Source organism: Chiloscyllium plagiosum, unplaced genomic scaffold, assembly GCF_037043375.1.
Source record: "Chiloscyllium plagiosum isolate Xiang-an unplaced genomic scaffold, Cpla_swu_hap1 HiC_scaffold_49, whole genome shotgun sequence".
In the NCBI taxonomy this organism is placed as follows: Eukaryota; Metazoa; Chordata; class Chondrichthyes; order Orectolobiformes; family Hemiscylliidae; genus Chiloscyllium; species Chiloscyllium plagiosum.
The window spans coordinates 15,343,673-15,487,851 of record NW_028270187.1 but is presented as its reverse complement, the minus strand read 5'-3'; the positions used below and the strand labels follow the sequence as shown (position 1 = coordinate 15,487,851).

Genomic DNA, 144,179 nt, shown 5'->3' with positions numbered 1-144,179 from the left:
TGCTTTTAGAGTCATTACCTATGCCTCTGAATTACATTCTCACTGACATTATTTCTCTGATACAGAGTCCCTGTTGTGAAGTAACTGTAGAGACAAGAAATTGCTTGTGGGCAAAATATTTGAAACTGGAAGATACGTCAGAAGAGAACTGGAGCCGTAAAATCTTTCATTGACAAAGGGGTAGACGATGGCTAATTCAGCACCAGCACGGAGGCAGAGCTGGAGACTGGGAATATTATGGATGTTGGTGTCGGCAAATTTGATGACAGAGAGAATATGGAGACATAAAACAGTTCAGAGCAAAAAGGCCATTCAAAGTTCCGAACGGGCATGTTACTTCTGTTTGTGTGTAAGCAGTTTGGAAATGCATGAAAAGGAAGTGGAGTTTGTGACTGAGAGTTCATATATTTGTAAAATATAATTAATTTGAATAACAATAATCTTCATCATAGGTTAATAAATTGACAGAGATAGGCCTACCAGGAACACCAACAATAGCGTTGATGGGATAGTACACAGCTTGAATAATCATCAGTATGGCTTGTATCCGCAACTCTAACCATGCCCGCTCCCAATAAAGGTAGTAAAGACCCCAGGATAAACTCCTGTCCATTGTTGGAAAATTCCAGTAAAAAAGTTCTCAGATTCTGATCCATTGTTGGAACGTTCCAGTCTAATGTTCTCAGATTCTGATGCATTGTTGGAACATTCTACTCTAATGTTCTCAGATTCAGATCCATTGTTGGAACATTCTAATGCTTTCAGATTCTGATCCAACCCTCGCTCTGTAGCTGCTGATCTCAATCGTGTTGAGGATGACGCTGTCCAGATACATCGCATAACAAGTTGAAAGAATCACCTAATTATGGAAGAGGAAATCCCTCCAGTGATCCAGGAAGACTGATATGAATCACAGTCGCTGAACAAACAGATTCAGTTAACCCCTTTCACGATAACCCTGATATAACGCAATAATACTTGGTGTGGGTGGGATGTTGACATCGCTGACTATTGGGTGAATGGCACATCTCAATTGTGAAGTGAGAGGTGAGGGGCAGAGATGATGCTGTCTCTTCACAAGCTCGATGATCCTACTATGTTTTAGCAGGGCAGGAATTGTTGGAATCACGAGGCCGTCCGTGTCTGATCACCAGGCCTCCACATCCTTTTGTTTTATTTATTTATGCTCAACTTTGACATTTATCTTACCATCATTTAACGGCTTCGGTGGGTTTAGGCATTTTTGACAGGCTCTACGGTGCATTCCGTGGTCCTTGCAGCAGCAGCCTGGTCCTGTGGAGTAATTTCAAACTCTCACATAACCAGAATTCTTAGTTTTACCTTTCGCCAGTTATTGTTGGGGTCTTAGCAGGGTTGGAAGGCAGGAAATCTCTCCCCTATGCTACACTCTCTGTCTGAGATTTCTCTCAGAATTGTCTTTTGATGTTCTTTCCTTCTGGATTGGAGAACGTTATGTTTACTGAATTTGTTTTTTGACACGTCTGTGTTTATTGAATGTTACCATGTTTCAGCAGTTACTGTATCGTAGTTAAATAACCTATTATTCTGTTAAGTTTTCCAACAGAATTAAGTTATTCTAAGTTCCACTTCCTTTTGTTGTATTTTGTCGGCAATGTTTGAATAAACTGTGTTTTGCTTAATGTCGAATATTTTGAAGAAGCGAATTGTATCTAAAACACAACACCTCACATTTACCATTAAGATAAGAAAACTTTCAGCCCGAGGTTAATTTCTCCATGTGTTTGGAGGGGATATGCTCTGGTCCATAACAAACGGACACATATTTTCGTTTTACTTGGGTAATTACTGAATGAGGAGAAAGTGAGGTCTGCAGATGCTGGAGATCAGAGCTGAAAATGTGTTGCTGGAAAAGCGCAGCAGGTCAGGCAGCATCCAGGGAACAGGAGGCAGCATCCAGGGAACAGGAGAATCGACGTTTTGGGCATCAGCCCTTCTTCATTCCTGAAGAAGGGCTTATGCCCGAAACGTCGATTCTCCTGTTCCCTGGATGCTGCCTGACCTGCTGCGCTTTTCCAGCAACACGTTTTCAGCGCTAATTACTGAATGAACAAATATTGTAGAAATATGGGGTTTGGCAGTGGAATGGGCCGAGCAGGAGGAGTGATAGTTATGTCGGATACTCAATCCACCTAACAGATCAAGCCTGGACATGCATAATCTAAGATGAGATATCTGTTCATCAAGAAACATTGCATAGACCAGGCTAGTGCACTGCTCAGCAATCTTTCCAGGATTGAACACTGTTCAGAGCTCACCAGTCCATTTCTTATCCCTCAAACAGTGCAATGATATTTAAACTGGACTAAATAACCTGTTCAGCACAGGATGTTGTGCAGATCACACCAGTTCATTGTTCGATAAACACAGACTGTGTCTGTCCATCATGGGGAGCTGTGCAGTGAAAGTGAATAGAAGTGTCGTTAAGTGTTAATCTGGAGCAGTTACCTTCCCAGCATGTGCAGCTGTCTACACCAACCACTGCATTGCTGAGTAACACTGTGTTAGATCATTGCCCAGTGTGGGGGAGCTTGCAGCCCATGCTGGAAGTGACAGGAAGTACAGCTCCCATCCATGTACAGCTCCATATCTCCATTAGGCCATGTCAATGGGTGCTGTGGGTATGGAACTCTGCCAGAGAGAGACCATGAATCAGTTGAAAGACCACAAAATGGGAGGATCTTGGTTAAAAGAGGAGGGAGATTGAGAAAGAATTTCAGAGAAGGATCTGATGTTAGGTATAAAAACTGTGAAATGAAAACATTTAATAGCATCTTGCAATTTGGGTCACTGTATCCAGGTGAACATGATATTGGTATGTGGTCAGATGATGGAGATTTTTGGATGAGTATTTGGTCTGCAGCTTTGTAACTGGGAGCAGGGTCACCAGAGTCTTCGACTCATTGTGCTAAATCTAATATTAATATGTCTCAGTGCCATTTTCATTGAATGTGACAGAGGGATTGTCTGCACGAGGCCGAGCTATTTTCCTCGTTCTATTTTATCGAACTCACCTCATTAACTACCCGACCCACTTCATTCAATACCATCCCGATTCTCCCACCCATCATAGCTGGAGGTACTCACAATCGCCCCGGATGTCCCTGGATATTCCATGAACCCTGGCAATGCTGCCATCTTTAAAAGGCCAATGGGCACAATGTTGAGCTTTCTAAGTTTGAAGCTGCACGCACATAAGACCACATATCTGAGAGGGGGTTAGTTGCAGACGGGACAGTGACAGGATATATTGAATCTATCTGGAAGGTTTCTCGTGTGATGAAACAAAGGGATCAGTTAAAGTGTGTCAGATTTAATTCAAGGAATGTTCGAAATAAGAGTGACGAACTTAAAGCATGGATCAGTACTTGGGGCTACGATGTCATGGCTATAACGGAGACGTAGGTTTCACAGGGACAGGGATGGTCGCTTGATGTTCCAGGGTTTAGAACTTTTAAAAACGTTTCGGGGCGGCACGTTGGCACAGTGATTAGCACTGCTGCCTCACAGTGCCAGCGATCCGGGTTCAATTCCTATCTCAGGGAACTGTCTGTGTGGAATTTGCAAATTTTCCACGTGGTTTTCCTCCGGGTGCTCTGGTCTCCTCCCATAATCCAAAAATGCGCAGATGAGGTGAATTGACCATGCTAAATTGCCTGTAGTGTTAGATGTAGGGGAATGGTTCTGGGTGGGTTGCTCTATGGAAGGTTGGTGTGAAATATTGGGCCAAAGGGCCTGTTTCCACACTGTAAATAATCTAATTTAATCTAAAAAAGAACAGTGTGGGTGGAAAATGAGGAGGGGTGTAGCATTGCTAATCAGTGAGTTCGTCACAGCTACAGAAATGAAGGTTGTTGAGAAAGGTTTGACTACTGAGTCGGTATGGGTGGAAGGTAGGAACAGCAAGGGAACAGTCACCGCATTTGCGGGTTTCCTGCAGACCACCTAATAACAGGAGAGAGATTGAAGATCTCATAGGCGGGCAGATTCTGGAAAAATGCAAAATTAGCAGGGTTATTATTATGGGTGATTTCAACTTTCCCAATATCGACTGGAACCTCCTAAGTGCAGATGGTGTGGATGAAGCTGGTTTTGTCAGCTGTGTTCAAGAGGGTTTCCTTGCTCAATATGTAGACAGACCGAAGAGGGGAGAGGCCATTTTGGATTTGGTGCTTGGCAACGAGCCAGGACAGGTGTCAGAACTCACGGTGAGAGAGCACTTTGGCGAAAGTAATCACAACTGCCTCACATGTAGCATAGTCTGGGAGAGTGAAAGGAGCAGTTTCCAAGGGAAGATATTTAAATGGAAAAGGAAATTATGATGCTATCAGACAGGAGTTGGGAAGTACAGACTGGGAGCAATTGTTCCACAGAAAGGGCACAGCAGACATGTGGAGACTGTTTAAGGAGCAGTTGTTGCGATTAATACACATATTTGTTCTTCTGAGACAGGTAAGAAGGGCCAAGATTAAGGAACCTCGGATGATGAGCACAGAGGAATGTCTCGTCAAAAGGACGCAGGCAGCATACGTAAGATGGAGGAAGCAAGAATCTAGCACAGCTTTAGAGGATTACAGGGATTGCTAGAAAGGAGCTCAGAAATGGACTGAGGCGAGCCATGATGGGGCACTAAAAAGGCTTGGCAAGAAGGGTTAGAGAGAAACCAAAGGCATTTTTCTCATACGTGAGGAATAAGGGAATAATCAGGGAGAATGTAGGGCCGATCAGGGATAGCGTAGGAACTTATGCGTGGAGTCTGAGCAGATAGGGGAAGCCCTAAATGAGCTTTTTGCTTCGATTTTCACCAAGCAAAGGGAACTTGTTGTAAATGAAACCTTAGAGGAACTGGGCCAGATCACTCTTGACCAGGTCAGGATTGATGAAGTTGATGTGCTAGCAATTTTGGGAAACATTAATATGGATACATCCCCAGGGCCGGACCAGATTTACCCTAGACTGCTCCGGGAATCAAGAAAGGAGGTTGCTAAGCCGCTGGTGAGGATATTTACCTCCTCAATCTCCACAGGAGTCGTGCCGGAGGATTGGAAGGAGGCAAATGTTATTCCTTATTTCAAGAATGGTAATAGGGAAATCTTTGGCAATTAGAGACCAGTCAGTCTTACGTCTGTGGTGAGCAAAGTTTGGAAAAATTTCTGAGGGATAGAATTTATGACTATTTGACAAAACATTGTGTGGTTAAAGGCAGTCAGTATGGCTTTGTGAGAGGCAGGTCATGCCCCACAAATCTTATTGATTTCTTTGAGAAGGTGTCAAGACAGGTTTACGACGATCGAGCAGTGGATGTGGTGCATGTAGACTTTAGCGAGGCATTTGATAGGGTTCCCCATGGAAGGCTCATTCATAAAGTCAGGAATTATGGGATACAGGGAGATTTGGCTCTCTGGATTCAGAATTGACTGGCTGGCAGAAGGCAAACAGTGATTATAGATGGGAAGTATTCTGCTTGGAGGACAGTGTTGAGTGGGATCCCACAGGCCTGTTTTCTTGGGCTTCTGCTCTTTGTAGTTTTTTTTATAAATGACTTGGATGAGGAGGCTGTGGGGTGGATTAGCAAATTTGCTGATGACACAAAGGTTGGACGTGTTGTCGATAGTATAAAGGGCTACTGTAGGCTGCAGTGCGACATAGACAGGATGCACAGCTGGGCTGAGAAATGGCAGATGGAGTTCAACCTGGATAAATGCGAAGTGATGCGTTTTTTAAGGTCAAATCCGAATGCTGAATATAGCATTAAATACAGGATTCGTTGCAGTGTGGAGGAACAGCGGGATCTAGGTGTGCAAGTGCATAGATCCCTCAAAGTTGCCACCCAAGTGGATAGTGTGTCAAGAAAGCATATGGTGTTTTGGCTTTCATAAACAGTGTGATCATGTTTAAGAGCCGCAAAGTTTTGCTGCAGTTCTGCAAGTCCCTGGTGAGACCACACTAGGAATATTGCGTGCAGTTGTGGTCGCCCTACTATAGGAAAGATACAGAGGCTTTGGAGAGGTTGCAAAGAAGTTTTACCAGGATGCTGCCAGGAATGGAGGGCTTGCTTTATGAGGAAAGGTTGAACAAGCTTGGACCTTTCTCTCTGGAGACAAGGAGGAGAGAGGAGACCTGATCGAGGTGTACAAAATAATGAGAGGAATAGATAGAGTCAATACCCAGAGTCTTTTCCCCAGGGCAGGATTGACTAGTAGGAGAAGTCATAGTTTGAAGGTATAGGAGGAAGATATAAGGGAGACGTCATAGGTAGGTTCTTTACGCAGAGAGTTGTGAATGCATGGAATGCGCTGCCAGCTCTGGTGGTGGAAGCAGAGCCATTGGGGACATTTATACGACTGCTGGACATGCACATGGAGAGCGGTGAGTTGAGGGTTGCGTACATTAAGTTATTATATTTTACATTAGGATTAAATCTCGGGACAACATCGTGGGCCAAAGGGCCTGTTCTGTGCTGTACTTTTCTATGTTCAATGTTCTATTTAGTATATTTATAACAGAGGCAAATAAGTTCTTGATTGACAAGGGAATCAAAGGTTACTGAGAGGAAGCAGGGAAATGGGGTTGAAAATCTATCAGTCGTGATCGAATGGTGGAGCAGACTTGATGGTCCGAATGGCTTCATTTCTGCTCGTATATTCGTGTGGTCTGATGATATTTCGGTCCTGGATCGCATGGTGGCTCAATGGTTTGCACTGCTGCCTCACAGCATCAGGGAAAAGGGTTCGATTTCCTCTGGGTGCTCCAGTTTACTGCCACAGTTCAAAATTGTGCAGGTTAGGTGAACTGGCCGTGCTGAATAGCCGATTATGTTCAGGGATGTTGAGGTTAGGCGCTATAGTCAAGGGTTTATGCATAGTATTCGGGTAGAGAATGGGGTTAGTTCACATACTCTTTGGAGGGTCAGTATAGACCTATTGGGCTGAAGGGCCTGTTTTCACACTGTAGGGATTCTAAGAAAATGCAGGCTGCTACAATGTTCCAATGAAGCACAACCCAAGCTCGAGTAACACCTCACTTTACACTTTGGTACGTTACAGTCTGTAGGAGTTAATGTTCAATTCCATAAATTCACAGCCTGACCCCATTATGGCTGTTCTCCATTTTCCATACACGCTCCCTCCTGGGCTCCCTAAGTTCGTGTCTTGTTTATGTTGCATTCAACAGAGAAAATCAATTTCTAATATTTACACATTAATTTACACCCATTATTTATCTGTGTCTCTTGCACCACAATTTAAAGCCCATTTGTCTTTCACACTGGACTTCCAAACACTCTTTCCCACCTCTTCCAAGATACTAAAGCGCTCACTTTCCAATCCTTTACACGTACAAAGAAGATTGAGACTGTACTTGAAGCATTAACAATGTTTCTCTGTCTCTGCAGATGTTGTCAGACCCACTGAGTTCCTTCAAAAATGAAAAGTTACAGAATATACTTTCAATATAGCAAAGATAATTGGATACAGGAAATCTGAAACAAAAACAAAAATTGTTGGACTTACTGGGTGCTTTGAGGAACAGTCACAGAATCCGAAAGATTAACTCTGCTTTCACTGCACAGATGCTGTCAGACCTGTCAGTGTCTTCAGCAATTTCTGTTTTTGAATAAGTTTCAAACATGTGTGTCAAAGCTGCTCACACGCCCTTTCCAACATGGAGCGCCATACACCGGGAAGTGAATGATAATGCAAGGTATACAAATTCATTTGTCCTGAAACTACATAAGGCTGTTATCACCGACACTACAGAGCTCTGAATCATGGTCATGGAGACAAACAGAGGGAAACACATTCGCTTTAAACGGAAGATGGCATTACTGGAGGGGAAAATATTCAGGTGAAAACGTTAAATGCTATTGAGGAATGCGGCAAATTGGAGGCATGGCATCATGAAGATATCCTAACAGGATGAGAATTTTTATAAAAATGGAAGCGTTCCCACATCAGAAAGCGGGATATGGCACTGTGTACAGGGGAGAAGGGTGACCGGGTCCCCATGCGAATTGAGCAGAATTGTATTGCAGATATTGCAGCTCAAACTGGGCATTCATGTGATGCTGCACATCATAGCAGCTGTAGTAGCAGCAGCAACAGTAGAATTATATTCAACCACAATATTATCTCTCAGTCTACCATTACCATGAAGCCGATCTCTGTTTCAGTGATGAGTGTGGGTGAACCTGCCACGGTCAGGACCGTGTGTACCTAAACCTGATGACAACCCATTCAAGCTACCGCACTTACTGCTTACATTAACAAACAGTAGAACTAATAGTTGATACAGAGGGCGTCATGACCCCAAGACTGTGACCATTTCTTTTAAAACCAGCTACGAATTACTGCTGGCCTGTCTACTCTTAGTCTTATCTGATAGAAAAATCCTTGTTCCTTTTGTTAGAGACGGTTCAAGAACTTCCCTCCTCTTACCATTTTGTTAACATCATTGAAATACTTACTGTGCCTTCCCCTGTGATGAAAGATGTAAACTATGGTGTAAATTATCTGTCTGCTCCCTGTAGCCAATTCTTCAGTTACACCCTCCAATTATCCTGACTTAATTTCACCTAAAGTCACACACTCATCTTAAACTTTTTTTATATGCTCGAAAAAGCTTGTGCTGCATGTTTTTTGTATTTCTCGCCAATTTACTACATCATGTCTTTTCTCCCCTTTTCCTCGCTTTCTAGACTCATACAGTCATATACCGCAAAACAGACCCTTTGGTCCATCTTGTCCATGCTGACCAGATTTTCCAAACGAAACTCGTCCCATCTGATTGCATTTTGACCAATTGCCTCTAAACCTTTCCCATTCATATATTTGCCCTAATGAGTTTTAAATGTTGTCGCTGTACTGGCATCTCCCACTCTACCTCTGACAGCTCATTCCATATACACCCATCACCCTCTGTGTGAAAACATTGACCCTTCGTCCATTACAAATCTTTCCTCTTTCACCTTAACCTACGCCTTCTATGGGTGAACTCCCCCATCCCGTGGAAAAGGCCTTGGCTGGTTACTCTATTCATACCTCTCAAGATTTTATAAACTTATACAATATCATCCCACAACCACCGACACGCTATCTGACACTAACTTTACGAACAAGCATTTAAAGATAAGCACTGCAAATTTGAAACAGTATTCAAATGACAGGTAAATAATGCTCAGCCCAAGCTTCGTACTGTGATTTGTTTTTCTCCATGTTACAATAGTAAGGCAGCATGAACTCTTACGAGTACCAATAAGAGGTCAAACACCTGAAAAGCTTTGTCCAAATGGGGTGATGATCTCTACATTAAAAGCGCATCACTGGCCTCAACAATGCAAGAAGAGGAATTCTTGTACCACACGGTCAGCGTGCAGTTGCCTTTAGCAGAGTGAGATGAAGGCTGAGTATACTTTTTTGAAATTTGGATCACATTGTGAATTCAGTGCAAAGGGGGAGAGGTGTTTTCAATAAGGTTTACTCCAAGAAGGAAACTTTCCGGCGTGAGATGTGAATGGGAGGGGTAAAACAGCATGAATGGAGAGGCCGAACCACACTGAGACCAGAGGCAAAGTGGCAGCATAAAACGCAGCTTGATGCTACTGCAGAGCAGGTAGGCTTGATCAAAGAGTTTCAGATGAAGTGGTTAGGGACCATAATGTTAGAGAATGTACTCTATAATTTGAGAGGAAGAACCTGGAATAAGGAAGGGGAGACGAGCAGGGAAGAGGATGGAGCAGCAATGGTAGGGTTTTCTTGGGGGTAAATCAGGAAGCACAGCTGAAATTCAAGCCTCACATCTGCTTATGGTCCCTGAAATAAACATTATAAATCTGGCCCTCCACTATTGCTCATCAATAGTATCCTTGAGGCCTTTTGTCAACCATGGGTGGTTCACCTTCTTATCGAGTTCTTCATCTTGAACAATTACTGAGCGGTTTGGGATATCTTCTTGAATGTCTGCTCACGTATACTCACTGACCTTCCTCTGGGTCTATTTTCACATTCCGCTTCAGACGGGATGTGAGGCAGAAATCCTCAGTTTAGATGCCTGGTTCTTTTCAATCATTCAGGGGAGATTTCTGCATATGGCTGAACACAAGATCAGCGGAGGCTGACTCCATTCTCCCAGTTTCTCCATCTCTGCTATTTTTGTTTGATGATGCCACATTCCTGTAAGCTGCGTCTAATGTGGCCACCTTTTTCTTCAAACCAGAAATCCCCTAACTCTGGTGGACAGGGCCTTCAGCTGTCACTGTTCCACCCCCACGGTGTTGCCCTCAATCCGTCCCCTCCATGCCAGAACAATGATAGATTCCTCCTGTCCACACTCCCTCCTGCACTAGAATCCACATTCACATAATCATCTTACACCATTTCCACCATCTCCAACAGGACAGTACTATCAAACACATCTTCCCCTCCCGCCCACTTTCAGTATTTCACAGGGACCGTTCCCTCTCTGTCCCCTCCATCACCCCGAACACTTCCCCACTTCCCCATGGCACCTTCCCATGCAATTGCAGAAGCTGCAACACTTGCTCATTCACCTCTTCCCTCCTCACTGTCCAAGGAACCAAACATACCTTCCAGGTGAAGCAGCATTTCACTTGTAAACTTTCAATCTGGTCTCCTATCATTGCTGCTCACAATGCAGTCTCTCTATATTGGCGAGACCAAACAGAGATTGCTTTAAGGAACACTCCCACTCTGTCTGTGGGAATAATCTTGACCTTCTCATTGCTTCCCATTTCGATAACCTCCCTTGCTCTCATACTAACATTTCGGCCCTGGGCTGCTGCAATGTTCCAAGGAAGCACAACCCAAGCTCGAGTAACAACTCACTTTACACTTTCGTAGTTACATCCTGTAGGAGTTTATGTACAATTTCACAACTTCACAGACTGACCCCATTATAACTGCTCTCTAGTTTCCGTACATTCTCCCTCCTGTCTCCCTATAAACTTGTGTGGTTGTATCTTCTTTATCTTTCACTCAATAGAGAGAATCCCTTTTCCCCATTCACAACTTAATTTAAAGCTATTTCACATGATCTTCTCGTTCACCACTACTAAAAGCATGTTTATCATTTGCCGCACCCTCTTTTACCCTTCAACCCACTCCCCACGTCTGTCAAGGGATTATAAAGCTCATTTTCCAATCCTTTTCAGTTCTGAAGAAGTGTCATACTGGACTTGAAACGCTAACTCTGTTTCTCTGTCTCTTCAGATGATGCCAGACCTGTTGACTTTCTCTAGAAATGAATAGGCTCAGAACAAGTTATCAATTATACAAATAACTATGGATACTGGAAATGAAAATGCAAAAATTGCTGGAGAAAATGGGAGCTATGTAGAAGGGTAACTGGCCCTGAAAAATTAACTCTGCTTTCACTCCACAAATACTGCCAGAACCGCCGAGTTTCGTCAGTAATTTCTGTTTTTAAACAAGTTCTATAGACGTGTGTTAAAGCTGCTCTAACGCCCTGTCTAACACGGAACGCCGTGCACTGGGAATTGACCGATAATGCAAGGTGCCCAAATTCATTGATCTAAAATTGCATAATGCTGGCATCACTGACACTGCAGGGCTCTTTATTATGGTCAGGGAGAGAAACAGAAGGAAACACATTCACATCAAACACAGAAGATGGCATTGGGGGAATGGAAAAGATTCAGATGCATATGTTCAGGGATTTGAATAAAGTAACAAATTGGACGCGTGACACCAGGGATAGACCCTCAGCACAATGAGAATAGGAAAATTGAAGTGTTACCACATCAGAAACCAGGTTAAGACACTGAGTACAGAGCTGATGGGTGAATGGGTCTTGGTGTGAACTGGGGGACAGTCAGTAGAATTGAATTGAACATATTGGAGCTCAAAGTGGGGATTCATGTGGTGCGGTACAATCACAGCAGCAGCAGAACTGTATTCAATTACACTCTGTAACATTTTCCCCAGGATAATCCCTCAGCCTGCCATTAACAGCAAACCGATTTTTGGTTCAGTGACGAGTATGAGTGAACATAATAGGGTCGGAAACATGTGTAACTAAACCTGATGATAATCTATTAAAGCTACCGTACTTGACTGGTTACATTAGTAACAGCAGAACTAACATCTGATACAGAGGGCGAAATGATCCCAAGACTAACAGATCAGATCGAAGTTCTGCAGTGCTGCCACGTCCAGACATAAATGTCGATGGACTATTAAACAACTCACTGGAGGAGATGACTCCATAAATATCACCATCCTAAATCACGGGACAGCCCTGTACATCAGTGTAAAATACATGGTTGTATTATCTGCACCGTCCTCAGCTCGAAGTGTTGAGTTGATGATCCACCTGACCCTCGCCATGCTGCCCGCAGAATCACAGATGCCAGTCTTTAATCGATCTGATTCACTGCACGTGACATGAAGAAACAGCTGAACACAGTAGATATGAAAAAGGCAATGGGCCCTGACCCCATTCCTGCAATAGGACTGAAGACTTGTGCTGCACAACAAGCCGTGTCCCTGGGGAAGCTGTTTCATTCCAGATCCAACTCTGACATCTCCCTGACAATGTGGAAAATTACTCAGCTATGTCCAGTCCCATAACAAGGGAATAACTACAGTCTGACCATTTACCACGCCCTTTGTTCCATCGCAATAGTCACATTGGTGGGAGTTTTTTTTGACAGATCTGTAAAGTAGCACAGAAATAACCTGCTCAGTGTGGTTTCAGATAGGTCCCCATATGGAGATGGTGCTGTTGTAGAAATATCACTGGATTACTAATCCAGACCAGGCTAATGCTCTGGCAGCCGGTGGAAGTTATAATTAATACAATATCGAGATGTAAAACCTGGAGTCATTAACAGTGATCTTGAAGCCAATGTCGATGTAAATACCAATTTCCTTCCTCAATGTACTTTCAGGAATTGAATCTCGGATGCTTTCCTGGTCTGGCCTAAAAGTGACTCCAGACACACAGATACATGAAAAACTCTTCAATGGTCTCGGAAACAGCCAAGCAAGACATTCTATTGTACCAAACTGCTCCGAGGTCTTAAAGAATAAAACCGCACAGATCACCCAGCACCAGCCTCAGTATTGGAACGGGAAACACTATCCTATTGACCCTGCAGAGACCTCCTTCCTAAAATCTGAGAGCTGGTGGCAACATTTGCAGAGCTTTCCCGCGGACTGCACAGAAACATCGGGAATGGAGTAGGTCATTCAAAACACTGAGCATCCTCCATTCTAGTTCATGGTGAAAATCTCCTCAATTCAGTTTTCCCCACACAGTGTTCATATCCTTTAGTATGTTTAAACATCGGAACACATAAAATAGGAACTACTGTATTCGCTTTGGTCCATCAATTTTGATCCTCCATTTAATTTACAGGCAGTTATCCAATAAGGTGTGTTTATTAAACGCAATTTCGCTGCAACACAATTCGTGAATTGTGCCCCTTTCTTTATAAAGCGAGCTCCCGTTCACTGTTATGGGAGTCCGTCTCTGGCACCAGCTGAACATCAAATCCCAGCCTTAGGATTCCTTTGTTTGCCAAATGCACCCTCAGTGTGTTCAGATAAAGCAGGAATGTAATCTGCTCTGCAAGCCTTGAAACTGTGCCTGAATGTGGGATTTGTGGTCTACATTTAGAAGGAATTTTATTTCAAACCGGGAGGGGAATATCTTGGAGAGAACTGGAATGCTGCATCGGCATCACGTGGTCAGTTAGCTCGCGCGATTTCTGGTGAAAATCTTGGTGAAAGGTACAATGCTGTAGTCAGTGACTGTAGTGTTAAAGTGTGGCATTTATTGCACTAACTCATTGCAATATACAGTTTAAAGATTTATGTAGCCTGTGCTATTGTTTGTGTTAGGCTGACTATTATTTTTGTTTTGATTTTTACTGGTAATTTTGGGGGTTCGCCGCGAAGTCTCTTTTTCCCATTGGCCCCATTATTTATATTGCACCGTTTTCTATATTACGGTGTTCCACAGGAATACCGCTGCCACATTATTGGATAACTCCTTGTAATTATTGCTGATTCTTTACCTCCACAACCAAACTCCTGCACTCTTCCCATCCCTTCTGAAACTTGAAATCCTTATTTATTTTCAGTACCTTAGCTTTCACAGCCTGATCAGGGAAATAATTAGCCAAGTTCACCAGTCTCTGAGTGCAGACATTTAGTCTCATCTCAACGCCCTTTGGCCTGTCTGTCCCAACACTGTGAGCCCGTGTTTTGGACATCCCACCCAGGGGAATTATCATCCCTGCTTCCAATCTGTCTCGCCATGTCAGAGTTGTATATAGTTCACCCATTTTCCTAAACCTCATGGAATACAGGCACAGTCGCCCCAAACTCTGTTCCCACAACAAGCCTGTCATCCCAGAGATCAGTCTGGTCATCCTTCGCTGCTCTCCCTCAATGTCACGTTTGTCCTTTATTAGGAATGGAGACCAAAACTGCACACAATACTGCACAATGTTCAAGATGGGGTCTCACCAAGGGCCTGTACAGCTGCAGTAAGACGCCCTTACTCCTGTACTCAAATCATCCTGAAATGAAGGTCAGCACACCATTCATTTTCAACAAAATTGTGTATTCCCGTGACAGCTGAGCCTGCTCTAACCTGAGTGGGAACCTTACAACAAGCTGGTAAAGTGTGGCTGCTGCTGTACAGGGTCTTAGTGAGATCACGTATGGAGTAATGTGCACAGATTTAACCTCCTCACTAAGAAAGGGTGTTGGTATTAACTCAGATATTATTCCCTCAACTGATTTCTGCAATGAAGGTGTTAATCATAGAATCCCTACAGTGTGGAAGCAGACCATTTGACCCATCGACTCCACGCTAATCCTCCAAAGGCCATCCCATACAAACCCCACTCTCCAACCCCCTTCCCAACCCAATCTCTGCAACCTAGCATTTTCCATGACAAATGCACCTAACTGGCACATCTGGGGACTGTGCGAGGAAACTGCAGTACACGACAGACACCCTTGCATGTAGAGGGAGAATGTGCAAACTCTACACAAACAGTGACGCGAGACTGAAATTGAACCCAGATCTCTGGTGCTGAGAGGCAGCAGTGCTAACCACTGAGCTACCCACTGTGGGCAACGCAACCTGCCTGCACAATTCAACACTCGAAATGTGGCATAAGAGCAGGGATATTCCATTAGTCCCCAAACTAATGAGGACAATGATATCTTGAGCGGCTTGGTCAGGAACAGGCGCAGGACATGCAAGACATCGAAGCTATAGTGTAGGAACACCAGGAGGACATTCAGCCCATCGTGTGTGTAAAACAGGAACAGAATGAGTCCAATCAGCCACCCATGCCCCTCAAACAGCAATTGGAGCAGATCTTTCACAGCCTCGTGCCTATTGCACAGGAATTGAAACGGACTGTCGTGGTTATGGAAAAGGAAGAACTTAGAATAACCAACTTCAATCGGGAATGAAAAGTTATGAGCAAACGATTGAAGATAAATTGTTCGAATCTGTTATTAAGGAATTAACAACATGAGACTTTGAAAGTCAAACCACAACCCATCAAAGTCGACATGATTGTATTAAGGATAAATCATGCTTGAATGATTTTCCTAACTTTTTAAAATTAAAACGTGTGACAAACAAGTTGAATAACGGGGATCTGAAAGATGTATTATATCTGGACTTCAAGAAGTCAATGTTTGTCGAAAGATTTATATGCAAGACAAGAGCACACGGGGTTAGGACAATTTATTTGCTTGGAGAGAAAATTGGCTAACCAATAAAAAACCATGATATGGAGGTGCTAGCTTTGGACTGGGTTGAGTAAGGTCAGTAATCATATGGCACCAGGTTATAGTCTGACGGGTTAATTTGAAAACACAAACTTTCATTGTCCTGCTCCTTCGTCAGGTGTTAGAGAGAAAAGAACTTAGGCACGAAATTTATAAGGAAAAGATGAAAGGCTTGCACAACACATGCACATGAATTGATCACATCTATGATGGCTGCTAAATCTTTAATCGGTTAGAATGGAGATGCAGATTTTGATTGATGAATATGCAAATCCAGAGTTCCTTTCAAGTCCTGCCTGGAGATACCTTCAGGTATTATCGATGTAAAGGAAGTGACCCCTCCAGTCAGACATCGTATTTTAGGCATGCGGTCTTGTTTGGAGTCTGTAAATGTCTTCACCTGGAATCAGACTAGGTTTATTTCCAAAGTAGGAGTTAATAAAATATCGTATTGACTGACTGTCTGCAAATTGTATTTTTTTTTAGAAAATATCTGGAAATACAAACCGGCAAATGAAAATTCATCTTACAGATTAGATGTGTTTGTGTGTGTGTGTTTGCGCACACGTGCATGTGTGTGATTGAAAACAAGGTGGAATGTCTGTGGGAGGGAGAGAGAGTGTGTGTGTTTGTGAGAGAGTGAGGGGGATTATGTGTGTCTTTGGGAGGGAGAAATGGTATGCGTGCGTGTGAGAGAGGGGAGAGTGTGTGTGCATGTGAGAGAGGGGGAATGTGTTTGTGTGCGAGAAGTAGAGGGTGAATTTGCATGGGTGTATTTAAAGGGGAGAGGGAAAGGATGTGTGTCTCCTCGTTAAAACACAGGCAGGTTTGGCAGATCCCTTTCCCCACAAACACTCTGTGTTTTCAGAGCTCCCTCTCTCTGCAGCCTCTGCTCCATTTGTTGTTCACGTTGCGTACCCAGATGCTGTAACTACAGTCCCCATGCTCCATCCAGAGTTGGTTCACTAAATCCTCAGGTCTCCCTAAGGCAGTTCACAGCACAACCTCCAGTAAACTATCTCCATCACCTCCACTAACCTTTCCATGACAGGAGGCAGTCAGACGCCCCTCAGCTCCTGTTCCTTGACAATAATACTCGAGGGGTTTCCTCATGTTATGGTCTACACAATCAACTGAGAGGGACAAACACAGGCCTTCAGAGGTCAGGCACAGACCAAGTTTCAAAGACGTGTCTTAAAGCTGCTGGAACCCCCTTTCCAACTTGGAGCAACAGCCTGCCACATACCATTGCATTGTTTCTGAGCTTCACAATGCCAGCATTCGATACACTCGGGAGTGAAAAAAACAACACCAGGGAAAGGTACAGAAAAACAAACAATTAATTAACTGATAACATGTTGTGAAAATATGGATAAGGAGACGAGGGAGGGGGAGTAACTGGAGAAGTGAGACGATGGTGGGTCCAATCACAAGAATGGGAGCATTCAATAAAATTATTGCCAGATCAGTTGAAATGGTTAGTTACCTCAAATTGTGAATCTGCCTCACAGAACCATCCAAGACACCATTAACTGGGACAAGGGACTAGCCAGAATGGAGAGCTGTGCAGACCATGCTAGTGGATTAATCTATAAACTGGACTACTTGGACATGGGGACCATTGCAAACCTTTGCCAGTATATTGCTACTATACTTGCACTACAGAAATGTCTTGCACGGGAAGATGTGTAACCCATGCTGTAAGTGACAGTAATTAGACTCCCACAAATGTATGGCTCTGCACCTCCATTGCCGAAATATGAGATAAGAGATTGTGTGTGTGTGTGTGTGTGTGTGTGTGTGTGTGTGTCTGTGTGTGTTGGTGGCAGTAGATATGAAAATTATTATTTGAGAGAGAATAGACATAGAGGAAATCAGTTTAAATGTGAACAACTGACAGGGCTTTGTGGCATTAACAGAGGGAGACTGAGGACCGTGTCATAGACAGAGGTGACGATGTGATTGTGAATATTAAAGTAAAGACATTGCCAGACGCAACAACAATATAAAGCAATCCGTACAGGAATGATGGGATTTTGGTTGCATTTATATACAAGCCATGGAATACCGACTCAGATTTGGTTAAGCAGCAGCAGATTATTGGCTTTATTAAGACTGTCTTTCATAGCTGAAGGTTCAAACAGCAGATGGGATGAACCAGTGAAGTATATTCTGCAGTTGTCAATAGTCAAAATTAGGAATGGTCAGGATATGGTGTCAGTAATCAGTTTGTGGCCAAAGGGATCACCGTAGTTGTGACTCGTCTGTTTCAGTCTCAGTTATTGACCAGGGATGAGATGGAGTCGGAGGAAGGAAATGGAGTTTGCATCCAGAACAGAAGACAGTGACCTCCAAGCTTTCAATATTTCAATAGCAAGGGCAGTGATGCAATGCATCCTGGTTCATACCTGAAAGTGAGTAGGTCAACCAAAAAGGCCCAGTGCCAGAACTAAAGAAGACGAGAAAGAATGAACAAGTTCACTGTTGTTTGTTGTGGTTTGGAGCGTGAATACTTACAGAGTAGTGTAAATGAAAAGAACAGTAATCAAGTCGCACATAGTTAATGCAAATAATATATCGACAATGAAACTTACCAGGGACACCAACAATAGCCAGGATAGGATAATAAAAGCATTGAATAATGTAAAGTACATATTTGATCCGTAATGATAACGGCCACCAAGAATATGTAGAAAAAATCCAAACATAATAGGATAAACCCCTGTCCATTGTTGGAAAATTCCAATCTATTGTTCTCAGATTCTGATCCACTGTTGGAACTTTCCAGTCTATTGTTCACAGATTCTGATCCACTGTTGGAACTTTCCAATCTAATATTCTCAGTTTCTGATCTCTCCCTCTCTCTGGAGCAGCCAATCCCTGTTAGTGCTATCGGTGATGCTCCCGCCCATACCATGGGATAACATATTGAATCTATCCCTTTCATCATTAAAAGATGGAAACTCTCCACTGGGATAATTAGAATCCATGGAGACTGACATGAATCACAGTCACCAAACAAACAGGTTCAGTTAACCAGTTCCTTACATCATTTTACATAACACAATAAAAGGGCACATTTACTAGGTTTGGATGGAATGAATGAGAGTTGCTGAGGGATAGATCATAAATCTTTCAATCTTTTTAATCTGTCTTCCCTATATATGGGAGTATTGTCGGAACACTGCACTGTTGTATATGATTCGCCCTGTTTATTAAAGGAGACAGGAATAAAATAACAGACGAGCTGCATAAAATATTTGGTGGAGACGTTTCTAGATACCTTTGTGTAATGCTGCTCCAAATTTGAAATTCCCTGTTATCAAGTCCTTTCTTAACCTTGTGACATCATTCAGAGCATTGAAACTGCTGCTCAGGAACAGGGAGGAATAGGAGGTAGTCACTCAACTGCTCGAGACTGGGACAGAGGAACAGGAGGCAGTCTTTCAACTGTTCGAGACTGGGACACAGGCACAGGAGGAGTCGCTCAACTGCTCGATATTGGGACACAGGAACTGGAGGCAGTAACTGCTCGATACTGGGATACAGGGAACTCTGGAGGCTAGTGAGGCCCATATTTCTGTTCCCCAGGAACAGGAGGAGGTGACTCACTACCCACCACTGTGAGACACTGGGAGAGAAGAGGAATTGGCTTGATACCAACAGAAACATCTGAATAAGTTGCATGATCGAGCCATTCAATCCTGCTCCAACATTCTTCAAAACCATGGCTGATCTGAATGTAATTCCCTCATTCCATTTTGCAGAGATTCCCCTCTCTGCAGCCTCTGCTCCATTTGTTAGTCATGTTGCAGATCCAGATGCTGTAACTACAGTCATCATGTTTCATCCAGAGTTGGATCACCAAAGCCTCCGGTCTTCCTGAATTTCCACAGCAGCTTAAAACACAGCCTCTAGGAAACCATTCCCAGCATTTCCACGAACGTACAAAAACTAGAGTTAAGTCAAATGTCAGTCAAAGGCAAATGAGAAGCCTGGTCTGAATCACTAACAGTTGTGAGGATTCCTCATGGTACTGAGCACATGAGCAGCAGAGAGAGAGATTAACAGAGGCGTTCAATGAATAGGCACAGTGCAAGTTACAAAGGTGTGTATCGAAACTGTTAAAACCCCGTTATCCAACATGGAGCACAGGGCAGGACACTGGGGAGTCAAAGAAAACGCAAGCAATGCTTTTTTGAACACTGTTTCTAAGCTTCTTAGTGTTGGAAGCTGATGCTCTTGAGTGAGCAACATTGAAAGGCAGGAAAAGATATAGGACAGTTCTTCACATTGAAACTGGACAATTAAAACTAGATGGCGGGGAAGCAGTTTAAACATCAACAAATGGGAGGGATTTGGGAAATAGACAGAGGGAGAGAGACTCTGAGTTAGTGTTATGGAAGGATGTGTTTGCAGGTTTCAGAATGCTGAAATGAAGGCATTTCGATCATATCTAGCAACATAGGTTAGTATGTCCGGGAATGATGAATTAATACGATATTGGTGCAAGGTCAGATAGAGTCAGAGTCTCGGAGATGTACAGCATGGAATAAGACGCTTCAGTCTAAGTCGTCCATGCTGATGGGATATCCCAAATTAAACTAGTCACATTTGGCCAATGTCGATGTAAACCCTTCCTCTTCATGTACCCATCCCAATATCATTTAGACGTTATAATTGTAAAAGCCTCCACCACCTCCTCATTCCACACATGCATCACCCTCTGTGGGAAAAAGTTGCTCCTTAGGTCATTTTAAAATCTTTTCCCTCTCATCGGAAATCCATGCCCTCTAGTTTTGGGGAAAAAGACCTTGGCTATGCACACTATATATGCTCCTCACGCTACAGGAATAAAATAACCCAATCATCCAAGTTTGTGAGAACCCAATCTACTCGCACTCTCCCTATAGCTCCAATCCTGGCAACATCCTTGTAAATCTTTACTGACTCCCTTCAAGTTTCACAATATATTTCCAAAAGGAAGGAGACCAGAATTGAATGCAGTACACCAAAAATGGCCAAAGTAATGTGCTGTACAGCAGCAACATAACCACCCAATTCATATAGTTAAAGCACTGGCCAATAAAGGCAAGCATACCAAATGCCTTCTTCACTATCCTACCTAACTGCGATTCTACTTTAAAGAAACTATGAACCTGCATTCCAAGGTCTCTTTGTTCAGCAACACTCCCCAGGACGTTAGCATGAACTGTACATGTCCTGCCCTGATTTACATTTCCAAAATGCAGCACCTCCCATTTATCTCGATTAAAAACCACCTGCCAATTGTCAGCCCATCTGCCCATCTGACCAAGATTCCATTGTACTCTGAGGTAAACCTTCTTTGCTGTCCACTACACCATCATTTTGGGTTTCATCTGCAAACGTAGCAACTATTGCTGCAATGATCACATCCAAATGATTTATGTGAATAGTGAAAAGCAGTGGAGCCAGCACTAATCCTTGTAGCACACCAATGGTAACAACCTTCCTTTTCGAAAAACAATCCTTCACCACCACCTTCTGTCTCCTGACTTCGGGCTAATTCTGTATACATATGGCTAGTTCTCCCTGTATTCCATATGAACTAAACTTGTTAACCAATCTACCATGCAGGAAGTTGGCAAATGCCTTACTGAAGTCCATACCAACAATATACACCTCTGCCGCAATGAATCCTCTTAGTCACTTCTTCAAACATACTCAGTCAATTTAGTGAGACTCAACTTTCCATGCTTCGATCCATGTGGCCTATCACTTATCAGTCCTTGCTTTTCAAAATCCATGCAAACCTTGTGCCTCATAATCCTTATCAACAGCTTGCCCTCCAATGAAGTCTGGCTCACTAGCTTTTCCTGACCATCCTTCTTAAATGTTGTCAATAATCGCACCAAATTCGCAAAGCCTCCTATCTTCCGGTACCTCATCTGTGACAATTGACGATACAAATATCTCAGCAAGGGGCCCATCAATCACTTCACTCGCTTCCACAGAGTTCTCGGGTACATCTGATCAGGTCCTGAAGATTTTCCCACCTTTACGGGTTTACGAACTCCAGCATCTCCTTCTCTGTAATACAGGCACTTTTCAACATGTCACGGTTTATTTCCAAACTTCTTTAGCTTGCATATCCTTCTGCACAGTCAATACTGACGCACGACGCTTGTTTAGTATCGCCTCCATCTCCTGCGGTTTTGCACATCGGCAACCTTGCTGACCTTTAAGTGGCCCAAAACCCTCCTGAGTTATTCTTTTGTCCTTAATGTATGTGTAGAGTCCCTTTGGATTCTCCTTAACCCTATTTGCCAGAACTATCTCATGTCCCCTTTGTGGCCTCTAAATTTCCATCTTATGTATACTCCTACTGGCTTTAGACCCTTCTTGACAGTCACTTTAAATCTGGAAGTAAGAGCCAAATGACGATGATTTTTGGAAAACCCATCAGGTTCGCTTCTGGTCTTGAAGGAAGCAAACTGTCTCCTTACCAGGCCTGGGTTACATGTAACTCCAGACCGACAACCATGTGTGTGACTCGTAACTGGATTAGTGGTGCTGGAAGAGCACAGCAGTTCAGGCAGCATCCGAGGAGCAGCAAAAGCCCTTCATCAGGAATAAAGGCAGAGAGCCTGAAGCGTGGAGAGATAAGCGAGAGGAGAGTGGAGGTGGGGAGAAAGTAGCATAGAGTAGAATAGGTGAGTGGGGGAGGGGATGAAGGTGATAGGTCGGGGGCGGGGGGAGTGTGGAGTGGATAGGTGGAAAAGAAGATAGGCAGGTAGGACAAGTCAGGACAAGTCACGGGGACAGTGCTGAGCTGGAAGTTTGGAACTGGGGTGAGGTGGGGGAATGCGAAATGAGGAAACTGTTGAAGTCCTCAATGATGCCCTGGGGTTGAAGTGTTCCAAGGCGGAAGATGAGGCGTTCTTCCTCCAGGCATCTGGTGGTGAGGGAGCGGCGGTGAAGGAGGCCCAGGACCTCCATGTCCTCGGCAGAGTGGGAGGGAGAGTTTAAATGTGACTCGTAACTGCCCTCTGGGCAATTAGTGTTGGGTAATGAATGCAGGCACAACCAGTGATACCCTCAACCCGTGAATGAGTACTGAAGAAATCCTTGACTCCTGCTCTCTCTACCTGACATATGCTTCCCTCTTATCCGTGACCAGACACTCAATTTCTCCCGTCCTCCAGCATTCCTTACACCTATCAGCCTTACCCTTCACCCTAACAGGGACAGACTGTCTCTGTGATTTTGACATTTCCTTTTTGAAGGCTTCCCTCTTCTCAGCTGGCCCCATAACTGCGAATATCTGTTCCAATCCAGTTTGGAAGTTCTTGCTAATATCATCAAAATTGGCCTTCCTCCGATTTAGAGCGTTACCTTTTAGACCCAGTTCATCCTTTTCCATCTCTATTTTAAAACTAATAGAATTATGATTATCTGTCTCAAAGTGCTTCCCCACTGATAGCTCAGTCTCCTGCCCTGCCATATTACCCAAGGGGAAGGTGACGGTGAGCTCCTTCTCTGTGATGGAGAGCATTGGTCAAGCAGATGCAGCGTTATAACTGGGATTGGGCCCAACGGTGTCTTTGTCTCATTGGGCTGGATCGAACCATAATTTATCTCAGTGCCATTTTCAGTGAGTGTGACAGAGGGATTATCTGCACAAGGTCGTGCTACTTTCCTAGTGCTACCTTATCGAACTCACCTCATTAACTACCTACCCCACCCCATGGTGTCCCTCTCATTCAATGCCAGCCCTATTCCCCCACCAATCACGGCTGAAGGTACTCACCATCGCACTGATGCCTCTGGGTATTCCGTGATCCCTGGCACTGGGGCCATCTTTAAAAGGTCGGTGGGCGCACAGTTGAGTTTTTCTGATGTCGGAGCTGGTTTGTGTAGTTTATCCCGAGCATGGCAGATAAGGGGCAATTACACCACAGTCTGTCGACAGGGGCACGGAGGTCCTGGTGAATGGGGTAGCACAGAGGGAGACCATTCTCTTCCCAGTAAGGGTCACACTATCCGACTCACCGAGCATTGTCTGAGGTTCCCACCCAGCTCAGTGTAGTATCTGCGATCTGAAGAAATGTCTAGCAATACAGGAGAAGCATCAATAACCTTCCCGGCTCTGTCAGGATAAGGGTCACCGTATTCTCTTTGCTCCCTCACAATCACTGTATATCTGTTGCAGCAGCGACCCAGAACAACGTTCATGCTCCACCACTCTCACTGCTGCTTGCAGCACCTTCCCTCTCTCTCTCTTCCCATTATCACCCCCCCCCCCCCCAACACACACACACATACACACATACTAATAACATTGCATGGATACGACACTGTGGACTGACTCCCTCCAGACACCTCACCATATCTCCCCCCATCTACACCAGCACTAACAGCAGAGGTACCCACTCTCACCCTCCCTCCCTCCGTCCCTCCCTTTCTCCCATTCCAGGAGATAAAGCTTGTAATAGGACAGTAAGGGTCAAGCCGAGTGATGGAGTGCCAGATATCCCTTCCCTCACATCCCCCCTCCCCCTGCCATGTTGGGAAGAGACTGGTACGAGCCGGAGAGGACTGGGATGCCTCGTGTGGAGATTCTGAAACATCCACGTCCTAAAAACCGTGTAAGGAGCAATGTTCAGTGAAGGGCAATTCTCACTTTAAACCTAATGGCACCTCCGTTTCCCCCCGGCACAATTGAGAAGTCGTGACCCTGATGCCATCTCCCTTTTGTGTTGAGCTGGTACAAATGGAATCCTCAAGGTCTCGGTGGGCCGGAGGGTGGACTCACATCACATCGTCTCCATCACATCCCAGGAAGGGAGCACGGAGACTCCCTGCTATACCTCCCCTGTAAACAGCTGAGATACTGAAACTAATCTGTGAGATTTCCTGCTTTCCCCACTTGTCCTGACATCTTCAATAACCTGTTCTCATATACACCCTGGACCTTTGTTCCTGCACCTCCTTTATAACGGTACAAACTGTTTTATATTGTCTTTCAATGTCCTTCCTACTCAAGAGCATCACCTCACACTGCGCTGCATTGATCCTCATCTGCCATACACCTGAACACTGCACCAACATATAACTTTCCTGTTGGAATTCCACACCGTCCTCAAAAATGTTACAATTCTTTCAGGTTTGGTATCTGCAAATATTGAAATTGTCCTACAGTCACACTCCACTCAAAAATACTGACACACACCAAACAGAGCGAGTGAAATATTGACACACTCTCCAGGTCTGTATTACTGTCAATGTATAGTGAGTGCTCCTATGTGTCTGTATTCGTGTGTGTATCTGTGTGGGGCGGGTCTGGCAGTCTCTGTGATGTTTAAAGTGATTTAATATCCCCCGATATGAGTTCTGAGTAAGGATCACTCAATCCAAAACGTCAACTTTTATTTTTGTCCAAAGATGCTTCCAGAGCTGCTGAGATTTCTCTTGTTTCAATCTCTGTTGACCCCGACCCAGATCCTCCACCCCCACGCCACTGTAATCGTGGTGCTGAAGTGTGTAAACGATCAGGGATTCAGTCTGGGAGGGAGAGAGGGAGGGCAGCAGCTCGCAGCACAATACAACCTGAATTTTGATTGCACCAAACACACACACACACACACACACACACACACACACACACACACACACACACACACACACACACACACACACACACACACACACACACACACACACACACACACACACACACACACACACACACACACACACACACACACTTGGTTTGGAGAGGATTGTCATTGTACTGAGGCCCTCAAAATGGAACATGTTCATGTGGAGAAATGTCTGTGCTCCGTCTGCAATGTGGAAATGGTTTGTCACTGGGTAGTATTTCCAATACACAGTGTACACGTTAAAGCATATTTCGATTGCAATTATATACAAGCAATTCCGAGTGAGCCACTTTCCATGGCGATGAGATTAATTTTAATGCACTTCCTGTAATTTGGCATTTTTAATGTTTTACTCTTACAAGTAACCTTATATGTGAGAATGGATTGAAAAGACCTAAACCAGACCAGTGTGGGCTTGTATCACTTTAAAGAAAAGAGGGAAAGGGAGAGGAAGGGAAAATGGTTTTGACCCCGTTTCAGTGATTCACACCAAAAACGCGAAGAGTTCCCATTGCACTGAGATGCAGAGACAGAGATCCACACACTAATGCAGGAACACCTGTAACAAGCACAGAGAGATAGACATGCAAACAGAGGTTAACAGAGACATATATAGACAAATAGGAATAGATAAACACGAACAGAAATATGCAGATACATACTTGGACACACGAACACGCATAGACTCATCGAGTTGTACAGGGTATTTGCAAACAGGCCTATCGGCCAATACAGTCCATGTTGATCATCATCCCAAGCTAAACTAGTCCCACCTGCCTGCGCTTGGCCCAGATTTGTCCAAATGTCCTCTTATTTTTGTACTTAACCGAATGCGTTTTAAATGCTATAACTCTACCCACAATCCATCACTTCCTCAGGAAGTTCACTCCCTACACGAACCACATGCTGTGTAAAAAATGAATCACCTCACAGGTCCTGATCAGGTGGACCCAATAAATTTGTAGGAAGCTAAGGAAGTGATTGCTGGGTCCCTTGCTGAGATGTTGCCAACATCAATAGCCACAGGTGAGATGCTGGAAGTCATGAGATTGTTTAAAGTTTTGCTATTAAACAAAATGGAAAGAAAAAGCCAAGAACTATAGATTGGGGAGCCTGACATAAGTGGTGGGCACGGCGTTGGAGAGAATCATGAGCTACAGGATTTACATGCATTTGGATAGGCAAGGACTGATTAGGGATCGGCAAAAGTGAGGACTGCAGATGCAACAGATCAGAGTCTAGATCAGAGTGGTACTGGAAAAGCACAGCAGGTCAGGCAGCATCTGATGAGCATGAAAATCGACGTTTTGGGCAATAGCCTTTATCTGGATAGTGAAATGGGAACGTCCGTGGATAATAATGTTTCACTAATTTGATTGTTTTTGTTGAGAAGTAACGGAGAGGATTCATGATGGCAGAACGCTGGATGTGATCTATATGGACTTCAGTTAGGCATTCGACACAGTTCCCCATGGAGACTGGTTAGCAAGGTTAGGTCACATGGAATACAGGGAGAATTACCCAGTTGGATAGAGAACTGGCTCAAAGGTAGAGGACAGAGGGTGGTGGTGGAGGGTTGTTTTGCAGACTGGACGCCTGTGACTAGTGGAGTGCTACAAGGATCGGTGCTGGGCCCGCTAATTTTCGTCATTTATATAAATGATTTCGATATGAACATAGGACAGTTAGCACGTTTGCAGATGACACCAAAATTGGAGGTATAGTGGCCAGCAAAGAAGGTTACCTCAGATTACGGCGGGAACTTAATCAGATGGGCCAATGGACCGAGGAGTGGCAGACAGAGTTTAATTTAGATAAATGTGAGATGCTGCATATTGGAAAAGCTTATCAAGGCAGGACTTATACACTTACAGATAAAGTCCTGGGGAGTGTTGCTGAACAAAGTGACCTCAGAGTACAGGTTTATTGTTCTTTGAATGTGGATTTGCAGGTAGATAGGAGAGTGAAGAAAGTATTTGATATGTTATTGGTCAGTGCATTGTGTATATGCGTTAGGAGACATAATTGCGACTGTACAAGTCATTGGTTCGACCACTTTTGGAATATTGTATGCAAATCTGATCTCCCTGCTCTGCAGGAAGGATGTTGTCAAATTTGAAAGGGTTCAAGAAGGGTTTACACTGAAGTTGCCATGGTTGGAGGGTTTGAGGTACAGGGAGAGGCTGAACAGGCTGAGCCTATTTTCCCTGGAGAATCAGAGGATGAGGGTTGACGTTAGAGGTTAGTAAAATCATGGGTGCAACGGATAAAGTGAACAGTCAAGGTCTTTTCCCTAGGGTAGTGCAGTCAAAAACTAGATGGCAAAGGTTTAAGGTTGGATGGAAAAGACAAAAATGAGCTCTCATGGGCAACATCTTCATGTAGAGGATGGTCCGTGTGTAATGCGCTGCCAGAGGAAGGTATTGAGGCTGGCACAATTACAACATTTAACAGGCATCTGGATGGACAGATGAATTGGAAGGGTTTAAATGGAAATTGACCATATGCCAGCAAATAGAAGGAGAATAATTTTGGCTATCTGGCTGGCATGGACACGTTGGACCAATGGGTCTGTTTCTATGCTATGCAGCTCTATGACGCTATTTCTTTTAAGAAACTTCCTCCTCTTATCGTAAAACAATCCCCCAGTCGAGGGAAAAGACACCTACCATTTAACATTATCGAAACCTCTCATGATATTATAAACCTCCACAAGGTTATGTCTCAACCTCTTATGCTACAGTAGGAAATGTTCGAGGCTGTTGAGCCTATCCTTATAATTCAAACACTCCATTCCCAGCAACATCCTGACAAATCTCTTTGAACTCTTTCAAACTTGATAATATTTTCTATATAACAGGGCGACCAGAACGGCACACAGTCCTCCAGGACATGCCTCACGAATGTCCTGTGCAACCTGAACATACCGTTCCAACTCCTGTATTCAAAGGACTGTCAACTGCTATTCGTAATCTATATAAATGATTTGCATGTGAACATAGGAGATATAGCTAGTAGGTTTGCAGATGAGACCAAAATTGGAGTTGTAGTGAACACTTACGAACGTTACCACAGAGTAAAATGGAATCTAGATCAGATGGGCCAATGGAATGAGAAGTGGCAGATAGAGATAAATTTAGATAAATGCGAGGTTCTACATTTAGGAAAAGCAAATCAGAGCAGGACTTATACACTTAATGATAAAATCCTGGAGAGTGTGGCTGAACAAAGAGACCTTGGAATACAGGTTCCTATTTCCTTGAAAATAGAGTTGCAGGTAGATAGGATAGTGAAGTAAGTGTTTAATATGCTTTCCTTTATTGTTCAAACCACTGAATACAAGTGTTGGAAGGTCATGTTGCAGCTGTACAGGACATTGGTTAGGCCACTTTTGGAATATTGTGTACAATTCTGGTCTCATTCCTATCAGAAAGATGTTGCGAAACTTGGAAGGGTTCAGAAAAGATTCACAAGGGTATTGCCAGGGCTGGAGGATTTGAGCTGTAGGGAGAGCCGGAATAGGCTGGGGCTGTTTTCTCTGAATCATAGAGACTGAAAGGTGAATTATAGAGGTTTATAAAATCATGAGAGGCATGCATAGGGTAAATAGACAATGTCTTTTCCCTGGGGTGAGCGAGTCCACAATTAGAGGGCATAGGTTTAGGATGAGAGGGAAAAGATTTAAAAGGGACCTCAGGGGCAATTTTTATGCATAGAGGGTGGTATGTGTATGGAATGAGTTGCCAGAGGCTGGTCAAATTAAAGTATTTAAAAGACATCTGGATGAGTATATAAATAGGAAAGGTTCTGAGGGATATGGGCAAGTGTTGGCAAAATTGACAAGATTAGGTTAGGGTATCTGGTCGACATGGACAATTTGGACCAGAGGGTCTATTTCCCTGCATTACATCTCTATGATTCTATGTCTCTATAATGAAGGTCAGCAAGTGAAACACCTTCATAACCACCCTGTCTACATATGAAGCAAACTTCAACGAATTATGCCTGAAACTCTAGGTTGCTCTGTTCTACAACACTACCAATGGTTCAACATTTAATTGTATATGTGTTTTTTAGTTTGTTTTAGCAAAGTACAATACCTTGCATTTATCAACATTAAACTCCATTCACAATTCTTTAGCCCAGTGAGTGATGACACTGGGGAAGAAAGGCTGGAAAGGAATCAGTTGCCTTGTATCATTTAATGGTTTCAGGAAGAGGGCAGTCACACGTTAGAGATGGGAAACAGTGATCGGTGTTTCAGGCCAGAAAGTCTGCTCTGGCTTTGTCTCTGATATTCAGTATTGATATCTATTCGAGTTACTTCACAGTGCAGAGTGTGTCTGCAGGATTTCATTCCCTTATATTGAGGACTACAGATAATAGCCATTTAAACCGGAAATAATAGCCAAGTGTTTAAAGATGTTCATAGTTTATCTCGAAGGCAGAGCACATAAACTCGACATCCTACAGTTGAGGTAAGTACCTTGCATTTTTTAACAACGTTACTATTTTAAGTGGGTAATTCAGTAAAGTTACCCAGATTTCAATGAATCCACACCGATCTGAAAGCTGGCATTTAAAGTTAACAATTCGGGCATGGTTTAGATCTTGTGTAGTCGGTAGTATCCCTGCCTCTGAGCCAGACCTCTGGATTCTATTCGAATTCCTGAACTTATCTGGTAGTGTCCCTAGCTCGAGACCAGATTGTCTGGATTCAGGTGCAGCATGACAGGAAAGGCTGATGAACAAACACACAGGAGAATAATGTTGCAACTTTTGGGGCGATTGTGGAGTGGTGGTAGTGTCCCTACCTCTGGCCCCAAAGGTTTAGTTTCTAATCCAAGTCGAGGTGTTTTATAACACATCTGAACGCGTTGACTAAAATGATTTTAAAATTGTGGTTTGATCGAGATGGTAGCGGTGTCAGTATTGAATTTCAGAATTTAAGTCCCGGATGACTGAAAGTACAGACCCTGGGTGGGAGACTCATTTTCACCTTCTAGAGGTTTATAAATTCATGAAGTGCATGGATAGGGGGGTGAGTAGTCAAGATCTTTTCCCCATGCTTGGAAGTCCAAAATTAGAAAGCATAGATTTAATGTGAGAGGGGAAAGATTTTAAAGTGACGTCGGGGAAACGTTTTCACTCAGAAAGTGGAGCGTGTACATAATGAACTGCCAGAAGAAGTGGTGGAGGTAGGTATAATTACAACAGTTAAAAGGCACCCAGATGGATATATTGATAGGAAGGATTTAGAATGATATGTTAGAATTGCTGGCAAATAGATTAATTTCCCTACTGTGTAGCACAAGTCCACACCAACTCTCTGAAGAGTTACCCACCCAGAACCATCTTACCAAATTTACCCCGACTAATGCACCTGACATTATGTGCAACTTAACATGGCCAATTCACATAACCTGCACAATTTTGGACTGTGGGAGGAAACCCACGCAGACACAGCGAGAATGTGCAAACTCCACACAGTCAGTCAGCTGTGCCAGCAATCAAACGCAGGTCCCTGGTATGGGAGGCAGTAGTGCTAATCACTGAGCCACTGCACCACCCCAAGTAGGGCACGATTAATTTCAGAAATCAGGTTGGCATGGACGAGTTGGTCAAAAGTGTTTGCTTCGGTGCTGTACAACTCTTTAGATTCATCAAGTAATTTGATCTAGGTCCCTGTGTAATCTTCATTGTCCACTATATAGTCAAACTTGGTTTTATCCACAATCTTTCTAACCACACGTTCTATAATTCTTATCTGAATCATTTGTCTAAATGTCAAAACAAAAATGGATTGAGTAGAAGTCCCTGTGGAACACCACTGTGCACAGTGTCATAAACCTTTTCTCTAAAAGCTTCCTTTTCTCAAAGATACTGTGTCCTTGATTTTTTTTCAGAGGCGTCGTAAATAGTTCCCGGCTCCAAGGTGAATGGTTTGGTACAGAGATTAAACGGTTTTGTGATTAAAGGTATCATGAAAGGGGAGTGGTCAGCTCTCGAGGTGAGCAGTTCAGTCCAGAAACAGTTTGAAGTTTAGTTGTGAGGACAGGCTCTCTCTCTCTCTCTCTCTCTGTCTCTCCTTCTGCCCTTCTAACTTTAACGTGCAATCATTTGTTCCATTTGTACTGTTTTTAAGGGGGGTTTGCTTATTGGGATGATTGTGTACTTCCAGAACAGCTAATTAAGTTTAGTTTGAATAGATTGAGTTCTGTCGGGGTTCTTTATTCTGTTTTTTGTGTTTCATTGTGTAGTTTTGTGAATATATTTTGTCTATTTTAAAACCTGATAATTTTCACTGTGCACTTACTGAAACAAATTACAAAGTTATAGTCTGCACTGCCTGCTCAAGAATATTTTGAGTAGTCCATAACAACAGGCCTCCAGTATGAAAAACAACTGTCCTCGATAATGCTGTCTCATGCTATTAGGTAAACACACACTCATACACAGACACGTACACGACACACACACACATACACACGCACCCAGACACACACAGAGAGACACACACACGCACAGGCGCACATACACAAACACACACACACAAAGACACGCACACAGAGACACACAGACACATGCACACAGACACACACGGACGCACAAAGGGACATACACACACACACACAAACACACACACACAGATAAACACGTGCATGCGCGTGCGCACACACACACATCTTAGTGTCTTTAAGATATAAGTCGATAAGTTATGATTAAAGATGGGCTCAAGGCTTGTGAGAGGATAGTAGAACTGGCTTGAAAAATATGTCAGCCATGATCAATAGTTCAGTAGACTGGATGGGCCAAATGGCCTTTTTACTGCTCTAATTTTGTACGCACTATGGTACGTGCATTCGTCTGTTTTAGTGTGTGTATTTGCAGGTGCATGTGTGTCTGAGTGTCCGCGTTTTTGTGTTTCTGTGTTTTTGTGAGGTTGAGTGTGTCTGCGTGTGCACGTCTGTGTGTGTGTTTGAGTGTGCCTGTGTGTGTATGTGTTTGTGTTTGTCTATGTGTGCCTGTGTATTTATCTGTGTGTGTCTGCATATGTTTGTGTTCCACATTACTTTTAGTAATGGAAATATCAATGTACACTTTTGTAATTTCTACACTGTTTGTCGTTCATCTTTACATCATGAGGAACTTTGTTTTAGTCATGAATTTGTTATTTTAACAGAGAAGGAAATCTATATGACTTCTTCCTAGGACGGCCCTGACCCAATGTGAGACCTATATTATAAGCCATATCGTCAAACTGGTCACACCGATAATTGCTGTGACCAATAGAGGAGTGGCAGTAGAAAAGAAAACAGTTACTCAACAACCCAAGGAAATCTGGACCGGTGAGCCTGACATCAGTGGTGGGTGAGTTGTTGGACGGGTTTCTGAGGGATAGCCAATTGCATGCATGTTCAAAGGCAAGGCTTGATTGTGGATAGTCACCATGGCTTTTTGCATGAGAAATCGTATCACACTAATTTGACTGAGTATGTTAAAGTGGTGACTAAGCAGATTGATGAAGGCAGTGTTGTCGATGCTTTCCATATAGACAGGAGCAAGTTCTTTGACAAGAGTCTGCATATTAGGCAAGTTAGTAAGGTTAGGTCACATGGGAACCAACTCACCCAAGACAATTGAATACAAACTTAGATTGAAGGGGGGCGACAGAGGTTGGTAGAGGATTGATTTTCAGACTGGAGGCATGTGAACAGTCGTGTGCCACAAGGATCAGTGCTGAGCCCACTGCTTTTCGTCATTTATATAAATGATGTGGATGTGACCATAGCTGGTAAGGGTAGCAAGTTTGTAGATTACACCAAAATTGTTGGTGTTGTGGGTAATAAAGAAAACTATCTCAGAGTGCAATGAGATCCCGATCAGATGAGCCAATGGGCTAACGAGTGGAAGATGGCGTTTAATTCAGATAATTGTGAAGTGCTGCATTTTGGGAAGCAAATCGGGGTACTTAATGGAAACTTCTTGCAGGATGTTGCTGAGTAACAAGAGAGAGAGATGTAGGTGCAACGCTCTTTCAAAGTGAATAGGATAGTGAACAAGGTGTTTGGCATGTTTTCCTTCATTGGTCAGAGCATTGAGTTTCGGAGTTGGGATGTCATGTTACAACTGTACAGGATGTTAGTGAGGCCACATTTTGGAATACTGTGTGCAGTTCTGGCACCGTGCTGTACGAAGGTTCCTGTGAAACTTGAAAGGGTTCAGAAAAGATTTATATGGATGTTGACAGGTTTGGAGAGTTTGAGCTATAAGCAGAGGCTGAATAGGCTAAAGCAGTTTTCCCTCTAGAATCACGGGCTTAGGGCTGACCTTATAGAGGTTTATAAAATCATAAGGGGCATGGATGTTTAAATAGACAAGGGCTGTTTCACAGAATAGTGGATTCAAAAATAGAAGGTATAGGTTTAAGGTGCGAGGGGAAATATTTTAGATGGAACTTAGAGGCAATGTTTTCATACAGAGGGAGGTGTGCATATGGGATTATATGCCAGAGGAGTGGTAGAGTCTGGCATCTTCATGGGTGTCTGAATAAGGAGGTTTAGAGGAATATGAGCCAAATGCTGGCAAATCAGACTCGATCAGATTGGGATGTCTGGTCAGCACGTGCAAATCTGCATGCGATATGACTCTATAAAAGGGATGAGGAGACATTCCAAACAGACATTTCAAGTGGGAATTCTCTTCCCCACAAGTTTGAGATGCTTCTTTGTTTACATTGATTCAAAGCTGAGTTAGTTAAATATTTGACAGAGAAGTGAGTCATGGATAATGGGATACAGACAGGAAAGTGGGGCTGTGACCATAACCTGAACAGCCACAATCTTAGTGCCTGGTGGAGAAGGCTCAAAGTGTCTAATGGCCCACTCCTGCTCCTCAGTCCCATGTTTCTATGTTCCATTCAGTCCCTCAAACCTGCTAGATAGGAGCAGTTGGAGGCTACTGCTGTAAACTGGTGCACAGAAATAGAGGAGACCATTCAGCCCCTCAAAACTATCAAACTCAGTTTGGGCTTGTTTGGAAATTGTAATTGGAAAGCCCAGGCTAGGTATGAAAGAGGTCCCTCATCTTTCTTTACAGAGCTTCCCCTGTCTGCAACTTGTGCTTCATTTGTTGGTCATTTTGTAGACCCAAATGCACTGTGAATACAGCCCCTATACCTCAACCAGAGATGTCCAGACAATCTGGCAACATTCAATAACATACCTTCCAGGAAAATAACACCCTCTACTTTCCAATAACAGAATGTGAGGATCCCACAAACAGGGGTATGTCAGTCATCCACATGCTCCGCCCCCGCCCCCGCAAGCATGTCTTCACCCACAACAAGATCATAAGGTCTAATATCCTCTTTCATGTCCAATTCTTCACAGCCTTCAACTCTGACTGGTCAAAAAGCACTCCCTGCCCCCCCCCCCCCCCCCCCACTGTGATTTATTGATATGAGTAAAAGACGTGAATACAAGGGCTCAGGGAAGAGTGACTGGCCCTGACATCAAGGCATATTTTAACTAAGGACGGTCTCAAAGAGCCTGAGCAGGATCGCACTTAATACGAATGAGTTGTAAACTTCCCTGGTTAGAGTGATTGAAAGCATAATGCACAATGACTGTGGTTTGTGTACAAAACTCCATTCAGTCCTGGACATGTCTGCAAAACATCCTCAACGTAGCTTCCTCAGCACAACCATCTTCAGCTGCTTCATAAATGTCTTTCCCACACCATAAGATTAGAAGTGGGGGTATTCACTGAAGATCATACAATATTCAGGAAAAACGTCCCCCTTCAGCTCCTGAACTAGTCTGTGTCCATGTGCATCAAGACCTGGACAACATTCAGGCTTGTGCTGTTGTAAGTATTGGTAACATTCATGTAACAGTGCTGCTGGACACTGCACATTTCCACAGTTAAAAGGAGGAGATTATTCAGCTCCTCGCGGTAGCTTCATAGGAATATGAGGAAGGCATTCAGCTCAATGAAATTATTGGAGAAGTGTAGAGATAGCTCATTTAGTGCCTCCTACCAATTACACAGGAAGAGAAGGAGTCACGTGTTAATATTTGAAGGCGTTGGCCTAGAATCTATTAATAATTACGTGTTCTGATACATGTACTTGGCAAAAAGGAAAGATCAGACACAGATTCTCAGGTACAGTTCTCTAATCTAGGAGGAAAAACAAATCAAGTGAAAACTTAGAGTGAGTTGCAGCCAGGAGACTTCCCTGAAGCTTCCAACTCTGTGGAGACCCCAATAGCTTCTGATGTTATTGAGAAAGCAAAACACTTTCTGTAATGTGTCTGCCAGAACTGCACACAGTATTCTATCTATGGCCTAACCAATGGCATGTTTAACTTATATTATATCGCCTCGATGAATGAACACTATGCCTACAGTCCCGTGTGATTTCTGAACTGGCTATTACACTGTCCAATCACATTCAGGGATGTGTGGAGAAACACCTTCTGACGTCACTAGTGTTCTGCTATTCATTGAATTCTCCCCTGTCTGGCTCCTTCTTCCAAAGTGCATCACCTCATATTTACCAGGGTTCCATTCCATCTGCCAGTGATATGACCATCTGACCATTCCACCTGTATCTTCCTGTAACATAAGGCCTTCCTCCTCACTGCCAACCACCTGGCCAATCTTTGTGTCAAACACAAAATTACTTATTACGCTTAGCCCCCACCCCCCACCACCCCCTCCACATTCATATTTACATCATTTATGAATACCACAAATAATACAACTGCACTGCTCGCTGTGGTACACCACCAGACACTGGTCTATCTCTACCACCTTTCCAGTAACTTGGGACCACATAGCGGTTCTCCAGTCCTCTAACACCTCCCTTATGTGGTCAAATTCGACTTAAACATTTAGGACAGGATATTTCCTCTCTTGTCTCCAACAGCATCCTGCGCTACAACTCATCTGGACTTTACATCATCCAAAACCAATAATCCCAACTTGCATCTTATATGAATCTGTTCGAGAGCTTCCCAGTCCATCTTCTTGAATTCTGTACATGCATCTTCCTTCTCCCAACTAAAACAGATGTGAAGCTCTCATGTTACAGTCTATCAATGTTCCCCAGTTTCACATACTGATTACCCCCTTTGTTTCGAAATCGGTCCTAATTTTTATCTGGTTATTTTGTTCAGCTTGATGTTTTTGTAGAAAATCTTGGGTTCCCCCTAACTTTGCCTGCTGCACTTCTCCATGCCCCTGTATTAGTCAGTCTGCTGTGGGTGATTTTTTTTTTAAGTTTCCCTGAGATCACCTCTCATTCTTTGAAACAGTACAAAACACAGGTGTAATCTCATCCACACTGCATACAGTCTGTGCCAACGCTTTTACTTCGATTTTCTAATTTCCCTTAACTGAAGGCCAACTTCACTTTTACCTTTCAATTTCCAAAAGTCCCCCCGAACCATGTTAGTTCAATTTTATTTACTATTCACTTTCTGAACTCTTAAACATCCACCTGAATATCACATCCAATAGTTCTCCATTGTGTCCCCCTACAAGAATCATCTTCAAACCATTTCAAAAAAGTTTGTTAACAGTGATTATACGGGTGAGATCCACGATGGCGGCGATCAAGTTGGTCTGCCGTGCTGAGCTCTGCACTAGTACCCAGACAAAGTGATGTATTCACCCTCTCTTTCTTCCCTCTTGAGGTAAAATCGGTCGTTTTTGATCCCCAGTGTTGCTCTATGCCATCTTAAGTGAGAAAGGAAAATGACTAAGGGAAAAGAACCATGAGGATCACAACCAGCAGGGCACTGCAGCGATGGATACGCCCGCGGCTGTGAAGACGGACTCTGCGAACTCCCCAGTGGACTTATATGTGGAGTAGAGCCTGGTCTCGGAGTTCAGAGCCTGCAAGAGAAGATTGATTCAGCGATGGAGGAGACCCGAACCAGGCTGGAACTGATTTCAACCAAGCTGCAGAAGCAGGAGCAGGAGACCCAGCATCTAGGATCGCGCATCATCGAGGTGGAACAGCGGACCCAGCTTCGGAAACCATGGCAGAATCCTCGGCGGGTCGTGTCCAAGTCCTGGAATGTTAGGTAAGGGCCTTAGTAGAGTAGGTTGACGACCTCAAAAATCGGAGCCATCAGAAGAACATCAGTCTGGTCGGGCTTCCGGAACAGGAAGAAGAAGGCCAGCTCGTCAGCTTCTTGGAGAAATGGTTCATATAATTTTTGAAGCTGGAAGTCAGGGCCGAATGGGTGCGGGTCGAGTGGGCCCATTGGGATCAGAGCAGCGCCACCACTCGGTCCTCGTGCAACTCCAGCACGATAGAGAAAAAAAGTGCTGTAAGCCTCTCGAGCTTCTGGAAAGGATCCGTAGGTTCTGATCTATAAAGGATTAGGAATTATGTTTTTCGAAGATCTTTCTCTGGCTGTGATCCACAAGAGGCATTCCTTTGGTTAAATAAAAAGGAGGCTGAGGGATGTGAATATTCTGGTAAGATATCCGGCAATATTCTGTTTCAGCCATGAAGGGTCTGTGTTTAATTTTTACTCACCAGAAAACTCAAAGGACTTCCTGTATATCTAAAAATAGACTGGCTGGTTGAAATAATATGGACAATTATGTTCTCTGGCGTTTGCCTGGTTTACCACGCTTTTTTTAGTATGTGGAAGTCCTTTTTTTTTCTTTTCTCTTTCTTCTCCTTTCTTCCTAAACTCCCATTATCCTTTGTTTTTCTATCATTTGCTTTTCGTTTCTCTCACTTAGCTCGGAATGCGAAAGGGGGTTTGGGGATGGTGGGGTTGGCTACATTTTGTTTCACAAGGACTGCCTCGGATCAAAGTATGGATGGGACGGATTGAATGCCCACTTTTAATTTTCTTATTGTAAGACGCGTGCAACTTTTTAAAACTTTGTTTTGCCTGGGTTTGGGGATCGCCTTCAGCTAGGAGGAGCCATGGGGGATTAGTGGGTAATATGAACACCCTCTGCAGGAGGGCGGAAAGTCTCCACTTATTTATGTTAGATGTTGGTTCGTTGTAGAAATAGTTGTTAGAAGTTTTGACTTGGTTGTTATTGTAGTTATATGTTCAAGCTTGTATGAACTGTTTACTGCTTTCACTTGACGCACTAAAAGTGGGGTTCTTCTCCCAGTGGGTCATGGGCTGCTTCAGATTGCTATGGCTAACCGCTCGTTTAAATGGTACACGTGGAACGTTAAGGAGAGTCACTCACCAATTAAGAGAAAAAGATACTTTCAAGCCTCAGAAAGGAAGGGGTCGATGTAGCCTTGCTGCAAGAAACACATCTAACTGATAAGGAGCACTTCAAGTTACAGCAGGTAAGATTCGGCCCACTGTTTATTTCATCCTTTATTTGGAAAAGTAGAGAAGTAGCTTCACTCTTTCATACAAACCTTCCACTTCAGTTGTTTGACCAAATTAAGGGCGAATATGAGTGGTTTCAGATCCTTAAGTCGTTAATACATGGAGAGGAATAATGGACCTTGTATAATATTGCCCCCAGCTACACCGCCTCAAATTTCTAATGGATGCGCTCTCCAGGTTCATTACCCTTGGGGAATATCGTACAATTAAAGGGGAGACTGGGGCAGTGGCTAACATAGCTTTCAGGCTGGCAAATGCCTTCTGACATTCTACTGTCCACTAAAATATCTGCACTTCTTCAATTAGTCAGTCAGTGGAGCAACCACACAACGACAATTTGGTACAAACTTTTATTAAACCTGTTCCCTGCCAGGAGTCATAGTCCTGCTGTCTTTATCAAAGTTATGGTCCGGGCCATCTGTTCGATGCCTGACAACTTGGCCGAGGGACATGACTCAAACTTTGGCGAATTCACACTTAGCCAGGTTTCTCACCAGCCTGCCTCCCAAAGTCAATTGAATAGTTTCAACAAATGCTGCAAATGTTCTACCTATGTGTGACTAAAAGCTCACAAGGTTGTTGATGTACACCATGCAATTGGATAACCCAGAAATGACTTTATTGGTTATCCTTTGAAATGTGGCTGGCATATTTTCCATACCAACTGGCATGACTTTAAATTGGTAAAGTCCGTTCAGTGTTACAAAAGCCGAAATAGACTTCACTCCTTCGGATAAAGGAACCTGCCTGTAACCTCTGAGCAAGTCCAAATTACAAATCTAAGTTGCTTGTCCTACCTTTTCAATACAGTCTTCCCAATTTGGACTCGGATATGAATCAGACTCTGCAACCGCATTAACTTTGCAACAGTCTGCACACAACCATGGGTACCATCTGGCTTTGACACCATTACTATGGCTGAACTCCAGTTGCTGCAACTCACTTTGATGCTTTTGTTTTTGGAACATGTGTTCAGTCTGTCTTCGACCATACGTCAACTTTCTTTGGTGTAAGTCTGTAAGAATATTGCTTAATTGGAGTCAACTCCCCTACTCAATTTATCATTCCCTAAAATTTGACACACAGTTTAAGTATGTGGTCGCTGAACTCTGACTCACTAATTGCTCCTTATTTAATTTCAGTGATCCTTTCAGCTCATGCCCCAACACTCATTCAAATGGACTGAATGTGGTAGGTTCATTTGGTGCATCCCGACTAGTAAGATGTACAAATGGAATACCTTTATCCAGTCGTTTGGATTCTCTTGACGATAAGCTCTCAACATGGTCTTCTCTATGCTCACGAATGGTGTTTGAAGTTTGACCCCACCTTTCTTACACTCCCTTGCCATCCTTGTTGTTAAGCAGTGGGCAAGCTACAAATAACTGCCATGCATAAATCTGATGTAAAATTTGACCATTGTATTGTATCTCTGTGCGTGTTCTTTATCGAGTTAAACATTGGTATAATTTTTCCACAAACCTTCTAGCAGTGGTATTGCACACATAGAATGGCTTCTGGATATCGAATGGACTCATCAATTATAGTTAACAAATACTAATTCCCACGTTTTGTTTTTGTAGGGGTCCTACTCAATCAAGTAAGACCCTTGTAGAAGATTCCTCAAATGCAGGGATGGGTTTTAAAGGTGCTGGTTTTATTACTGCCTAAGGTTTTCCAGTTACATGGCAAGTATGACATTTCTGGCAATTTTCAACTCCATCTTTATGCAGCCCAGGCCAGTAAAAATGTTTTTGTATTTTGGTGGGAGTTCTTCTCACTCCCACAATGACCCACAGGTGACTCATGTGCTACCTGCCAAACCTACTTTCTATAAGCCCCCGGTAATGAATTTCTCCCACTTTCCCATCTGCCTGAATGTCTGATCAAGACATCCTTTTCAAGTTAGTAACATTTGGGAATGCACTCAGATGCTTCTTCTGTGTTTGCTCCTAAATGCTATTCCTTCAGTTTTTCATCTTTCTGTTGTAACTGAGTTAATTTCTCTGAACTAAAAATATCCATTAGTTCTCAATCTGTTCTTGTTTTGTCTGAGCCGTTCAATCAAATGTGGTCTCTGATAATTTTGTTTTAATTTGCTTATCTGTCCTCTTTATTTTCTTCGCCTGTGTTAACTGGGGGGGGGGGGGGGGGGCTTTGAGACCCTGTTAATAATCTGTTAATGTTGTCCAATCCCTTCACGATTCATATAACAATGATTATCATTGTATTTATTTCTAACATGAGATAATACATCCACAAGTATGTTGAATTATTGCCCTCTATTAGAATGATGATGAAGTTATTGATTTTCACTGCGCAATTCCACCAGCAGACCTTGTCACAACAATAGTCTTCACTTCTGACCGAGAAGTCGGTGTTTTGGGCAGGAATCTCCATGAAAGCCTTATGCCCTAAACGCTGACTCTTCTCCTTCAGTATGCTGCCTGACCCGCTGTGCTTTTCCAGCACGACACTTTTTGACTCTGATCTGCAGTCCTCTCTTTCTCCTTTTCCCTCGGTGGTCTTGTCTGGAATAATCTGAGAGGTACAGATGCCCTTGCAAGGAGTTTGTGGACCTGAAACATGAAGAATGAGGAGTGAAAAGGCTGTTGTATGGAGACTTGGAGGAGTTGTTGGGTTGATGGAGAGGTGGGCGAGGGTATCCCCTTTGGAACGCTGAGATTTGGAAGTGACATGACAAATTCTTGAATTATGTGTCCTCTCAAATGGAGAGTCCCTAAATCATCTAACAAGTGGGTCTTGGGCATGTCGACAGAATGGAAGCATGTGACGTGTGAATTTACTTCCTGCATGGTGAGATTCCTACAGGCAGGCAGCTAGTGATGGACCAAAGGGTCCGCTTCAGAAATGCTGAAGAATGGTATGACAGCCCTGAACATCGACTAGACATGGAGAGAGTCCCTATTGGCTGAGAGAAATGAATGGGTGATTTCCATTGGTTTGATGTGAGCTGTTAGGGTGACCAGACATCACCTTAGACGCTAAAACTAAAGGCAATAACTCATAATTGCACTCTGTAATTGTTAGTGAGAAATTGGTGGTAAACACTAACTGTTATGAATTAGTCTCTTCGTCAAGCAGGAAAGTTACATTGCATGGAGGCACGCAATCTGAAATACATTAGAGCACCTTCCAACAGCTGGAGCATGCTGGTGGCCTCTGACAAAGAAAGTGGTTTCAACGAAATATGATGTGCTTCAAAATGCCACAGACACAGAAACGGACACCCGCGCGTGCACACACACAGATACAGACGCAGACACAGACACTCACATACACTTACACCTACACAGAGACAGACACATAGCCATGGCTATGCACAGACACAGACATACACACAGATGCAGACACACACACAGACACTCACACACACTTACATCTTCACAGAGACAGACGCATAGCCATGGATATGCACAGACACAGACACACACACAGCCACACACAGACACTGAGACACAGACACGCACACAGAGACACATGCACACACACACAGACACATACACGCATGCACAAATACACATGCGCGCACACACATAGAAATACAGACATATACAGGCAATCATAGAAGAAAATGACATATTGTGTTAAGAATTAACAAAGCTGCACTTCAACCATCACATCTTGACTTTGGGAGGAGCTGTGTCATTGAAATTTGAGAAGTTATGTCTCCACATTATTTTTCGGGTGGGGTGATGAGTGATATTTTGAGGTAAATGGGAAAGCACGAAGAATGTCCATGGTTTTCTCAGGGCAATATCCTCTTAAACATTGAAGGTAGGAACAGGGGGAGGCCATTCCGCCCTTGGAGCCTGCTGTGCCATTCATCATGATCATGGCTCATCATCCAGCTCAATAGCCTCGTCCTGTTTACTCCCAATTACTTTTGCTCCCATTTGCCCTACATGCTACATCTAGCTGCGTCTTCAATACACTCAATGCTTTGGCATCAACTAATTCCTGTGGTAATGAATTCCGCAGGGTCATCACTCTTTGGGTGAAGAAATGTCTCCTCATCTCCATCCTACATGATACACCTCCGCCATCAGGAGCATCCTCCCTGCATCTATCCTGTCTCGTCCTGTTAGAATGAGGTCCCCTCCCATTCGTTTAAACTCCTGCAAAAACAATCCTAACCTAGACAACCTGTCCTCATACGTTACTTCCACTATCCTCGGAATCATTCAGGTAAACCGTCGCTGTATTCCCTCCAGAGCAAAAGCATCCTTCCTCAGAAAAGGAGACCAGAACTGCACACATTGTTTGAGGTGTGGCCTCGCCAAAGCCCTGTATAACTGCAACAACATATCCCTGCTCCTGTACTCGAAACATCTCGCAATGAAGTCCAATATAGCATTTGCCTTCTTTACTGCCTGCTGCACCTGCATGCTTACCTTCAGCGACTGGTGCACAAGGACAAGTAGGCCCTGCAGCACACTCCCCACTCCCAATTTACAGCCAGTCAGGTAGTAATTCACCACCGTGTTTTTGTCTCCAAAGTGAATAATTTGACATTTATCCAAAATAAACTGCATCTGTCATTGATTGGCCCGCTCACCCAATCTGTCCAGATCATGCCATAGGATCTCTACATCCTCGTCACAGTTCACCATCCCACCCAACTTGGTATCATCTGCAAACCTTGAGATATTACATTTTATTCCTTCATCCAAATCATTAATATGTATTGTTAATAGTTCGGGATCCTGTGGCAACCCACTAGTTACTGTCTGCCAATTTGAAACGGACCCCTTAGGACCTACTCTGTTTTATCTCTGCCAATCAGTTTTCTATTTATCTCAGTACACTTACGCCAATCCCATGCACTTTAATCTTGTACAGTGATCTCTTAGATGGGGCATTGTCAAACACTTTCTGCAAGTACAAATATACCATACTTACTAGTTCCGCTTTGTCAACTCTGATAGTTACATTTTCACAGAATTCCAATAGATTTGACAAGCATGATTTCCTCTCCATAAATCCATGCTATCTCTGTTTGATCCTGCCGCGGCTTTCTCAATGCTCTGCCATAAACTACTTGATAAATTGAGAATGTTCCCCACTAACCGATTTGAATCTTACTGGTCTATAATTCCCTGGTTTCTCTGTACCTCTCTTTCTGAATATTGGAGTGGCAGTAGCTGACCTCCAATCTGCAAGGACTGTACCATAATCTAAAGAATCCTGACAACTAAAGCATCCATGATTTCTAGAACCACTTCTTTAAGTACACTGGGATCTAGATTTATCAGGTCCTGAGGATTTATTGGGTTTAATCGCCTCAATTTCCCAGCACCATTTCTCTACTAATATTGACCTCCCTCAGTTCTTCCCTCTCACTAAATTTTGCAAACCCCAGGATTTCTGGTACTTGATTTGTATCTTCGAGTCAGAGAGTCCTACAGCACAGAGACAGGTCGTTTGGACCAAACTGGTCCATACTGACCAAAATGTCCAACCATGCTAACCCCATTTCCCTGCATTTGGTCTACATCCGATCCATGTATTTGTCAAAATGCCTTTAAATGTTGTTAACGTACCCAACTGAACTAATTCCGCTGGCAGCTCGTTCCATATATGTACCAGCCTCTGTGTAAAAAGAAATGCCCCTCAGGTTCCCTTTTATGCTTTTCCCCTCTAACCTTAAACGAATGACATTTATTCCTGGATTCCTTGACCCTGGCCAAACAAAAGGGTGCATGTCTCTCATGATTGCAGGCTTCATGTTCCCTGCAAGCTTACTTCCTTTTGAACTGTATTTTTCCCATCTTAATCAAACCCTTGGTCCTTCTTTGCTGAATCGAAACTGCTCTGAAACATCAGACATATTATTTTCTTGGCCAATCTCTATGATTTTTCCTTCAATTGGATACTATCTAATTTCCTTTATAAGCCATGGATTGGTCCTGTGACCCATTTTGCTTTTGTACCAGACAGGAATAAGTAGTTGTTGCAGTTCCCCCATGATTTCCTTGGGTATTTGCCAATGCCTATGTACTGTCACACCTTTAAGTAACTTTCACTAATCTATCAACGCCAAATCATGCCTTATATATCTTCATAGTTTCTGAATAAAATTCAGCACTCTAGGCTCACTTTCCATCCTGATAAAAAAGTTGTATCATGTCATGGTCACTCATCTCCAAGGAGTCTCATGCAGCTAGATTGGCAATGATTCCCTTCTCATTACTCAGTATCCAGTCTAAGCTCTAGTTGGCTCATCCTCATGTTGGTTAAGAAAACCATCCCATATGTAGGCCAGGAATTCCTCCCCCCCCCCCCCCCCCCCACCCCCGAGACATTGTGGCTAATTTGATTTGTCCAATCTGGATGCAGATTAAAATCACCCATGATCACAGATGTCTCCATATCATTAGCTTGGCTAATTTCCTATTTAATACTATTCCAACATGACCACTACAGTCTGGGGGTCTCTGTATGACACCCACTAGTGTTTTTGCTCTCTTGGTATTTCACAGCTCCACTCACACAGAATCCATATTGTCAAAGCTAATATCCTAAAAAGAGATGAACAAAAATACGTGACCAGGAATTGAGATATTTTTGCTCAAATATTGATCTAAACTTGATGCTAATTAGCCTTGTGAACTTGCTTCGTAAAATCTGGGACCACCAGCAGAAGATGATGAGCGAGAACATTCGTGGAGTTGCTTTCTCAGTAGATGAACATCAGATACATTTTGTTGAGATTTTCACAGTAGATGCAAAGACAGTGCTTCGACAGCAGGTGGAAGTGACGGCTGATAATAGATCCTTCAACCAACACCTTCACTCAAAAAAAGTCAAGGCACAAAAAAGATTGACTGAGGCCATTTAGTTGAACATAATTTATTGAAAAAATGGTGGAGTCTTTAAAAAAGGATGTTACAGCAGAAAACTGAGAATGGCTTTACAAAATGGAAATCTTGCCTGATAAAAGTATCTGAATTCTTTGAGAAAATGGAGGAAACCGTGATTGTAACATATTTTGATTTTCTGGAGATGTTTGATAGCACCCATGCATAAGATTACTGAATAAGAAAGGAGCCTTGGCTTTGGAGGTACTGTATTAAAATGGAGAGAGGATTTTTGAAATCCCAATCAGAAAAGTTTGATTAAGTGTTTTATTTTACAGGATGCAAATCTGTGGAGTACCACATAAATCTATTCTGGGGACAAAAAAAATTACAAAGTATTTTGATGACTGAAGATGAGGAAAGTGAATATACTGTAGGCAAGTTTGCGAATGACTCAAAAATTGGAGCAGAGACAAGTGGTGAGTATGACACAAAAAGAAGTTTGCGGAGGAATACAGATAGGACAAGAGAGTGAACAAGGAGCTTTGCATAATAATTTAATGTGGATTAAATAAATGAAATCAGACAGAAACAGTGAAGTCATGCATTTTAACAGGCAAGATAGAGATTGAATTCAGAAATCTACAGGAGTCCGCATCTCCCAACCACAAAAAGTTAGTTTTTAATTTCAGCTGTCAATAAAGATGGCAAATGTCATGTTGGGGTTTGTTTACAAACTAATGGAATATTGAGATGAGGAACAGTCAGATAGAGCAGCTAATGTGTGGCTGAGGAGCTGCTGCAGGGTTTAGGATTCCCATTTTTCAATCATTGGGATCTCTTCAGGGATAGAAATGACCTGTTTAAGAGGGACCTGAATTGGAAGGGGACCGATATTCTTGTGGGGAAATTTGCTAGCAGTATGCTGAAGGTTTTAAACTAGTAAGGGGGATGGTGGGAACCAACAAGATAGTGAGAAAAGAGAAATGTTTGAGGTGAGATGCGGTGAGCAACTCTAGGGGTCAAGGCAGACAACAGTTTGGCAAGACCGATGTAAGACTGCTAAACTGCATTTTCTTTGATGTAAGAGGCATGACATGTGAGACAGATGAACATGGGGCAGAGATGGGAATGTGTGGCAAGGAAATCATTACCATTACAGTAATGTGGCTCAGGGATGAACAGGACTGGCAGTTTAATGTTCCAGGATATAGATGCTATAGAATGTAAAGACATAGGAGCAAGAGAGGAGATGGAGTGGTGTTTTTGGTTAGAAAGAACATTACAGCTGTATGTAGAGAGGATATTTCTTGGAGACTGCCCAGTCCCAGTGAAGTTATATGGATGAAACTTAAAAATAAGAAAGAGGTGATGACATTGCTGGGATTGTAAAATGGGCCTCCTAATAGTCAGTAGGAAATTTACAAGCGATTATGCTATCTGTAAGAAAACCGGATAATGGTAGCGAATTTTAACTTTCCAAACAGAGTTTGGGGTAGTGTTAAGATCTTGGAATGTGGAGAAATTGGTTAAGTGTGTACAGGAAAACGTTGGTATTCAATATGTGGATGCACCTACTAGACAGTTCGCAATACTTGACCTTCTGTTTGGAACCAAGGCAGGTCAAGTGACTGAGTTGTTCATAGGGGCACGCTTCAGGGAAAGTGATCATAATTCTATTGGTTTAATAATAATGATGAGAAAGGATAGAATTGATTTAAAAATGAAAGTTTCAAATTAGGGTGTGGCCAGTTTCGGTGGTATTAGACCTTGAGAAGTTGGTTGGGGGAGGTTATTCACATGTAAAGGGACGGCTGATAAGTGGGAGGCCTTTAAGAATGAGACAATGAGAGTTCAGTGATGGTATGTTTCTGTTTGTGTGAAGGGGAAGGCATGGGAAAAGCTCAATAATGAGGAAAATTGCAAATCCTGTCCAGAAGAAGAAGGGAGCATTCATCAGATATAGACAGCTGGGATTGAGTGAATCCTGAGAAGGGTATAAGGGCAGTAGGAGTATACTTAAACAGGAAATCATGAGGGGAAAAAAGGGGACATCAAATTGCTTTGGCAAATAGGATTAAAGAGAATCCGAAAAGATTCTAAAATTATTTTAATGTTAAATGAATAACTAAGGAGAGAATACAGCCCTTAAAGTTCAGCATAGCTTTCCATTCATGGAACCACAGGAGATGGCAGAGACACTAAGCAAATACTTTGTATCAATATTTACAGTAGACAGGAGCATGGAAGCTAAGAAACTTGGGAAATAAATAATGTGATCTTAAAATGAGTTCATTTTACAGAAAAGGAGGTGTTGGAGGTCTTAAAGTAGAAAAATGGAAATAAATCCAGGAGACCTGATTAGGTATTTCCCAGAACCTTGTGGGAAGCTAGGGAAGAGATTCCTGGACCCCTTGCTGAGATATTTGTATTGTTGATAATCATAGATGTGATGCCAGTAGCCTGGAGAGTGACTAATGTGGCAGCATTATTGAAGAAAGATGTATGGAAAAGCTAGGGAACCATAAACTGGTGAGCCTTTCACGCCAGAGATGCTGCCAGACCTTCTGAGCATTTCCAGCAGTTTCTGCTTTTGGTTCTGATACACAGCATCCACAGTTCTTTCAGTTTTTATTTAGTAGTTAACGAGCATTACTTTTTGAATTGGAGGCCTATTGGAACATAACAACATCTGAACTTAAGAAATACAATCAGGAGTAGGCCATCTGACTCCATGAGTTAGCTCTGGCTTTCAATAATATCGTGGATCATCTGTCAATGGACTGAGACTCCACTTACCCACCCCTCACTATAACCCTTCATTCCTTTACTGTTCACAAATCTATCTTCACCTTTAAAACATTCAACAGGTTAGACTTAGCTGCTTCACTGGGCAGGGGATTCCACAGATTCACAACCCTTTGGGTGAAGACGTTGGCTTGACCAGCTATCCTTAGTAACTACACACGCAGATGACAAGCAACATGAGTTCGACTGGGACAACACTAGTATAGGACAAGCCAAACAGAGAACAGCCAGGGAATTCCTAGAGGCATGGCACTCATCCACAGATTCAATCAATAAGCACATCGACCTGGACCCGATATACCGGCCACTGCAGCAGACAGCTGGAACTGACAACTGGAAGCGGCAAATACAAATCACTATAAATGCCGGAGGAAACATCACAGAAGCGCTTCACAGGAGGCTCCCAAGCACTTAGGATCTCACCAACACAGGGGACGAAACGTTTGCAACACAAATTCCCAGGTCGGCGAACAGAACCACAACAACGAGCACCCGAGCTATAAATCTTCTCACAAACTTTGAGCCTCCCTGCTTCTGTCTTATCTATCCAATTTATAATTTTACAAATCTCCTCCCCCATTCTTCTGAATTCCAATGAGTATAATCCCAGACTGCTCAATCTCTCCTCATAAACCCACCCCCTCATTTCCAGAATCAACGTAGTCAACCTCCTCAGCAAACCCCACCCCAGTGCCACCTCATGTAAGGCGATGAAAAGTGTACAGAGTACTCCAGGCGTGGCCACACCAGCGCCCCATACAGCTGCAGCAGAAAGTCCTAATTTTAAACTCCACCCACTGGCAATGAAGAACATTATTCCATTTGCCTTCCTAATTAGCTACTGGATTCGCAAACCATACTTTTGTGTTTCATGCACAAGAACACCCAGGTTCCCCTGCACAGCAGCATTCTGTAACTTTTCACCATTTTAATGTAGACGACTTTGTTATTATTCCTACCAAAATGGATGACCTCACGTTTACTAACATTGTACTCCACCTGCCAGAGCCTTGCCTACTCAGCCTGTCTATATCCTTCTGCACACTTTGCTCTATCAATCATTTAAGTGGCTTCTGTGAACTACAACACACTACACTTAGTCTCTAACTCGAAACAATCTGTCTGAATTGTAAACTATTGCAGTCCCAACAATTGTAAATAAATGCTGTCTCAACACTGATCCCTGAGACACATCACTAGCCACTGATTGTCAACCAGAAAAACACCCATTTATCCCCAATTTTTGCATTCTGTTAGTTAACCATTCTTCTGTCCATGCTAATGCATTGCCCGTAACACTGTGCATCTTTATCTTATGTAGCAGTGCAGCACCTTGCTGAATGCCTTTTGGAAATCTAGGTACACCACGTTTACCAGTTCGCCATTGTCTACCACGCTCGTTATAACCTCAAAGAATTCCAATAAATCAGTTAAACATGACCTGCCTATCATGAACCCATGCTTCATTAAATAAATGTAGGTGTTGCATTTTTGTAAGGCAAACCAGGGCAGGACTTATACAATTAATGGCTGGACTTTGGGGAGTGTTGCTGAGCAAAGAAACCAAAGGGTGCAGGTGCATCATTCCTTGAAAGTGGAGTTCCAGGGAGACAGGGTGGGGAAGAAGGTTTTTGGCATGCTTTCCTTCATCGGTCATAACATTAAGTGGAGGAGTCGAGATGTCATGTCTCAGCTGTACAGAACATTTGTGAGGCCACGTTTAGAATTATTATAGACAAATCTGGCTGACCATTTCTATGAGGGATTTTGTGAAACTTGAGACGGTGTAGAAAAGATTTCCAAGAATGATGCTGGACCAGGAGTGTTAAAGGTATAAACTGAGGCTGAATAGGCTGAGGCTTTTCTTTTCCCTGCAGTGAGAGGAAAGGAGGCTGAGGACTTATAAAATCATGTGGGGCATTGATATGGTGAATAGCCAAGGCCTTTTTCCTAAAGTGGGAGAGTCCGAAACCAGAGGACAGCGGATTAAGGTGAGAGGAGAAACGTTTGAAAAGAACCTGAGGGGTAACCTTTTCACGTGTATGTATGGAGAAAGATGCCAGCGGTAGTGGTGGAGGCGGGTTCAATTACTGCGTATAAAAGGCACCTGGATGGGTGTATAAACAGGTAACATTTAGAGGAAGATTGGCCAAATGTTTGGCAAATGGTACTCAGTCAGATTGGGATATTTGGTCAGTGCAGTTGGACCGAAGGGTCTGTTTCTGTGCTGGATATTTGTGTGACTATAATGTTTGTTAACACTGAGAAAAAAACTCTGTTCTTACCACAGCTGGAATATTGTGAATTATTCTTTGGACTCATATCAAAGAAAAGGTACACTGGAATGTGAAACAATCCACATGAGGTTTAATCGACCATTCCTGAGGATGGAGGGACTGTGTTGAAAGTAGAGATTGAGACGTTTGGGCCTATACTCAATGGAACATAGACGATTCAGTGGTGACATTCTGAAACATCAATTATTTTCAGGAAACGTGATGGTGTAAATGCAGAAATGTTGTTTCCCCTTGTGGGAGAGTTTCGGACCAGGGAGTAGAATCTCTGAATTAGAGGTCACAAATTTCAGGCAGAACAGAATTTTGTCTCCAAGAATGTTGTGAACACTGTCGAGGATGGGACATTCAGTACTTTGAGGCTGAAATGGACAGAATTTGATTTGGTAATTGAATCAGTGCTTACAGTTAAAACGCTGGAAAGTGTAGGTGAGGATTATCAGTTCAGCCATGATGTCATTGTTTGGAAGACCAAAACCCATTGGCTGAACAGGCTGCTTCTGGTTCCCTATCATTGACCTTTGCACTAAGTTAGTCTTTTCAGAATTATATAGGCCTCATTTAAATTAACCTCCACTTCATGTTTGAAGCCCAGCTGCTTCAATCCCTCCTCATCATGAAAAAAGACAGGGATCGCCTTTCTCCCTGTTTGATGGCATTGCATTCTGCCTCTAATGCAGTGACTGCATTTATAGTCCTCCAGTTCTGTTGAATATTTGTCAAACACAACGACGGCTGTCACAGAAAAGATTAAAGACAGATCAAAACTACATTTCAACTACCATATCAAACACATTGTCGGTATGCATTGCATGGAATACACACATTGCATATTAAAGCTCTCTCAGCACTCATCCATTAAACACTGCAAGGGTTGTACATAAATGATTTCCTTATGTGTGTATGTATGTCTGTGCCTGTAGATGATAATCGACTTGTATAACAAACTTTCGATGCATAGTGTTGTTCACTTTCTATTCTGGTATCAAGCATTTCAAAATCAGAATGACAGTGGGTAGGAGTTCAAGCCCCTTTACACGGCTACATCAAATGTTTTCTGTGATTGTACAGCTCATGTAATGTGCTGGGTAAATATCCCTCTATATTGTGCTGTCCAATGCAAACATGTCAAATACATTTTGGTTTAGACACAGTGTAGAGCTGCATCCAGGGTTCCCTAAAAAAACCCTCCCAGAGCAGGTACAACACAGAGTCGACACGGAATAAATCACCCTCTACAATATTAAGAATTCCATGAGATGTGCAGTAAAAGTTAATTATAGACTAAATGTGCATTGCACTGAACCATTAAACATTCCTCAGCCAAGAATAATACTGCTGAGTTACAATGAAAACACTATCACAGTAAAGTCTTTCCGATCAAGCATTTCCAGATCACTCAATACTCAGACAGATTTTTGAGAAAATCTGGTTGTACTGACTCAAATCTCTCGAAAGAAATGGATGAATTTGGCTGAGAGCACATGTTGGTGAGGTGTTGGCTTCATGTTATTAAGGAAAACGTTGTCCGATTGTGGAGAGGCAAAACAAGGCATCAGATATAAAGGAAAATGGGGGGAGGCAGGAGGGGAAGAGAGAAAAAGAGAGACAGAAATATTAGCTGTGCCAATGTATCACTTAATTATAGTTTTTTTTTGACTAAACATGACAATTGATACCTCTGTCATTCAACAATTATACAAATTATGTATTAAAACGTCCTAACATCAATTAGTATTGGAATCCATTGAGTTATTTGCATTTTTTCCACAATTCGTGTGCTGTGCTTGTGGGGAAATATAAATTGCGGTTTTGTTGTTCTGTACTTTATTCTGAGAATTCTATTTCTGTGTTTATTTACATAACTGCTTAATTGGTTTCAATGAAGTGATGGGGACAGCAAAGCCAGATGAAAGAAGTGATTTGTTGGTAAGATTCAAATCGAAACAAGTTTCTTTTAAGAATAGTGACCATTTTCAGAAGTGAATACCAATTTATGAAGACGAATTGCAACAGATTTTATTTATTTCTGAATGATAAACACAATTTAAAACTTTTATTTAGGTTAAATATTCAGTGCTGAAAATTCTGCAATTAAACTTCAATGTTGAACTGGATCTACTCTGAATGTCGCTGCTAAAAATGTGTTGCTTATGCCTGAAATGTCGATTCTCCTGCTCCTTGGATGCTGCCTGACCTGCTGCACTTTTCCAGCAACACATTTTCAGCTCTGATCTCCAGCATCTGCAGTCCTCACTTTCTCCTACTCTGAATGTCCCACTAATTTATATTGTAGTCCGTTTAGACGGTGCGACATCACTCAAAGTGCATTTTAGAATATTCACATGAAATACTTGAAATGACATCAGGAACTGCGTAACAATTACATTTAATTGATATAGTTGTTGTGAGGTTTTGTTACACGTATTACTTTCTGGTAAGGGTCAGCAATGAGTCCCTGTCCCCAACTGCCCATTCAATAGCTTGCTAAAGCCACTTCAGAGCACAGTGGGTCTGGAATCTCATGTTGGCCAGACCATGGAAAGGTGACAGATGCCTTGTCATTCGTGAACCAGCTGTTTTTGTATTTTCCCATTGAGTCGGGTGACATGGTCACCATTTGGCTTTCTTTCCAATTCCAGGCTTTCTTAGAATTCAAATTTCACTCTGGGCAAACAATGGTATTCCAAACCCCGTCCATTCAGCATCAAACTGGGGTTTGGGAATACTGGTGTCATGGTGTCACCGCTGTGATCCTAATATTGGGAATGCACAGAAAGCGGTCACAAACAGAAATGTAATCAATCTGACACTTTACCTCATGAACAAATATTGGAGTGCAATACTGGCAAGAACTCTCCTGCTGTTCACAGCAACATCACAGGAGACTTTGCATCCAATCATCAATCTAAACTGTGTACCGGACTCAGTCTGAAGAGCCTGACTCACCATAATTTGTATTTTTTGAATTCTTCACTGACTTATGAAAAAGTTAGTCACATATCCCAAGAAGGTGGTCATCAGCTACCTTTTTGAAGGCCTGCCATCTTACTCGGCTAATTATGGTTGATCTTTCTTAAGAAGCTTTATTACAGCCAAATGGCTTCTCAGTCGAGACTGTAGTGCTGGAAAAGCACAGCAGGTCAGGCAGCGTCCGAGGAGCAGGAGAATCGACGTTTCGGGCATGAGGCCTTCATTAGAATACCTGATGAAGGGGTTATGCCTGGAACGTTGATTTTCCTGCTCCTCGGATGCTGCCTGATCTGCTGTGCTTTTCCAGCACTACACTCTCAACTCTGATCTCCAGCACCTGCAGTCCTCACTTTCTCCTGATGGGTTCCTTAGTCAGGTTCGGCACAGGAAAGGACCATCACCTTATTGTTGAACGGGTAGTGCAGGCCAGGTAGGAAAGTCAGACGACCTCCTCTGAAGGACAATACTGAACCATGTAACATGCTTCAAACCTTTGGCAGGTCTGTGATTATCGTTCATTATTCCAGCATTTTCATTTCATACTCTTTTATTAATTGAAGCTACCATGGTAGGGACTGATTCTGGAACATGACTCCAAACCTTTTGACTGCTTATTACATACTCATAATGCCTCCTCAACCACTTTATCAAACTGTCATGTTAGCTTCAATGATTTTTGCATTGACTTCTGGAACATGGTGGTTGCTTTTAGTTGTCCGTAGTTCTCCTTCAGCAGATGGCAGTAAGCTGCCTTTCTGAAATAACATGTTCCAAAATGGCCTGAGGAAGGGAATTCCAGATTTTGACCCAATTACAGTAAAGTATCGGTGACATATTTCCATGTCAGGATGCCGAGTGTTTTAGAGAGGAGCTTACAGTGGTGCTGTTCCCTTGTATCTGCTGCTCCTGTCCTTCGAGATGCAAGTGATAGTGGGAAGGCACTGTCTCAGGAAGTGGCTAAGTTACTGCAGTGTAGTATTTTAGATAGTGCATATGGCAGGTACTAAGAATCAGATTTGGAGGCAATGGACGCTTGTGGATGTGCTACTGATCAAGTGAGATGCTTTGTCCTGGACAATGCCAAGCTTCTTGAGTGCAGTTGAAGCTGTTCCTATCCAGTCAAGGGGCGAGCTGTGCTATTAGCCTCCTGACCTCTGTCTCTTAGACAGTCAATTGGCTTTGCGAGTCAGGAGGGTGGGTTACTCGCTGCAGTATTCCTAGCCTCCGGCCTGCTTGTACAACCATTGTATTTATATGGAGTGTCCAGCTCAATTTCTAATGAACAATAAAACCCAGGATGTCGATGGTGAGGGATTCAGTGATGGTAACACTATTGAATGTCAATGGGTTTTGGTTAGGTTGTCTCTTATTGTCAATGGTCATTGTCTCGCAGCTTTGTGGTGTGAATGCTATGTGCCACTTGTCAGCTCAAGTCTGGAAATTGTCCAAATTTTGTTGTGTTTGAATGTGGACTGAGGAGTAACTAAAAAGTGCGAGATTAATGCAGATTTCACTTCTGACCTTCTGAGGAAGGAAAGGTCATTGCTGAAGCAGCTGAACATGATTGGGCCAAGGACACTTTCTTCAGGAACTCCAACAGAGATTTGCTTTGGCTGAGACGACTGCCCTCTAACAAGCAAAGCTATCTTTCAATGTGTGAGGTATGACTGCAGGCAGCAGGGAGGTTGTCACCTAATACCCATTGAACCCAGTTTTGCTAGGCTCCATAATATCACCCTCTGTCGAATGTGACCTTAATGTGAAGGGCTGTCACTCTCCCCTCATTTCTGGAATTCAGTTCTTTGTCCATGTTTAAATCAAATCTGTTATTCAGACATGAGCTGAGTAGGCCTTGCGTAACCCACATTTACGCAGGTTATTGCTGAGCTAGTGCTGCTTGATAGCACCTCCCTGCATCTAACTCATGATTGAGCATGGACTGATGGGGCAGTAATTCGCCAGGGTGGTTTGACCAATTTTCTGTGCACAGGACGCGCCTGGCCTATTTTCCACATTGTCCATGCCAGTGTTTTGCTGTACCGGGATTGCTTGGCGAGCACAAGTCATCAGTATTATTGCCAGAATTTTGTCAGGCTCCATAGAATTTGCAGTAACCCCTGCCCCCCCTCCCCCCCCCTCCCCCCCCCCCCCCCCCACCGGCCAACAGTGTCTTGATTTCACATGGAGAGAGGCGAATTCCCTGCTGACAGGTATCTGTGATATTGGTGATCTATGAAAGATGCCGAGATGGATCACACAATTGGCACTACTGGCTGAAGATTGCTGTGAATGCTTCAGCCTTAACTTTTGTGCTGATGTGTTGTGCTCTCCAAAGCAGAGTAAGGAAATATCTGTGGAGCTTATTCCTTCAATGAGTTGTTTAATTATCAACTTTAATTCATGTCTTGATGTGGCAGCACTGTGGGCTCAGACGCCTGTTTCCTGAAAGAATGGTCTAGCCACAATATCTCCAGACTATAATTCCAACCCCCACTCCATAATGTGGATATTCACAACAGAAGATCGCTTATCCTTTGTATTGTGTCGATTCCAACAATGCATCGTATATTCGCTTAAATTGTTAGTCTCGAAAATACTTTACTTCACAGACTTTAGGATATAATGTTCTGTTTTCAATTCTTCTCTCCGACAGGCAAGGCCATCGATGTCACACTGGCTTTCCTCCTCACTAATTGCAAAACCAAACGTTTTTCACCTCATCTTTGAACTTACTGATGAAAATTGCTACATTCTTGACTAGACCGTTCATATACGCTGCAAACATCAAAGGATCCAGCAACCAGTCATGTAGTAAGCCAATGGACACAAGATGTCTTCACAATGACTACCTTCGACCATTACCTTCTGCCAACAAATAAACCTTCGAATCATTTGCCAAACTGCATCAGATCCCATGAACCCTTACCATATTAAAGATGCAAGATCTGGTCAAAAACCTGATTGAAGTCAAGAAGCATTACATCCACTTTTTACACACGATGTTACATCTCATTGCCTCTCCGGAAAACAGAATCAACCACTTCCGATATGATATCACTTCCACCAAAGCCATGCTGAATTTTATTGCTTAAACCTTACAATTCCAACTTTTAATGAATGCTGTCCCTTAGATTTACTTATTAACTTCCCTCAAGCTTTCTACTTTTAAACATAGGTTTATGAGTGAAACTACACATTGTCACTTAGCTCCTTTCACCCGATGACAACTCTTCTTATCTCTCTGACAGATAATTTACTCTAGCTGAATTAATCTTGTGTCTCTTCTGTTTCATTCTGGGAAATGGGAATGGAATTGAATACAGTGTTGAAACCAACAGCAATCTGTCCGTTTGTTCTTGACACTGTCAGTGTGTGTTCCCCCTCAGAGACAGGAAGACTTTGTGCTGATAATACGGAAAGTAACGCCTGATGTATCATTCTCAGCTGGCACACAACTTCCTGTTTCAATGTGCCAGCAGCAAGCCACACACCTCACTTCTGATCAGAAAATAAACCCAATGTGGCCTATATCAGAACACAGATATGAAGTGATTACATTGAAGTGACATTTGCAAATTGACCTTTCGATCTCTGTTTCGCGGTCTGATTCCAGGACATCATTGGACGAGTCTCTCGACCAACTAACAAGCTCATTCGATTCACTAACGTCTGGGACATATCGACATGCACCTTGTCATGTCTTTGATCTTGTACTACTTGTTACTCTCTTTTCAGATTTAATGTTCCCAGTTTTTGATTCTGTCTTCTGTATCCATCACCTTCCCAGCCGAATACATCCTGTTTGATCTGTTTCCTAAATTTTGATCAACTAAACAAATAATACAGTTTTGTACAGACAGTTATGTTGGTGTGTCAGATTAACAGAATCAATATATGGAGAGATCACCTTGGTTGTACCGAACTCTGACCGACGTTGAATTCAAATAAAGCACAGCACTGTATGGTTTCAAACTTTGCAAATCCTCTCTCTTTGAAAGAGCTTGTTCTAACGGTTAATTCTTTTCTTGATTATTTCAGAAACTATGACTAAAAATCCCTATTTTTAACAAAGTTTCAAATATTATTAAAAGTTGCAGCCCTGGCATTTCCTACAGTGAGCTTTGTGGTGTGTAAATGTTCTGGTCAAAATGTGCTTCAAGCAGAAGACTTAAACATTGGTTCCCAGCCATTGCACTTGCAGTTCCATAATAACTGCAAGCTATTGCTAAGCCCCAGAGAAAACAGAATGTCCAGGCCCCGTACAGATCCAAGCGCCATGATGTAGGCTTCGAAGCCCTCCGTTTCTTCCTGTCACGCCAACCCAAGCAGTACATGCTCAACCTCAACTACATTTCCTTTCAATCCTCCCACTTCCTCCAAACCAAAGGGGTAGCCATGGACACCTGTATGGACCCCAGCTATGCCTGCCTCTTCGTCAGATATGTGGAACAGTCAATCTTCCACAGCTACACCGGTATCATTGCCCATCTTTACCACCACTACATTGATGACTGTATCAACGCCACCTCATGCTAGCACAAGGAGATTGAACAGCTCATCAACTTTACTAAAGCCTTCCACCCTGACCTAAACTTCACAGGGACCATCTCGGACACCTCCTTCCCTTTCCTAGACCTCTCCACCTCTATCTCCAGTGACCGACTAAGCATTTACTGCAAGCCCACTGACTCCCACAGCTACCTGGGCTACACTCCTCCCGCCCAACCTCCTGTAAAAATGCCATCCCTTATTGTCAATTCCTCTGCCTCCACCGCACCTGCTCCCAGGAGGACCAGTTCCACCATAAAACATCCCGGATAACCTCCTTTTTCAAAGACTGCAATTTCCCCTCCCATGTGGTCGACGATGCCCTTGAACTCCCTCCCTCCAATCGCAACAGGAAGCCCTCCTGGCCCTCATCTTCCACCGCACCAACCTTGCATGCATCATATCATCCTCCGCTGCTTCCACCACCTATAAACAGACCCCATCACTCGGGGTATATTTCCCTCCCTACCCCTATCTGCATTGCGGAGACACCATTCCCTCCGCGACTCCCTCGTCAGGTCCATGCCCCTCCACCAGCCCACTTCCCACTTCTGTCACCTTCCCTTGCCATCATAGGAAGTGCAAAACCTGCGCCCAGACCTCCCCCCTCACCTCCGACAAGGCCCCAAATGATCCTACCACATCCCGCAGAAATTTATCTATACTTCCACAAATGTCATCCACTGTGTCTGTTCCACCTGCTGTGGTCTCTTCTACATCAGGGAGACAGGACACTAACTTGCGGATCATTTCAGAGAACATCTCTGGGACACCCCTGCCAACCAACCCCACGGCCCCGTGGCTGACCACTTTCACTCCCTCTCCCACTCCACCAAGAACAGGCCGGTCACATTCTGTTCATTTCCAATGAATAAATACAAAATAACCGAGCCTGAATTTGGGATGATATGAACAGGATTTATTTTGATCTTAGCATGAACAGATTATTTTGACAAAACAGGTGGAGAGATCCACTTCCTGAAAAAGCAGCTCAAGTGGTATAAGCTGGCACCAAACCGAGTTTGGTCAATACTGAGGCAAAAATACAGCATACAGTCTTGAGTGAAATAAATAAAGAAACTGTGTTAGCTCCGGAACAAGATAGAGTGTATTAAATATGAACAAAGACACAAGTATTTTAGGATATAATAGAAAAGTAATTTATAGTATATTGAAATGCAAACAGAGATGTGAATTTGTGTCTCGACATTCTTCCTAGCTAAATTAATCATTTCAGAAATGCCTTTGTTAAGTTTCATGAATCATTTGTTGGTCCATTCCACGAACCTTGCAAGGTCCTTGTTAAATTCTGAACCATCGCCTTCCAGGTTCATAGTGGTTGCGAGTTTCATTTTACAGCAAATTGTGAAGTTGTGCACTGTATGCCAATGTCTTAGTCAAAAATTTAAAGCAATCACAGCTCCAAACATTTACAAAACATCACTATGGATCTTCCTGGAATCCAAAAAAAATTGTCCCTTTGATCAATGATTTCGAAAATTTACTACATATCTGTTGTGAACGAGGTTTTCAAATAACTTGAAGTGCAAATGGTTCACATCAGTCGGAATACAGTAACATTTCATGTGTTACCCCACACAAAAAGAAATCAAGCAATATTCACAAGTTGCTCTCAGCAAGTCTATGATGGACTGTTTTATCAAACAAAATCATTTCCAATGTTCTGAGCGCTCCTCTATCTTCTGTGCAATGGTCTGAATTTTAAGTTGTGTCTGACTGCAGATGAAACTGGCTGATCTGGGTAAAAGTACAGCTTGTGCCTTTCACATTGTTAATGTATATTGCTGACTTTAGTTGAATAAAGTGATGTTGTCCCAGGCAACGTCTGGCACCATTAATTAGACCATTAATTTCCACATCACTAGCCAGACTATCAGGTGGAGTGTATTGATCTCATTGAAACGAATGCTTGGAATATTTCCGGTATGAATCATGTGAAGTGGAGCCTCTGAACGAGACATAGAACAAAGAACAATACTGCACAGAACAGGCCCTTCGGCCCACAATGTTGTGCCGAACATTTGTCCTAGCTTAAGCACCTATCCATGTACCTATCCAATTGCCACTTAAAGGTCACCAATGATTCTGACTCTGCCACTCCCACAGGCAGCACATTCCATGCCCCCACCACTCTCTGGGTAAAGAACATACCCCTGACATCCCCCCTATACCTTCCACCCTTCATCTTAAATTTATGTCCCCTTGTAACACTCTGTTGTACTCGGGGAAAAACTCTCTGACTGTCTACTCCATCTATTCCCCTGATCAACTTATAAACCTCTATCAAGCCACCCCTCTTCCTTCGCCTTTCCAATGAGAAAAGGCCTAGCACTCTCAACCTATCCTGGTACGACCTATTCTCCATTCCAGGCAACATCCTGGAGACAAAGTAGGAAAGATGAATTTCGAGTAGTAGGAAGTTTTCACGACAGAGAAAGATCACTTCACCCATCGCATCTGTATCGCGTCAAGACAGAGCCTTCCAGCCAACACCCACTTTATATCATGTTGTCCATAACCGTGCAGGTGATAGCACTGTAAACATTCGGGAACATTGTGTAGGGTCTAATCCATTATCAACATCGATATGATCTCCAATGCTGTAAATCCTGGCTTATGGGGAAAAAGTAGGGGCAGAACTGTATCAATATTCAAACAGTTGGTGCAGCCCTGAGGAGCTAATAGGCCCATTTCTAAACGTTGTTCCTCAGGACATTTTGACAATTCTTGACTTAATATCACTGTAAACTGACATGAAAAAAATCTTTCACAGCAGAATGTGAGGGAACAGAGTCACCGTTGGAAATCCAGATAGACTGTAACTTTTGTCACTGGAGGGTGAGAGTTCGGGGGGTGGGTGGGGGTGGGGGTGACCTCATATAAGTTTATAAAGCCAAAGGTGAATGGCTCTAATTGACATGATTCATACTGGAAATGTTTGAAGCTTTCGTTTCAAAAATATCACATATCAATAAACTCCACCTGACCCTACGGTTAGCGATGTGGAAATTAATGGTCTAATTAATGGTGCCAGACGATGCTGGAACAACATCTCTTTATTCAACTAAAGTCAGCAATATACATTCACAATGCGAAAGGCACAAACTGTACTTTTACCCAGATCAGCCAATTTCATCTGCAGTCAGACACAACTTAAAATTCAGACCATTGCACAGAAGATAGACGAGCGCTCACAACATTGGAAATGATTTTGTTTGATAAAAGAATCCATCGTCGACGTCCTCAGAGCAATTCGTGTCAACAAACTTATTTTTTTTGTGTGTGGGGTAGTGCACGAAATGTTACTTTAATCCGATTGATGTGAACCATTTGCACTTAAGAAGTTGTTTGAAAACGTCTATCACAGTAGATACGTGAGTAAATTTTATAAATCATTGATCAAAGGGGACAATCTTTTTTGGATTCGAGGAAGATCCATAGTGATATTTTGTAAATGTTTGGAGCTGGGATTGTTTTCAATTTTTGACCCAGACATTGGTGTATTTTCCCTGTGGTGGGGGATTTCAACAATAGGGAACATGTTTTTCCAATGAGTGGAGAAACATTTTTAAAAGGATATCAGAGACACAGAGAATGGTTTGTGTGTGGGATGATCTGGCGGTGGATACTTACAACCTTTAGAAGACATTTGGATCAGTAAATGAATATCAAATGTTTGGATGGATATGGGCCAAGTACACACAGGTGGGATAAGTTTAGTTTGAGATTAGGACTGGCATGGACTGGGTGGATCGAGGGGTCTGTTTCCATGCTGTATCACTACATGACTCTCTGACTATTTATCAATTTTTCTCAATACTAAACAGTGCTGTAGTGATCCTTGAATGAACTGTTGATGTTAAGGTTGTGTCTGAGACTTTGCGAATATTTCCTTCAATGAGAGGAGTGACTAGTTCTCCAAGTTACACAACTGAAAATAAACTTTTCTCCAGCATTGTTGCTGAGTCGATTTGTTTCTGCGGAGGTGGTGGTTATGGTTTGCAGTTGGCTTTCCACCAACTGGTCAACCGTGAGACAAAATATCTTTGATCCACTGCAGAAACTCCACCTGCTTCCAGTAAATGAAACTGGGAACTCAAGGACCTTTTCTGTAGTCAGCTTAATTGCTGCCAACTATTGGATCTGGCCGATTAAAAGGAAAATGAATCAACTAAAGTAAAATCCTACCAAACTATATTTTCCCATTTACTCACAATGGACACATTTCACTTGGTATTTCTTCTTTAAAAAGGAAAGTCACTGAATACAGCATTCACTGTATGACTATCAGAAAACAGAACATTGAATGCAATGACGTTCTGGTTAGTTCAGCCTGTTTATTGAGTTTCTTTAAAGCTCCTGAATATGAAGTTAATGGATCCAAAATCCCACATTGCAGTAACATTTGTTATCATCTCAAAGTAAATTAACAAAATTGAATTGGTTCAAACTCACATCACTTGTTACACCATTCTCTGATTCATGTATCTCATTAAAACTGAGTGGGCTCTTTATACATGGTTAACACTGGTGACTGTAACAGCGAATTTTTGCTGATTTTTATGAGTTAACTGCCCCGACAGTGCTATCAGTGAGCAGAGAAATGTACTGTTTATAACCTACATTCGTGGTAATTATTACTGTAATACTCTCTAATTTAACCAAACATTCCTGATGTACCCAGACTGTTACATGCAATGGTTTAGACGTTGAGGATTTTAAAAAAAAACTTATGGAATGTCTTGTTCTAGTTCATTAGATGCTCTTTCAAAAGTTTACCTCGGTGTTATGTATCACTGCGAACTCACATTTTGTTTTTCAGGCACACAGCTTTCCTTTACTGTGCATTTTAGTGTCGGAGCAATTTGAAAAAAAAAAGATGCAAGGAGAGACATTCTGCAATGTAAGGAGGTGCTTCTAATCTCCGGGTCCAAACTGTTTAGTGACATACACTCACATTCTGAACATAATCACTTCAGACATGCTCCATATTAGGTTGCTGAAACTGAATTTAGAAACGCAGATTAGAAATGGTATGTTATTTTGTAATGTGAGAGAGACTTTGAGTGACAGCAAAAATAAAGTCATTCATTTTGTTGGCTAATAATATTATTGAAGTTCTTTTTAGCTTTTTCTGCTTGTGGTGGAATGTAGGATAAAAGGGAGTTAACTTCTAATTGAATATTCTTAATATAATCACTTTGGACACGCTCTGTATTCAGTTGACTAAATTGAATTTTGAAATGTCTAGTATGAATTACATGTTATTTTTTAGTGCGACAGAGACTTGCAGTATCCAGGGAAGAAAATTTCAACTGTTTTATTAGCTATTTATATGTTTGAACTTTAATTTTAGTTTTATCCGCGTGTGAATGAATGTAGAAATAAAGGGAGCTAACTTCCAGTTGAATGGTTTTTTTTAAACAAAATACAGGCAACTATCAAGTGAAACAGACCTGAAGCTACTCAAATTTACTTCCAAAGAAGCTATTCAGCAAAAGAAATATCCCAAGATGTGTATGTGTCCATGTTTAAGCAGAACCTCATGTAAAGACATGATCCAATGTGTTTGGGCTGTACAAGCTGATACCAGGATCCAGTCTCAGCCTCCAGCAGGAAACCAACATGCGGAAGCTGTAAGCCTGCCCCTTCCGATGGCCATATAAATCCTGGGCACTGGACCGTAATTCAACACTCCTGGGTCGGCTCTGTTTCGAAAGATCTTTGCAGAACCGTTTCCCACAAGTTATCAGAATGATTGTGTCGACACTTTTTCTCAGTTTGTTACTGACTTTCTTATCATGTGAGTGTTTGTTGTTCAAGTCTCTCTTTGTGACTGTCTCAATGTTAGTCTACGGCAGGAATGTAAAAGACTCAGACATCATTTCACCAACATCAATGCTCATGGTTTGTTTGTTTTCTTTTTAAAGGTGTCCAGTCGGAGGTTGTTTTGACCCAGCCAGAGGCAGAGACTGGCCGTCCCGCAGGCAGCCTGAAACTGACCTGTAAAACCAGCGGGTTCGATCTTGGCAGCTACTACATGCACTGGGTCCGACAGGTTCCCGGACAGGGTCTGGAGTGGCTGCTGTACTACTATAGTTCATCGGACAATAGCTATGCGCCAGCGATTAAGGGTCGATTTACTGCGTCCAAAGACACTTCAAACAACATTTTCGCGTTGGACATGGGGAACCTGAAGATCGAAGACACCGCCATCTATTACTGTGCAAGATACCACAGCGAGAGGAACCAGGGCTGGACCCGTTCAAAAACAGCTCGAGGGAACATTTTGTCAATTCCATCATAAACTGACGGTCAGTACGAGTTTTAAATGCAATTATACCAACTGCAATCTGAAGTAGACCTCAGGCTGCCTCTTACAAAACTATCAAAGAGGAAATGTACCATTTACACTAGCAAACTGGTGACACAATGGGACAATGTTTTGGGCATGTCATATGTACTGCTAACACTTCCATCAATTAAATGCTCGGACAAAATGTTCCTTTTAATATATCTGACAGCTCAGGAAATCACTGCTCATTGTTATGTCAACTATGGCATCAATTCTAAACATGATCAGTACTAAATGGCTCTTTCAAATGAAAATTGAGACCACGAGTAAAGAACAGAGAATGAGTGTACTGGTCTACATCATTGTGATACTACAGTGGGTCACAGTGTTGTGCACAGCGACATCCTCATACAAAAACCACTGACAAGTGTTTATCTCAAATTGGTGATTTCTACCATGGCAGGAGCGAGAAATAATGTGAGATGCAATTTAAACGCAATCCAGTAGTGCTAGTTTGTAGAAATGTATAATTTTTCTACCTTCTTCGTGTTGATTGTCAAGTTCAATGCAGACCAAAAATGGAAAATTATTCCAAGCTTTCAAAATACAATGGATCGTAAAAGCTGGAATAACACACTGAATCATTTTTAGAGGAGTCTGAATCACTGCTTTCTAGGAAGTGAAGAAATTCTCTGCATTTTACAGTTTACAGTCTGTCATAGTATTTGACACAACGTGTCTCACAGTGATATAGCTGGGGTGACACTGCAATTATGACCAATACAAAAACCTATTCAGCCTCCATTGTTTGAAACTAGTCAGTGATTACTTCTACAAACCGTCTTAACTTGCAGTCAGTATTAGTTCTGTGCGGTTTAATGCCAGTATCACTATTTAATTTGTGAAAGTGTTTGGGTAATTATTGATACACCAGTTGGGGATTTTGAGAATCAGCTCATGTGTTACTCTATGAAGTATAAAACAGTATTAAAATTTATCAAGAATGATCAGAATTCACTAGCGCAATTATGTGATGAAGATTTATCGTGACTTTATTTTGCCTGTGGTTCTGAAAATTTAAAATGATGGCAGATTTTTGATTAGTTTTATACAGAGCTAGTTATTGTGTGACCCAGTCCAGAGAATGTAACACTGTGACTATCTTGATTACTGGGGCCAAGGGACCATGGTGACAGTGACTTCAGGTAAGACCCTTGAACTTTCTTAGTGACTTTTTAAAAACTTTCTATACATGTGACTAATTTCTGAATTAAATGAAACTCAGATTCTGTGCTGAGTTTGGTTTGGTTCGGATTGATTTTTGTTCAGACTGATTACGGACTTCAGTTAAGGCTCAGCAAATAGTTACAGTGGGGATAATGGAGTCAGTTGCTCGTTGTATCGCTTTTTTTGATCAGATGGGCATTCTGTGTGGCTGGGTTACTTGAAACACCTAATGTCTCTTAATCAGTCAGCTATAAATAATGTTTAATGTCAGTGACACCCTGACTGTGAGTTTTATTATCAACAACAAATGCTAAGAATTCAAAAATGTTCGAGATATTACTAAACATGATTAAAATATGCTAAAATATCATTATTCACTTCGTGAATATATGTTCTTACCCTGATTATATTTTCGCATTTATTTTGTTAATTTTGTTGATGACAAGCAGGTTAGAAACTGTCATAAAATTTCGTTGCGGTGCTATATTGCATTCTGTTGATTAGATTCTGAGTTTGTTTGAGTTGATTCGGTTTGAACTGTGTTGATTGGATTCTGACTTTGGTTTTACTTGGTTTTGTTGAATTGTGTTGATTGGCTTTTGAAATTGTTTATTTGATTCTGTTGAATTGAATTGTTTGGATTCTGATTATGTTTCATTCAAATCTGTTGTTCTGAGTTGATTGGATTCTGATTTTATTTTCCTTGATTCTGTTGAATTGAGTTGATTGGATCTTATTCAGTTTGTGAAATTGATCAGCGTTTTCATGCTTTCTGTAATCGGTGTTTTCTTTCTGGTGAGGAGATTGACTCTCTGGATTACTTTTCATTACCAATATTTGTGAAGTTCTTTGGTTTTTCATGAATCATTTCTGCATTTGTTAAAATTATATGACACATTTTTCTCTGCTTGAGTGAAAACATTACATCCATTTGTAACGGTCTGAAAAACAACTTAAGGCAGAAACCCGGAAGTGTGAGAAATGAAAAAAAAACGAGTGTTTAATGCATTGACTTTAAAAAAAAAACTCAGCTCTAATTGTAAACTAACTGAATTTTGTTTTGAGTAGCCTCATTCAAAATAAAATTTGGGACTAAAATCTGAAACTGCAGAATTGATCAGATTATGTAATTGAAACTAACTTAAAATTATAATGTGGTAATATTTGTCCATTCAGTAATTTTGTTTTGATCATGAAGTGATTAATCAATGTATGCCTTCAACCGCTCTACTGTGCGCTGCACAAGATTGTCACGATCAAGAAGGGTGTACAGGTTGGAGATAAATTGAACTGTTGCCAGAAACGTTTCAGCTTTAAGTGTTAAGTCCCCTCACAAACAAGGCTGCTGTTATGACTTGCTATTTCTATTCAATTTAATCATTAGTTTGCTGGATTCTGAGCAGCTTTGTTAGACTTCAATTTGTTTTTTTTTGTGAGGTTACATCATGTTCTTGGTTCTGTTGAAAATGTTTGCAGAGCTAGTTCTGCTGCAAACACACCGTGGTGTGATCTGGTGATCATTGATCTGTTGAGGATGGACTGTGCTTGGGTAACATTAAATATGTTATATTTGGGAAACCGTTTCTGGTTTCTACATTGTTTTTGCAATGTTAACACGGTTGGTGACAGTGAACCGCTCCAGGTTCCTCATTCAATGCAATCAGCACGCGAGGTGAAATTTCATAAAGCCTATTATTAAGTGAAAGGCAAATCGCAAAGGTTTTAGAAATGAAGGGAAAACAGATACCTTCGGGCGCCATTTTTACTTAAAAGTAATAATTAAGGATTAATCTAATTCATGCTTTACAATCCAAATTCAGAACTCCACTATCTAGTTCAATCACAAGGTGTGTTTTTTAACAGTTTACAAGTCATAGAGAAATATAAATAGAATTCCAAAAGTCTAATGTTCTAATAGTTCTTGCTCTTGAGCAAAAATGCCATGACTGTGTTATAATTGATCAACACACACCTTTCAATTCCGCTGTACACTACATACATATTTTTCTGGCTGGAAAAGATCATTGGCAAAGACCATTTGGAAATTCTGCTCAATTCTATGAAGAACAGGTCAGTTTCACTGCTTTGATCAGTTTCACACGTAACTTGAGTTAATTAATTGTTATGTCCCTGATTAAACTGGATTTACTGGATAAAATAAAACATTAACTGAATTATTTAATCTGCACAGTGCTTTAGGTGTTCCCAATCTGTGCATTTTAAATAAATAGTTACATTTTACAACAAAATATCAACTGAAGAGTCATTCTTTCGGAGCAACTGCTATAGTGAATTATGTGACCAAGGCCAAATTTCAAATTAATTAAAATAATCCATTCATGACCTCGCAGGGTAGCATGGGGCTCAGTGGTTGGCACTGCTGCCTCACAGTGCCAGGGTCCCAAATTCGATCCCACCCTCGGGTGACTGTCTGTGTGGAGTTTGCACATTCTCCCTGTGTCTGCGTGGGTTTCCTTCGGGCACTCTGGTTTCCTACCACAGTCCAAAAGATGTGCAGGTCAGGTGATTGGCTGTGCTAAATTGCACATAGTGTTCAGGGATGTGTAGGTTAGGGTGCATTAGTCAGGGGTAAATATACATAAGATTAGATTAGATTACATTAGATTACATTACAGTGTGGAAACAGGCCCTTCGGCCCAACAAGTCCACACCGACCCGCCGAAGCGCAACCCACCCATACCCCTACATTTACCCCTTACCTAACACTACGGGCAATTTAGCATAGCCAATTCACCTTACCTGCACATCTTTGGACTGAGGGAGGAAACCGGAGCACCCGGAGGAAACCCACGCAGACACAGGGAGAACGTGCAAACTCCACACAGACAGTCGCCCGAGGCGGGAATTGAACCCGGGTCTCTGGCGCTGTGAGGCAGCAGTGCTAACCACTGTGCCACCATGCCGCCCAACATAAGGGGGAATGGGTCTGGATGGACTACTTATTGTTCAGAGGGTCAGTGTGGAATTGTTGGGCCAAATGGCCTGTTTCTAGACTGTAGGAACCCTACTCTTAAAACCATGGGAGTGCTTGCTGCAAACGCAGAGAATTCATTTTACATCGATGTGTTCAGACGGATGCAGTGTTCACAAATTTGCAGAAGACATGAACTAGAGGATAACAGAGCACATGGTTTATTCAGACACTGAAAATAGAGTAATATTTATTTTAATTAATATACTTGACCGATTTATTGCAATGTCGCGATCGGAAGGAATCTGCTCACATTAGTTAAGTGTGACAATCATTTAGATTAGATTTCCTGCAGTATGTATCGGGCCATTTGGCCCAACAAGTCGACACCGACCCTCTGAAGAGTAACCCACCCAAACCCATTCCCCTACCCTATATTTACCCCTGACTAATGCACCTAACACGATGGACGATACAGCATGACCAGTTCACCTGACCTGCACATCTTTGGATTGTGGGAGGAAATCCACACAGACACAGGGGAGATTGTGTAAACTCCACATAGGCAGTCACCCGAGGCTGGAAGCGAGCCTGGGTACCTGGATCTGTGAGGCAGCAGTGCCCACATTTACTTAGACATCCGCTAAAGCGGGCAACTCCAGAGAGAAGCATATTTTCAATTCATACGTTTTTAAACATTTTCGTTCATTAAAAGCAGTTAACAAAAAAATGACCTTGCCCTAATTCCTTCAACAGAAATGCTTTCCACACTGGAATGCAGTATTGACTTTATGCAGTGCATGCAAAATCTCCACAGTTCAAGGAACGTTTTAAGAATATGTAAAAACAATTTAGAGAATAATACATTTCCTCCGGATCTGTGCTTTAATTGGCGATATTTCCCACCTCAATAATTTGGTTAAATACAATGACTTATTAAGTTTATTAACTCAGTGGTTATTTATGTTCATTGTGAACACATTCTTGTTCACATTAATCCTCTGGTTAGTTCCTCTGATGAATGTTCAATTACAGTGAATATATTTGACGTGAGGAGTTGAGCAATGTATCCTCTAGGATTAAGTCTGTTGTGCAGTTTGTTTCAGTGCTATGTCTGACTAACTTGTCAATGGTCCTGACCATTTGTAAATTGTCCAGTTTGGATACCTGAATCTCAGACAGTTCAATTTTATCTTGAGCTTCAAAACCACTTTTATCTGCCAGAAATACAATATTCGATTAGGTGCCCCAGAATTGAGAGCCCTGAATAAGTTGTTCCAATTAGAACGAACGTTTCAGGAACAAAAGGCAGATAGCAAGAGTTTTGAAATTGGTTGTTGGCAACAAGAGATATTTGATTGAGCGAGGCAGAGGGAAATATGCTGTATATTTTCTTTGTGCCTCAGTTATGCAGGACATATTCCGTGGCACAGTGTAGAATCAGAATTTTTTTGCATCTTATTATTTGAAGACCTATTATCAGCTTTTAATGTCACTGGAAACGGTCATATTACACTTCAAAACATTTTAATCTTTTCCAAACTAAGTAGACCGTCTGGTGCAGCAACTTTCACAGGGGAAAGATGAAGGGAGTTCTAGGTTGGAATCCAGTGTCAGTGAATTGATGGCAATGCAATTCCTAGATTTATTCCTCTGTAGTTCCCATTGAGTTTGAACAATTTGGAGCTGCTGTCAAAGCATTCTTCGATAAATGTTGAAATGTTACTTTCATTGTACAAACATTCTGGAACAATCCCTGGTTGTTGGAAGGTGATAATAACTAACATGGTTTATGTACTGTCAAAACATGTGGGCTGTGTTCTCCGTGATAGTGTCAAGCTCATTGTGTTCAGGTCTGTTGTGATGTTGTGGTAGAATCCCTGATTCTGTGCCAGGTGGCCTGTGTTCACTTACAACCTGTTAGAGAGGTATGTAACACAATCTCTTATCAGGTTACTTCAGTGCAAGAAAGCAGATTGACATGTCTGGCTGTTTGTTGGAATTCCACTCACAGAGGCCAATGAAATCTATTCAGTCGCTGTCCTGACTTGTGTCTCTTCGATATTAAACAGAAGTTTGGTGGTTAGCAGCTTTTTCCAGATCAATATTTGTTCACAAGCTTTTGGGCATCGCTAGATGGTGTTAATGGAGTAAGTGCTCAAAGAAATCCCAGCTTTTGACTTGCTGTTATGACAATATCATTTATAACTAATCCAGAATGAATCATTTTCGAAGCATATTTGATGAGATTATGCTTAGGCTGTTTTACTTTATATTAAACCAGTGCTGGAGCTGAATTTGATTGTTCAGTACGGTGGGAGTTCCGCTGAATCCAACACTTGCAGCAGATGGTGAAAGCTTTTCAGTTGGTCTTCAATTGCTATCTCAGACCATCCAGTATCTCTGCTAAGAATTTTTTTTCCAACAGGAGTCAAGCCAACGTAATCACTGTTTATCTCAACAGGTGGGAGCTCTTGTGCCAAAAACATGAAAACAATTTGGTGAAGGGGGGGGGGGGGCGTCTCTGAATGCGAAAGGTTAACCTTGCCTTCTCTCCACAGGAGCTGCTCGACCTGCTGAGTTTCTTCAGAAATTTCTGTCTTTATTTTGGTTTTCTAGCATTTAAAGTTTGTTGTTTCATTGAAAAAAGTTGTGTTCGATGAAGCACGTTCTTCAGAGAAAAGATGCATTTGAACAAATTGCGAATGGTCAGAGATATTAAATATCAGAGAATCATTGAATTTGACCGCCCTGATCTCGATCTGTAGTTTCACAAGAAACTATTATGAAGTAACAACACACTCCAGAGCGCAGTGGCTGCTGTAATTGGGTGGAAGTTATTTTGATCACTCAGATAGAGAATGTCAATGATCCCGTTCCAAATAATCAACTGAAGGTTTTTTTTTAAAGCATGTGTGAAACAATTAATTTGTTGAAATATTTTAATAAAAAGTGTTCACCGCCAGTGCTAGCTTAATGAATGACACAATGATAGGAAGGTAGGAGCAAGAGGAGGGCACTCAGCCCCTCGAGCTGTTCCACCACTTACTTAGATCATGGAGCATCTGTGAGCTAAATCCACAGGTCTCCCTTTGGCTAAAACTCTTCAACATCTTTGATTAACAAGCAAAAACTATCCCAGATTTACTGATTCGACTGCCCGTAACAAAGGGAGACACCATTTCTGAAAGACATTCCTGTCAGTACTGTGACACAATGAGGCTGGAATTAATTGCTCATGAAAGTAAACTTTCAATCTCTGACAATTTCCAATTGAAACATCCCAATCATCATATTTCTTTAATTTAACACTATACTTCCCTGGAATAAAGAAATATAATGTGTGATTGCCTTGCTAAAAATGAGGGAAGCTTCATTCCTATTACATGATTAAGAAATAGTTCTGTTCATTCAGTGAAAACACAGTCAAATCACACAAAAGGAAACCATGTCATCTTGTGTAGACACACAAGTGCCTCAAATAATTTTCAATTCTTCCAGTGGTTGTTTGAATCTCTAGACAGGTGTGGAAGTGTCAGACTTTTTATATCGCCTTGAGAAACCAGTTATCATCAGCCTATTTGAATTGCTGAAGTTTGTGTTCACAGCGCTGTTAGGAAGTGAGTCCCATGGCTGTGATTGAGGAAGAGGAAACGGCAGAGAAATAGTTGAGAGTCAAGTTGAAGTCTAATTTGGAGGAGAGCTTTCAGGTGAAGCATTTACACGCATGTGCGCCCTTATCCTCAAGGATCACAGTTTTGGAACATGCTGCTGTAGGGACATGTCAGCATGCAAACTGGAAGCTGAAGAAGGTCCCTCGGCCCCTCTAGAAGGCTATTCCATTCATGGGATCATCATTAATCTTGCTGCTCACCAGTCTTCCCAACACACCGATAACATTGAACCTGATTGTTTACTGTCCAGCAAAAGAATGGTGAACCTTTGGAATTCTCCACCACAGAAATTGATTCAGGACAAAACATTAAATGAAATCAATAAGGAGATAGATTCCTTCAATCCTTAAAAAAATGCTCCGGATATGTGGGAGAAAGGCAAACAGGGTACAATATTGGTTGAAAGCCATGAAAACATTGAATGGGACATGGTTTGTAAGTTTGCACGTAACACCAACATTGGTGGTATAATTGGCAGTGAAAGTTATCTAAACGTACAATGAGATCTTGCTTAGCTGGGCCAATGGGCTGTGGAGTGGCAGATGGAGTGTAATTTAAATGAATACGACGTGTTGCTTTTTGAGAAGACAAATCAGGTCACAACATACAGAGTTAATGGTAGGGCACTGGGTAGTGATGTTGAACACAGGGCCCTGAGGGTCCAGACTCATAGAGTCTTACAGAGTTAATGGTAGGGCACTGGATAGTGATGTTGAACACAGGGCCCTGAGGGTCCAGACTCATAGAGTCTTACAGAGTTCATGGTAAGGCACTGGGTAGTGATATTGAACACTGAGGACCCTGAGGGTTCAGACTCATAGATTCTTGAAAGCGTTGTCTCAAGTAGCTAGTGTGTTGAAGGCGTTTGGCACATGTACCTTCATTGGTCAGAGAGCACTGAGTGCAGGAGTTGGAGCTTCATGTTGTAACTGTCCAAAACATTGGAATGAACTGCCAGAGGAAGTGGTAAATGCAGAGATAGGTCCAACATTTAGAAGACATTTGAACAGCTCCAGGAACTGGATAGGTCGGGATGGATATGGGCCAAAGGCAGGCAAGTGGAATTAGTTTAATTTGGGAACTCTGGTCAGCAGGGATGAGCTGGACCCAAGGAACTGTTTCTGTGCTGTATGACTTTATGACTCACTGACTTTATGGTGGAGTAGGCTCAAAGTTGGAAGGTGGTGAGCAAGTGAGGGGCTAGATTGGGCATGTGGGAGAGTTTGGGCTGGTAGGCTGTGAGGGGTTGGCTGGCTGCTGGGTAAGCTTGCATGCACTCTGTCTGGCAAGGTGGCATCAAGGTAAATGGTAATGGTCACAGGATAATTTGGTCGAATTGTGCTTGGTAGGTGAGGGGTAGTTTGAGCTGAAATGCAGGAGGTCTGTCTTTGCCAGGCTGGTTTATGGAGAGGTGAGCAGGATGCCAGGCTGGTTAGTGTAGAGCTGGGCAGAGTGCCAGGATGTTTCGGGGGTGGAAGGTCACTGTAATGAAGTGACAGGTGGACGTGTTGTCAAAATGCAAAGCTCGGAGTCTGGCAAAATGGTAGGTTGTAAAGCACAGATGGGAAAGGAGCTGGGATGCAATGTGCACAGGTTGACTTGGGGAAGATGAGAGGTCAGTGATCAAGGACTGAGGTCATGTCTTGGGTAGTGGGCTTTTGTCCGAGGTTGTGCAAATGATGGTGCCAGGTCCAGTCAGGGCCAGATTTACCATGGGCCAGGTGCAGGGCGGCTGGAGTGTAAAGAAGTGAAAGGAATTGAGATCATATGTCCATCTGCAATATAGAATTTAGAACATTACAGTGCATTTCAGGCCCTTCAGCCCTCAATGTTGCGCTGGGCTGTGGAAACAATCTGAAGCCTATCTATCCTACACGATTCCATTTTCATCCATATGTTTATCCAATGACCTTTTCAATGCCCTTAAAGTTGGCGATTGTACTATTGTTGCAGGCAGTGTGTTCCATGGCCCTACTACTCTCTGAGTAAAGAAACAACCTCTGACATCTGTCATCTATGTCCTCTCCTGCTAGCCATCACTATTCAAGGAAAAAGACTTTCACTGTCCACCCTATGTTTATATTTTATGTCTCAATTAAGTCACCTCTCAATCTTCTTCTCTCAAATAAAACTGCCTCAAGACCCTCATCCTTTCGTCATTAAACCTTCCCGCCATACCAATCAACATCCTGGTAAACCTCCTCTGAACTATTCCAAAGCTTCCACATTCTTTCTATAATGTGCTGACCAGAACAGGACACAATACTCCCAAGTGCGGCCCCACCAGAGTTTTGTACAGCCGCAGCCTAACCTCGTGGTTCTGAAACTCATTCCCTCTATCGATGAAAGCCAACACAAAGTATGCCTTCTTAATAACTCTATCAAACTGGCTGGCAACTTTTAGGGATCTGTGTACATGGACACCGAGATCTCTGCTCAGCTACACTACCAATATGGATTGCCTTGGATATGTTTCGTGTGATAGGGGTTGTGTGTTCCGGGCATGAATGGGTGTATAGCAGGGTAGGGTTTGTCAATGTGAGTGGGAATTTAGGTCTAGACAAAGTAAGTGCAGTGGTTAGTCTGAAAGATGAGGTTTGGTGGTGAACTGCGTGTCAGTTTGATAGTTTTTAAAGTTAAAGATTACTTGTTCATTTCTCAAATCATATTTACGTAAATACTCAGCTGTAACACTCCAAAGTCTCTGAACCTTAATAGTCCTCCATTTTTCAGAGGCCTCCAGAATTCAGATAATTGTAAATGAGATGTTTCAACTTCCAGCCAATTGGCATGAGTTCAGCCGTGACAGCCATCCTCCCCGTCCCAGTGCTCAGCTCCTGCCTGTGCTGCTGCTGCAGTGACCTTCCTCCCAGAGAGAACATTCTGCCTTGCATTGATAAGTGAGGAAGGCTCTCTGGACCTGATTTCCAAGTATGGGGACGGCAAACACGGGGGGACACAACTTTAGATTAGATTAGATTAGATTACTTACAGTGTGGAAACAGGCCCTTCGGCCCAACAAGTCCACACCGACCCGCTGAAGCGTAACCCATCCATTCCCCTACATTTACCCCTTTTCCTAACACTACGGGCAATTTAGCATGGCCAATTCACCTGACGTGCACATCTTTGGACTGTGGGAGGAAACCGGAGCACCCGGAGGAAACCCACGCAGACACGGGGAGAATGTGCAAACTCCACACAGTCAGTCACCTGAGTCAGGAATTGAACCCGGGTCTCTGGCGCTGTGAGGCAGCAGTGCTAACCACTGTGCCACCGTGCTGCCCATTTAAAGTGAGGGGAGATAGGTATAAGACAGATGTCAGAGGTAGTTTCTTTACTCATTGAGTAATAAGGGTATGGAATGCTTTGCCTGCAACGGTAGTAGATTCGCCAAGTTTAAGTACATTTAAGTCGTCATTGGGCTAACATATGGACGTACATGGGAGAGTGTATGTGGAATGGGCTTCAGATTAGTATGACAGGGCAGCGCAACATTGAGGGCCGAAGGGCCTGTACTGCGCTGTAATGTTCTATGTTCTATGATTCACTCTGACTTCTCTCCGGGGGTACTGCCAGCTGTTGGGTATTTCCAGCAGCACGGCACCTCGTGGGGCAGCACGCTGGTTCCGTGGTTAGTGCTGCTGCCTCACAGTGCTAGGGACTCGGGTTCCATTCCAGCCTCGGGTGACTGTCTGTGTGGACTTGGCACTTTCTCCCCACGTCTGTGTGCATTTCCTCCCACAGTCCAAAGATGTGCAAGTTGGGGGAATTGCAAATGTTGTGTTCAGTGATTGGGAGGTTAGGTGCATTAGTCAGGGGTACCTGCAGCATAATAGGGTAGGGGAATGGGTCTGGATGCGTTACTTTTCAGAGGGGTGGGTGTGGACTTGTTGGGCCAAATGGCCTGTTTGCACACACTGTAGAATTTCGATGAATCTGCATTTCCTTGGTTTGTATTTTGTGAAACGTCTCTGCTCTTCACAGCAATCCAGTGAAAGTGTCAGTTGGTGAGATCTTCAAACAGTTACTGGGGTGGGATCAGGATGTTCTTCGTCCTAAATTATATGGTAATGGTCAAGGTCGAGGGCATGTTTCTAAAGAGGGAACCAATGATCATGATCAGAAACTGATCGGAAACAAAAATAAACCCCAGTTATGCTGTCGACTTCAGCGGGAGCATACTGGCAAACGTTTACAGCTGAGGATACATTTGAGTAACTGATAAGGTCAAATTAACAGAAACTAACATCCTCAATTGGTCATTCTATTGTAGAGACACCGTCTCCCCCCACGCTTTATGGCCTGGTCTCCTCCTGTCAGGAGCACAACACCGGTTCTGTGATCTTTGGTTGTTTGGCGATGGACTATTCCCCTGACGTCACCAAGGTAACCTGGAAGAAAGGTGGGGAGCTAATCACGACTGGATTGAAGACTTACCCATCAGTGAGAAACAAGAAGGGAACCTATACCCTGAGCAGCCAGTTAACCCTGCCCGAGTCAGCGGTAGATTGCCCCAGCAAAATCTCCTGTGAGGTTCAACACAGCGGGTCACACAAGAGCAAAGTAATGCCATGTCCAGGTAAGTGTTGTGGGAACTGAGATAAACAGATCATCTGTGATTAACATGAATAAGGCATTATTTATAACCGTTTTCACAGAATCACCTTATACAGCACAGGAAAAAGGCCCTTTGATCCACCCAATTCACGCCTATCAATAACAGCCACCTAACTATTCCAGTCTCATGTGCCAGCACATGATCCATTGCCTTGTGTGACTTGCCCTTGCAAGGATACTTCATACTTATTATGAGGGGCTCAGTCTCTACATGGCTTATAGGTGCTGAGCTCCAGGCTAACGCCACCCTCTGTTTGATTTTGTTTTCCCCTGAGATCCACTTGGAACCTCCTGGCCTTACCTTCACCCTGTGCCCCTGAGGCATTGATCTCTCCATCAAGGGGAAAGGTTTCATCCAGTTTACCCTGTCTATGCCTAAAATAATTCTAGACATCATGATAATCTTCTCCCTAATTCTCCTCTGCTCCAAGGAAAACCCCTGTCCATCTAAACTAGTTTCATAACTAAAACCCTCCAACCCAGGCAAGACCCTGGCAAATCTCATCAATACTGCCTTCAGTGTAATCACATTCCTTCGATAACATGCACACAACGCTTCAGTATGGCTTAACCAGTGTTTTATTAAGTTCCAGTATCATCTCACCACTCTTCATTGTCAATGTCTAGGCTAATAAAAGCAAATATCCTCCCACTTTCTTAGCCTCTTTATCCAGACGACACAGTACGATAGGGGATCGGTGGGTACATGCACCAAAGATCCTCAGGCCTTTCCAGGGTTCCACTATTCAAAACGTCATACCTCACAGATTCTTCTGCCGAATTACATCACCTTACATTTATTCAGAATAATTTCCATTTGCAACTTTTCTCTTCACATACAACCAACCCTTTTATATCCTCCTGCAATCTAAAGCCATTATGCTCATGATTTACCAACATGACAGTTTTCATTTCATCTGTGAATTCACTGGTTAATCCTCCTAAATTTGAATCTCAATCATTGGTATGTAAGAGAAATAGCAAGGAAATCAACACCAATCCCCACAGAACACCAGGAGACATAGATTTCCAGTCACGCAGACACCCGATGACTATTATCCCCTGCTCCCATCACTCAGCCAGTTCTAGATCCAATCTGTCAAATTACCTTGGATCCCATTGGCTCTGATTATTGCTATCATCTGGACATCGAATTATCTCTATGAAAACTACTATCAAATTGTTACACATGACTTCCTCTCAATAAAACCGTGCTGAAAATTGTTGATTTATCTTGCAAATGAAAACTAATTTCACTTCTCAATAGTTTCCTTACCACTGAGACTAGCTTGACACATCTGTGTTTTCATTATTTATCCCTTCCTTCGTCCTGCATAACAGTGCAACGTTGGCTGATCTACACTCACTCGGCACAACTGCTGTGGCCAGACAGGAATTCTAAATTATTGTCAGCGACCCAACTATTTCATCCTTTGCATCGCTCAACCACTTGGTATACTTTTCATCTGCCCTGGAAATATAACCACTTTTCATTCAGCAAGACAACACAGGACATCACGTCATGTGTCCTAATTTCTGAAAGTACATCACAATACCCCTCCATGATTTCTGTCCCCACATTGTCCCTCTTCCTAGTGAACACTGACACAACACATTCGTTTTGACCACAACCAAATCCTCCGGCTCCACTCCAATAATAACACTTAATGGGCATTACTGTTTCCCGAATAATTCTTTTATTATGAATGAGTCTGTAACTTTTAAAAATATTTTCCTTTATTTTGACTGCTATTATTTTCTCATGGTCTCTTTTGCTCTTCTAATTCCTTTGTCTTTCAAACTCCCCCTTGCAAGTTCTGTACTCCATATTAGTTTCTATTGTTTTGAGATTTCAGTATAGACCGGAAGCCTCCCTTGTTTCTCTTTATCTCCCCCTCCATGCCCTTTGGTGTCCAGAACCCGCTGCATTCTTGGTCCCACGCAGTGGCTTCCTGGGAAATGTCCTCCCTGTGATTTTCCTGTCTCTTTATGAAATGTGTCACACTGCTCTGACTCAGATTTACCAATAAGTGTCAGCTTCCAGTCCACTCTGGTCAAGTCATTACCTGATCTTACTAAAACTGTCCTTCCCCTTTTCAGAACTTTGGGCCAATTTCTATTCCTTTGCAGTACAATCTGAAATCCAACTGATTTACCATCACTGTCTGCAAAGTGCTCCACCATTGATGATTTACCCACTGGGTCGACTTCATTCCCTAAAGTTAAGTTCCGGTTCACCCCTCTCTTGCAAGGTCTGGATTAAAATTCACTGTATTAAACACATACTTTGTTCAAATATTCTCCACGGGGCATTTTCAGAATTGTGCTCCCTCTAAATTTTTGACAAAATGAATATCCAAGCCTATGCTGAGGAAGTTAAAAACCTCTTTTCTCATTCCCCTATTTAATTTACATGTCTCTGAAATTTGCCCATGTATTTGCACTTGGTATTTTGGACCAATAGTAATGTCTATCGTGCTCTCCCAGTAGTTATGTTTGCTGTATTTTAGTTTTGAAGTACTGTCCATTTGCCTTTGTTCAAGGAGGTATCCATGATTTCATTTCTCTTTACAGCCTAAAATACTCTTGTCAGAATTGCGACAGAAGCAACATTCTGTACCGCATACCCCCACCCCCATCATTTTCCATCTTTCCCTGTCTCGCCTGAAGGCACTAAATCCTGGAATATTGAATAGCCACTCCTGCCCGGCTCTCAATATGTCTCCGTGATAGCAACGGTATCATATCTTCATTTATGCCAGTAATTCGTCTGCCTTGTTCATCAGACTCTGTCATTAAAACGAATACCATCCAACGTTGCTATCTCCCTTCTGATATTACCGGCCTATAGTTTCTGTGCCTCCTTGACTCCCTTGCTGTGTCCTCTAACTTTAGCCTTTCACATTGTCCTGCTGGTCTTTCTGTGTGGATCCCAGCTTCTCCAGCACTCTGCACAATTATGATTCCTGTGTCCATTAACCACAAGAAACCTTGATATATGAGAACTGATTGTATTTGTTATGAAATTCGTCGGATAATGTATGCGATGTGTTTCCTAAAGGTACAGGTCCTCTCGCACCAACTCTTCTCCTAACTGTGAGCTCCAGTGAAGACATCGCAAGCAGCAAGTTTGCAACCGTCGTCTGTTCAATTATCGAGTTCCATCAGAAGTCAATCTCCATGAGTTGGTTGAAAAATGGCCGACGCTTGGATTCTGGCTTCTTCACGTCTCCCGTGTGTGAGGCGAACGGGAACTTCTCGGTGACGAGTCGGCTGATGGTCCCTTATGGTGAATGGTACAACAGCGCGGTCTATACCTGCCAGGTCACTCATGGAGAGAACACTCAAAGTAAAAACATCACCGCACTCCAGGGTAAGAGACACACACTGAGAGAGCGACAAATCACTCTGAACTCTGATGTGAATCAAACACACTAATTTATCAGGCGTAGTAAACAGCACGGTACAGCTTCTCGTTTCCCAACATGCCACGTATCTCATTTCAGTTTGAGTGTTACATTAGCATTGCTCATAATTCAACCTTTTGGCAAGTCAGAAAAGCATGTTTCCTCTCTGTTGAAGATAGATAGAGAGACAGTGAGCTTTGTTAAATAGTTTGTTGCCTGACCATGCTGGGAGAGGCATTCAGAGTGCTGAATTCTTGCCTGGTAGCCGCTTCAAGGGTAAGTTTGGGGTGGAGGGGGATATTGGAGAGATATCTGATTGAAACATAGAAAATACTGAAAGACTGAGGTCGAGTGAATGTGGAATAGATGCTTTGACTGGTAGACGAGACTAGGACCCAAGGGCACAGTCTCAGGGTCAAAGGGGCACCGTTTAGAACTGAGATGGGGAGGGATTTCTTCAGCCAGAGGGTGATGAGTCTGTGGAACATGTTGCTGCAGAGGGCTGTGGAGGCCAGGCCATTGTGTGTATTCAAGCCAGAGATAGATCGGCTCTTGTTTAGTACGGGGAGAAGGCAGGAGAATGGCTTTAGCCCGAAACGTCGATTTTCCTGCTCGTCGGATGCTGCCTGACCTGCTGTGCTTTTCCAGCATCATTCTGATCTAAACTCTGGATTGGCCGAACAGCTTTATTCTGATCCTCTATCAAATTGACGTGGTTAAAATATGCAGTGACCCTTACTTGAAAATAAATCAAAATGCGTTCAATTCTTCATTCCCTGCTCAGGAATGACCTGTTTATTGGACATTGTACGACATCGATTTTTATCTGGTACTGAGCTCTTTAACTTTATTTATGGGATCAGACCACAGACCAAGTGGCTATCACATTTGATGAACTGGGATAAACGTGATCTCACTGAGCTTCTTTAAGATGCTCTCTGTAATTAGTGGATGAGGCAGGAGAATAAATTCTGGTGGGAATGCTACAATAGGGATGAATGAACTAGGAACTCGAGACAGGCTGATTTAGCCTGGTTTGGGGTGGCGATGTTTACACAGTGAGTAGTGGATGTCTATAAAATTAGTGACATTTCCATCGCGTTTGTAGATTAATTTAAGACGCTTTTGTTTGTTTTTTTTCTCTCCTGCTCTATGAAGAAATTAAAAAATGCAGCTTGGTAAATAAAGTGAAAGTACAGACCAGTTATGAACTAACTGAATGGAGGGAAAGACTTAAGGAGATGGGTGTCCTTCCCGATATCCAATGCTGTACTCAATGTCTTGTTTTCAGATCTATTCCAAACACAGCCCACGAGGAACAATGACATAAATTAGAGAATGACATCACACCAATAACGCAAAGTATTTTTAATCATGTTAAATATAATGAACAGAATTTCCATGGCTGTTCACTGCTCCTGTAACACTTTAGAACTCTGCAAAGAGAATAATAATTATTTATTATAATCTGTCCAAAATTTGGGATGTGATTTGGCAGTCAGTGTGACCAGCAGCACTTGCACCTAAAGGTTATGAACATGGAAATGAACTCATTATATTCAGATTACTCTTGTCACAAGTATCAATAGATGGTCTTAAGTGAGAGACAAACTCCGAAAGAAAGGTCATTCCATGGGTTACATGATGGTATCTTTGATGATTTTACTTTTTTCATAGGTTTCACTTGTTACAAAGCCAGTGTTCTTTCGGAATAATTACACAGGGTATGTCCTAGGTAATCACAAATGTTTCACAGATCAAAATACATCAACAATAGTAAGCATCGTTTCAGAATAGTTGGAGTTGCCATTTTGAAGGTGGTGTCTTCACCCTGTGAAGGAGTAATGTGAAGATTGGCTGTTTGTATCAGAAAGGGGCATTTTTCATTGACTTTGATTTTTGTTTCATAGAAGATACCGAGTGCCACCCTAACACCGTTAAAATCCTCCCACCACCAGTAGAACAAGTCTTACTGGAGGCGACGGTGACATTAACCTGCGTTGTGTCCAATCTTCCTTCTGGAGTCAATGTGACCTGGAAACAAGAAAAGAAGCCTCTGAAATCAGAGATTGCTGAGCAGCCTGGACAGAATCCCGACAGCGTGATCAGCAAATTAGACATTTCTACTGAAGCCTGGCTGAGTGGCGTTACTTTTGAATGTGTGGTGTACCATCAGAATCTACCGACTCCGCTGAGAGACTCCATCCACAAGGAGAAAGGTGAGCGGTGAGATTAAAGCACAAAGGATCCCATGTGTAATCCAGATCCAGTTACATCAATGACAGGCTTTGATTGGTAATGAACCAACACCGTTGGGGCCATTAATGATGCATCTGAAGGCAGGATAGCTAAGTAGCTGATTCAGAAAAAGATGGACCAAAGGATATTGTATTCTGATTAAGTCAGATAAGGTGGGAAGAAGCCTGGGTTGTGATGTCACCATCAGCAATGACAAATGGACAGAATGTCCTCGTTGTGGGCTGGAAACTTGGAGACAACTTTCACATTAAACTTTCCTTTTTTTACTGAACAGAATGTGTACCATACTGCTCCTTTAGAAAACAAAAGTGAATAAATCCCAAATTAAACATGGCGTATTTTAATATTTAGTGAAATTGTGATATTGGTTCAGGATTTTTTTTGGTTGATTTATATTTGTCTCCTATATTCTGCAGTGATTAATCCGCTGGAGCCATCAGTGTCGGTCCTCCTGCCACCAACAGAAGAAATCTCCGCTCAGAGGTTTCTCTCCCTCACCTGTTTAGTGAGAGGTTTCTCCCCCCGAGAGATCTTCGTCAAGTGGACAAACAATGACAAGCCGGTGAATCCCAGTAACTACAAGAACACCGAGGTGATGGCGGAGAGTGACAACACCTCCTTCTTCATCTACAGCCTGTTATCCATTACAGCGGAGGAGTGGGCCAGCGGTGCTTCTTACTCCTGTGTGGTGGGACATGAAGCGATTCCATTGAAGATCATCAACAGAACAGTCGATAAATCCAGCGGTAAACCGAGTTTTGTAAACATTTCACTTGCACTGATGGACACTGTTAATTCATGTCAATAAAAAATCTCAAAGTTGCATTTAATAATTCAACAGAAGTAATGAAGTGTTTTTTTCCTCCCGTTGTGAGTTAAATACTGAATTTGTTGTTTCTCACTCTGACTTACATTCCATCTGTGTAGTTAAATTGGATTATTAACAGGTCTAGGACGAGTGTCTTGTGCAGTTAATGTTCTCTGCTCAGATACACCCTGGGTCAGAGACAGAGTAAAGCTCACTCATTGCAGGATTCCACCAAGTACATTATTCATCCTAAATCCCTCTGTGACAAAATCTGACAATGTCCATTTTATGTCAAGGGTAGGGCACGAGTTTTGAACTTTGTGTTTTTGATTCCCCCCATTTGACATTCTTACAAAATTCATGTCAGTTTTAAACTACCAAATTGCACCAATTGGAAATGTAAAGTTAAGACACTTTACGATTGGTATGTTCCAATCAAATTTAATTTTAAAGAATGCAGAACAGTTTGAATGTAACCTTTGTTTCTGGGGAACTGCCAGGGATCTTGCGCCAGCGCATGAGTTGACAGAATGTATCTTCACTTTCACACCAAAGAGAATCGACAGATAAGTTGTTGTGGAGCAGAGGGGAGGGGAACGATGAATGGTCTGTCCTCTTGCTCCCTGTGCAGAGTTTTATGGTAGATGTCCTCTGTAATGTAACCCAGTTGCTAACAGGGACAGTCAGCTTCTTGCTTACTGTCCAAAGATTTAACATTTCCATGCAAAACAATACCTTTGAAGAATGTTAGACACGCTTGGCTCTGTGAACAAATGATTAACATTGATTCCCATAATCCAAAACTGGTGTTTGCATCGTCCCAGTTTGAATTCCATAGTTTTGTCTCAGTTTTCTGGAGCACATGGGATCAATTCTGGTATTCGAATACCTGATATCATTTTGTTTCACATACAGAACACAAGTTGACATTTTCTAATAAACATATTCAGAAATGTTATCTGTGGGGCAGTGGGGATTTGAACTCACGCCTTTTCTCTCAGAGACAGAAGTTCTATCACTGCAACAGAAGAGTTGCTCATAAAACGCTTATCTCCGCACGACGATGGGAAATGTTTCCTGCAACACCAAGGTCAAATCTAATTATGGGCAATGCATTAAAATTAGAACCATAAATTAGAATAATGAAAATTGCAGTCTGGTATAAGAACAGGTGCAGAGAGATGATCGCAAATACACACGTAATGACACATATATGGGCTCTCACCTAAAGACACATATTTATGTGCACACTCAAATGTTCATATAGATAAGATGTCACACGCGCATACTCGCACAGAGCCACACATGCAAGTGGTACTTGAACACTCACCTAAGCTCATACAAAAACTCACATACACCAAAAGAAAATCATTTGCACAAATGAACAGGAGTACTCACATATAACCATGAGAAACATCGACACACGGTAACACACAAATGGGCATGAATACATATACATTCATACAGCACAATGCGTACAGACATACACACACGAACACACAGATACAAATTCCGAAAAATGTCCTCCCACATGTCAACTCACACAGGCACGTAAGTGCACAGAGATAAACATTAATATCATTATTTTCCCATTTTCAGAATCACAAACATACGATGACAGAGGCAGCTTAATTAGTTATTATTAAACCACATTGATCAGCATGTATACAATATCACACGCACACACAAATTCAGAGTCTCACATGCAGACACACAAGTGCATAGATGAACAAATAGAGGGGCGTTTATTAAATAAGAGTAATGGGCACAAGGATCAGCAAGTATCCACAAACAATAGCACAAACAAGCTTATCAGGAGATGGTTTGGGAAAGATTGCCACACAAGCAAACATCATCATATAAATATAAACATCCATCAAAACATAACATTGCATGCTAACATTTATTAAGCATAAACATGAAAATAACCTAGTTTAGGTAGGATCTGAAACAGACACATGAGCACACATTTCAGATAGCACTAATGAAAAGTGAACACTCACAAAGCCATTACAAGGTAAGCATAGGCAGCAACGAAGTGGCATATTAGCATGATGATGCTTACACACTGTGAATAGACCAAAATTTAGGTGCACAAACACATGAGCACACCAGCAGTAAAGGAACAGGAATATGTTTATTCATGCACAGACTCCAACATGGGCTAGAGTGAAGTTATAGACTCTTATAACCACATACACAAACATTAAAGGGAAACCAAACATACCAAGCAGTAGATCAAATAAATTAAGGGACACAGGTTCAAAAAGTTATTCCTAAATATACAGATCCTACAAACAAAAATATGAAGCAATGTCCTGACTGTGATGTCACTTATATTCATGATTTGCCAAGCAATTGGTCACCAATACATAAAGACGGGAATCACATTTGAACTTTTATTCAGAGATGGCTACAATTTTCAACTAAAGTGCTGTCACAGCCTATATTTAAAATATAATGATATAATTAAAATCATCATTCGTAATAAGCATTCCTCAAATAATAATATCCTTAAATAATAGATGAAAAGAAAAATAATTTAAAACGTTCTGAAATGGACAATGAAGAAAGAACATGTGCAGTTAGTATTTGTAAATTCTTGCTGAGTCAATAATACACTAATAGATACAGATAAGAGTCACACTTGAGAAATCCCTGACTGTTTTACGAAGATGTAATGGTCTCTAATTACATGGCTTGGATGCAGATAGATCGATCTGGTTCAATAAACAATCTAAATGCGTTCTCTCGGCTTGATATTCATAGATTCAATAGATCGAACTTGGATTGAAGACTATGAGGATGACAACAGCAACATCTGGACAACTGCTTCCACGTTCATCACCTTGTTCTTCCTGAGTATTTTCTACAGCGCTGCCGTCACTCTGGTGAAGGTGAGAATAATCACATCTTTCTCACGCCAAGCAGCCCAATATGTTTTGTGAAATCTCTAAGTGTGCCATTAAATAAACATTATATCTGAAAGTCCCTGATCATAAATATCTGCGTCATTGCTTTCTCTCTCTTTTCCAGGTTAAGTGAATGAGTTATGGACCCCTTTGATTTTCCTGATCTGCTTATCAAGGTCTCTGAATTCCCAATCTCCAATCTGTCCTGTTGCTGACTCTAACAGTGAGATTACTTCAGTTTATCAGCGTGTAACTGAGACAATTATTGATGGATTTTCCTTTTTTACTTTGATATCTTTGAGATGGTTGTGGTTGGAAGAATTTGTAGCTTCCCAGTTGTTTGAAGCCCATTTGTTTTGTTTTTATTTGTTCCTTACTCAGAATGGTTGCCTACCCTTTCTGATGAGCCTTTGTTTGCCTTTCTTGTGACTGTTACTGATGTACAGAAAATTCCCAGCTCACAGCACATGTGTTCTCGTCTCAATGTGGCATCCAGCCATTATGTTCACTTCTGTTAGCTTTTACATCAACCTTTTGGATAAAGATGCTTTCTGAAATAGTTAATAAATCTCGAATGAATATGCACTAACCTTGAGTTTGCTTAATTCTTTCTTCAAGGCCAGTCAGTAATAATACATTTACCCACATCCTACTCCTTTCCCAGCCAAATACTTTCACTTGTTCTGTTTGGTTGTATTTTATCCAGCCATTTAGTTTAATGCTGCGCTACCATGCAGCCCACTGATGTGAATACATCTTTCTCACGATATGCCTGATGGAACACTCCAGAGGCAGAATGATTAAAGAACATTTCCGCTTATGCACCAAGGGTCACGGCCTCGGGTCACCTCATGATAATTTTATAGGTTCCACCAGAAGCCGAAAAAAGGCAGACAACGGAGTTTGAAAGTTTACTCTACACTGTCTAAACTAAAAGTACTCCCAATGTCAGGGCAGCCTGGGTTAGTAATGCAGAAATCGCCACCGAAAGCGCCCAATGAAACATTCATCAGCCAAAAATGTCAACGTTCAGTCAGGTATTCAGACACAACACGTGCACAATCCAAGGGCGGTTCTCAGAACTGGAGTTTTTCCCACACATAAATCTCATGGAGCGCAATTCCTGGGATCTACTTGACACACCATACCTGTCAAATCCCAGGGAATGAGACTGAGATCTGTCTGATACAGGGATATTACTGAACAGCAACCCTCAAAAATAATAAATCAGAGGGCGCTGTGACCAGGCAAGGCACAGCTCATGAGTACTTGAAATATTCAGCCATTGAGATCCATATGACGCAAGACGGAATTGAGAACCAATCATAGCAACTGGTCACAGAGTCTGGAAACTATCAGCAGAGGAGAACATTCTCAATTTCTCAGAGTTGGTGCGGTGTATCATCCCGGGAATAGTGTTGTGAATCAGTCACGCACCCAATCTCATAACTTTGCATTTTTTTCAAAAACATGGCACCTGAAACTAGATGCAACATTCCAGGTGAGACAAGAGACTTTTTTATTTCAGTTTAACATAATTGCTTTGTGTTTGTTCTCTACAGCGTAGGGTGATGAAGTAGGGTTTATTTGCTCTTCTGTCCACGTGTCATGGTACATTCCCTGATTTGTGCACATACACACGGGGGATCCTCTGCTCCTTCACCCCTTTGGGTTTACCCCCTTACTATTGTATGTTCCCCTGAGTTCATCACAAAACAAAGAAGCAGGTCACACCTCCCTGAGACTGAGATCTATCTGACACACCGATATTAATGAATAACAATCCTCAACAATTATAAATCACAGGTTGATTTCGATCAGGGAAGGCAGAGATGAGAAGTTCTGGAAACCCTGCTGCTTTCCATGTCCTTTCCCACAAGCCGTCTGTCAAGCTTTGAAGCTCTTAGCTGTTCTTCCAATATCCTAACATTTTATTTTAAATTGCTATTAATATTTTTCTGTAATTTTGTATTAGAGACCAAAGCACAGGTTGAACCAACAAGGACTCCAAACACTGAATGGAGTTCGTTTTTTAAAATTCTTGTTTCTATCCATAATTTTCCTTCCATACAATGTAACCTTTTATTTCCCATCACCCAAGTCACCCATAGTATCTTTATTTTCAGCTACTAACCAACACCAGTAAATTGAATAATTTATGTTCAAAGTCCCTCCCATCATCAAAGGTACGGCAGAAGTAGGAAGAGCTAGAAGGAGATTGGAGTCAATTTTTCTTGTGATGAAACATTACTACTGTTCTAACACAAGGCATTTCTGAGGGATGGTCTAGTGAAGCTATGTGGATGGAACTCAGAAATAAGAAAAGCATGATTACTTTGATGCGATTGCAATAGTCCCCCCAGTAGTCAGAGTGAAATTGAGTAGCAAATATGTCGAAAGATCTTATTTATACGTGAGAATAATAGGATTGGAATAATAGCAAATTTTAACCTTCTAAACATAAAGTCGGACAGCCATGGTCTTAAGAGCTTGGATGGTGAGGAATTTGGAAAGTGCTAAAGTCAATTTTCTTCATTAATATGCAGATGTAACTATCACAGAAGGAGCAAACCTGACCTACTGTTGTGATATAAGGCAGGGCAAGGAACTGAATGGTTAGTAGGGGAGCTGTTGGGGGCCGGGGTCATAATGCCATTAGTTGTAAAATATTTATGGAAAGGATTGGCATTATATATAAGTTAATGTTCTTAATTGGACGAGGGCAAATTTTGATAGTATGAGACAAAACCTTTCAAGGGTTGATTGGAGTAGACTGTTTGCAGCTCAAGGGACGGCCGGGAAGAGTGAAGCTTTCAGAAGTGAGATAACGGGAGTTCGGAGGCGGGATGTTCCTGTTAGTGGGAAGATAAGGCTGGTAAGAGGAGGGAACATTGGAGGAATAAAGATATTGAGGTTTTGGTTCGGATTAAGAATGAATCATATATTAGATATAGATAAATGGGATCAAGTGAATCTCGAAGAGTACAAGAGGTGCAGGGACATTCTAAAGAGGGAAATGAGGAGGGCAAGAAAGGAAAATGAGATAGCCTTGGGAGATAATGTTAAAGATAATCCAAAGAGATTTGACTAGTACATTAAGAGCAAAGGGGTAGATCATAGAGTCATAGAGATGTACAACTTGGAAACAGATCTTTCAGTCTCACTTGCCCATGCTGACCAGATATCCTAAACTAATCTAATCCCATTTGCCAGTACTTGGCCCATATCCCTCTGAACCCTCCTATTCGTCTACACACTCAGATGCCTTTTAAATGTTGAAATTGCACCAGCCTCCACTGCTTCCTGTGGCAGTTCATTCCATACACACCATCCTCTGCATGAAAAAGTTACTGCTAAGGTACTTTCAACTTTATCCCCTCTCACTCTAAACCTGTCCTCATGATTATAGGTTTAGATGAGACTCCACCCACCTCAGGGAAAAGACCTTGTCTATTCACCGTATCCATGCCTCTGATGATTTTATAAACCTTTATAAAGTCACCCCTCAGCCTCCAACGCTCCAGGGAAATCAGCCCCAGCTCATTCAGCCTCTCCCTATATAACTCTACATGGCTGTGAATATGTATAAGCCCAGAGGGATGGCTTCATAAATCATGTTGCATTTTATATAAATGCTTTTTTAAATTATCATTTAGTATAAAATGGAGGATGGGTGCCTTTGCAATTTCATACCAGTAGCCCAGTAAGACCTGGGGAAATAAACTGCAACAAAAAAAATGGACAAAAAGTGATTGCACTACGGATAATCTCACCATATCATTCGTGTAAAAAATAATTCCCTATTTTGACCTTGAAGTTAATAGAGTCTATTAATTAGTCCTGTGTGTGTAATAATTTTCATCTATCTGTCATTCTACATTTAGTTGTTGTAGTTACCGTGTGGATTACTGCACCTCTCTAAAAATTCAAAACAAAATAAAGTAAAACTGCAAATTAATATTGTATCTAATTACTACAAAAAATTAGCAATCCAATGACACCAAATTGGAAAGGAATGTTGAAATGTAGCCAATTCTGAGGAGTACAAGAAGTTGCAAGAGATCATTAATTAATTTGCGGTATGTTCAAATAATTAGCAAATGAAGATTAACACAGATAAACGTAAGGTGTTACATCTTGGTAGGAATAATGTGCAGGTCACTTATTCAAAGATGCACGTCTAAGTGAGGGAGAGAAACAAAGGGATCTCAGACAATGACATCAGTCACTAACAATTTCACCACAGGTTCCGAAGGCCATAAAAATGCAAACAAAGCTCTAAGTTTTATCTCTAAAGGGATAGATTTGAAAGTAGGGACCCTATAAAAATTTGTTTGACTATAATTAAGAGTATTGCCTGCAGTTCGAGTTGACATATTATAGAATGGATGAGAGAGTGTGAAGAGAAGATTTATAAGAATGCTACACAAGTTTCTGGCAGTGTATATCAAGGAAAAAATGTTGCGCTGTTCACTTTTCTCTTGAAAAGAAGGCTGACAGTTCTAAAATTATGAAAGATTTTGAAGGGAGAAGGTACAGAGAAAACATTTCACTACGGGTTGAACATAACTAGAGGCTGTCAATATAAGATGGTACCTCAAGAAATTCAAAAGGGAATTCAGAAGAAACCTCTTCACTGAAAGAATGATGAGAACGGGGAATATGTGACCAGACGGAATAGTTGAAATCATTAGTTGAGATGTATTTCAAGGAAACTAGGTGAGAACTTGGAAGGGATGGGAATAGAGAATTACAATGGGCGATTTAGATGAGGAAAGATGAGAAACACCTTGAGTGGAACATAAGCGCTGGCATGAACTGATTGTACCAAATGGTCTGTATTTCCTCTGTAATCCTATGTAGAAAATCACCATTGTATGAAACAAAAAGTGTATTAAAAACATCTAGAAGAATTATAATGTTTCTCACAAAAAAGTCTCAAGTATTCAGCACTGAATGTAAATGATTTTATCACATGGCCACACTTCACTATTTGCTTGCTAGCACTGAAACAGCAGTAATCACAGTACTCTTACTAGGAGTAGGAGTGACCCAGTGTCCATGCACCAATTGGGGGATCTTACTGACTTATTAATGGTCTCAGTAGGACCTGCCAACCTGGTCCTGGGAATGTTGTGAACACTCTCGCCCTCACGGCTTCTTTCACTCACTTACTCTGATTTCCAGTTCCCGTAATGATCGCCACCATGAACAGGAGACTGTTCCAGTATGCAGATGGGATGCCCTGTTATGAGCCATAAGGTACTTCATTAGGAGGGACATCCTGCAGGTGTGTCTCTAGGATGCAGGAGAAGGTCTCCCACACAATGGAGGGCCCACCGACTGCTAACAAACTGCCAGCATTGGCGGGAACAGACTCTACATTGACCACCTGAGTGGCCATCCTTTCCCTAATTTGGGATCAATAAAATACTGCGGAGGTGGAAATATGAGAGCCACTGAAACTCCTTCCTCCCTTATTATTATCCACCTAATGACCTTGCAGCCTGTCCCTAGGGGGCTGATAGAACCCAGTCCCATTGCAATATTCAAGAACATGAAGAGCTGGCAAACTGGTCAAAATTGATAAAGCTTAACACAAAACGTCTTGTCCTGAGTGTTAAATTCTAAAGTGTAACTTGAGATGAGTTCAATAAAAATGGCAGAAGTACCGAAACAACCACTTCCATCCATCAGAAACAAATTTCTATGAATGGGAACGGGTGGTCCGCTATTTGGAATGGAGCAGTGCATTTGAAACGTTAATGTGGAGCAGCAATGTTATATGATGGATGTGTGCACAGTTTGAAGCTGTTTGCTGATTCAGTTTTGCTAAAGCTTTGGCAGATACATTCCAATTAGAATCAATTAAATCTGCCAAAGTGGACATTAAATACTCACATTTATGAGATGCTTTAACATAGTACATAGAAAAGTACAGCACAGAACAGGCTCATTGGCACACGATGTTTTGCTGAGGTTTAATCCTAATGTAAAATATAATAACAACCTACACACCCCTCAACTCACTGCTAAACATGTGCATGTCCAGCAGTCGCTTATAAGTCCCTAATGACTCTGCTTCCACCACCACCACTGGCAATGCATTCCATGCATTCACAACTCTCTACATAAAGAACCTACCTCTAACGTCTCCTCTATACCTTTCTACTAATATCTTAAAAATATGACCCCTTGTACCAGTCAATCCTGCCCTGGGGAAAAGTATCTAGCTATTGACTTTATCTATTCCTCTCATTATCTTGTATACTTCAATCAGGTCTCCTCTTTTCCTCCTTCTCTCCAGAGAGAAACGTCTGAGCTTATTCAACCTTTCTTCATAAGACAAGCCCTCCAGTCCAGGCAGCATTCTGGTAAACCTTCTTTGAATGCTCTCCAAAGCCTCTACATCTTTCTTATAGTAGGGCGACCAGAATTGGACACAATATTCCAAGTGTGGTCTCACCAGGGACTTGTAGAGCTGTCGCAAAACCTCGCAGCTCTCAAATTCGATTAACCTGTTAATGAAAGCCAAAACACCAAATGATTTCTTAACAACCCTATCCATTTGGTTGGTAACTTTGAGGGATCTATGTACTGCACACCCAGATCCCTCTGTTCCTCCACACTGCCAAGAATCCTGTCTTTAACCCTATATTTATTCGAGTCCGACCTTCCAAACTAGAAAAGGATGCACCAAATGCCAAACAGGAGAAGTTTATTGGCATGTATCAGAAGAGTTAGGACCAATACCAAAAACATGAAACCGTCTTTTAAGCAAGTTTTCAAAGAGAGAATGAGTACTAGAGGGCATCTGAGGAAGTTTATCAGTAAAGTACAGCTAATTAAGAGGGCTTGGCCATACTCATGGACAAAAAGATATAAAGCAATCAGAGAACCAAAGAACTGAGTGTGTATATAAGGGGTACAAAAGACAGCGTGGATCAAGGCTTTGAAGAATTTAGAGATAGACGTAAGTTTAAACTCAATACATTAGATGATAATGAGCTACTTCAGATCTCAGTCCTTTCTCTATAAGCACAACTTTAAGTTTACCAGTCTTGTCCAGGCCAGCAGTAAATGGGATTTTTATTTGCACTGTGCACATCTCCTGATTTCACAAGATATCTTAGTTTTGTAAATGCAATAGAATGCATTTTGCACCATTTCAGCAATTCATTAAGTAGAAATTGACCAAAGTAAACAACTTTCCAAAGCTGTCTTTCAACAGCCAGACTGATACAATATTCAAAGAGGATCTTCATGAACAAAGTGGGCTTGTCAGGGGGTTAAATCATTTCAGATTCAAAAACTAGATTCCATTTTAATCATATCAGCTGGATGTTGGATACACCATTAACAAAAGTTTCCCAAATTCAAACGATTTTTGCAAATACAGAAATATTTTGACATAAATGGAAACAACATTTTATACTGAACAAGAAAAGAGTTCTGATGCTTTGGAAAGTGCACAATGATTGATCGAGATGTTCCCAATGGAAAAATGGACTGGTCAGATGGTGATGGACTGTTGACAACTGAACTTTGTTATGTTTTCAACTGGCAGGTTGCCTAAGTGGTCAAGGTATTGTCATGCCAAATGAGGCAGAGAATGACCATCACCAATTTAGTCGAATCACAACAAGCATTGGCAGTTAACTGCCAACCATCACTTGGTCCACTTTCCATAACTTTACCAATCAGCACTCATTACCCAGACAGATTAAATGCTTTCTCCCTTTCCATTGGAATTCTTGAGAGTGTCCTGATAAGTACAGTATTAAAGACTTAAATTAAAAAAAACTTTATTTTCATCAATACTCAAATTTCCATGTTGTACCAGCTGGCAGAGGTGAAACTTAACTATAATGTATCAGGCCTACAATGAACTGGTAAAGTTCGGCACTGATCTCAGAGGAAAACCAGCAACAATGTCCTTGTGGAGACAATACTTTGCCTTTGATCCTATACAACAACAATTTCAATGCCATTGAGGAACAGAAATAAATAGAAACAAACCACATGCACATACACATGCACACTATTATTTAACGTAATAGAGAGAAATTCTGCACTAACAGAAAACCTAATTGTCATTCTGAATACTGAATGTGGCACCAAAATCACCTTTGTGATAATGACAGTTTGGAAGTCTAGCCCATATTGGTTTGCAGCAGTTGAAGAATTAGTCATTCTATTATGAATCCCGGTTAGTTCCGACACCAGTATGTGACCATAGATTCAGATTGTTTTTAAAGGCAGATACCAATATGAAGTTGCACAGTGGCAGGAGCACGGCTCTCCTATGGACAGCACTAAAGAGATCTCACACACATTGGCCCTTTAATAAAGAAATGGGGCAAACCTCAGAGATAGGGAAATGTAAATAAAGGAATCACTATCAAGATTTCATCCAATTTGATAGTAACTGATACCTGATCACCAACTTCAGCTGCCACTTGAAAGGATGAAAGAAGCCCCATAAGGAGAACTCCAAATTTCACTTGATTCTGTGTCACATTATCGCAAGAGAGCTTTGTAGTTGTCTTCTAGCAGACATCATTTTTTTCCACAAACCACAGAGATCAGAACTGAATAATGCAGAACCACATCAAAATTCATCTTGAGAAACTGTGTCAGTGGGTGTTTGGGTTTGCAGTGCCTCTGTATTCTGAGTTTCGGCCTCAACCTCTCACTGATCCCTAGTTTTCTTGATAATTTGCAGTTCCAGTCAGTTTCTATTTCATCATTGTCCCAGATTATAGAGATTTCAGTATCAGTGAGTTCACCAGTATAGCGCATTGGTTAAATCAACAGTGGCTCCACTGAAAAGGCTTTTAAATCTTGAGGTTCATAGAACAGCACATAGTTATCCATGTTAAAAGATGTAATAACAGTTAAAAACATTATATTTGATCTGCTATATTTCCCATTACTGACTGCAATGAATCTAACTCATGGGATACAGAAACTCACCAATGTGAATAAAAACCTCTTAAACTTTGGCAAAGCCCGGGCACTTGACTTAAGAGAATAAACATCCATACAATAATGCAACAAAGAAAAGCAGATTGAAGTCAAATGATGCACAGGTTTGATAGAGAGCAAAATCCTCTCTACCCTAGCAGAGTAGAAAAGTTGCGCATTTATATAACATCTTAATGCCACCTCAGAGTATCCTAAACATCTCTTTCCAGATCTCTGACACAAGTGCAGAACCCCTGGGGCCATTGTCAACTACATACTATCAAACCCAGGGAATCATAGACGGAAATATCAGTATGTGCCCAAGTAACAGTTTAAAATGTGTTTAACACCTCCGCTCGAGTAACTGACAAAATTGTTTCGAGGCATGAACAGTAAATGAGCCTGTTCCACCATTCAATAAGATCCTGACGGACCCGATATTAACAAGCTTATAAAACATTCCGCTGACAATATTCCACTTTAGCTTTTCTCATTCTATCATTTTAGTATATTCCACTACACATCTATTCTAAACTGAAGAATAATTTTCCTGCTGTTAGTCACTGTTCCACACTGTACTCCTTTCCTCATTCTCGAATTTAAAGAGCGTGCAATGCTTTTTCTCAGCCTATTCTTTAGACAAGATAAAATAGATTGCAACAGACTCCACTGTTTGCTTGTACTTGACACAATGAGAACTATTGAGATATTTCAATACACTCCTTTGGTAAAAAATATAATTTGTTTTAATCCTTTAAAACTGGTTCAGTTCGTTTTCTATTTGCATTGAATGGTATTTCAGTTTGATCCAGATGTTAGCATAAAGTGAAATATTACAGCACTGAGCTTTGTCTCATTCTCCTTTGGTGGAAGTTGAAAAGGAGTGCTTTCTTACAACAGAGCGTCAAGAGAGTGAAAAATGAACGGCCAAGATGAGTAATAATGCATGCAGGTTCTGACAAAGCCAATTTTCAATCAGAGATGTTCTATACAACAACCGAAGTACTTTTGATCATGTAGTCACATGTCAGAAATGTGATATCTAATTTGTGTACCGTGAGAAAAGCAGGAAGGAGATGATGACCAGATCATCTGCTCATCGGGATTGAGCGCTAAATATTGGCCGGGACTCCAGATATAATCTCACTTTAATTCAAAGTGATAAGGGTCCCTTTAGAGGGCAGTGTGGCTTTGGTTTAATGCCTCATACACGTCTGATGTGCAGGATTATCTCAGGATTGCACTGCCGTGGCAGTATCAATTAGTGTATTCTAACCCGGAGGGTAGATCTTGAATCCTCCGACTCAACGATCAGCATTATTTCTTTTCTCTCAGATATTCAGCCTCTGCATTTTTCTTTTCTTCAGTGATCTGAATGACCTGATATTTATGGGGAAATGAATGTTGCAGTTTGTCTCACATGCGACAGAAGAATCAACTGAGTGACAGGTGCATCTTAATTTTCCTATGCAATTGAGCTGAGGTGGTGTCGAGTTAAATGTGTGGATCCAGAAAAGTTCACCCAGGAAGGCAGCATCTTTGAAGTAGGAAAGTCGATGTTTCGAGAATAAGTTCTTCGTCAGGAATGTTGGAAACATTGACACTCCTGGTCCTCAGATATTGCCTAACCACTGTGCTATCTCGTGCCATCCTTCCTGACTCTAATCTCTCGCATTTGCAATCCTCACCTTCTCTTCAGGCGGGGTAGTGTTAGATACTGTTCCTAAGATGTAACAACATGTTCATAATGATAGTTTGGATATGCAGTTAGAAGCTCATCACTGATGAAATTCATTCTCCCCCTCTCAATCTGCCAAGTACATGCAGCTCCTGCGCCTCCTTCATTAACATTCCCTGAACACCTGACGCCTGAAAGAAGAAGGCCTCATCTTCCCCTTGGACCCTTGATGCCGCATGGGATCACCAGTTTCCTCATTTGCCCTTCCCTCACATTATTCTAGTTTCATGATTCCAACTCAGCATTGCTTTCATGACTTGCACATCACCTTTCCAACCTACCCGCTCCACCTCCTGTCAGAACTAGTATCTTATTCTCCACCTTTATCTACTCCTCGCATTCACAGCTATCACGCCCCCAAATTCCCGAAGCTCCCATTTATCTATCAGTCCCCACTGCCACAAACCTCATTCCTGATGAAGGGTTTATGGCCGAATCATGAACTCTCCCGCTCCTCGCATGCTGCCTGACCAACCGTGTTTTCTATCACCACACTGTCGGCTCTGAGTTGTCGCATCTGCAGTTCTTACTGTCTCCATTGGGCAGTATAGTGTAAAAGTCACATTAGTGGAAAAGTGCAGTTTCTGTGGCTTTCTAAGTTGTTAATTTCATTTGCTCAATCGGCTCTAGCTGGAGTACTGTGTGTCTTTCTGCAATTATCATTATAGCAGGGATGTGGTAGCATTGGAAACGGTGCTGAACAGATTTACCAGGATATTGTCTGTTCGAAGAGTTTCACTAATGAAGATAGTTTGGACGGACTGGGCTCTCACAAAGATGTTCTCTTTTCGAAAAAGAAACGGAGCTGTACTTTTTCTCAATGATAATGTCTCTTGGTATCTTTTTTTATCAAAGGCATTTTAAAACAGTTCGGGCTCCGAATCGGATAAAGTGTTACAGAGATGAACGTGTTCACTGTGAGGCCTTTCGTTTCTCCGTAAACAGCTGAGGCTGAAGGCCAAAGATTTAATGTTTTAGAAATGAACTGTATAATGGAAAAAGAGTGCTCATTCTGGAAAGTTGAATTCCGGTTTTGAGATCCTGCAGCAGTGGTGCACGAACTAATAAACTCTCTCCTTCTGCCCTTCTAATTTTTAACTGTAAGCTTCTGTTTCATTTTTACTGTTTTTAAGGTGCTTTTGTTGAGGATGGTTGTGTATTTTCAGAACAGCATAAGTAAGTCTGCTTTGGATAGACTAAGTTCTGTGGGTATCCAATATTCTGTTTTTGTTTTTCAATAAGTCATTTTGTGAATAATTTTTGTAACTAGTTTACTCGGGTAATTTTCACTGTACGCTTAACGAAAAAAATATAACGTTACGGTCTGGGTTGTCTGCTTAAAAACGTTTTGAATGGTTTAGCCACGCCCATAACAAATTGGGAGGTAGTTGATGGATTAAAAGAGCAACTGATAGGTGCTTGCGTCTTTATTTCGGGTGTTGATTTGGATTAGGGTAGGCAATGCTTTGGAAGGCAATGTCTCATTTAGGTACAAAAAGTTGTCTTGCTATGGACGATGGAAGGTTGGTAGTTTGACAAAAAATAATTCAAGCCGGGCTTCTGGGATTAGCAGACATACTGGGGTTGTATTTGCCTCTTTCTGTGAGGAAAGGAGAGATCATTTCCGCAGTAGCTTAGCATTTAACTAAGCTGGAAAATCCATGAGAATTTGTAGAGATGGTTAAAATTTATTTGAAAATGAAGCAGCGTGAGTTAGACTCGAGAGATAAGGAAAGGACACCAGATTTGAAGCAGTTTGCGATACGATTTGAAGTAGAAAGAGGGAAGAAGAGAGAGCAGCAGAGTAGAGAGAAAGGGAGACAGGGTTTGAACTTCAGAAATTGGCAATTATTAAAGGAATTCACATTAAAAGGCTGGAGATAAAGGCTAAAGATAAGCTTAATCTGGAAGAGCATATTGTTAAAACGACAAGGTTAGCAGCTGAAATGGTTGATTGTTATGAAGTGGTTCATAAAACAAGGATGGGCTTCCAGAATCATTTTAAGTCTGAGGGATAGAAATTGGGGCAAAGAGAAATCCTCACGTGGAAAGGGAAAGTTAAATCTCTGTGAAAATCATTAGGATAACTTATCACAGGGTAAATAGTAAACTCTTGAAGGGAACAAGATCTGAGGTTTTCATTGCAATAAAGTAGGCCATATGAAGTCAGTGTTGGAGAACTAGGGAAAGCACTGGAAAGTCAGATGCAGGGAAACGAAACAAGCCTGGATGTTTTGTTGGCATGGCAATAGAAAGCACAGTGGAGGGTGGAAAGCTGCATCAGAGTGCACAAGCCGATCAGAGGTTGGTAAGGGGGAAGTGCCACATCTGCTTTAACAATATACCTGCAAAGTTAAAGTTCATTTACCTTGGCCAGGGGTAGCAGATAGAGAGGTAACAATATTCAGGGACACAGGATCGTGCCTGTCTGTGATTCAGAAGGAGGGGAAAAAATGTACTCCTGAAGAACTATGTGTACGGGAATTCATGGTGGGACGAAAAATTGCTCAGTTATGTACAGTGAGGCGAGAGTGGGCAGAAAGAGTGGGGAATTTCTGGTGGGAGGTCTGGACAAACTCTCAGCTCCAAGAATACAATTTGTGCTTGCAAATGATGTAGCTCAATCACCGGTAAGCGTGCTGCCTACTCCAGATGAAAAGCCAGTCGAGATGCAGGCAAGTGCAGCAATGCAGGACGTTTATCAAGGAATTTTCCCAGATTGTGTCTTAACGCGATCACAGAGTCACAAGCTGAAGCAGACCAAATCAAAAGGCACGGATAAGGAAGCTGAAATATGATTACAATTTTTTTTATCAGGTAAGTGGGACACAGCAGGGGACGAGCGTTAATAATGCAAGCATATTCATCTCTGCTATGCTACTGAGTTACAGCAGAAAGATGAAAAATTAAAGCAGTTGGATCAGAAGACATGTACTTGGAAGGAGAGTGAATGCATCCCCGTGTGATATTACTTAGCAAATGATATGTTAAGGAAGAAATGGAGAGCAACACATATTCAAGCAAGTGAGAAATGGGCAGAATTTATTTTTCCAGTAGGATACAGAAAAGTGGTGCTGCGAGTGCCGCATGTGCCACAAATTCGAGGGTACGTCGGCGTGATGAAAACGGAGGCTAAAATACAAAGACATTTTTACGGCCTGGCTTGCAGGGGAATGCCTTTGAATTTTGCCAGACGTGTCATACATTTCAACTGATAGGAAAACCATTGGAAATAATAAAGCCTGCACCTTTAATATCTATCACAGCGTTCGAGGAATCTTTCTTAAGTGTCTTCATTCATTGTGTAGGATCCCTACATCCAATAAAAGATGGGAATAAGTATTAATTAACAGAAAAAGGATGTCTTGACGAGATTTCCAAATGCTGTTCAATCGTGCAATATGACAGCTAAAAGGATAGTGGACGAATTACGGTTTTTTAAAAGAACTAGATTAAGACTACCATCAGAGATACAATTAGCTCAAGGGTCAAACTTCACGTCAAAACTTTTCAAGGAGTGTATAGATAGATTGGAAATAAAACGATTCAAATCTACTGTGTACAATCCAGAATCACAGAGTGCACTGGAAAGGTGACGTCAATTATTAAAGACTATGTTGAGGTTTTATGGTTCGGAGTAGCCAGATTATTTCCATAAGGGAGTTGCGTCAGTGCTGTTTGCGATCTGAGATGTACCAAAAGAATCCACCAAACTAAGTCCGTCTGAAACCAGTTTTGGGCATAAAGTAAGAGGACCATTAAAATTTATTAAGGAAAAACTAATAAGTCAGATTACAGAGACCACGCATTTGGATGATGTGTCAAATTTTAGAGTTGAACTAAATAATGTTGGGGAGTTGTCGAGACTGTATTTAAAAGTATCACAGCAAATGGTGAAGCAGGAAGTGTATGAGAAATAAAAAAAATCACAATTTTGCCGCTGGGAATAATGCAATTATTTAAAATTCATTTGTTGGTGAAACTTTAAAGTAAGGTTTAAAATACCTTATCAAATTGAGAGGAAATTGAGTGAGGTTAGTTACTTGATAGGGACTCCAGTCATGAAAGAATCTCACAGAATGTGCGATGGGAATATGCTCTAACGGTATTTTGGCAGAGAACGAACGGAATATGAGAATGCGTTATTGACTACGACACACTGGGAAGAACCAATGTCAGGGAATTCTGCATTGGACGTTCCTGAAATAAAATTGGATAATGCAAAAGTTGTCCAAAATTGGTAAAGTCATTCAGTTATCTTCCAGAAGAAAATCGAAAGAGTTATTACTCTTGCATGGGGAGATCTGCTGAAATATACTGGGAATTAATAATCTAATTGTAGATGATGTAAATATAGGAGATGCTGTTCTGACTCTGTAACATCCTTGCAGGCATAACCCTTTAAAGTTGTACAAGTTCATAAGGAGATATCACGTATGCACCAATATGGCATAACCGAAGTGAGTTTCAATGAATAGAGTTCACCCATCATCATGGTGCCAAAGCCAGAAAAGACCCAACAGTTATGTGTGGACTATCACAAAATCAATGTTGTTAGAAAGACTGATGCGTATACATATCTGCAGTTGGAGGACTGTGTGGAAAAGATTGGAGGAGCAACTTGCATTTCTTAGTTGGACTTCCTCAAAGGTTACTGGTAGGGAACTTTGACAGAAAGATCAAAGGCAAATTTGTAACGCCAACTGGCCTGCAGAAATTTAAAGTAATGCCGTTTGTACGAAAAACACTTCAGCCACATTTCAGAGGTTAACTGACAGGGTAATTGCCGAATACGCAACTGATTGGTGTATATTGTGTCTGGTGGCTTTCAGTCTCTCGTGGATTGAATATTTACAGCATTTATCGGGCTTTTTTGATCGAATTCGGAAGTCAAACTGGTTTGTAAACCTAGCTGAAAGTGAATCTGCCAAAGCCAAAGTCACCTTCCTGGGAAACGTCGTTGAACACGGACAAATAGCCCCACGGGATGCGAAATCGAAAGTTACAGGGGACTTTTACACATTGTTGACGAAAAGAGCAGTACTACGGTTCCCCGCATTGAGTGGCTTTTACTGAAAGTTTCTGCTGAATGTTTGCAGTGGGACTATTCCATTCACCGAACGGTTAAAAACAGGCAAGAAATTTCAGTGAACACAAGACTTTCAAAATGTTGTTTTTCTCAGAGCAGAGCTGATTGTGAGGAGACATGATTGACGTGTACGAAATAATGAGGAGCAAGGAATTATAGATTGAAGGAAACATTTGCTCTTGATCGATCACCAGGGTTTGTAGATTTCAGATAAGATGCAGAAAGCTTTGAATAGACTGGTAGGAAAACTTTATCAGTCAGCAGGTAGGAGACTCGAGAACTCACACTCTATAAAGATCAGTTGGACAGTTAACCCTTCATTCTTCTCTGATTCCACTGGCCAAAGAGTTTCGAAAAATGCTCAAAGCAGAGCATCACCGCGAGCAACAGTTATTCGATCGGTGGCTTTATGAAATGGAAAGGTGCCCATAAGTCACCCGCGCGACTATTCGGCTTCCCGCCTGTGATGACGCTGGAACATTGACTCTCATGTTCTCGGGGGCATTTAATGAAGGCATTCTCGTTCCTGCAGATGAGGAGCTCACACCTTATTTCGGCTTTTGAAAAATCAATTTTTAAGCGGGATTAAAATCTGCCCTGCCGGCGAGCCAGGTAGGATTCGAACCTACAGTCTCCTGATTCGTAGTCAGGCGCGTTATCCATTGCGCCACTGGCCCGATGCGCAACCTTAACAGCCGCAATGTTAATATGGACACGGTTAATAGCAGTCATGTTCACCAGTTGAACAAGCAATAAAGATAATCACTGTCACTGCTTCAGTCTCATCTTCATCACCTTCAAAGCAACGAATTTTCCAAAAAAAAACACATATGTCCTCATGAAGCTTCCATTCACACTCTGTCTGCTTCGTCATTTAATGGAATGTGATGTGATGAATTTCGAATCCACTTCTTCAGCATAACTGACGTGAATGTGAGCCTAATCACCACATTGTATATACCAGTTAATTTTCAGAGGTTTCGAGTACAGTAGCGACTTTTGCGAATATGCAGGAAAGTGAATACTGAGAACCGAGCAAAAAAATCCCTTCATGGAAATTAATCCAGTGCAAAGTTAAACATATGAGGACGGCAGATGACGTAAACATCCCTCTGCATCACTCTGCACAGATGCTTCTCCAAGAATTGACTCTTTGCAGAATTCTTCTTTGTAATTTTGACTGTCCCGGTTGTAGATATTCTTTCAATCCACAAACAAGTATCCTGCTGAAAACTACTGACTTAAGAATAAAATAGTTGAGTATCTATTCGACCAGCTGATGTCCCAAAGTTCCATGTTCCATGTGAATACAAGTTCTTGCAGGTGAAATTGGAGCTCCCAGCCTGATGCCCCACTGCTTCTTGATGCGTGGGAATTGAAGCCGGTCTCCTTAAGGCGGGAGCTTTTAGCCTCGATATTTCACGCGCCTCTATGTCATCAGAGAATGGCATTACGCTCACCGATTGCATTTTCGCAGCCACATGCTCGCGCTGAACGCCATTACCATTTCCAATTAGTTTTGGGTGCACTGCAAATCAATTTCTCTGATTCCACGCCCTTGAACTGGGATTATATGACATGCCATTATATGATTACGTCAATAAGTGAGGAAATTGGTGAAGTAACCGATGTTAAAATACAGTGTTATTGAGAAATACATTTCAGCAATACCCCGCAGTATCCCATGACCCTTTGAAGTTTTGTAGATATCTCGCAAACGTAGCATCCTACAATCTCAGTGTTGCAATCTCTACAGTCTCTCCGGACATAGAAGCGATATATATGCAACCGAATCTGAGTTCCCACATCTCAGTCACTGTTTGACAAGTATTCCTTTGCGCGTGTGTTTCTGTTCTTGGCATAATCTCTGCCCCGATCCTTATTGCTTTTTGCATCGTGCTTTTCCATGTGGCGCCAGGATCATGAAATGGTTCTTCCTTGGCATTGTCAACACAGCAAGTTCTGCTCGAATCACAGTCACAGCAATCGGCATTTTCCCGTTTTACTCCATGTAATATGTGCTTAGCAAACGTTGAGAAAATCAATCTTTGTTTTACATGAAAATACTCTACGTGGTGATAAATTTCCTTCTTCAAACACCCGCTATCTCACATCTTTGCGTTTCACATATCATAACCTCCCTTTATCGAAGAAATCTCTCCCTCCCACAAGAACTAACTCGCCTAAACGTCCACCCTCCCATTTCACTGAGGTATTGTGCAATATAATACTCACATTTACACTGTTCATTCTGTACTGCTGTGGTCACTGTTTTGGGTGAAAGTGCTTAATCCCATGGTCGGCATCTCCAAGCAATTCAATCCATTTAGATGCAGCTGTTCTGTAATTAATCCTCATGGAGCAGTTTTTATTGGCAGGGACAATAGGTTACTGGAACATCGGGCTCAGGGTAAGTGCACAGCGCGGGATTGAGCAAATGATGTTTTATTGGAAAAGAGAAGTTTCTGTGGCTTTCTCCAGTCAATTATTTCATTTGTTCATTCGGCTCCCCCGAAATATTGCGTGCAGTTCTGCAATTCACATTACAGGAGTCATGTGATCACACTGGAAACCGTGCAGAAATTTACCAAGTTGAAAAGTTTAGGTTATGAAGACAGATTGTTTTGACTGGGGTTGTTTTCTTAAGGCAGAGGAAACTGTGAGGATACATGTTTCATATGCACTAAGTAATGAGCGACATGGACAATGCAGACTAAAAGAAACGTTTCCTCTTGACCGATCAACAGGGGCGTAGACTGAAGTTAAGAAGTGGAAAGGATTGAGGAGATATGCAGAAAAATCTCATCAGCAAGCGGATGGTTGAATCTGGATTCACTGTCTGAACCCACATAACCTTCAGAAATACACGGATCTGAACTTGAGTTGTTAATGCATACAAGGCCAAGTGATGAAAGTGAATAAAGATAGTCAAGCGATTGCATCTGACGAAAGCATGTACAACGGCCTTGAGGGCTGTCATTCTACACATACGTGGTATTCGTATAGCTGTCCATGGTGGGCTAGCAGGTCCATTTTTTTCGCTTCCTTCGCTGTGACCCGGCTTTGATTCTCAGTCCGGGAGTTGGGTTTGTTTTGATTCTGACAGTGACATCAGCAAAAGCAGACCCCCTGCAAGTGGAGTGTTTTTAGTACCTCGGATCAATTAATGACGTCGAGAAATGAGAGACGATGTCCCAGACTCTTAAATAAAGGGGACGGTGCCTCGGCAGTCTCTGCTCATTCAGACAGATCACTCGCCATTCTCCTCTGATTCCGCTTCCTAAAGGTTTTCCCAAAATTGTCAAAGCTGAGACTTGGCTCTGTGTCTCGTTTCCTTCACAATCGCAGGTGCCACAGTGAATCTCGGAAAGTTGAAAGGTGTAGAGGGCAACCTGAGTGAAGAATTCAGCTTCCCCCCGAGTGATGACTCTGGGATATTGACTCTGATGGTCGCAGGGGTATTTAATGAAGGGACTCCTGTCCCTGCAGTTCAAGGTGCAAACCTCATTTCGGCTTCAGAACAGTCAGTTTTAAGTGCAATAAAGTCAGCGCTGCCCGCAAGCCAGGTTGGAATCGAAGCTCCACACAGTAGATCTGTAGTTAGGTATGTTATCCATTGTGCCACTGACCCGTTGTATGTGCTACATTGTGCGGTAAATTAACTTGTATGTGAAGTTGAAGCCTGCCAGTCTTGCTCTTGAACCAAGTCGAAACCTTAACTACAATCTCTGGACCATAACCATGCGCATTATCCATTGTGACACTGTGCTCGCGCGTGCTTGAGGTTGGCATTCTGCAGAGTTGTGATCTAAACACGGACATGACCAATCGTACTCATGTTCACAAGTTGAATAACCAGGAAAGATAACCACCGTTACTGCTTCACTCCAATGATCCACTCTTTGTGCAGCGGGAGGTTTTGTAACGAAAAGACATTCATCCTCATGAAACTTCCATTCACTTTGTGTCTACTCAGCCATTCAATGGGATCTCCGCTCATCTGATGAATTTCAAATTCACTGCACTGATTTTGCTCCATCACTTTTGATCAACTAATGCCTAATCACAACATCGTATTCAAGCTGATTTTCGAAGTCTGAACGTATTTTAACGGCCTGTGCGAGTTTACAAGAAATTCAATAAAATGAAATGACCAAAAAAATTCCCTTTCTGCCCAGAGCAGAGTTAGCCATATGAGATAGCTCAGAGAGAGAAAACATTACCTCCATTTCTCTCAGTGCAGATGTCAATAGTAGCTGCTCCAGATACATTTGAACTTCCAGCTTGATATCCCAGTGCTCCCTGCTTCGTGTCAATGGAAGCTGCTGCAGTTCAGGTTGGAGCTCCCAGCCTGATGCGACGTATACCACGTAAATAGAAACATCTCCACGCAATGTTGGAACTCCCAGTCCCCGGCATTTAAATTCACTCTGTACTTTCAGTGAAATACTTCACACTCAATGATTTCATTTCTGAACTCATATCCGTTGCCTCATCCTCATCCGCATTTCCAGTTTGATCTTCGCTGCTGCACCACACAGTTTCTCGTATTCCAGGCATGAAACCTGGCACTATATGATATTCCACAGCAATGGTCACTTCCTTGTATGACGAAATTGCTAAAGTAACCGATGGTAAACTACATTTCTTTTGCAGAAATACATTCCAGCAATTCCCTGCGCTATTCCCTGATGCTTTCATTTTCTGGAGAACTTTATCAATCTTCACCTTCAACAAACTAAGTGATGAAATATCCATCGGCTCTAGAGATACCGAAGTTAACCATTCAGCTCACCATGAGTTTGCATGTCTCAGTCACTGTTTGTCAAGTATTACTACTGTTCATGTGGTCCTGTTCCTAACATATCCTCTGCCACTATCTTTACTGCTTTTTGCATCATGCTATTCCATGCGGTGCCGGTATCATGCAGTGGTTAGCGCTTTGCGTAGTGGCAGCAGAAAGATCATCTGCAATTTGACTTCCAGTATTGTCACTTGTTACCGTTTTATGCAGAGTAAGACATGCTTAACAAAAGCAGGAGCGAATCAATCTTTTTTGACATGAAAATATTCGTCGAGGTGATGATTTTGCTCCTTCAAACCCTCGCCCTTTCACATCTCTGCTGTCTCTGTATCAGGATTCAAACCCACCAATTCTCGGAGATTTCTCCCCATCCCACGATCAGTAACCCTGCTTTAGGTTCCTCCTCCAATTTCCCTGAGGCATTTGGCTATCAAGCACTCGCATTGACATTGTTCAGTCTGTGCAGCTGCAGTCAATGTTGTTGGGCGAACGTGACCAAATCCCACAATTAGGACCTTAAAACCAATCGATCCATTTACATACTGCTGTTGTGAGATCAGTGCTCATGTAACAATTTTTACTGACATGTTCCGGAGATCACTGGAACATCAGGCTCAGGAAAATGACACAATGCATATTCAGCAAAGGGTGTTTTTTTTTGGAAACGATCAGTTTTTCTGTTCTAATTTCAATGGTGAAGAGGAGATTGTGAGGAAACATGATTGAAATGTGCAGAACAATGAGAGATAAAGGCATGTTCGGCTGAAAGAAATGTTTCCTCTCGGACAAACGCCAAGTGGTGTCGATTAAATGTACGAGGCAGAAAGTTTTCAGTAGATAAGCAGTAAAAACTTTATCCACCAGTAGTGGTGGTGGATAAATCTGCAACTCATTGTGATGAAATCAACACAACCTTCAGAGATATTCAATCTGTATTTGTGATGCTAAGGCATACAAGGCAAAGAGATGGAAAATGGAATGAGGATAGTGAAGCGGTTGTTTCTGCAAAGAACGCGTCCAACACATTTGAGGGCTGTCAGACTACGTGCCTCCGACCGTTGTTCTCGTCCCTGATCGTGTCGTGGTTCTGAATTGGCACTTTTACCACTGCAGCCCGCGTTCAATTCCCAGTAAGGGCTGTTTTGTTCAGCATCAACAGCGTGGGCTTCTGTGATAGGATTCCTTTCAATGCTTCGAATCAATCAATGTCTCCACGAACATCAGAGTCAATGTTCCAGCCTCTTAAAGAAGAAGAAGGTGCCTCGGCACTCCATGAAACAATATGAGACTGAGATATTTATTTTGTTTCCTTGCCATTACTATGAGCCGCAGCGATTGGGTCGATGGCTCTGTGAAATTGAAAAGTGCCGATTCGCAGTGTGTGGGACTATTTGGTCTTCCTCACTTGTGCGACATTGACTGTGATGTTCTCCGGGATGTGTACTGAAAGAGATTCTCCTGTCTGCATATCAGGAGCTCAAGATTCATCTCGGCTTCAGAACAATGAGGAAGATTAGGTTGTGAGATTAATAAATACCTGTGTTAACCTCGAGCTAGAGCGGAGTGAAATCTACAATGTTCTGATCTTGAGTCAGGCACGTTAGACTTTGCGCCACTAGCCCCATATGTTCTGCACGCTTTCATGCTTCAGAGTTGTGATGTTAACAAGGACAGGAGAACTAGCAGTCAGATTCAAAAATTTAACCAGGAAAGAAAATCACCACCACTGCTTCAGTCCAATCCTCCCCACGTTGAGTTTCAGCGCGATTCATAATGAAAACATATCTGTCATGATGAAGCTTCTATCCAACCTCTTGTCTGTTCAGTCATTGAATAGGATCATCGTTGATCCTGTAAATTTCAACATTAGTTTCCAGCTTTTCCTCCATAAATCAAGATAAACTCGAGCATAATGTCAACATCAAATAGAGTCATAGAGTCAGAGCGATGCACAGCATGGAAACAGACCCTTTGGTCCAACTCGTCCATGCTGACCAGATATCCAAACCTAATCAAGTCACACCTGCTATCACCCCGTCCATATCCCTCCAAAACCTTTCTATTCGTATATCCATCCAAATGCCTCTTAAATGTTGCAATTGTACCAGCCTCCACCACTTCCTCTGGCAGCACATTCCATACACTTATTACTCTCTGTGTGAAAACGTTGCCCAGTGGGTCTCATGTATATCTTTCCCCTTTCACCGTAAAACTATGCCCTCTAATTTTGGACCCATAGACCCCAGGGAAAAGACTATTTCTATTTACCATATCTTTGACCCTTATAATTTTGAAAACCTCTAATAAGTCATGCCTCAGCCTCCGACGCGCCAGGTAAAACAGTCCCAGCCAATTAAGCCACTCCCTCTTTAGCAAATCATCCAACATTGACAGAATCCTCATTTCTTTCTGAACCCTTTCAAATTTCGTAACTTCTTTCCGATACGAAGGAGACCAGGTATGCACGCAATATTCCAACAGTGGCCTACCGAATGTCTTGTAGAGCCGCAACATGACCTCCCAACTCATGTACTCAATACTCTGAACAATAAAGGAAAGCATACCAAACGCCTTCTTCACTAACCTATCTACCTGCAACTCCACTTTCAAGTTAAATTTCAAATATCAGGATTCTATGAACCTGCACTCCAAGGTCTGTATGTTCAGAAACACTCCCTCGGACATTGCCATTAAGTGTTGAAGTTCTGTTATGATTTGCTTTCCAAAAATGCAGCACCTCACATTTATCTGAATTAAACTCCATCTGCTATTTCTCAGCTGATTGGCCGAACTGGTCAAGATCCTGTTCTGTGGTAACTCTCTTCGCTGTCCACCACAACTCCAGTTAAATGACAAAAAGTAGAGGACCCAGCACGGATCCTTGTAGCACTCCACTGATCACGGGACTCCAGTCTGAAAAACAACCCTCCACCACCACCCTCTGTCCTCTCCCTTTGATCTAGGTATATACCGTTAATTTTTGGAAGTTTAGTTCGCTTTAATGACTTGCATGGGTTTTCAGGAAATATAATATCATGGCACGAGCTGAAAATCATTTGCTGCAATTTAACCAAATACGCAGTCAGTCTTATGATAAAGGCAGAAAAAGAAAATATTACCTGCGTTTCTTTCTGCACAGATTCTCCTCCACGAGCTGAATCCTTGCCACATTTTCCCTTCTTTTTGCGAGATTTCCCTGGGACAGATATTCACTCAATCTACAAACATGGGTCCTGCTAAATACTACTTTAATTCAGATTAAAATAACTGAGTATCCTTTCTCCAACTTTACGTCTCATCGGTCCGTGCTCCTTATCAATACAATCTGCTCCAGGTGAGGTTGGAACTTCCAGCCTGCTGCCACAATGCCCCCTGTTTATGCCAACAGAAGCTGCTCCATATAAGTTGGAGATCCCAATCTGATATCACAATGCTCCTTGCTCCATGTCAATAGAAGGTACTACAGGTGAGGTTGGAGTCCCAGCCCCGGCGTTTCATGCACCTTTATACCGTCACAACGGGCTCATCCTCATGCCAATTTCCAGTTTGACCTTCACTGCTGCGCCACTCAGTCTCTCTTAGTTTAGCCCTGGGAACACGAGATTATATGATATTCTGCAACACTGGTTACTTATGTGGAATATCACAATTCTCCATTTCATAAATCAGAATTCAAACCCACGCACTTTCAGAGATTTCCCTCCCTTACAAGGCCATTAAACCTCCTTTACATCGCTCCTGCCATTTCACTGAGGCATTCCATAATCTAACGTGCACATCGGCACCATTCTGTCTGTGTTGCTGCTGTCACTCTTGATGGGTAAACGTGTCCTATCCCATCATCGGGAACAGGAAACCATTCGATCCATTTCAATCCCGGTGGTTGTGAAATCAATCATCATGTCGGAGACTTTACTGGCATGGACCAGAGATTACATGTTAACAATTCGTCTTGATTTCCTGCCACTAAGCCAGTATGGCACCTTACTTGCTACGTTTCCATTAATGCCACAGACGTTTATCTTTTAACCAGTTTGCCATTGTAAAATAAACACACACCTTGTCAAAAATACTAGTCTAATTCTTGTGCGAGGTGCCTTCAGTCTGACGTTCAGCTGACTGGTTTTTGATCTCTACTACCAAGATGCTCTCCCGACGCCATTCCTCCTATTGTGCTGCTCTTGTTTGTCTTGCCATGACTGATCAAAACAGTGCTCTTGAAATCACTTCAAAAATCATTTCGCATTACAATGACACACTACATTGGAGTTGTGAAAATCCACTGTTATTTCTACCCTTTTATTTGATCATTATTGAGAGATTAACTGCCATTAGCTCCACTATACCACTAAGTTTTTCTGGTCTCTGTGGCACTTTTCCACCAGTGTCACTGCATTTTTTGTTCTTTCGCTGAATTTTTACAGTCGCGTTTGATGTTCATTTAAAACATCATTTCTCAGAACTGCAATTTTTCAATCGAGCAAAATCGCCAGCCTTTTCATTTAAAGTCCCCTATAATGATATCAAAGGGGGAAAAATGAGAGTTTCAGCAGCAGATGAACTGAGATTCGGCCGAGTTATCAATTGTCAGCGTGTGGGGCACATGTGATCGTGATGATGATAAGATCCAACAGCGCAACCCAGCAGCTTTGATGCTAACATTCGTTTGGTGTTAGCTGCACACATTGCCAGTCATTTCCCTTCATTTCGCAATCGGTCTTTTTGTTTTTGGCTTTTCTTTTCCTCCTGTAGTTCTCCCTTGATGGCAGTAACTCTGTCTGACGTTCAAAATGCCTACCTTTCTTATACCCCCAAATCGGATTATCTCATTTGTTCGATGTTGGCAGAATAATAAATTCAAAATCGATTGGCTTTTAATTTACAGAGACGTAAATGAATCTCGTTGGTTAAATTCGAATTGTCGTCAAAACAGCAACCAACTCAGGTACCGATTTCACAGCCAAATGTTATATATTTTCAACTTTCCAGTAAACTCTGAGACTGCTCTCGTAAGCTCTCAGTGCAGAACAACATTCTACCTCTCTTAAAGGTACAGCACACACTTTCAACTTCATAACAATTTGGAATTGCACATCAGGTTGTCACTGGCCCACCGCACACAAAACCAGAAATACAGACCTCAAACAAAGGACAGTTATAAGCGGATAAAGGAGCAGTAAAATGTGCCATGTCACAGTCAAAGTGAAACAGGGGATAGAGAAAGATACTGTACTTGCCAGCACACAGAAAATAGTCAAGTATTTTAAAGGAATCGACATCATAGTCATGAGAATGAATTGATCTATTTTTTTTGGATAACATGGTGATGAGGTAGAACTCCATATTACCGCCAAGAGCAGTAGCCTGTAGTGTTTAGTGCAATGCAACACTGCTTCAGACTCTCTCATTCAGTGTAAAATCCATATTTGGCTGTGGGGGAGTAAGGAGCGTTCGAATCCAGAGAGCAGAAGTAGAGGAGTGGGAAGAGCACAGAGGAATGTTGGGCTGGAAGCAGTGGTGGATTAATGGGGTGTAAGACCATGGATGGATTTGAAAACAAATCTGAGAATTATAAAATCAGTGGAGAGTCATCGTGGGAACCAATGCAGATCTGAAAATGTGTTGCTGGAAAAGCGCAGCAGGTCAGGCAGCATCCAGGGAACAGGAGAATCGATGTTTCGGGCATAAGCCCTTCTTCAGGAAGCCCTTCTTCGGGCTTATGCCCGAAACGTCGAATCTCCTGTTCCCTGGATGCTGCCTGACCTGGTGCGCTTTTCCAGCAAAACATTTTCAGCTCTGATCTCCAGCATCTGCAGTCCTCAATTTCTCCAACCCATGCAGATCAGTGAGTTTTATTTAGTCAGAACAGAAGGGAAGTCAAGGAGGAAATGACAAGTAGTGAGCTTAACATCTTTCACATGAAAGCTTCTCAATGTTTTTTTAATGAAGTTGTTGAGCAAGGCACTTGGAGAAAGAAAATCAAGGGCATGATGAAAATTCAAGATACTTTGCGAAAAGGTAGTCAGATTTAACCAGATTATTGATATTCTTTGTGGAGCTATCGTGTGTTATGGATAAACTGCCATTTACTGACTCATTCTTGAGGCTGTCAAACTTCACTTGAAGGCTCCCACCATTCTCCTTACAATGTACATTCCGATCCAGTTGATGTCATCAACAAGTTTGGAAAAATTACAAGAGGTCCAAATGTCCAAATCATGTATAATGGTTGGGAACAATTTGGTTCAAGCATTGGATCATAGAATCTCTGCAATGCAATGAGGCCCTACTCTCTCCCTATAATGCTGCATTTCGCATGCCCAATCCACCAAGCCTGGACATTCTTGGATATAATGGGCAATTCACTTAAACCGTGAATATTTGTACTGTGTGCAGAAACAGCAGCATCCGCAGGAATCCCACGCAGACACTATGAATGTGCACAATTCATGTTGGCAATCGCGTGAGGATGGAATTGAACCCCGGTCTCGAGCACTGTGAGGCAGCAGTGCTGTCACTGATCCTTGTGGTACTTCACCCGTAACAGAACACCAACGTGAGTAAAAAGTGCGCTTATTCCTACTCTATGCTTTCCAGCTGGTAAACAATCCTTAATGAATGCTGGCACGTTTTCTCCAACCCCATTGTGTTTTGCGATGTTGTGTGGGACCGGATAAAAAGCTTCCTGAACAAGCAAAACAGTGGGGTTCCAACGTGAATTCCACTCCACAGGAGATTTTGCAGAGATCACATAACTTGAAAGATGACTCCCAGCGCATCCACATTCTCTCATTGTTTTCCTCTTTCTTCAACATTTTGGGATGAAGCCTGTTTGGTCTAATTGACTCAAACTTTAGTCCACTTAACTTTTGAAGTACGACCTCTTTCCTGTTCTTATTTTTTTGTCCCTTGTTTCGTATTTTTGGGACATTTAATCTCCCGATGAAGGGCTTCTGATTGGATGTTTACTGACGGCCTGTGTTTTTCCAGTACCACATTCTTCGACACTGATTGCAAGCATTTGCAATCCTCACTTTCTCCTTTTCCACAATCCTGACATTTGCATAGTATCTCACTGTGCTGATTCGCTTTGCGTCTTGCCAGGCCAGATGATCAGCTGAAGCCTCGCCCACACACACGTGCTCTGTTTCTCCTGACTTTGAACGAAGTTTGTACCTTTCCTGTTCAGAACACCATACTATTCAGGTTAGGATAAATGATGTGACTCCGTCAGACTCTGCTGTGATCTTTGATCCAAATTTGCTGAGTGCAAATCAATCCTTCTAATACCCTATAAAATTGATTTGAAGAATATAATTGAGAGAGAACCAATTCAAACATGCTCAGTCAAGTGTCTAAATAACTCTTTATGTGGCTCAGTGTCAAGTGTTGCCTTTTCACATTCCTGTGAATCATTTTGGACATTTTGACAGATGGAAGACGGGGTAGAATTACAATCTGATGTTGTTGATTTGGATATCCATTGCAATTCCTTCATCATTTCCAGGTGTTTAACCTGTAACTCCTCACCTGCCAGTAATCTGGGACGACGTGCACTACGTGGACTGCAGCAGTTCCAGAAGATAATCCATCGACTTCTACATAGGCAATTGGAGATTGACAATATCAGCCAGTCTTGCTCATGAAAGGGCTGGAGAGTGGGGTGAACTAATCTGCTCAGGGAACCAGCATGGGCACGATGCGCCAAATTATCTTGTGTTGCAATCATTCGGTAATTGCGACTAAAATTAAAGAAAAAAAGACTCACACAGGCTGCCATGGATCTGTTTCTGCATCCACCACTCAGTAAGAAAGCAGCTAATCGTTGGAACATCTGTACTTTTAGACTCAGTGCTGTGAGAAACACCTGCAAGAAAGTAATAGCAAAATACTGCAGCAGCTGAATTTTTTTTTAATAAAACAGGCTATGCTGGAAACCTTAGCTGGTCGGGTTTGTGCAGGGAAAGAAGGTAGATGAATGTTTTAGCGTGCGCAGACAGACATCAGGAAATAAAAATGAAGCAGATTTTCCTCATCCTTATGATCTGAGAAGCAGAAGGAAAATGGAGTAGATTTGTGACAGTCACAGGCTCTGGGGATGGTAATTGGTGGAAAACTCATAAAGACACAGTCGACAAGAGTTATGGTAAAATAACAAAAAGGGGTATCTAAAATTCATCACTGTCAATCCAGGTAAGAAGTTCAGAAGACACAAATATACCTTGGTTTGGGTTTGGTGTGTGTAAATACTCTCCTCTGAACTCACTGTAAATGCAGTTTCGTAAACCCTTCTCTACCAGTCCAGGAGAGAAATTCACAATCATTGTGTCCTGGTCACAGTCTTGTTCCACGTACTGTGCTATACTGTAGAAGTTGGCGGACGTTATTTCAAGTCCAAATGGCACTCCGTCAGCGTCTCGTAACACCGGATCCATTGCTCACGCCACCTGAACATGCTTAAGAGAGGATAAAGCAAACATGACTGACAAGAGAAGACAGGGACAGCACAGAAACAAAAGAAAAACACCATCTGGTGTAGATTAGTGAAACCTAGAGCATTTGGAAGGGTTCAATAACGAGCAGAGAACAACCGAAATGGCAAGATGAGTTATTAAGATTTAGTACGTAAGTGTGTGAACTTGAAATATAAAGAATGTGCAAGAGTTTGTTCACATATTTAAAAGGTTACAGAGAGAATAGTAAGGTAAAACAATGACTGCAGATGCTGGAAACCAGATTCTTGAGTAGAGTGGTGCTGGAAAAGCACAGCAGTTCAGGCTGCATCCGAGAAGCAGGAAATTCCGACGTTTCGGGCAAAAGCCCTTCATCAGGAGTACAGGCAGAGAGCCTGACGGGTGGAGAATTAAATGTGAGGAGGGAGGGGATGGGGAGAAAGTAGAATAGAGTACAATAGGTGATTGTGGGTGAGGATGAAGGTGACAGGTCAGTGAGGAGAGTGGGAGAAGGTAGCTTCAGGGCAGAGGACTTGGCCTGGGAGTTGCAGTGGAAGAGGACTCCCTGAGATTCTTGTAGAGAGAGGAGGAAAATTTCTTCAAGGCAGGCATCCTTGCAAGAGTATTCGCAGTAGGGTTAAAGTCAACTCGGTAAAACAATTACTGCAGATGCGGGAAACAAGATTCTGGAGTAGAGTGGTGCTGGAAAAGCTCAGCAGTTCAGGCATCTTCCGAGGAGCAGGAAAATCCGACGTTTCGGGCAAAAGCCCTTCATCAGCAATACAGGCAGAGCGCCTGAATTGTGGAGAGACAACAGAGAGAAGAGTGCAAATTGGAGCACTGGAGAAGACGTAATGGGGAACAACGAAATGGTGCAGGTGAACACGTACTTTGCATCAGTTTTCACAATGAAAGACAACAACAAAATATGTGAATTAATAGACACGTAGGGAAAAAGTGAATGAAATGCCAACAATAACCAGAAGATGCCGGGGAAGCTGCAAGGTCTGAAGGGATTAAGTCACTGAGACCAGATGGACTGCATTCCTGATTTCTGAAGGAGATTGCTGAGGAGATTGTGGACGCATTGGTCGTGATCAGTCAGGAGTCATCGGCGTCAGGGTGGGTCCCAGATGAGTGGAAATTTTTAAATGCAACACCCCTGCTGAAAGAAAGGGGAGAGGCAGACACAGACTACTGACAGTATTGCACAGTACTTGGAAATGGATGGTAAATTACAGCAAAGTCTTCATCAAGTGGACGTCATGTCTGACAGCTATGCTAGATCTCTTTGAGGAAGTACCAAGTAAGTTAGGCAAAGCAGAGCCAGTGGACGTGATCTAATTCAATATTCATAAGTCCTGTGATAAGGTGACATACAGCAGACTGCTAAATAAGGTAAAAGCATGCTGTTAGTGACAAGGAGGGGATTGGCTGACTGGCTGAGTGAGAACAGAGGGGTCTTTTACAGGATGGCAGCTACTGATTTTTTAAGACTTGCACAGCCATCGGTGTTGAGAGCATGACTATTCAAGTTACACGTTAAACATCTGGACAAAGGAACAGAGTGCATTTTCGCTACAGTTGCACTTGACACAAACGTAGTTTGAGAGACAGGTCGTGTCAAGAAAGCTGGGAAACTTCATAAGATGCTAGGCAGGTGCAGAGAGTGGGCAAATAAGTGGCAAATGTAATACAAAAAGGGATGTGTCTGGTTATGCAGTATGAGAGGAAGAAGGCAGGCTTTGACTAATTTCTGTTCACGGAAAGCCTTTAGAAATCCGAAGGACAAAGTGACTTGGGAGCCCTAGATCAGGCAGGTTCAGTTGGAATTCAGGAAGGAAAATTCAATTTTATAATTTATATCAAGTGGCCTCAAATACAAGAGCAGAGATGTCCAGTTGAGCATTTATATAGTCGTGGTCAGACTGCATTTGGAATATTGCAGGAAGTTAGGTCCGATATCTAAGGGTATTTCAGAGTCATACAGCAGTTTAGCAGACCATTCACTCCATATATACCATGCAGAACTCATTGCCAAATTAAAATAGACCCGCCTGCCTGCCGTTGTCCCAAAAACTTCCAATACATTCCTAATCAGTTACTTATCCAAATGACTGTTAAATACACTGCAGTACACCAGAAGATCAAAAAGAAGAAGAGAAACAGCTATACAAGGTATTCGCCAAAAACGGATAGCCGCGCAACTTCATCAATAGATGCCTAAGAGAAAGACCACGGAACGAGGACATACCTCAACCAAAAGGACTAGCCACACTACCACACATCAGGAGCATCTCGGAACTGACAGCCAGACTACTGCGACCACTAGGACTCATAACGGCACACAAGCCAACAGCCACGCTCAGACAACAACTCACCAGAACGAAGGACCCGATACCCAACATGAGCCAGACGAATGTAGTGTACAAAATACCATGCAAGGACTGCACAAAACACTATATAGGACAAACAGGAAGACAGCTAACAATCCGCATACATGAACATCAACTAACCACGAAACGACACGACCAGCTATCCTTCGTAGCCACACACGCAGATAACAAGCAACATGAATTCGACTGGGACAACACTACTATCATAGGGCAAGCCAGACAGAGAACAGCCAGGGAATTCCTAGAGGCATGGCATTCATCCACAAACTCCATCAACAAACACATCGACCTGGACCCAATATACCAACCACTACAGCGGACAGCTGAAACTGACAACCGGAAGCGGCAGGGACAGACCACTATAAACACCGGAGGAAGCATCAAAGAAGCGCTTCGCAGGAGGCTCCCAAGCACTGATGATGTCGCCTAGCCAGGGGACGAAACGTTTGAAACAAAAACTTCCAGCTCGGCGAACAGAACCACAACAACGAGCACCCGAGCTACAAATCTTCGCACAAACTTTGACTGTTAAATAATTTAACTGTAGTTGCATCCATCACTTCCTCCAGCGGTTTATTGCACACAGTGACCAAAGGGTGTAAAACAAAAGCTGCCACTCATGTCCTTTATAAATCTTCCTTCTCGTACTTTAAACATATGCCCCTGGATGCGATCTCCCTCACCTTTGATAGTAATCTTATTTATGCTCCTCGTGATTTCACAAATCTCTATAAGGCCAAACGTCGAAGTCCTCTGCTCCAGTGAAAAAGAAACCGCAGCCTATTTTTATAACAGAAGACTTCTATTCATGACATCATTCTGGTAAATACTTTCTGAACCCTCTCCAATAGAATAAAATCCTTCTCATAACGAGGAAACAAGAACTGTACACAATACTCCAGAAGATATGGTGACATTAGATAGGGTCCAAAGAAGGTTTAAAAGAATGATCCTGGGGGGAAGAAATGCTTGTCATAAAATGTTGAAAACTCGGGGGCTGTATTTGATGCAATTTAGAAGTTTGAGGAGGATCTGATTGAAACTTAAACAATCCAGAGAGGGGCAATTAAAGTGGCTGTGGAGAAGTTTTCTAACTAGCACGAGAGACCAGGAGCCGACTGCACAGTATAGAGAGAAAGGGTGACCATTTTGAAGTGAGATGCGGAGGAATTTCTTCAGCAAGAGGCTAGTCATCCTTTGGAACTCTGCCGTAGAGGGCTTAGTGGTCAAGACATTGCAATGTTTCAAGACAGACATAGATAGGTCCCTGATTGATAAGAGGATCAACAGTTACAGGAGATGGCAGAAAGCCGAAGAATGAGGTTGACAAACATATCAACCATGACCAAATATTGGAGAGGTCTCGATGGGTTAAATGGCCTAATGCTGCTCCTTTATCTTGTGGCCTTCTCGCTATTGCGTGTGACTTCAACCTGCCCATAGACTGAGCAAGTCAGATCAGTGGAGGAGACTTACGTGGTATATGTATGAGATGGTTTTCTGAGTCGCTACATTAAGGACACAAATGGAGGGCAGAGCATCCTTGATTACGTACTGTTTAATGGATATTGGTGAGCGAGCTTAGTTGGCTGGTCGACGAGATTTCGATAAAGAATGACAGCAGCAGCATGTGCACAGTTCTCGTACTGGTCTCATGAAGTCCCCACATTTTCACCTTGTGCCTGAGGCACAACGACTCTCAGGTTAAAGCACCAACAGTCAAATCGCGCGATCTCTCTCTCTCTCTATCCCTCTCTCTCTCTGTCTCTAATGAGTCAGCAGGCCTGGGAATATGTCAACTTTGATTTCAAAGCTTTATTTGTATATATGTAAAGGAATAATTGACAATCTATCTCTATGCTGTCACTCAGGAAGAGTGAAGAAGTCAGTGAGAGAACTCTTCATTAAGGTGGAGAGTGATAGAGCTGACTCAGATTATGAGCCGAAATCTAAATAGAAGAAATGATACTGATATGAAGCGTGAGCAGGGTATAACGAATTGGGGAACAGAACTTAAAGGGATGACAAGCACTTCAAAAACATTTGCAGGAACTGCAACTACTTCTCACTCCTGTCTGACACAAAGAAACCGGGAAACGTGGCCATGTCATGGCTAACAAGCGATATTAGGCATAGTATTGCACTCAAGGAGCCTTACAAATTGGCTGAAAATAGCAGCAAACATCAGACATCAGCAGAAGATGAAGAAATAATTAATACAGAACGAAATGGAGTCACGTAATTCCACGTATGGAGTCAGCTATTACAAGGGGGCATAGCTTTAAATTAAGGGGGGGTAGGTATAGGACAGATGTTAGGGGTAGGTTCTTTACTCAGCGAGTCGTGAGTTCATGGAATGCCCTGCCAGTAGCAGTGGTGGACTCTCCCTCATTATGGGCATTTAAGCGGGCATTGGATAGGCATATGGAGGATAGTGGGCTAGTGTAGGTTAGGTGGGCTTGGATCGTCGCAACATCGAGGGCCGAAGGGCCTGTACTGCGCTGTATTGTTCTATGTTCTATGTTCTATGTAAAATGTCGTTTAACAGTAAGCATATAAAGAATTGCTAAAGCTCCTGAAGGTTAATGAATTTAAGGTTAATGAAGGTTAAGGAAAAAAAAAACGGTTATTGAAAACAAATCCCTTACAATGAGAAACAGAGGATGTTATAATGCGGGATAAATATATAGCACACCAAATAAAAATGTATATTGGTTCTGTCATCACAGATGATAAAAGTAATATTCCTAAAGTGCTGGGAAGAAAAAGAGAGGGAGAAACTGAAAGAAATAAGTATTATCAGGGAGATAGTGTTGTGGAAATTGATGAGATTAAAGACAGTAAATTCCACCAACTGCGAATCAAACAGAGGTGTACATAAAGTCACCCTAAATGCAGTGAATGCGTTCTGTAACTAGAGTGTGGAGTCCAAATAGAGTAAGTTAATTGTCATATTTCAATATTCTATCGACTCTGAAACAATATCTAGGGCTTGGAGGTCAGTTAATATGACGCCACGATTTATAAAAGGAAGTAGCGAGAAAACATGGAATGACAGAAAAGTTAGCCTAACACTGGAAAACACTAATTGGATTGGACAGAGCCAGCATGAATTTACGAAACTAAAATAGGAAAGGCGATCTCGTCTTCTTGTACACAAATCGCTGAACGTAAGCATGCAGGAGCAGCAGCAGGTGAGGAAGCCAAACGGTGTGTTAGCCTTTGTACTGAGAGGATTTGAACACATGAGCAGGGAAGACTTGCTGAAATTGTGCAGGGTCTTGTTGACAGCACAACCGAGAGTGCAGTTTAGGGATCCTTATCTGATAAAGGATGTTCTCCATTCGGAGATGGCACAATAAAAGTTTACCAGACTAATTCATGGGATGACAGGACTGACGTATGAGGATTCGTTTGGATGAAAATCACTCAAGTTTAGAATGATGAAGTAGGATGTCACCGAAACGAGTAAAATTCCAAAAGGTACGAACAAGGTAAATGCAGGAAGGATGCTTTCAATGACCAGGGCGTCCAAACCATAGACGGTTGGGAGGTGGCGTCACTTCTAAGAATATGGGTAGTCCATTTAAGACTGAGATGACGATTTTATTTATTAATCAAAGACTGGTTAATAAGTGAAATTTGATGCCACAGAACGTAATTGAAGCCAGAATGTGGAATGTTGACAGATGAAGATATCTAAAGTTTTGAGGCAAGAGGGATCATAAGGTGTAGGCCTAAAGAAATAGCAGGTTACTGTGCGGAATGATCATATAAGATCATACTGAATTATAGAGAAGGATCAAACATCACAACAAGCCAGGCCAGTTCTACTATTTCATATTTCCATTCTGTTAAAGGTGGGATATGAAAACCAATTGTTTTTAACTGACGCAGATATCAGTAACATATTGTCTAGATTTAAAAAATAATTCTATAAGTACTTACCAAACAGTAATCGGGGAGCAATTTTAGCATACGAACTTCAGCAATTCGATGAGGTGCAAAGTAACTTTTGAGATTCGTACACTGGCTGTTCTGTATCTCAATTTCAATTCAGTTCTCAAATTGCTGAATGTTCTGACAAAAACGAGATAGTATGTATGAAATAAGTAAACGTCTTTAAAATGTTGCTAATACTGGGTGGAGGGAGTGGTAAGAAAGTGTGGGGAAGGGGAGCAGTGAGAAAAACAATGGGTCGGGTTTTTGTTGAGGGATTGGCCACGAATGACCCCAAATTCCAAAACTCCCGCGACCCGCTATCCTGCTCAGGAGTCCTGTCCCTCCACTTCCTGCTCCATTCTTTCCGTCTCTGTCAAATTTACAGCAAGGTCAGTGATAGAGGTGTTCATGGGGTACACTTTCCCACCAATTCCAGTCACTAATACACTCCCAAGCGTCTCCCAACAACATTACATCCTCATGGACCACCACAATCATTTCAAACAATATCACTTATTTTCAGCTCTATTCACACGAAAGATAGATCAACCAACCGTAACCTGATAAATTAAAAAAAAACTGAAACAGGAATAGCGGTCGCTGACGGGGGCCTGTTTCTGAGAAGAAGACTCATGCTCTCTGTGGCTTAATTGGCGATTCCAGATAAACTATGTTTGGTTCCAGAATCATTTCATGACCAAACCTGTAACCTCTAACTGGGCTATTAGCATCTGGCGCTTCCCTCCCCTTTAGCCCTCACTCAACGATTGTCGATTTCGTTCCATTGAGCACTCGCCGCGAGCATGCTCACAGTTCATGTTAACCCTCTGCATACTGCAGGATCCATCCCAAGTGATGACGTATAATGTTCAACAGCGAAGAAGAGGCGGTCCTACAGGACCAAGCTGGAGGCACTGGTCCTCCAACCAATCAGAGAATCTCATGGGCTCGCTGGGCGGTCTGATAAATCAGAGAATGCTGCTTGTCTAAAATAATCTAACCAGAACTGCCACACACCAATGCTCAATCAAAGTTCGCTTGAAAAATGCTTCCAGTTCAAAACACAATTGTTAATGATGACTCTGTTCCCTTTCCCGCAGACGAAAGTGAGGACTGCAAATGCTAGAGATCATAGTCAGCATTCGAGTCGTGCTCAAAAAGCACAGCAGGTCACGCAGCATCCGAGGATCATGAAAATCGAAGTTTCAGGCAGGCACCCTTCATCAGTAACCTTTCACGCAGCCAATTTATGATCAATATTGCTACTATCCCTTCTATTCCTTCATCTCCAGGTTTCATGCACAGCGGTCTCACAGAACGTTTGTCTTTTGTTTTGCCAATCTACATTTATCTGATCGCTTTGGATTAGCATCATCAAGACTTCTTCTTATCTCATCAAAAAAATCGGCAGAAAATTCACCACAATTTTCTGTGAACAATTCTATTTTAATTTTCCTGAATGAAACACATATTTCTTCACGTGGCACCTCATTTTGTCTGGTATGACCGTTTGCAACATGTTTCATACAGCTTTAAACGGTTATCCTGTCAGTACTGAATTAATTGACAAAACGTTTCTCATGGCAAACTGAAAGCGTGCATAAAGATGAGGAAATGTGTCTGAATGAGTTGTGACTTGGACATTAGTTATCGTGAATACAAAGCAAAGTCAATCAGGTTGTGATGCTGTTGACCTCTACCACACTTTCAGAAGCTGCCAGACAAGCTGAATACTTCCATCATTTTCTGTGTTTTAAAAAAAATATATATCAGATTGCCAGAATTTGGCTTCTGCACTTGAACTTGGGACAAAAGGGATGAAAAGTGGGTCGGAAGCAGGAGCAGTCACCTCCTTCAGTCATGCAACTCCCAGCTCTTCCTCTGGTTTTGCAGTTTTGTGACAACACTAACTGGCATGAATATTGGATTTTAATGATCATCTAAGTATTTACATGTTACACTTTCAGCCCAAATATGGAAGAAAAAAAGCATCAATTTATATCAATTTCACAATTTATGTGTGCATGTCCAGATCATGATTCTACTTTTAAGGGGAAGGCAGCATTTCATATTGGTAACAGTAAATGCTAACGATTCGCAGGTCATGGCTGTGAGAGCACGGAATCCAAATGACTGGACTTCCAGGGACAGTCGCTGTTTCTATGAACATGGACACTGTCTGATTCAGCATTACAGACTCCCATCCTTCTGCTCATGATGCCTTCAGTTCTGTCTTGGTTTTGTTCCGACTGGTTTCTAATGCACGGGCTATCCAATCATCTATTATGTTGCTTTTTCTAAAGAGTGAGGATCCTTCTCTCAGAGCACACTGCCTCCGTAGTTCAATGCTTAGATAGGGGAGGAACACAGACAGGGGAATGGCTGAATGCTTCCTTTCTTTGCTGCAACCAAACTCTGGAGTTGAAATTTGAAATGGGACAAAATAAGCCAATTGAGTGCAATCCTATTTTCTGGCTGATCTCTCCAAAGGCCACAGTCACTTCGCCAGAACGTGTCTGTGTGTTTGCCTCTGTAAGTGAAATGGAGTTTAGATCACCGACGGGGTGTGAACACAGGTTATCCATCTTAAACTTCAGTCGGATACATTGCAAAACGTGCCTGGATGATAGCATTACGACGAGTGCTTGAAACATTTGAGAACACAACGGGAGAGGCCAAGAGCTGAAAACTTGGATGATGGGCCTCTTTCCATTCTGTAACCAGTCGATGACTTGCTCAAACTTATGTACTGATAAATTAAACGCCATATGCTTTGGCATTAAAAAGCAGTTCAACAGCTTGCGAGGAAGCACTGGTGGTGTATTGGTTAAGAATCGGTGTTTTCTTCACTGCGGCCAGGGTTGGGTGCCTGGTCAGGGAATCAGGTTATATTGTTGCTGAGAGTGACAACAACGACAGTGGAGCAGCTCTGATGGGAATGCTTCAATATCTCAGACCAGTTCATGCCTCGAGAACATCAGAGTTCATGTCCTTGCTCCTTCAAGAAGGGGAAGGTACCTTGAAAGTCTCCGCTCATTCGGTCAGTTCATCCTTCATTCCCCTAAAGATTCCCAGAGTTGAAACGGGGCTCTTTTTAATTGTTTCCTTAAAACTCCCACGGGTTGCAGGTATTGGATTGGTTTGAAATTGATAATGTGCACAAGAGCAGCGTGCGAGACGCTCCTATCTTCCCCTCCTCTGACAGCGGTCTGAGGTTGACTCTGATATTCTCGGTTGCATTCATCGATCGGAGACATTAATCGGTATATTAAAAAGTGCCACAAATAATTCAAACAGAATGAAATTCTTTCAAATGTTCTGGCTACAAAGTATTCAGAAACAGCTCATGTTTGAGAGATATTTAGGAAAACCGAGTTTAAGAAGATAAACAACTTGCTTTGCGAGATGCTTCCAATGAAGACGTCAATTCTTTTGAACGATTCGGTGGAATTTTAGTTCTTTCTATTACCACAGACACATCTTGCGAGAGTGACAAATGCCTCAGTAGGGACCGACTTTCAGAAAATTAGGAATTTAACCATTTGGCTACTTCTTCCTTCACTTTAGACTTGAAACCAGAGCCTGTTTACGTAAGCAAAGATGTAAACAGGCAGCAGGCTGCCATTCGAGGACAGGCCAAGCCGTTTAGAATTGATACACGCTGAACGTATACCTCCTGAGGCAGCCTGGCTTCCTGTAATCTCCCATCATCCTGCCTGTTTACTTTGGATTCCTCTAGTTGTGTTGTCGTTACATAGGAAGAGAAGCATTAAGCCGCTTCCCGTACGTCTCCTCCCCAATTGTTTCCCCGTTACTCTATGGCTTCTACTCTCTCATGTTGCTCTTCCTGCCAAACTGTAGCATTCTTCGCGTCAGCTGCTTGTTATCCACATGTCCCTCGAAGGAGAAACACAGAAGTGGAATTTCAAACTCAAACAGCTTAGCCCTGGAGAAAACTACTTCACGCTTTTTCATCAGAAATAATTACCACCCCATCTAACCCGATGATTATCTTATATGTCTCTATTAAGTCACCTCTCAACCTTCTACTCGCCCACGGAAACAGCGTCAAGTCCCTCAGCCTTTCCTCGTAAGATCTTCCCTTCATACCAGGCAACATCCGAGGAAATCGGCCCGCTTTCCAAAGTTTCCACATCCTTCTTATAATGTGGTGAACAGAACTGGACGCGATACTCCAAATGCGGCCGCACCAGAGTTTTGTACAGCTGTCGCATAACCTCATGGTTCCGAAACTCGATCCCTCTATTAATGAAAGCTAAAACACTGTATGCCTTTTTAACAACCCTGTCAACCTGGGTAGCAAATTTCAAGGATCTCTGTTCCTGAACATCTCCACTTCCAAGATACTTACCATTAGCACAATACTTTGCAATCCGGTTACTCTGACCAACAAGAATCACCTCACACTTTTCCGCATTAAACTCTATTTGCCACCTCTCAGCCCAGCTCTGTAGCTTATCTCTGTCTCTCTGTAAACTACAACATCCTTCGTCACTATCCACAACTCCAGCGACCTTAGTGTCGTCTACAAATTTACTAACCCACCCTTCTACGCCCTCATCCAGGTCGTTTATTAAAATGAAGAGCAGCAGTGGATCCAACACCGACCCTTGCGGGACACCACTGGGAACTGGTGCCTAGGATGAACATTTCCCATCAACCACCGCCTTCTGTCTTCTTTCGGCAAGCCAATTACTGATCCTAACTGCTATATCTCCCATAATCCCATTCCCCCGCATTTTGTACCACAGCCTACTCTGGGGAATCTTATCGAACGCCTTGCTGAAAACCAGATACACTAAGTGAACCGGTTTACTCTCATCTACCTGTTTGGTCACCTTCTCAAAGATCTCAATAAAAGTTGTGAGGCACGACCTCCCCTTCACAAAACTGTGCTGACTATCTCTAATCAAGTTACTCTTTTCCAGATGATTATAACTCCTGTCTCTTATAACCATTTCCAACATTTTACGAACAACTGAAGTAAGGCTCACTGGTCTGTAATTACCAGGATTGTCTCTACTCCCCTTCTTGAACAGATGAACCACATTTTCTATCCTCCAGTTTCTGGCACTCTTCCTGTGGACAATGACGATTTAAAGATCAATATCAAAGGCTATGCAATCTCCTCTCTGCCTCCCCAGAGGATCCTAGGATAAATCCCGTCCGGCCCAGGGGACTTATCTACATTCACACTCTGTAGGATTTCTAATACCTCTTCCTTGTGAACCTCAATCCCACCAAGTCTAGTAGTCTGTATCTCAATATTCTCCTCGACAACATGGCCGTTTTCTAGGAGATTAATGTCGAAAGATATTCATTTAGTGCTTCCCCTATGCCCTCTTCTCCACACACATCTTCCCATTACTATCATTGATTGGCGCTAATCTTACTCTTGTCATTCTTGTCTTCTTTAAATACCTGTAGAAAGCCTCAGGGTTTATGCTGACCCTATCCACCAACATCGTCTCATGTCTCCTCCTGGTTCTTCTGAGCTCACTCTTTAGGTCTTTCCTGGTTGTCGTGTAATCCTCAAGCGGCCTAACTGAGCCTTCACATCTCATCCGAACATATACCTCTTTCTTCATCGTGACCAGAGATTCAACTTCCTTCATAAATTACAGCTCCCGCGCTCTACAGCTTCCTCCATGCCTGACAGGTGCATACATATGTTAGACACTCAGGAGCTTTTCCTTGATTAAGCTCCACATTTCTAATGTGCCCAAAACCTGCAGTTTCCATCCCCATATGCCTAAATTGTGCCTAATCGCATCGAAATTACCTTTTCCCCAGCTGTAGTTATTGCACAGTGGTATGCATCTGTCCGTTTCTATCACTAAAGTAAACATAACAGAATTGTGATCGCTATCACCAAAGTGCTCACCTACTTCCAAGTTTAACTCCTGGCCGCGCTCATTGCACAGTACCAAATCTAATGTGGTTTCACCCCTTATTGGCCTGTCCACATAATGTGTCAGGATGCCCTCCTGCACACATTGGACAAAAACGGATCCAACTATAGTAGTCATACTATAGTGTTTCCAGTCAATATTTGGAAAGTTGAAGTCCCCCATGACAACTACCTTCTCTGTCTCATTGCTATCGAGAATCATCTTTGCTATCCTTTCCCCAATATCTCTGGTAGCATTTGGAGGCCGATAGAAAACTCCCAACAGCGTGACCTCTCCTTTCCTGTTTATAACCTCAGCCCATACTACACCAGTTGATGAGTCTCCTAACATCCTCTCTGCAACTGCAATGCTGTCCCTTGACCAATAATGCCACTTTTACCATCTTCTCCGTTTAGATTAGATTAGATTACTTACAGTGTGGAAACAGGTCCTTAGGCCCAACAAGTCCACACCGACCCTCCGAAGAGCAACCCACCCAGACCCATTCCCCTACACCTAACACTCGGGGCAATTTAGCATGGCCAATTCACCTAACCTGCACATCCTTTGGACTGTGGGAGGAAACCGGAGCACCTGGAGGAAACCCACGCAGACACGGAGAGAATGTGCAAACTTCACACAGACCGTTGCCCAAGTTGGGAATTGAACCTGGGGCGTCTGGCGCTGTGAGGTAGCAGTGCTAACCACTGTGTCACCGTGCCGCCTACTGTTCTTCCTGAAACATGTAAATCCTGGGACCTGCAACAATCATTCCTGTGCCTGCTCTATCCATGTATCCGAAATGGTCACAACATTGACGTGCCAGGTACCAACCCATGCTGCAAATTCATCCACCTTATTTTGGATGCCCCTGGCGTTGAAGTAGACACACTTCAAACCAACACCTTGCTTGCTGGTGCCATCTTGCATCCCTGATATTTGATTTCGGATCTCCATACTCTCAACCTTTTGTATACTCGAACTACAATTTTGGTTCCCATCCCCTTGATGGATTAGTTTAAACCCACCCCCAATAGCCTTAGCGAATATCCCCTCCCCAGGATATTGGTACCCTTCTTGTTCAGCCGAAGACCATCCTGCTTGTGCAGGTCCCACCTACCCCAGAAAGAGCCCCAATTATCCAAGAATCCAAAACCCACCAGCCTCCACCATCCCTGTAGCCACGTGTTGAACTCCAATCTCTTCCTATTCCTCACCTCACTAGTACGTGGCACGGGCAACGAAACAGAGACAACAACTCTGTTCGTCCTAGCTCTAAGCTTCCATCCTAGCCCCCTGAATTTCTGCCTTAAATCCCCATCTCTCTTCCTACCTATATCGTTGGTGCTCGCTGGACCATGACCTGTGGCTGCTCCCGTTCCCACTTAAGAATCCCAAAAACACGATCAGAGATATTATGAACCCTGGCACCTGGGAGGCAACACACCAACCGTGAGTCTCTTCCGTCCCCACAGAACTTTCTATCTGTCACCTAACTATGGAGTCCCCAATGACTACTGCTCTGCTCCTCTCCCCCCTTCCCTTCTAACCAGCAAGGATAAACACTGTGCCATAGCCCGGTGTCCCACTGATTTCTCCTGGTAAGTCGTCCCCCACAATAGTATTCAAAACCGTAAACTTATTGTTGAGAGGAATGGCCACAGGGAAGCTCTGCAGTGCCTGCCAGTTGCACTTCCGTCCCTTGACTGTAACCATTTTGCCTTTTACTTGTACCTGAGGAGTGACTAACTCCCTGTAACTCCCCTCAATAACCCTCTCTGCCTCCCGAATGATCCAAAGTTCATACAGCTCTAGCTCCAGTTCCCTAACGCGGTTTTCGTGGAGCTGGAGTTGGGTGCACTTCCCGCAGATGTCGTCAGCAGGGACACTAGTCTTGACCCTCACCTCCCACATTCGGCAGGAGGAACATTCAAATGCCCTCACTTCCATTCCCACGATTCTAAATTCCCAAAGAGACTGTTGAAAAAAACAAAGAATAAAAAAAAAACCTCGTTATCTTACCAATCTTACATTACCCACACCTCAACCCACCTATCACACTCTCAGATAACTTGTCTCCTCCTATTTGTCTCTGTACCGCCTCGGCTCAAAAGCCTCATTCCAAATGAAGAGCTCTTGCCTGAAACGTCGATTCTCCTGCTTCTCGGGTGCTGCCTGCCCTACTGTGCCTTTCCAAGTCCACAATCTCTACTCAGTGGCGAGGCAGTGGATTTGTGCTGGGGACTGAAGATAGAGGCCTCACTTTTGCACAATTCAATTGTAGGTAATGTCTGCTCCAACAGGACATGATATCAGAGAGGTCCGGAGAGTGTTTGACCTCGAGCGAACAGGGATTTGATGGTGATCACATCCACCTGTTGACCTGCTCCTTCGCAGAGGTGGAGGCTTGCAAATTTCCTGTCAAATTGTTGGTGCCTAAATCCCTTAACTTCAATCCTAGCTTCAGGCACAATCCACAGTCTGTGAGAGACTCTTTCTCATTCTCTTGATTTTTAAAAAATATAATATCAATTTGCAGCATATTAGAAGGGGTAGTTTTAATAAACAATCAGTCCACCATGATAAGATGAAGTCGCGCAATTTATCCGAAATAGAACTTGATCAGAGTTTGAACATGGAAGGAAAAGGCTCCGGTTACAGTGGGAGAGAATCGTTCACTTGTTGTGTGTGTGTGGACAAGGCTTCTGCACCCACCAGAGCTCACAAACTACAATTGTAGTCATATTTAAGTGAGACTGTAGACAAGTGATGATTCATTTCTCCATCTGAGCTGAAACCCCATGAAAGCAATGATACCAGGAACAAGCTCAATGTGTGGGAAGGGATACACTCCTTCTCTGACCCACTGCGACACCTGGTCTATCACAATGACGAGAAATCATTTCAATGTCTGGATTGCGGAAAATGCGATAACACGTCCTGTGATTGGATTATCCAATACCATGCTCATACCCATGAAAAAACTTTCATCTGTCCAGAGTTCCGAAAATATTATCATACCTCTGTGTAGTTGATGCATGGGAAATGTGCTCACACGAATGAAAGTCCTTTAGAACTTCTGGGGGCCTGGCATCCGATCCACGTGCTCACCCAGAGGACAGGCATCTTCAATTCCACAACTGTGGGACGTGCTGCAAATGTCCGATCGACGTGAAGTCCCATCAACATTACTAACTGGTCTTTTCAACGCCCAGACCGTGACTAGTGTTGCAAATGCTCCTGGGGACTGACATGGCATCAACGTATTCACAAAGAAGAGACCCTTCAAATGCTGAGATTGTGGTAATCACTATACAAGTTCCTTCGGATCGTTTAATCATGAACGTCTTCACATTGTGGAGAGACTATCAAATATCCGGTGTGTGGGATGTGCTCTCCAGTCCCATCGACATTTTCACAAGTTGAGAGACACTTCAATTGTTTTCACTGTGGGACTCGGTTAGGGCGATCATCTCAACTCTCAGTACACCAGCGAGTTTGCAGTGGGCAGAACGTATTTTCCTGCTTCATTTGAGAAAAACAGTTAGCTTACTCATCGACCCTGCTGAGACCGCAGAGAGATCCACTGGGGGAAGGAATTCACTCACTCATCGAGCCTGCTGAGAGAGCTCAGAGCGCAGAGTTCAACTGCGATTGGACTTTGTTGTTCGTGACATTCAGGACTGAAAGCAAAGTTTTCATATTTTAGATAAATGTCAAACAAATCAATTTTGTATTCAATACCTTCCCACACATTGAGCTTGTTCCTGGTATCATTGCTTTCATGGGGTTTCAGCTCAGATGGAGAAATGAATCATCACTTGTCAACAGTCTCACTTAAATATGACTACAATTGTAGTTTGTGAGCTCTGGTGGGTGCAGAAGCCTTGTCCACACACACACAAGTGTACGAGAGGTCAATGTTAGGATGGGGTTCCGTAGTACTTGAAGCATCAACACAGGTTCTTAAGGGCAAATGTAATAGAATTCTATGAGGAGGTAATGAGCAAGTGAGAAACAGTATATTCTGTGAATGTGATCAGCTTGAATTCGCAGCTGGCATTTTTCAAGGTGCAGTATCGGAAGCTGCGAAATAAGGGTCTATGGTGTCATGGGCAAAGTACTGGCACGGCTTGAGTTTTGGCTGACTGGCTGAAAACAGTTGGGTGAAAGGGTCTTTTCCAGGATGGCAGGACGTGACGTGTGGGGTTCAGCAAGAGTCAGTTTAGGCACCACAACTATTCCCGTTATGCGTGACTGATCGGGTCAAAGGACCTGAGAGTTTTGTTAATATTTTGCAGAATACACAACAACAGGTGGAAGGACAGATGGTTTTGAGGAAGTGGGCAGGCTGCAGAATGACATGGACTTGATTAATGCATGGAGAAAAAATTGTTGCAGTTAGAACACTGTGGAAAAGAGTGAGGCCATAAAGTAATGCATGATTAGAGGCATAGACCATTTTGTGATGGGGAAAGGCTTCAGAGATCCCTCGGTTAAAGGCACTTGAGAGACCTAGTTGAGGTTTCTCTTATGTTTAACATGCAGGTTCTGTTGGCCGTTAGGAGAGTAAATGCAATGTTGGCATTCATTCAAGCGAGTTAAGAACCAACTGCAGAGGTTTGCAACTGACGCGAGAAGAGGCTCTCGTCAGACGCATTTGGATTATCTAGAATAGCTTTTGCCCTCATGTCTAAAGGGAGATATATTATGAGTGGTGGATAGGAGGTTTACAATGGCTGACACAATGGTAGCACTGCTGTCTTCCAGCCTCAGCAACGCTGGTTCAATGTCTTCATCGGGCGACTGTCTGCAGTTTGCACGTTCTTTCCGTGTCTTCGTGAGTTTTCTCCACAGAAGGAAAATACGTTGTTGATGTCATTTGGCCATGGGAAATGCAGAGTTAGAGGAATCGGGTAGAGGTGTGAGGTTTTGTGCAATGATCTTCGAATGTTTCATGGGTTCTTCTTGGGCTGATTTGCCTTTTTGCACATTGTCAGGATTCTATTGGAACAACGTTGATCGCAGGGATGAAGGACGTGTCGTCGAAGAATTTATTTTTTTTTTAAAAGCACAGTTTCCATGTAAACATGCGATCTCAAGTCAATCTCTTGAACAATATGAGGAGTGGAGGGGCATTCTTCAAAGGAAATCATGAAGGCAAAGCGAGCATATTAGATAGCCTTAGCACATAAATTTAAGGATAAAGTAAAGATATTTTATAAGTACATTCAGTGCTCGAGACAAAATCGGATCCGAGGAAGATGCAAGAGCTAACATTTGTCTTGTACCTCAGCAGATGGGAGAGACACTAAATGTTCATTTCACATTAGTGAACGAAATGGAGACTACAAACATTTATGTTTTGAAAGTAGTTCACATTGAAAAGAGGAAGTTCCGGAAGACTTGGAAAATATAAAGTTGGATATTTCTCTGGGATCTGATCTCGTGCAGCAAGGGATTTGTGGGAAAACAGGGAAATAAACTGTTGGGCCCTTGGTAGAAATATTTGCATCACCTATTACTGCGAGTGGTGTGCCCAATAAATAGAGTGTAGTTTTGTTGAGGAAGGGATGAATGGAGAAAACTGAAAATGATAGACCTGTGAGGCTTGCTAAGGTCGTGGGTAAGTTGTTGGAAGCAATTCTGAGCAATCGGATTTATATGTATTTTGAGAGACGAGTAATGAATAGGGCTAATCAGTTTGGTTTTGTGCGAGGGAATTTCTGTCCCACAAACATGGTTGGGTTATTTGAGGACGTAACCAAGAATATTGATGAGGACTAAGTGGTAAGCATTGTTCAGTTGGAATTTAATAAATCCTTTTAAAAGGTTCCACAAGGTTGATTAATTTTTAACATAGAATTCAACGTAAGCTTTACAATTAGATATAAAATTAATTTAATGGTAGAAGGCATGAACGGTGGTGGAAGTTAGTGTTCTGACTGGAGGACTGTTACCAGCTGTGTTCCACAGGGTTCAATACTGAGCCCACTTTCGTTTTTCATCCATACAAATGATTTAGATAAAAAATGTATAAAACATGGTCAGTGAGTTTGCAGATGAGATCAAGATTGGTAGGAGAGTGGACAGTACAAAAGATTGTGTCAGATTGTAACAGTAGATTATCAGTAAAAGCTACTGAAGTAATGTATTTGATTTATTTGATTTCCTCTTGCTAATCAAATGTTGGACCCGGCAGATCGAACGAAATCAGAAGCACTGTGGTCAAAGCAAACGTTCACACTTGAGGAAATACCCGGGAATCAGGGTGATGTTACTGAGCAATTGCCTGTGTGTGATGACATCACCCACATGAATACACAGCATTTGGGTTTGCGCAAACAGGTGATCTCGACAAAGAATGTGAATGTCTGTGGAGAAATCGAAAAGGAGATTTATCAGAACAGTCAAAGAAATGCGGAATATTATATCTAAGTTCAGGGTGGAGAAGTTGAAGTTGTTCTACAGAGATCAAAAACGATTCAGGTGTAATTTGTTCAACATACCAAGGTTTTAATACGTTTAGGAAGTTAGAGGAAGAGCAGCTGTTCCCGTTTCATGGGAAACAAATTTATGATATTGTGCAAGAATTACTGCGAGTCAGAAGGTAAAAATTCCATGTTGCTTTTGTCTTAGCGAATAAAGTGGCATGATTTAATCTTGATACATAATTTGATTTCCGTGTTCGAATCTGTAAATCCTCATCTGACATGGTGTAAAATAATTTTGCAAAGGTCATCTTAGGCCGGGACTGAAGTTCAGAAAAGAAGAAATATTTCTGTTTTTTTGGAGTTTGCTGTGTTTACATTCTCACTGCCTCACTCTGTGCAGAAGGACTTCAAAGCTCCATTCCTGTCAGTGCAGGTGAGACATTCACAAAACCAGCAAATATTATCACCCACAATGCTTGACTTCAATTGTCACCACTTTGTGACGCAGTACGTTTCATTTGCAAAGAAAGCACATTTATCCCCATGAAGCTTCCTTTGACCCTTTGTCTGCCCGTCCACTCAATTTGATCACTGCTGTTCTGATAAATTTCACCTCTACTCTCCTGTTGTTCTTCCGTAATTCGACGGAACCTCGAACCGAATCCTAACTTCATGCTAATTTCTGGTTGTTTATTTTACATCAATGACCAGGCCAGAACAAGCTTGTAGGAAATTGAATAACACACAAAAAAATTTAAAAATATCCTTCCAGAAAATTAACCGACTGCAGTGTCAGAATATGAGAAATGTCAGAGTGCAATGATATTTAGACGAGCTGAGTCTTTGCAAAATGTTTATTTACAATTGTGACAATTCCCTGGGGAAGATCCTCCCTCAATCCACAAAAATGTATGCTGCCGAAAACTATTTCAGTTCAGATTGAAATGGCTCAGGGTACTTTCCATCAACCCAATGTTTCCTGCGCCATGTCAATTGAAGTGTATCCAGATGAGGTTAGAACTTCCAGCCTATTTTCCCAATGCTCCCTATTCCATGTCAACAGAAGTTGCCCCAGCCGAGTTTGGAGCTCCCAGCCTGGGCGTTTCACGCGCCTCTCTGCGTTCAGAGAAGGAATGCATGCTCACGGACTTTGTCACTGGCAGATGGAGTAGAGATCCACGCCTTCATTCCACTCCCAATTTCCGATCGGATCTTCGCCACTGCACCACTAAATTTCTCTAATTCCAGACCTGGGAACCGGTGTGATGTGAGTGTTCAACAGTTGTTACTACGTGGTCCCTCTGTACTGATAAAGTAACGATGTGAAACTTCGTTGTTTTTGAGACTTACATTTCAACAATTTGTGTACTATCGCCTGTACATTTAATCTTTGCTAGAAATCTATTGAACTCAGTCTTCAACATTCTCAATGATGGAATCTCCACAGCCAATGAGGGCATCGAAGATGACGATTCATTCCAATCTCAGTTCGTTGTCCTCTTGTGCATGTGGTGCTGTTCCTCGCCAATCTCAGCCATTGCATTTATTGCTTTTACTGTTGAGTTTTTCATGTGATCGTATAGTGGTTCTTCCTCTGCATTGTGGCCGATGCAACCTCCATTCAAATCCGAGTATCAGTAATGCGCATTTGTTCCATGTTACTTCACATAACCCTTGCAAAACAAACGCAGAAAGGAAACAATCAATTTTAATGTGAAAATACTATCCAAGGTGATGATTTATTTGCTTCAATCTTTATCTGCATCGAATCTCGGAGAATTTTCTCCCTTTCACAATCACTATTCTTTCTTTCCATCCCTCCTCCCATGTCTCTGGGGCATTGCACAAATTAACATTCACTTTCACATTGACACCGGTAGGTTAGTGTTGCAGCTGTCACTCTTGTTAGGTGAACATGCCCGAATACCACCATGAGGACCTTTAAGCCACTTTATGCAATCAGATAATGTGGTTGGTTATCAATCCTCATGTACAGTGTTTGATTTGCATGGACCAGAGTTCATTGGAGCACTGGGTTCATGAAAGGATACAGAACAATTTCGAGGGAAAGAGACTTTATTGGAAAAGACCAATGTTTGTGAATTCCCCACATTTATTTCAAGTCTTTATTCGTCTCTCACTAGAGTATTATGTACAATGCTGAAATTCACATAAAAGATGCGATATGACAGCTGTGGAAACGGTGCAGAAGTGATTTGCCAATATATTGTCTGGATTGAAGAACTTCAGCTATGATAGAGTTCATTTAGACTGGCCTTGTTTTTCTGAGAGCTGTAGAGGTTGAGAGGAGACAGTATTGAGATGTAGGAAATAATGAGTGGAATGGGTTGGGTACACTTAACGAAAACTTTCCCTATGATGGAGGGATCAATCAAACGGTAGCCATAGATTTAAGATAAGGGTCATAAATGTTCGAGTAGCTGTACATAGAAAACTTTATCAGCGGGAGAGTGGTTGGAATCTGGACATCACTGTTTGTATGTGTCAGAGCGGCAGAAATTCTCACAATTTTTAGAGATATTTAACTGTGAATTTGTAATACTTAAGACATACAACGTTAAATAATGGAAAATGGGATGAGGATTTTTTGAGTGGGAGCAGCGGCCGAGTTGAGGTGAACCCGGGAGACTACAGCTAAGGTAAGAGTTTTTTTCAAAATTACTTACCTGTAGCGGGCAGCGGTGTTTTGTTTTCTCTCTCCTTCACAGAAAGAGCGGGAGCAGCAGAGGAAGTGACGGCAAGCAGAGGGGCAGCCGGGAAGGAGAACTGAGTATAAATACTCACTGTTTCACCACCAACGGTCATTTGAGTGGGAGCAGCGGCCGAGTTGAGGTGAACCCGGGAGACTACAGCTAAGGTAAGAGTTTTTTTCAAAATTACTTACCTGTAGCGGGCAGCGGTGTTTTGTTTTCTCTCTCCTTCACAGAAAGAGCGGGAGCAGCAGAGGAAGTGACGGCAAGCAGAGGGGCAGCCGGGAAGGAGAACTGAGTATAAATACTCACTGTTTCACCACCAACGGTCATTTGAGTGGGAGCAGCGGCCGAGTTGAGGTGAACCCGGGAGACTACAGCTAAGGTAAGAGTTTTTTTCAAAATTACTTACCTGTAGCGGGCAGCGGTGTTTTGTTTTCTCTCTCCTTCACAGAAAGAGCGGGAGCAGCAGAGGAAGTGACGGCAAGCAGAGGGGCAGCCGGGAAGGAGAACTGAGTATAAATACTCACTGTTTCACCACCAACGGTCATTTGAGTGGGAGCAGCGGCCGAGTTGAGGTGAACCCGGGAGACTACAGCTAAGGTAAGAGTTTTTTTCAAAATTACTTACCTGTAGCGGGCATCGGTGTTTTGTTTTCTCTCTCCTTCACAGAAAGAGCGGGAGCAGCAGAGGAAGTGATGGCAAGCAGAGGGGCAGCCGAGACCCGGAAGCAGTTAGTGTAAGCTTAGCTGGGTTAGTTTTTTTCCCTTTAAAAGCGTGAAGGAGAGGAACCCGAGGCACTACACTGGTAGTGCCTCCCACCCGCCCTCCTCCTCTAACCTAATAATAACATCTGTTGTGGCAAGCAGGTAGGTGCTGAATTTTGCTTGTATTATTTAGACACAGTTTTTTTTAAAACAGTTAGCTTTAGAGGGATGGCAGTGAAGGCAGTGCAATGTTCCTCCTGCAACATGTATGAGGTGAGGGATGCCATCGACGTCCCTGCCGATTACACTTGCAGCAAGTGCACCCATCTCCAGCTCCTCCAAGACCGTGTTAGGGAACTGGAGCTGGAGTTGGATGAACTTCGGATCATTCGGGAGGCAGAGGGGGTCATAGATCAGAGTTATAGGGAAGTAGTAAGTCCAAAGATGGCAGATAGATGGGTTACAGTGAGGGGGACTGGGAGGAAGCAGCCAGTGCAGGGACCTCCTGCGGCCATTCCCCTCAAGAACAAGTATACCGTTTTGGATACTTGTGGGGGGGATGACTTACCAGGGGTAAGTAACGGGACTCAGGTCTCTGGCACGGAGCCTGTCCCCGTTACTCAGAAGGGAAGGGTGAAGAAGAGCAGAGCAGTAGTAATTGGGGACTCGATAGTTCGTGGCACAGATAGGCGGTTTTGTGGGAACGAGAGAGACTCACGTTTGGTATGTTGCCTCCCAGGTGCAAGGGTACGTGATGTCTCTGATCGTGTTGTCCGGGTCCGGGAGGGGGAGCAACCCGAAGTCGTGGTCCACATTGGCACCAACGACATAGGTAGGAGGAGTGCTGAGGATGTTAGACAGGCTTTCAGGGAGCTAGGTTGGAAGCTCGGAGTTAGAACAAACAGAGTTGTTGTCTCTGGTTTGTTACCCGTGCCACGTGATAGAGATTCGAGGAATAGGGAGAGAGAACAATTAAATGCGTGGCTTCAGGGATGGTGCAGGAGGGAGGGGTTCCAGTTTTTGGATAACTGGGGTTCTTTCTGGGGACGGTGGGACCTCTATAAACAGGATGGTCTACACCTGAACCTGAGGGGAACCAGTATCCTTGGGGGGAGGTTTGCTAGTGCTCTTGGGGGGGGGGTTTAAACTAACTCGGCAGGGGCATGGGAACCCAGATTGTAGCTTCAGGGTGCAGGGCCTGGAGTGTAGGGAGGTGAGGAACATGGCATCAATTTCCAAGGAGGGTGCCTGTAAACAGGGAAGTGGCTTGAAGTGTGTATACTTCAATGCAAGAAGTATACGAAATAAGGTAGGTGAACTTGCAGCGTTGGTTGGTACCTGGGACTTCGATGTTGTGGCTATTACGGAGACATGGCTAGAACAGGGACAGGATTGGCTGTTGCAGGTTCCGGGATTTAAATGTTTTAGTAGGGTCAGAGGTGGGGGTAAAAGAGGGGGAGGTGTGGCATTGCTTGTCAAAGATAGTATTACAGCGGTGGAAAGGACAATGGATGAGGACTTGCCATCTGAGGTAGTTTGGGCTGAGGTTAGGAATAGGAAAGGTGAGGTCACCCTGTTAGGAGTCTTTTACAGGCCTCCTAATAGTCCTAGAATCATTGAAGAAAGGATTGGGAAGGTGATTCAGGAGATGAGTGACAGTAATAGGGTGGTTGTTATGGGGGACTTTAACTTTCCTGATATTGATTGGGAAAGCTATAGCTCAAGTTCGTTAGATGGGTCAGTGTTTGTTCAATGTGTGCAGGAGAGTTTCCTGACACAATATGTAGACAGGCCAACAAGAGGTGAGGCCATACTGGATTTGGTTCTGGGTAAAAAACCAGGCCAGGTGTTAGAATTAGAGGTAGGTGAGCACTTTGGGGATAGTGACCATAATTCGGTGATTTTTACACTCGTGATGGAGAGGGATAAGTGTGTACTACAGGGCAAGAATTATAGCTGGGGTAAGGGAAATTATGATGCGGTGAGGCATGACTTAGGATGTGTGGCTTGGAAAAGTAGACTCCAAGGCAAGAGTGTAAATGATATGTGGAACTTGTTCAAGGGGCAACTATTGAGTGTCCTTGATAATTATGTACCTGTCAGGCAGGAAGGAAAGGGTCGTGCGAGGGAGCCGTGGTTTAATAAGGAATTGGAATCCCTTGTTAAATGGAAGAGGGCGGCCTATCTCAAGATGAGACGTGAAGGTTCAATTGGGGCGATTGAGAGTTATAGGGTAGCCAGGAAGGACCTGAAGAGAGCTAAAAGCAGCAAGGAGGGGACATGAAAGGTCCTTAGTCGATAGGATTAGGGAAAACCCTAAGGCTTTCTATAGGTATGTTAGGAATAAAAGAATGACTAGGGTAGGAATAGGTCCAGTCAAGGATAGTCGGGGGAAGTTGCGTGTGGAGGCGGAAGAGATTGGGGAGACACTGAATGAATACTTTTCTTCAGTATTTACTCAGGAACAGGGCATTGTTGTCGATGAGAATACTGAGTCACAAATAAGTAGAATGGATGGCTTTGAGGTATGTAGAGAAGAGGTGTTGGAAATCCTGGAAAAGGTGAAAATAGATAAGTCCCCTGGGCCTGATGGCATTTATCCTAGGATTCTCTGGGAAGCAAGGGAGGAGATTGCAGAGCCATTGGCCTTGATTTTTATGTCCTCTTTGTCTACAGGAGTAGTCCCAGAAGACTGGAGGATAGCAAATGTGGTTCCCTTGTTCAAAAAGGGGAGTAGGGATAGCCCTAGTAACTATAGGCCAGTGAGTCTCACTTCTGTTGTGGGCAAAGTCTTAGAGAGAATTGTAAGGGATAGGATTTATGCACATCTGGATAGCAATAATGTGATCAAGGATAGTCAGCATGGTTTTGTGAAGGGCAAGTCGTGCCTCACAAACCTTATTGAATTCTTTGAAAAGGTGACGAAGGAGGTTGATGAGGGGAAAGCGGTAGATGTGGTATATATGGATTTTAGTAAGGCGTTTGATAAGGTTCCCCATGGTAGGCTACTGCAGAAAATACGGAGATATGGCATTGAGGGTGAGTTGGAGGTTTGGATTAGGAATTGGCTGGATGGAAGAAGACAGAGGGTAGTAGTTGATGGCAAAGTTTCTTCATGGAGTGCCGTCACTAGCAGTGTTCCGCAAGGATCTGTTTTGGGACCATTGCTGTTTGTCATTTTTATAAATGACCTGGAAGAGGGGTTAGAAGGTTGGGTGAGCAAGTTTGCGGATGATACGAAAGTCGGAGGAGTTGTTGACAGTGAGGAAGCATGTGGCAGGTTACAGCAGGATATAGAGAAGCTGCAGAGCTGGGCAGAAAGGTGGCAGATGGAATTCAATGTAGCTAAGTGCGAGGTGATTCACTTTGGGAAGAATAACAAAAAGATGGGGTACTGGGCTAATGGTCGGATACTTGGTAGTGTGGATGAGCAGAGGGATCTTGGTGTCCATGTACACAGATCTCTGAAAGTTGCCACCCAGGTAAATAGTGCGGTGAGGAAGGCATATGGCGTACTGGCTTTTATTGGTAGAGGAATTGAGTTCCGGAGTCCTGAGGTCATGATGCAGTTGTCTAAGACTCTGGTACGGCCGCATCTGGAATATTGTGTGCAGTTTTGGTCGCCATACTATAGGAATGATGTGGAGGCATTGGAACGGGTGCAGAGGAGGTTTACCAGGATGTTGCCTGGTATGGAAGGAAAATCGTATGAGGAAAGACTGAGGCACTTGGGGCTGTTTTCACTAGAGAAAAGAAGGTTTAGGGGTGACTTGATTGAAGTGTACAAGATGATTAGGGTGTTAGATAGGGTCGACAGTATGAACCTTTTCCCGCGTATTGAGTCGGGTATTACAAGGGGGCATAGCTTTAAATTACGGGGGGGGTAGATATAGGACTGATGTTAGGGGTAGGTTCTTCACTCAGCGAGTCATTAGTTCATGGAATGCCCTGCCAGTAACAGTGGTGGACTCTCCCTCTTTATGGGCATTTAAGAGGGCATTGGATAGGTATATGGAGGATAGTGGGTTAGTGTAGTTTAGGTGGGCTTGGATCGGCGCAACATCGAGGGCCCAAGGGCCTGTACTGCGCTGTATTCTATGTTCTATGATAATCAAGCAGGTGTTATTGACAAGAACATGCGCAAGTAGCTTGCAGGCTCAGTTAGCTCTGACATCCACCGTGTGGCGTTTGGTAACCTCAGTTGTCACGTAGGAGGCCAGGGTTCATTTTCCCGCTGGGCCAGTTCTGACTGTTTCAGGGTTTCAAGGTTTGTGCAAAGATCTGCAGTTCCAGTGAAGGGTGCAGATGGTGTGGGATGTTCAGTGGTTTTGGGAAGTTGGTTGGCGGCCGTTTCCTCCAGTTTCTCGGTGATATCCTCAAGGCAGATGAAACTCGTGTGAAGCGCTGCTGTCCTGAAGCGTTTTGAATTGGTTTGATTTCCTTCCCACAGCTTTCAGTTGCTGGTTCTTGTCGTCCTTTGCATGTCCCAGTATGTTGGGTCCAGATCAACTGTTTTTTGATGGAGTAATTGGATGCGTCTCGTCATTCTAGAAATTCTCTGGCTGCACTTTATTTAGCTTGTCCTATTATTTTTGTGTTGATCCAGTCGAATTTGTTGTCCTCGTCATCGCTGTGCATTGCTACTCGGAACAGCTGGTTGTGTTGTTTACTGGATCCTCCAGAAATACTTTGCAACAGTAGATATTGTCGCAGATCCCTTGCCAAAATCAAGGCGTGGAGGACATGCCATGACCCAACACACCAATCACTCTACATTATAGGTAAAAAATGTCTCGGCACGTACAGCCAGACTCCTCTGACCACTCGCATTTATGAGAACACATAAACCGAAAGCCACGTTTGACAACATTTCACCAAAAAATGGCCCAATACCCATCGTCTGCAGGACACATTTGGACAAACAATGTTGTACGTAGTGACTGCAGGAAACATTATAAAGGACAGACCACTCACTCATGAAGATCAACTTGACACAAAACACCACTGCCAGGTGTCCTCAGTAGGTTGACTCATAACACTGAGTGTCGCTGATTCCGTGGCTCGAAGTTCGGTTGTGTGACAGTCTGAGCAATGGAGAGTGCGTTGCTGGAAAAAGTACAGCAGGTTAGGCTGCATCCAAGAAGCAGGAGAATGGACGTTTCTGACATGAGTACTTCATCAGGCATTCGGCCAAAATGTCGATTATCATGCTCCTCGGATGCTGCCTGACCTTCTGTGTTTTCCAGCACCACACTCTCGATTCTGACCTCCAGTATCTACAGTCCTCACTTTCTCCTCCGTCTGCAGCAATAGTTAGTTCCTTGTGTGAGGGAACTGTTGAGATCACCAATGTAAAATTCGTTTGCTGATTGAGATATACAGCCACGTACGTAACCCAAAAGAGTATTTCTGTTGTTTTGAGTTTCCTGGCTGCTCAATGTGTGCTTCTGTGATCGCACAGTTGGCAGTGCTCTGGGTAGCGGCTGCAGTTATCTGCGTTCGGAACCTAGATGCTATTGGTGCTGTATGATTTGTTCTTCATTTGTGAAACAGAAACACAGTGACGGATCAACTGATATTGCAAGAAGGCTAACAGGCGTGGAAAGTATCGAGGCACTGGTGACATTTGATTAGAGATCACCGAAATAAAGGAGAAAAGAAATTTGAATTCTTTCGAGTCGTGATGAAGAACAACCAGGGAAATAAGTCACCAGCGGGTACAGTTTATAAGGGCACTCACATGAACCAAAATGCGAAATAAAACGTACAAAATGACGTAGACAGATGAAGGATGACAGTAATCATGGGTAAACTGACTTCCACTCCCCAGGTTCCCTAACTCCCACTCCCAGCCCCATTGTAAACAAATGTTAGCGAGCCATAAACATCAACGTCGTCCATTGGAACGATCCAAGTCTTTTCTAAATTTTCGATTGGGCTATTAGTTTCAGTTATTTTTCTTTCCTGGGAAACAATCTTTTTCATTGTCAGCATTCGGGAAGGAAGCCATCCTTTTTGTCAGGGAAAGAATATGAGACTAAACTTTGTGCCGTGTATAATATTCTTCTGCGTCACATGTTTCTTCTACTTTCTCTCGATTTTAATAGTAATCTGTCTTTTGACTCTTCCGACCAAAGTGCATGATCTAATAATCCGGACATGAAACTGCACCTGAATAGTTTGTCCCCACTCCCGCAATCTATCTATATGCCTATGCATATTGCCATGATCTTATCGTAACATGCGCTCCCACGAGTGTGTATTGTCAGCAAATTTGGACACATTTCACACTGCCACTTGCTCCATGCTATTAACAGAGAGATAATTGAAGCCTTGAACATACCCAGTCTTGACAGGCTTTGGCTGTGATTACTTCTACACACTTGCTACACACTGAATGTGAGAACATCCTCCTCATTTGTTTCTTAAGAGGGTAACGCCTTCCCCTGAGATTGGGATCACTGGTCCTGCACAATTCTGGATATAAACAAGAGCAGAACAAACTTTTAAAGTAAAACATTATCTCACTGGCGTTTCCAGTGCCAGTTCTGAGTTTTCT

The 144,179-nt window shown here is 42.5% G+C and overlaps 1 non-coding gene and 1 gene segment (V, D, J or C); one reads left to right on the top strand and one right to left on the bottom strand.

Moving 5' to 3' along the window:
• Positions 1-64,054: 64,054 nt before the first annotated feature.
• On the top strand, positions 64,055-83,590 carry LOC148135621 (Ig heavy chain C region-like). The segment is given in 7 exon segments: positions 64,055-64,136; positions 64,264-64,582; positions 65,793-65,833; positions 76,738-77,043; positions 80,143-80,454; positions 82,399-82,707; positions 83,164-83,590. Coding segments are annotated over 7 exon segments (1,728 nt in total).
• A 19,275-nt stretch (positions 83,591-102,865) lies between these two features.
• Positions 102,866-102,938, bottom strand: trnar-acg (transfer RNA arginine (anticodon ACG)). Its single transcript has one exon. It is a non-coding gene; the product is annotated as a tRNA-Arg (tRNA).
• Positions 102,939-144,179: the final 41,241 nt, after the last annotated feature.